Source organism: Rattus norvegicus, chromosome 6, assembly GCF_021556685.1.
Source record: "Rattus norvegicus strain SHRSP/BbbUtx chromosome 6, alternate assembly SHRSP_T2T, whole genome shotgun sequence".
NCBI classification, from domain to species: domain Eukaryota; kingdom Metazoa; phylum Chordata; class Mammalia; order Rodentia; family Muridae; genus Rattus; species Rattus norvegicus.
Window position 1 is genome coordinate 55,663,495 of NC_141539.1, and position 125,890 is coordinate 55,789,384.

The 125,890-nt window shown below is 43.3% G+C and overlaps 1 protein-coding gene and 1 long non-coding RNA gene across 3 annotated transcripts; one reads left to right on the forward strand and one right to left on the reverse strand.

Annotated features, from left to right (window-relative positions):
• The first annotated feature begins 11,057 nt into the window (after positions 1-11,057).
• Nampt (nicotinamide phosphoribosyltransferase) lies at positions 11,058-46,083 on the forward strand. 2 transcript variants are annotated; one of them, NM_177928.3, is given in 11 exon segments: positions 11,058-11,141; positions 21,190-21,346; positions 24,219-24,322; positions 26,152-26,280; positions 32,361-32,519; positions 33,205-33,341; positions 37,852-38,077; positions 39,448-39,567; positions 41,809-41,949; positions 43,149-43,283; positions 44,913-46,083. In NM_177928.3, coding segments are annotated over 11 exon segments (1,476 nt in total). In that variant the 5' UTR covers positions 11,058-11,084; the 3' UTR covers positions 45,024-46,083.
• Positions 40,226-72,371, reverse strand: LOC148005188 (uncharacterized). Its single transcript, XR_015622986.1, has 3 exons — positions 71,969-72,371; positions 47,886-47,995; positions 40,226-42,042 (listed from the first exon to the last, which is right to left on the reverse strand). It is a non-coding gene; the product is annotated as an uncharacterized LOC148005188 (long non-coding RNA).
• Positions 72,372-125,890: the final 53,519 nt, after the last annotated feature.

Genomic DNA, 125,890 nt, shown 5'->3' on the forward strand with positions numbered 1-125,890 from the left:
GCAGTTGACTGCTTTAAGTGGGACTTAATGAACGATCCTTGTAGGAGCATGGAAGACACTGGTGCTGAGGGCGATTTGAACTGTGCGTACCTGGTTCAAGATGTTTCGGAGAAGAATGTTAGCATGTGGCCTAGAGACAGTTCTTTTGCCCTTGTCCAAAAATTCTGCCTTAAATTGAAGAGTTTTGGATTCATTGGATTGGGTCTAGAGACTGAGGTCCCGGACAGCCGAGCATAGGCACTGAAACCATCGAAACCAGAACACTGTGAAGATGAAAGTGAAGGAGAGATACTCCAGCTCCAGCTCCATCAAAATGTGGGAGCTTCTGCCTCATGGTTCTGGCTTTGGAGTCAAGGATAGAAGAAAGGGGTTATAAAATCTTGCACCACCAGAGCAGGGATGTCAGGGTTGGCCTTGCATGGAGGCCCAGAGAGGCCATTGTGTGAAGCTGCAAAGGTGAATCCTTTGATCAAAGGATCACCTTGAAGAGATCTGAAGAGCATTTTGACATCAGACAGGGAGATGCAGAGTTTGCAGTTTGCCCAGCTGGTTTTCTGTCTTGTTTTGGTCCAGTATTTCCTCACTATGCTCCCTTTTGGAATGGAGATATATATATATCTCCAATGCCATTGCTCATTGGTATGTGAACCGCTCTTTCACTTTGATTTTACAGAGGATTGCAGTTAAGAGACTGCATGAGTCTCAGAAGAGGCTTCGAACTTTGGACTTTTAAACCAAGTTTAAGACTTACAGACAGACTATGAGGATTTTTTAAGCTGAACTAAATTCATTTTATATTACAACTATAAACCTATGGAGGCCAGGGAGTAAAATGTGTTGGTCTGTAAAAAAAAAAAAGAAAGAAAGAAAGAAAGAAAAATGACTCCCATAGGCCCATAGGGAGCGGCATTATTAGGAGGTGTGTCATTGGGGGCAGGCTTTCAGGTCTAGTAACTCAAGCAAGACCTAGTGTCCCACTGCCATATCCTGCTGCCTTCTACTCCAGATACAAAACTCTCAAGAACCATGTCTGTTTGCATGCCTCTGGCCATGTGATAATGAACTATACTTCTGAACCGTAAGGCAGCCCTAACTAAATGTTGTCCTTTATAAGAGTTGCCATGTTCATGGTGTCTCTACACAGCACTAGAAACCCTAACTAAGACAAATATTTTGCCAAGTTAGTTGCATTGCATTGTTTATGTCTGCTACTATAATACTATATGAAATTAAGAGAATAATTAATGCTCTCAGGTGGTGGCCATAAAAATCTATTGAACAGAAGCTCTCTCATTCCCTATCCAGTTATTCAGGCGCAGTGGCTCAGGTGTATAATTCTTAGTCAAAAAAACAAAACAAAACAAAAACAAAAACTGAAGCAAAGGCAAGTGTATCTCTGTGATTTCAAAGCCAACCCAGTCTACAAAGTAAGTTCTAGAACATCCAGGGCTGTTACATAGAGAAGCCCTGTCTTTAAGCCTCCCCTGTCAAATAAACAAACAAACAAACAAGCAAGCAAACAAACAAATAAGATCTCTACAGTACCTGGGCATTTGAAAGCCCAGAGGCAACAAGAGGTGGCGAGTTAAGATGAATTGAAGGAGCAGGGGATTAACCTGGGACTAAATCTACTTTTCTGAGCCTAGAGGAGAAAGGACGTGTGTGGAGTCTGCTGGGATTCAGCAGTTGCACTGCACTGACATCTGAGGAGTCTCTATGGCTTCTAGGGAGACTTCTTTCCCTCACTACATATCCGATGTCGGTGGCTCTGGTTCATCTCTGCCCTTCCTGTGGCAGGACTTAGGTGATTCCATCAGCCCCTGTCTGGAATGCCAAAGGCTCTGTGGCAGAAGGAAGGGAGAGATGGGAATTCATGCTCCAGCTCATCATGTTCCTCTCACACATCATCTTGGGCCACATTTTTTGGCTAAAGCCTCTCACAGGATCGAATCCAAGTTCAGCAGGACTGTAGATGAGGGGCTGTTGTAGATAAATGAGCAAAGGAATAAAAGGGGACGCCTGATCTGGGAGAACAGCACCGTGTGCCACAGAGCCATCTTTGTTGACTCAGTAAACATTTACTAACCCCTAATATCTGTCTAGTACTACACTTTCCTCTGGGAACAGATCTATACGTAGGCTATATCTCTGCTCTCATAGATATTTAGGGAGTTCCTACCTGATATAGCCTTAGTTTTACTTAAACTATAGGCAACTACATCACCTTCCAAGAGAAGGGGATGGATGGTTTAGAGGTAAGGATTTGAGGAAAAGGATCATTTTCATTTTTAATGACTGCTAAGCAAAATGAGAAAAGAAGCTTGTGTAGGGCAGACTCCAGATTTCCAGATGACACGTGCCTGTTGTGTATGGCTAGCTCATAATAACCTATGTGGTGTTCTCCATTAGTGTATAATAGCCTGCCTACTTTAAAATACTCTATAGTAAAGTTCTGGAGACTGGAGGGCTTTGAGAAAAACCAGAAAGAGATGATCTCTAAACTATATAGGATAGAGTCCAAGAAGGTGGTATGATAATATGATAATATGTTGAGTAGAAATGTGCCAGGAGGCTTGTGTGCTAAAGGTTTGGTCCACAATTGCTGGGACAATGTTGGGAGGTCCTGGAAACTATGACATGGGGCTGGTGTAGAGAAAACAAGTCGTTAACAGTGGTTTCTTAAATCTCTCCTGTATCTTGTCCCCAACCGGTTCCTTCTGCCTCTCTCTGCTTCCTATCCTTCATATGGAGCAAGCTTTGCTCTACCTTGCTCTTCAACTGTGATGAAGTGTTATATGTATGTATGTATGTATGTATGTGTATATATATATACATATATATACATGTGTGTATATATATGTATATACATATACATATATATATTTGATGATAGGATTGTTGTTATCAGAAACTTTAGGGAGTCCCACTTTGGGTACCACATATTACTGGGGAATCTGGGGCTCCCTTTTGTAGATTCTTAGTCTCATCTATAAAACCCAGAATCAAAAGTAAAGCTTGAAAACAACCTATCAGAGTTTGGGGGAGGGGCACACCACAAACACAGGACAGGAACACTGAAACTCTTGGCAGTCGGAAGGCAGAGACAGAGTTCATATGCCTTTTGTAAGCATCCTGACAGTGAAAGTGTAGGGATAGCTTCACAGAAAGAGTGAGGAGGACCATGGGTATCATAGAAAGCATGCTCAGGTTTAGAAAAAAGAAGGAAAAGGAACAGTTCTGCTTTTCTGAATAACTCAGAAAAATCAGACAGGCTATGCAGAGCCGCTTGGTGGTGACTGCCAGCCACTGCACAGGGCCAGGGTTTCTAGGGGGAATATGTACAGTATTTTCATTAAGGAAATAATTATTCTTCCACTTCTTAGCCTGGCTTTAGGTGGATCAGCCTTTCTGGGGTAGGGTGGGATGATCTCTTAGTTAGGGATTGACAGATCCAATTAGATTAACTCTTATGAAAAGAGACAGTCATAGGTAATAGTTCAGGTTTTTGGAGCAGTTCAGAATGTCATGTCTCCATCCAGGTCCAGAGATAGATTCCATTCTTTTGACCAGGAAGAAATAGTTTTCCCTTTATGTGTCTCAATGAAGTCTTAATATCCATCCTCAGAGGTCTCCAAAGCTACTGAACACTGAGACTTCTACTGCCAAGACAGTTCACAGGCGTTTGGAATTACTTTGTGAAAGGAATTTGGAAAAGTTTGAAGACTGACAATGAGCCATTCTATCTGCTAAAGAGACCTGAATGCTGCTTTTTAAAAAAAAAAGGACAAATAGCACAGACTTACATAGTTTCATATGGGAATAAGAAATGTATTAGGATTGAATTAGAGGCACTAATGTTACATTGTGACAAGGAATTCCTCAACATTTTGTCCACACTGTAACAAGATCTGTATAAAGCTAAGCTTAAGAATGATACAGTAATTAATGCGATGGGGGAACTGACATGTTAGTCCAGCATTAACATTCTTAGTGTCTTTGCTACTGGACACTTTTAGCAACATTTATACTGAGAATAAGAAGCATAGAGGAGTACAGAAATGTTTAAAAACATGCCCTCCTGGGTTCGGTCCCCAGCCCTGAAAAAAAGAACCAAAAAAAAAACAAAAAAACAAAAAACATTCCCTCTTTCAAGAAAGGGAACAAATTCAAAGCTGTGGACAGGAAGATGTGGTTGTTAAAGGAATTGTGAAATTATAAAGAAGCCAAACATTCTGCCTTGGGGCAATGGGACTAAGTCTTGAGGACATCTCAGGAATGGGGGTTCATCTATCCCACCTGAGTTCCAGGGTATAAACATGTAAAATCATTTTAAAAGACTCACTCAAGAGGGAGCACCACTGGGCACCCTACTCACTTCTCAGATAGAAAGTTGTTTTCCTTGGCTTCCCTTCACCTTGCTTAGTTCTCCATGTATTTAGAGGCTGCTACTTCCATGGTCAAAGGAAAGCAGGGGGAGTAGAGTACCTTGGCATTGTTCTCATGATGCTGTTTTTATAGGTGTGCAGAATGCATCAATCACAACATCCAGAGGCTCCCACCGAGTTGAGCCTGCGAAGTCAGGCAATGTATCCTTTGATTGGGATCCCACAGGTAATACTGTGAGGATGACATGCGACACTGTAAGAGTACAACTGAAGATGTAGTAGAGAGATGTTAGGTACATGGGACAGTTCCTGAAAAGCTGCAGGCAAAGAGTACAGTCCAGCCCGAGAGAGAGAAAAGATATGGTCCACAACAAGAATGGCTGTCCGAGCCTCAGAGTTTACATCCTGTCCGCATGCAACCCCAATCACCAGACATGAAGTTGTGCAGCTGGAGGACTTGATTTGTGTCCTGCCCTGTTTCTGATTTGCTTTGTTTCTAGCCCTCATCTCTGTTCTGGTTTCTCCTTTGCAGAACAGGAATGCTTACTCTGTGCCGTTGTGTCTTGAAAGCTAAAGTTTTGTCTGAGCTCTGCAGGGAACATGTACTTGAAGTTTTCAGATATTAAGGGTTGAAGATGGACTAAATGCATTTTACACATCAGATGGTCATGAATTTTTGAAAACAGGAGGAGTTGAACATTACAGTTTGAATATGAAATACCCTCTACCGGTTTGTGTGTTGAAAGCTTGTCAGCTAGTCTAGGTAATAGTTTGTGAGATGGTAGAAATGTTATGATTTGGTACCTCGCTAGAAGAAGGTAACCAGGGCATGTTCTTGGGCTATACTTTGTCTCTATTCCTTCCCTCCCTCTCCTCGTAACCCCCATTTCTGACTTCCATGAAGTAAGAACCTTTCCTCTTACACATTCTGCCATGATTCACTCCCCAACTCAATCCAAAAGTGTGAGACCAGGTGATGTGGACTAAACTCTGAAACGATGAGCCAAATAGTGTTTCCTCTTTTTAAACTGTTTCTCGAATGTATTTCCACATTGCCAAAAGTCTAACGCTTGTGGTAAGAATAAATAGCAAGTCATATTGGGCTAATTGGGGTCTGGGGCAAAGGCCTTGAGAACCAGAGCTAGTGTACTGAGAAGGGAATGAGTGAGACACAAAGCAAGGATTTAGTGATCAAAAGCCAGACTACTGAAGTTTATGGTTTCACTGGTGGGAAGCCTTTTATCTGGAAAAGTGGAGAATATAGAAACTGATTAAATGAACATTATCCAGGCCTTAATCATTCCTCAGAAGCTGTTCCTGCAGAGAAGGGTTATATTCATGTGCAGTTTTATATTGATCTTATAATCAAGTGCTGAGCTTGCTGGGGATCATGAACTACCTCTGATTCTGTCTCCCTCCACTGCAGACCCCAACTACTTTATAGCTGCTAACTAATAGAGTTCAAGTTAATAGGTCTGCTTTTGAAGCTCTTGGTGCTTCAGTGTACAGCGTGGTATCTGCCAGGTGCTGACACGTTCCTTTTGGGTTGACCGTATTAGGACTTGTTTTTTTGTTTTTGTTTTTGTTTTGTTATTGTTGTTGTTGTTCTGGTCTCTTTTAATAGCAGGAAAATTCACTCTTTTGGTATTGGGATATTATAAATATTCAAGAATATCTTTTATATGTTCAGGGGGAAATGTTGTTCACTGCCAAATCATGCAAACTAAGCTGGAAACAATCAGACGTGAAAATGGATACATAAAATCCCAGGACAAAAGAAGAGGAGACAGAACTCAGAATCATTTCAAAACAGAAGGCATTCTTAGTTCTGTTTTAGACATAGAATTTATTTATGATTCACAAATTTTAGTGTCGAATCTAGCAACTCCACTTCCCTTAGCCTCAGCCTGTGCAGCCATTAATCTGCCTTCTTTCGCCACAGTTTTACCCTCTCTAGACTCTCATATAGAATTCAGATAGCATGTAATCTGTCATGTTCAGTTTCCTCAAGACTCTCTTTCATATGTCAAACATAAGCTAGGAAACATCAAAGAAAATACACCTTGCCATCTGAGTGTCCTTCATTTGAATTCGTCCTAAGTAAAAACTCCTAAAGAAAAATCAGAGTCTATGTGCAAGTCATTTTTTTCTCTACAACCCCTTAAAATAATTATTAAAATTAAGACTGTCTCTCTAGACACCATTAATGTGCATCTTCTATAGCATAAGTGATGACCATATCTTGTGTAGGAAAATACTGAGTTAAAAAGATCTTGGCATCCTCTCACAATCCCAACAGGTTTATTTTCTCAGCCATTGGTTTGGACCAGAGAATCTTAGACAAGTAGCTATCAGCAAAATGTATAAGCAATGATGACAACTGAACACCATATAGCATTGCAGCATGTGCATGCTTACCTTTCATTTAAAGGTGAGCCTAAACGTTTTAGCTGTGCTACATATGTTCCTGTTGCCTTAGTTACTTTATTATTGTAGTGACTGAATGCCATGACCAAGGAAATGCAAAATGTGTTTAGTCCAACGTCAGAGGCCTCCGTAGTCCAACTTCAGATAATCTTTCAAAGATTCCATGCAGTTTAAAAGTCCAAAGTTGGGGTTGGGGATTTAGCTCAGTGGTAGAGCGCTTGCCTAGGAAGCGCAAGGCCCTGGGTTCGGTCCCCAGCTCCAAAAAAAAAGAAAAAAAAAAGTCCAAAGTCTATCTTGAGACTCAGGGTCATCTCTTATTTATAGCCTCCTATACAATCAAAATAAAAAGGTAAACTACCTACTTCCAACATCCGGCTGCACAGAATATACATTACCATTCCAAAAAGGAGGGATAGTAAGCACAGTGAGGAAATACTGGGACTGAACACCACAGAAACCCGTCAGGGCAAACTCTAAATCCTGTAACTCCACATCTGATGTCAAAGGCCTTAAATGACTCCTCGCTTCCAGCTTGGCTGACTGCACACTTCTCCCTTTTGGGCTGGTTCTACTCCCTGTCTACAGCTCTTCATGGCAGATATCCCACTACTCTGGTGTGATGGGTTGAATATGCTTGACCCAGGGACTGGTGCTATTTAGAGGGTGTGGCCCTGTTGGAGTAGGTGTGTCACTATGGGCGTGGGCTTTAAAACCCTCATTCTAGCTGCCTGGAAGTCAGTATTCTCCTAGCAGCCTTCAGATGAAGATGTAGAACTCTCAGAGTGCACCCTGCACCATGACTGCCTGGATGCTGCCATGTTCCCACCTTGATGATAGTGGACTGAACCTCTGAACCTGTAAGCCAGCCCCAATTATATGTTGTCCTTTATAAGACTTGTCGTGGTCATGGTGTCTGCTCACAGTAGTAAAACCCTAAGACATCTGGCGTCTCCAATATCATGGGGTCTCTAACACAACCCAGGCTTTACTTTCACAGTTTCATGAAATGGCCTCCTGAGGCCTCCATACAAGGTTACCCTGGCCACACATCTGGCCTCAGCAGCTTTCTTTAACCTCAGAAGAAGATCCCACATCCCCTTTGCTCCTATATCCTTCAAGATGAAAACCAGGACCATGCGACTGATGCTGCCAAATCCCTCTGCCTATTTGGGATAGAACCTGAGCCCCTCCATGAAATACGTTTACCTAACTTTTGATTTGTTGAAGCTTTTTAGAACCAGATAATTTGTTAGGCCTTTTCACAAACTGCAGGATTAGCTGGGGGCAGGGTCTTTCTCCCTGAGGGCACCATTTGGTTTATTCCATTTCTCCCAAACTCAGAATAAATTATGACTCAAATATTACATTTCCTCTTGCTCCTTTCCTCTTCAAACTGTACCCCCACTTCTTTTCCCCAAACAGGGTTTCTCCATGTAGTTCTGGCTGTCTTGGAACTCACTTTATAGATTAGTCTGGCCTTCAACTCAGAGGTCTGCTTGCTTCTGCCTCCTGAGTGTTAGGATTAAAGACTTGCACTACCTCACCCAGCTTTCAAACCCTACATTTTGTGTTTCTTTTTGCCCTGTGTGCTCTCTTTCTTTTTTTTATATAGCTTTGCATAATGGTGATCACCAATAACCACACAATGGAGTCAACGTCGGGCCATCTTGAAATCTCTGCCAAAGAAATTAATCCAAAACTTTTACCCAGGGACCTTAGCAACTTAAATAAGGGAAAGATCTAAGTTGGATTCCTGAATCCCCCACTGTACCTCTGCCTCTGTGAGAGTTGTTGCTAACTGATGAATCTGGAGATAATGGAGGGAGAGGAGGGTAACCACTGCCAGGGGCTGGAGATGAGACAGGTCTATACCTACTCCTTCTCCACTGTTGGTTTAATGAACCAGAATCACATTAGGTTGGGATATCTTGAAATACAAAGTATACCCCCAGGTTGACCGAAAAACAACAGGAAGTCAGCAGCACCCACTCTGATCATAGTAAGAACCTGATCCCAATCTCCTCTACGTGACTGACCTGTAGACTGATAGAATGGTCCAGTGCTCTGAAAAAGTACACGGGACCTACTTGAATCTGGGTAGTTATTATTTGTGATGTGGTATTTCATGAGAAAACAATTTGTTAGATCTTTTACCTGCTACTAAAGGTGCCAACTAAATTCTTCTTTCAAGTTATTTTTCAGGAGATATTTCAAAATGAAATTTTGGTTTTATATCTGGTGATAATTCCATGTCATGGTTCTATGCCCCCAATTCATTCACAACCAGCCTAGTTTAGAGATATAGTTGTCCAAGAACATGCCAAATTCTACCTTTGGCAATGCGGTTTTCTGTTGGTAACATAATTTGTGCGTCAGTCAGCTTTCATCACTTCAACAAAATACCTGATAAAATCAACTCTGGGAGAGGGAAAGGTTGGTTCTGTCTCAGAGTTTCAGTTCCTGGTTGCTTTGTGCTTGGGGCAGCATGGCACATCTCTTCCAAAGAGAAAGAGAAGGGAATGAGATAAATGCTCCAATAACCCCCATCTTCTCAGTTAAGGAACTAACTCTACTCAGACCCCAGCTCTTAAAAGCTGATAGATTCGAACCCTCACGACTTCATTTGGCGCCGTTTCCTCTAAAAATTGCTGCGGCTTGAGCCAGTGATACTGCTGCAGACTATTCTCCAACTTACCTTAGCAATGTTAGCATTTCTTACATTTTGGGCTTTTTCCTTTTTATACACGAGAAAAAAAAAACACCTCAAAGATTGTAAGATCAGATTTTGTTTTTTAAAAAACGGTACCGCGAACAAAGGCTACTTTCTAATTAGAATCTTAATTTTTTTTTCTGCACAAAACAGCCCAAAATAGCGGTCAATCGTAGATGATTCTGTAGCTGAACTCTTTGATCCTTTGAAAGCTGTTTGACTTTTCCTGGAGAAAAGTCTAAACAGTGTTTTGTGTCTTAAGGGGAAGGTTAAATTCAACCCTCTCAGACAACGAAGGGACACGACCAAGCTGAATATAATATTATTGGGAAGTAAAAGGCAAAAAGAGACTGCTAATTTGATGCAGTTTGTGCCAGTTTAATAATACTAACTACTTTTATTCTATAAAAACAAAACCACAAAACCTAAATCTTAGAATTCTTAAATGCTATTAAACATGCAAAGGGAATTTTAGTTTTATGCCCCCCCCCAAAAAATTGCAACTATGTATGTGAAAATGAAACAAGAGGACTGGCTCATGAAAGTTGGATGACGTCATCAGACGTCATTTCGCTTATTTGGAAGGTTGCTAGCTCTTTCCCCAGGATTTAATGATTTAAAGGAAAAAACAGATCCTCTGTCTAAGACTTGGCTGGATGCCTTTTACTTCCCAACAATACTGGATTCAATTGGTCTTGTCCTTTCATTGTCGGAGAGGGTTGAATTTAACCTTCCCCTCAAGGTGCAAAGGACTGTTAAGACTTTCTCCAGGAAAAGTCAGTCTTCAAAGGATCAAAGAGCTCAGCTACAGACAGAGCAGGGAGGAAAGCAAGGCCGTGCACCAGGGGAACTCAGACTTCAAGCAGCTCCTCTTATTTCAAAAGAAAATCTAGAGGATCAGGATCGACAAGACGGATGGTGACCAAAGGATCCATCCACGGTCCAAACGAAAGACAAAGGTAATTCAGCGCGTGCGGGAACTAAGAGTGGGTGGCTCCTTGGCCTTAGCTAGGTGGCGTGACTCCAACAAGACTCTCAGGACGAGCAGGGACTGGGTAGGACAAGAGGAAGGTCCGGGCTGGGGCGGGCAAAGAGGTTCACGACAGGAGGGGCGAGGCTGGGAACGCCCAAGCCACGCCCCTATATCAAACCACGCCCCTCAGAGGCAGGCGCCCAGGTCACGCGCTGGGGTGACTGTCGGCTTTAGGCCTGGGGCGGGCGCCGCCGAGGCAGAGCGCGTGCCTCACGTCCTCCTCGGCAACCCCCCGCCCCTGCGTTGCGCACGCGCAGCCGTGCCCCGCCCCTTATCCCCGGGATGGGCGGGGCGCGGAGCCGCCGGGAAAGCCGCCGGAGCGCGCTGGGTCGTGTAGCGCGCTTTCCTCCGCCGCCGCGTCACGGACCTGCCCGCCCTCCCGGCCCCTCCCCGTGCTCGGTTCCCTGCTCTCCCGCCCCCCTGCGAGCGAGCGGTGACTTAAGCAACGGAGCGCAGCGAAGCCCATTTTTCTCCTTGCTCGCAGCCGCGCCGGGCAGCTCGTGGCGCGGCGCCTCCGCTCTGGCCCGAGATGAATGCTGCGGCAGAAGCCGAGTTCAACATCCTGCTGGCCACCGACTCGTACAAGGTGGAGTTGGGATGGGGGTCTCAGGGCCGGGAGCAGCGGGAGCTAGGGCGGCGGGATAGGGCAGGTGGAGAAGCCGCAACGCGGCGGCTGAAGGATGGAGGCGCGGGCCGGAGGCGGGGCCTGCGCCGCGGCGGGGGCGCGGCCGGAGGCTCGGCGGGATGGGTGCACGCTGCAGCTACGGTCGCCGCCGGCGGCCCTGGCTCCCGGACAGGATGAACTGGATGAGATCACGGGACGATCGGGTTCGTTAGGTAACGGCCCCTGGGTCGGCAGGTATGGTCCTGCCCAGGGGAGCTCGGGGAGAGGTCCTGGCTGTGTGCCCCTCACCCAGCTAGTGGTCCCAGCGCGGAGGATAAACCTGGCTCCAGGAGCCGTGTCTGATTCAGCCGTCCCACGCTGGGTCTGCATTTCAAACTCCCTTGCACCTAGGGATCATTCACGTGCCTGGCCCCTGGTTGCCCAGGCTAGTGTGCTCTGGCTATGTGATTTCTGTGAAAAGGAAAGTGAAACACCAAGAGGTTAAGGAACTGGAGTTCTGACCCCCCCCCCCCCCGCCCCGAGAGAACTTGTAGGGAGAGTGAAATGGCACGTTGCTTTAAGGTGCCTATTGATTTGACTCTTGCATTAATTGAAGTGCACCTAAGCAAAGAGAGGCGTGATAAAGAAAGCATTGCCCCCCAACTACGAGAAATGAACCGCACTGATCTTGAGCTAAGTTTGTTAGCCAAGACGCTCAAAAGGTAAAATGTCAGACTAGGTACCCTCACTAGAACAGATTAAATTTTAGTTTTCAAGTTTAGCGTTTACTTGAACATCGTGGTGGTTTTGAGTGTAGCGATTTAGGCGTAGTACTCTCTCTCGTGCTTTTGTTTTGGTTCTTTGCTTTTTACTTTTTTAACCCTGTAGTCTGAATGTTTGAGTCTCATTTTGCTTACATACTAGTTTGCCCATTTTTTTTAAACTATTGTAAGTAGGTGAGCTTTCATTTTAAAAGACCCAAATTTATCAACAGGTGGTCTTTCACATGGAATTTTATTTTATTTCATTTCAGTGATTTCGAGGCAGAGTGTCTGTGTAGCCTTGGCTGTCCTAGAACTTGCTTTGTAGACCAAGCTGACCCTGAACTCAGAGATCTGCCTGCCTCTGCCTCCCGAGTCCTGAAATTTTAGGCATATGCCCCCCACATTCCTACTTCAGACGGGATTTTAAAGTGGAAATCACCTTTGCAAGATGATTATCACTTCCGTTGTGGTACTGGAGACTCTAAAATCCCTGCTTGATTTAGTTCAGTTGAGTTGCTTTGTATCCTTGGTGATGTTAGAAAAGTCTCTCGTTCATAGTTTTGTAAAATATAAGTAAACATCCCCAAGTAATTTCCAGCTATTTTACTGAGTTATGAATATAAACGGGAAATATAAACAGATGTAAAAGGCCAGGCTTAGGAGACAACATCTTTGTTTTAATCCCAACACTCAGAAACCAGAGAGGCCAGCTTTTGTGAGGTCCAGGCTAGCATGCTCTACGAAGCAGATAGCAGGCAGCTGGAACTGCTTGGTTTATCCAGAAAGAAAGCAGTCGCTCCTCTGGCCCTTGTGAATGCTGAATGTGAAGATGCTGGAGCAGTGGATGTGCTGGTGTTCTGGAGATGGCTTCTAGTTAATAAGTAATCTTAAAGCTTTCTAGTGTCCTGGCAAGTCATGCTTATTTGCATGAATTTAATTTGCATATAATAGATTTTATTCCTGACCAGTCTCATCTAGCTAATGTAAAGTATTTGTCCCTTACTTTTTGTCTTTTTTAAGCCTAGGTAGAGAGGTAGCAAGAATGCTAAACACGAGAGTACAGTGATGAAAATTCTTTCATTTGGCAATTACACGTTCTTGCCAGTTCTCAAAAATTCATGGCTGTTTAGAAGAGAACGGGTGGATGGTGAAGAGATCTCTTCCCAAATTAAAAGGGAAAATTGTTTCCTAAACTACACAGAGTAGATAAGGTGGTGGCCAAGCATATAGCAACATGTGGGATACATTTTCACAGTGTCCTTAAGAAAGGGCAGGACACTCGGGGCTAGTGGAGGAGCATTTGAAACACTTCCACTTCTGGGATCTCGTATTTCATTATGTGTAGTAAGGAGCTGAGAACGCAGGCAGATGAAGCTCTTCAGTTTCATCTTGAGTTCATTTTCCAAATAAAAAGGGCCTGCTTTTACCTCTTCAATCATTTATATTTTCAGAATAGCTTTGGGCACATTTCATACCCAGCTTTAGTGACAGGGCACTAACCCAGCTCGGGAAGATGGACAAGAGCCACTGCGGTGGTCGGATTGCATTCAGGACTTTGCTGTAAAGGAAACATGGCTTTTCTTTTTAGCTTACCTCTGGGATAATCAATTTCCAAATAACAAGAAAGCAGTCAAAGATGATTTTCTTTGGATTCCACAAAACTGCATACATTTTTTAAAAATAAGTGCCTACAGCAGAGAGTAGTTTTAACATTTTTCAACATTTTATCTCTAGGAGATTAGCAGAAGACACTGTCATTGTGCTATGGCTGGAAAAGACAGGCTACACAAGAGTCCTCCAGCAGTGTTCAGGTCTCATCACACCACTGAGAAATGTGCCACCAGGGTAACTCGCTTTTCAGAGGCTTCACAGGCCGTCCACGTGGGGCTGGGTCATCATTCCTTAATACGGTAGTAGTTAGGGACCCAGAGGGGAACAACAGAGCCACAATCCAGAGTGGAGAAAGGGTGGTTTCAGGGACACTTCCAGGAGCCGCTTCACTTCCTTGTAGCGATGAAGCAGTCAGACATTGTGTTCTCCAATGGCTAAGGAACACAGGAAGTTGAGAATTATTGCAGAAGACTTTGGAGACATGAGAATCATATGACCAGGTTACTTCTGACTGGAATTTCCAATCTTTTCCTCTTACTGGCTCCTATTCTGTAATTGTCTCTAGAGTGCTTCTGAGTAAACACTACAGGGTTAGGAACGTGGACCCATGGCACCAGCATTTATCAATGAGGAGGGCACCTCTAGGACTCTGCAGCTTTTTTCCCATGCTCTTAAAGACATGTATGTAGCAGTCATTGAGGTACCTCTGTAATCCTAGCACTGAGAAGGTAGAGGTGGGAGGCCACCCTGGGTTACATAGGAAGTGTGGGCCAGCCTGGGCTACATGAGACCTTGTCTTAAAAAAGAGGGTGATATTTTAAATATATTTCTTCAAGTAAGTTTTATAAGTTGTAGGGAAAGTTTGGACAATTGAAATAAGACTGTAAAACTGGTAAAGAAAGTTGCTTGCTGTCCGGTGTGGTGGAAGGAAAGAACCAACTGATGCAAGTAGTTTACGCTTCAGAGCTAAATAGCAGCAAATTCCCTTCTGTGGCAGCAAATTTCCGGGGCCTCACAAACTGTAAAGACTCCCGAAATGCATATAATCTTTGCTGTTTTTCTTTTCACACATTAGCAGTAGTAAGGCTAGGGTGGATAGTAGAACCTATTCTGATGCTGTAGGTATTGCGCATATAGTTTAACTTACTCTGTGGCCTTGAATATGTGAGCCCATTGTATTTTAAACTTTGGCTCTTAACTATTTCTTACCAATTAAAAATACTGAAAAAGTGTGCAAGTACCAGTTGCCTTTGGTGACATGATATCAGTTTAAGAAGAAAGACCTAGAGAGACTAATTCATTCAGGTCAACCTCTGAAAACGTTTAATTGGGGTGTCTTCCAGTTCAGATGATCATGTGGGAAGTGGCCACACACAGGCAGACATGGTGCTGGAGGAGCTGAGAGTTCTACATCTTGATCCAAAGGTAGCAAAAGGAGACTGTGTCACACTGGGTGTAGCTTGAGCACTGGAGATCCAAGAACCCACACCCATAGTCAACACATTTCCTCCAGTACTTCTAACACTGCCGCTCCCTATGAGCAAGCATCCAAACACGGGAGCCTATGGGGACCATTCTTATTCAAACCACCACATTCCCGCAGGAGGATTCTGCCTTTATCCTCGGTCCCCACTGTCATAATGGGGCAAGGGAAGAAGCCCTTGGGAATGGAGTTTATTCATGTAGTTGCTTGGCTAAGAACCCACATTGAAGAAAGTTCCCCCTCTTAAAACATGGGGCTAGAATCTTTTTATTCTAGGCATTGAAAGTTATTGTCTAGCAATCTTTTTAGAATCATTATAGGAGCTTTTTTTTTTTTTAACTAAAAAAAAAAAAAAAAACCAACTGTGTGTGGATATGCTGCCTCTATGCATGTCCTTGTACCACACGTGTGCTAGGTGCCTCTAGATCCCCTGGAACTGGAATTACAGAGGGTTGTGAGCTGCCGTGTGGGTGCCAGGAATTGAAATCCAGTGCCCCTAGTCACTGAGCCATCTCCCCGGGCCCTGAGCTTATCTTTTGGCCTGGAGAGCCAGTGCAATGAAGTTCTGTTAAAGGCTACGTTCACAGGCTCCTAAGGTCTTCACAGAGCTGTTAGCCACGGGAGGGCCCTGCCAGTTCAGGAAACATGTACTAGTAAGGTTGCCTAGGGATGTGAAGAATTTTATAGAATCATTTTACCTAGCAGTAGAAATCAAAGCAGTGCAGAAATGAGCAGGAGTAAGAGCTTTTCATACACTTAATTCTGAGCACATGAAACCGATTAATAGTGCTTTATGTTGAAGACTGAGCTCTTGATTTCCCCACTTATCTCTCCCATAGTCTTCATTGACTCAGTAAATGAACCCTTTCTTTAAGAAGAAGCTGAAGTCGGGTCACAGCTGAAGTTATGTACCTGTGGTTGGTCTCGAGCTCCCTAGGTGGCTCAAGGCACCCTTCCTGCCTTACCTGAGTGCTGGGATTTCAGGTGTGTGCCACTACTCTTGGTTTAAATGGCACCACTGTTAACCCAGTGGCTCAAGCCAAACTTTAGGAGGTCTCTGTAATGTCCCATTACTCTCCCCGTCCACTTCTAACCCTTCTTTACCTGCAAATCCTAGGAGGGTCTTTTCCTTCTCTGACTTAGTTGTGGGCAGTAACTTCTTAATTCCTGACTCTGCTCTGAGCAGCCTGTCATCCATGTTGCTCTTTCTGCAAGATTGACTGTTTTATGGTGGTGGTGGTGGTGGTGGGTCTCACACACTTGCAGTTCTGCTCTCTTCCCCCAGCCCCAGACTGGTAAATTGTGAGGAGGGGCTAGGAATTGTAGTTCAGTGTTAGAGCATGTACTTACCATATGTAAGAGCCTAGATTCAATTCCCACATTAAAAAAAAATGTGAATCAGGTTACAGTTACCCCAGCTTAAGACATAGTGGCTTCCACTGCACTTAAAACACAATGGGAGCTCCTTCTCCACACCTGTGCCTGTGTATGATCTTACCTATACCAACCTTACCAGTTCCAAGGAACAATAACACTGGCCCTTATGCCAAAGAGTTTCCTTTCTTGCCATTTGAGGCTTGTTCACATGTCCCCACCTTAGAGAAATCTCCCTAAGTCCCCTTAAAGGTAATTGCCAGGTCCTTCTGTCCTGTCCTAAATTGTTTATAGCATCCATCTTAATCTGGAGTTACTATGTCTAAGTACTGTTTTTTTCTCTCACCCTTCTCATTAGCATGTCAGCCCATTTTCATTCCTCCCCTCAGCGTGAAACCGTAAGGCCCGGCACATAGAACAAACAGGTTAGGCGTTTGTGAGTGCACTGACTAGTTAGGTCATATCCCTGTTTGCAATGACGTTCAGTGACCACTTTGGCTGAAAGTAAAGAGGCCACCAAACTAGTAAAGCTAGAGTGCTGCCTATTGACTGTACTCTTGGAGTAATATTTACTGAGAAACTCTGCTCTTAAAAGATAGTACCCTTCAACCATCGTGTATTCCCATATAACTGGACCTAATCATCACTGTATTATTCTAATAACACTGTGTTGAGTGTTCATGGCTTAACAGTTCTCTTTCATGGTTAATTACCTGTCAATTTGCATAGACGTTTTAAATTCTTAACCTGCATTCTCTAAAATCTTTTAAAGTTCTCTTAATATTGTAAAGTATGAGTCATTTCTACTTCCAACAGCCTATGCAACTTTGAAATAATGGCATCTTTTTTTAACATAGGAAACATTCCGTATATTTAGGCAAAAGTGGGTTATAAAGCACTATAAAAAAGTATCCTAAACAAAGCTTTAAAAATTAAATGCTTGTGGATGAAGACATGGCTCAGCAGTTAAGAGCACTGGCTGCTCCTGGAAAGGTTAAGTGCCCAGCATCCACGTGGTGACTCAGCCCACGGGTCTGATGCCCTCTCCTGGCCTCCTCAGGCACTGCATGAATGTGGCAGCACTCATACACATAAAATAAATACGTATTTTTTTTTTTTTAAATTAAGGGCTTTAGTTGTTTTACAGAAGTATAACTATGATCAGAGGCTTTATTACACTTTTAGACCCTGGTGGGGCTAAATGAGTTAGAGATATTTCCATTCAGCTTTTGTCTCTTTTGACTTAGCAGAGAAGTAAATTAACTTGCTTTACGTGCTGTGTGTGCTTGCGTGTTTGCGTGTTTCTGGGCTATTCTGTGTGTACAGACGTGGTGCGTGAGTGTGTGGCGGCCAGAGGTGAGGGTCTGGTCCCCTCCTCAGTTGTTCACATTGAAGTGGGGTCTCCCTTGAATGCATAGCTCAACAGTTGGGTTAGCCTAGCTAGCCAGTCTGTTCTGTGGACCCTGTCTGCAGCTCCCAATGATGGGATGGCAGTTGGGCTACCACACCTGCTTACATTTGTGTAAGTAAGTGCCAGGCATCCAAATGGTCCTCATGCTTGTTCAGCAAGTGTTTACCCCCTGACCCACCCCCCAGCCAGCCTTACAGATTATAAAGTCTGGTAGGACATAGCACTGTTAAGTAGATGGACTACTGTAGAAGTCATAACTCGGGTCAGGGTATATGGACTACTATGAACCTGAGTTTTTATAAAGCAGGTACTGTGTGATCCAGGCCTTCATTTCCTTTTCCTTTTCTCCTACTTCAGTACATAGGTTCCTCTGAAAAAAATCAGAGTTGCAAGGTTGAAACTAGGAGGAATTGTGGTTTACATGTATCTCGGGTATATTTTAAGTGTGGCTTATCTTTTTCCCTAGTGAGCCGAACTGTTACTGAAAGGTCGTTTATAAATGTACTTACCTTGGGTGGGTGGGTGGGTGGGTGGGTCGGTTGGTCAGTCGGTTGGTTGGGTGGGTGGTTTGCTTGCATGGCGCTAGATTAATGGGTTTAATTACTGTGGTTCTGTATTAGCTTTCTCACTTAGGTTTTGTAGTTTTCCTTAAACTGATGGTGGTATCAGGCCATGGGCTCCTGTGCCTTTTGTTATGGTTTCCTGCTGTGCCTGAACAGGATGGAGCTGGGGACCCAGGCTCTCAAGTCCACGTTACTGTAGAGATTTACCCCTACACACCTCTGTCTGCATGCTACAGAAGGGAAGCTGCCAGCATGCCTGGCTGGGAGGAAGCACAGAGGGCGGTTGTCAGAAATGACAGTGGAAATGCACTTTTAGAGAGCCACTGCTGACTTAACAAAGGTTCATTAGAATAGTCAAGCTTCACTGCGATTGAGATTGTGCAGCAAAGAAACCCTGGCTTTGCTAAACCTGAAACCATAGCTCAACGAGGAATTTGGTGTGAACTGTGTTCACCCATGAAACTTGGTCTGCCATGGCTGTGACTTACTCGTACCTTAAATTTTAAAGTTCCTCTTTCTGTTCTTACCACCGTGCAAACACTCACTACTCTAGTTACTTATTTGTAAGTAACTTTGTACATTTACAAATAAGTGCCTTATTTATACAATTAATTGTCTTAGTGTGACAAAAACATTAAAATAAAACTGAAAGTCTAGTGAATAACTTTTCCTCAAATGGAAATTGGTAAGTTTTTAACAGTGGCCTTTACCAAATTCATAGAACAGAAACTGTTAAAAGGCTTTCATGTTTTTAAACTCATGGGGGTTAAGATCATATAGAAACTCACTTTTCCAAAACAATTTGAGAAATAGCAAAATAGGAGGTTCTGTGTTTGGTTTTAGATGTTTTACTACTGTGTGTGTGTGTGTGTGTGTGTGTGTGTGTGTGTGTGTGTGTGTGTGTGTGTAGGGGCACGTGTGCCGTGGAGGTCAGAGGATGACCTGCAGGAGTCTGTTCTCGCCTCCTACCACATGGTTCCAGGGATCAACCTAAAGCCATCAGGTTTCTTACATCGAGTACTTTATGTACTGAGCCATCTCAACAACTCTGAAGCAAGCTTTCTATCTGCTTTGCATTATGTTTGCTGCTGCCCTTGCTTTCATCCAGGTTTCTGTAGAACATTGTGGCAGTCAAGAGCATCCTTGATGCCTCATAGTTGCATAAAGAGGTGGGTGGGTCACAAGGAGACATTGACTTGACACATTACATAGTAATGGTATAAGTTGGACATTCTTGATCCAAAACTCAAACATCTTGAGCATGGATGTCCAGGGGCAAAATTCCAAACTTGACCTCATAAAACAAGTCACAGTCAAAATATAGAGGTCAGCTCAACTTACCCAAGATGCAGTCCACAGACCACATGAAGCTCAAGAAGAAGGATGACCAAAGTGCAGATGCTTCACTCCTTCTTAAAAGGGGGAACAAAAAACTTAATAGGGGGGGATATGGAGGCAAAGTTTTGAGCAGAGACTAAAGGAATGGCCATTCAGAGCCTGCCCCACATGTGGCCCATACGTACACAGCCACCAAAACTAGATAAGATTGATGAAGCTAAAAATGCATGCTAACAGGAACTGGATGTAGATCTCTCCTGAGAGACACAGCCAGAGGCGAATGCTAGCAGCCAACCATTGAATTGAGAATGGGACCCCCATTGGAGAAATTAGAGAAAGGGTTGAAAGAGCTGAAGGGGCTTGCAACCCCATAAGAAAAACAATGCCAACCAACCAGAGCTCCCAGGGACTAAACCACTACCCAAAGACTATACATGGACAGACCCATGGCTCCAGCTGCATATGTAGCAGAGGATGGCCTTTTTGTAGCAGTGGAAGGAGAATCCCTTGGTCTTTCGAAGTTTGGACCACCTCCCCCCCCGCCCCCCGTAGTGTAGGGGAATGTCAGGGGAGGGGGCAGAAACGGGGGGGGGGATGGATGGGGAGGGGAACACCTTTATAGAAGAGGGGGGGGGATGGGATAGGGGGCCTTATGTCCAGGAAAGGGAATAACATTTGAAATGTAAATTAAAAAAATAAAATATCCAATTTAAAAAAAAATAGAGGTCAGGAAGATGGCCTAGTGAGTAAAGTGCTTGCTGCACAGGCCTGAGGACCTGAGTGTGATCTCCAGTACCTGACATGAAAAGCCAGGCATGCTGGCATGTGCCTACAATACCAGTGCTGGAAAAGCAGAGAAAGGAGAGCCTGGGCTTGCTGGCCAGCTGTGCAGATGAATTGATGAGCTCTGGGTTTGATGAGAGATACCGTCTTCAAAGTAAAGCAGTGAGTGACTTAGAGACCTGAAAACACCTCCGGCCCCCTCACACCTGCATGCACATGCACACAGCACACAGACAAGCACACAAAAATGATAAAAGCATTTTTTATGGAGGCAGGTCTTACTCCCAAATACAAGTACAGTCAAGTGTTCCAAAGCCCCAGATCGGAAGTGCCCTGTCTCAAGCGTTTCACTGAAAACAAACAAGTACACAGCTGTCTGAGTTGGCTGCCCTGGTCCGTTTGATAATGGTTGTGCACCTCAGACTGCAAGGAAGGCTGTACCTAAGACCAAATGAGGTCCTTTCCACCCAAAGGGTTTTAAGCCCACTTAGGTGTAATCACTCAGTTACTTGTTTGACTGTAAGGTAAGGTGTTAGGAGGGTTTTGGAGATGTACTTGTGTCTTGCTCTGTGTCACCAGGGTGGGAGATTGACCAGTAGCAAGTGAAAAACAGTTTCTGATTGGGAAATAATTTGAAGACTTGTCTGTTGTGCTTTAATTCTACTCTCGGTGTTTCCTAATGAAAGTATTTTTCTTTATGTAGGTTACTCACTATAAACAATACCCACCCAACACAAGCAAAGTTTATTCCTACTTTGAATGCCGTGAAAAGAAGACAGAAAACTCCAAAGTAAGGAAGGTGAAATACGAGGAAACAGTATTTTATGGGTTGCAGTACATTCTTAATAAGTACTTAAAAGGTATTGCTTTTCCCAGTACATTTAAAACACTGCTTTTATGTGACTTCATATCTTTCTATATTGCTATGTTCTGTTATTGGAAGTAACTTTTTGAGTAATCTAATTTTGATATTTATATTTGATTACTACTTTAGTTGTTGTTTTGGAAGGTTTGGTTCTGGCTTGTTTGTTTTATTACAACACCTTACTCTGTATCCTAGGCTGGTCTTAAACTTGGTAAGTAGCTGTCCTCAAATTCACAGCAGCCTCCTGGCTCAGCCTCCCAAATGTTAACATTATAGTGAGGAGGTGTTGTCATGCTTAACTTCTTTTGTAAAATATTTTTGACGTTTATTTAAATGCATTAAAGAAAAGCTTAGAATTTAGTGTGTGTGTGTGTGTGTGTGTGTGTGTGTGTGTGTGTGTGTGAGAGAGAGAGAGAGAGAGAGAGAGAGAGAGAGAGATGTTTTAAGATGGAGAAAGGTTTTCTAGAACATTTCCAAAGGAAATTTAGTGCAGTCAGTAATATTCATAGGTCCTTCTTGTTTATTCATAGACTTAGCCATTCACTGACAGCTGTGTACTATTCACTAAGGGTTTACTATTAATCCAGAAACTCATTTTGAATTGCAGTAGGTTTAACTAGAATATTTTTATATTGCTTCAGATATACCCTAAAGTTTCATTTTTTCAAAACTATTTATAATAGTGGGTTTATTTCTAAGTGCATTTTAAACCAGAAAAATCCCCCAAGTAATTTTCAGGGTGGGTTGTTTTTCTGTCGAGGCCATTTACAGCCTATTGTGTAATGGAGTTTCTAGGCAGAGAATCAGATCCAAAGACCTTACCCATCTAGAACTTTCTGAAATAAAATAATTTTAATTGAGTACAGATTAAGATAGGTCACACATTTTTATTCAATTCCGTAACTTCGTGAGTTATTATATGTAAGTAGTATTCATACATGTGCTGCATTCATTGCCTACTGTGAATACACACATGCACACATACTGCATCGATTGCCTGCTCTGCACACGTGTACTCGTGCTCCATTCATTGCCTACTTTGCACACACCTGGATTCACGCTACAGTACACGCTGCATTGCCTACTTCAAATGTGTACACAGATACGCACATACACATGCACATATGCATGTGCACAGGCGCTACCTTAGTTGCCTACGTTAGAGTGCTGCTTCTTAAACTTCCTCCACTGGCAATTCCTTCTTAACCCAAGGAATGTTTACACAATCCTGAATATGTAAGTATATGAAACATATACAACGCAAGCATTAGCTGATTGAAAACAAAACAAAAACTTCATAATACATCTAATGTCACCCTTTATTAAGAACTAAATACTAATGTATCTGTGCTTATTTTTACCTAAAGAATTCAATCTTAGCTGAATAGTTGATACTGAAGAATATAGGGAATCTTCAACATTTTTTAAAGTCAATATTTTGACTTTCTAATCACCAGTGCTAAGACTGCCGCATCATATAAATATGTAGTACAAGTGACAGAAGTGTGTTTGGGGCCATTTTATAAATTGATGTGAGTTCCATCCTAATCCCAAGCGAAATGCATAAAGAACTTTTTATGAAACTCAGATCAGCAACTTTTTTAAAAAAATATTCATCTATTTATTTATTATATATGAGAACACTGTAGCTGTCTTCAGACACACCAGAAGAGGGCATCAGATCTCATTACAGATGGCTGTGAGCCACCATGTGGTTGCTGGGATTTGAACTCAGGACCTCTGGAAGAGCAGTCAGTGCTCTTAACCACTGAACCACTTCTCCAGCCCCCTCAGATCAGCAACTTAAACAACAGTTTTAAAATCAAACACTGTAACACAATACAGTATAAACATTTACTAGCTTAAACTACATACTTAGAAGAGGCAATAGGAAAACACTAAAAGTCTATTTTCTGTGCTTGAACCGTTGTGTTTCTGTAAGAACAGAGAATTTGTATATACAGTAAAAGTATTGCAGTTTGTTTCAAAGCTGAGCAAGATATTTCAGGCAGCATTTATTGACCTTGTATGGTGTGACAGCATGCACAGTGCGAGGTACACATGTGTGTGTTCAGACCCCACTGGATGAGCTGTGTGATCCAACACAGGTGAACACTGCCAAAACCACCTTGACCTCAGTACGTTTGGTTTGAATTAACTTTTGGTGCTTGTACACTCAGAAGCTTTTACTGTTGTCAGATCTTTATAGAACCACCTACCTACCCTTTAGTTTCCCTATCCGTACTTTAAGGAATTGCTATAGGGCAATGTGTTCTAAGTAGCTGTGTGTCTTAAGCCATGTATTTCTTCTCACTGTCCTGGAAGCAGCTACTGCACCCCTATCCTCATCGTACAGACGGAAACTCTAGTTAAAAAGAAGAATGGGTAGAAATTCACAAATTGCGAAAATTACTGATTTCCCAGCCCCAGAGACATCTCTGAACAAAAGTTCAGAAAATAAGCTATTGCTTTTCTTAAGTTTAAGGATCTCTAAAAGCATTGTTTATTTTGTTTTGATACTACGTAAGCAGTTTTCTGTTCTTGCTTGTTTGTTTTAGTTTTTCAAGACATAATCTCACCAAGTAACCCAAGCTGGCTTCAGAATTCATGGTCCTCCTGCCTTGGCTTCCTGTGTACTTCACTTATGAGCCTGAGTCGCTATGCTTGACTGCTCCCGTGCTTTTAAAATAGATGAGCGCGTATGCTTAGGGTGAACTCCTAGAAGGACAGGCTCCCTTTCTGCTGCTGACCTGTGGAGTGGGTTCATCCTGCCTGTGCCTTTTAGTCATGAGCAGGGTGAGAGAGTTAAATGTTGCTGTGGTGACTCGGCAACTCAGAACATAAACGTGACCTTTGTGTGCTTCCAGGTAAAGTAGTGACCAAAGAGAAAATCCAGGAGGCCAAAGAAGTGTACAGAGAACATTTCCAAGATGATGTCTTCAATGAAAGGGGATGGAACTACATCCTTGAGGTAAAAATGCCATCAGTGTTTATCTGTTTTTGGTGTTGGTTTAATCAAAAATTTCTTGCCATGGAGTTTGAATAGAAAATTCAACTAAAGGTTTTCGTTGATATCAATATAATGGTTATTTTTAGATATACTTACCAAAATCTGTAAGTAACATTTGGTTCTCTCCTGTTGTGTGGATCATTAACTGTTAGTTTATAGTAGTTTAAGTGATATGCTGTGTGACTTCTGGAAAACATACCTCAGAAGTGGGAATAGATCAATAATTTCTAAAGGGTATGGTTACTTGGAAGTTTCAGAATAGATGCTGTAAATTATTACAACTTGATTCTGGGAACTGTCTCTCACCGAGTAGTCAGAATCGTTTGCTGTGGCTTCTTGGAGTTGATGTTTGTTCTTCACTTTACCGTAATGTCCTAGGGTTCCAACACTAGGAATTGAACTAATTATAAGAGCAAGTCTTAGCCTGGTGTTTTCAGTATTACTACACTACACTAAAATTAGAATATGCCGCACAGCATAGCAAACCCATAATATTGGAAATACTTGTAGCTTGTAGTAAAGTGAGTTTTATGCTAAAGTGAGGTACCTGTTGGTCTTTGATAAAGTCAGAACCTTTATCAAAGTAAGGGTGCCAGCTGAGCTAACTTCGTTTGCCCTCACTCCCTTCTAGGAGGGTCTCTAAAGATAGCATACAGAGATGAGTCTGTAATTTCTAGTGGCCAGTCTTGATTATGCATGCAGGAAGTCTTAGGGTTCACTAGACATAATCTAGTCTGGCTCAATTTACAGTCAAGTCTAGAGCTGTTAAATGACTCCCCAAGGTCTTGCAGATGAGTTTGAGATAAACCAGGGTGTGCCAAGCAGCGCTCTGCTACATCATGTTGCCTTTCGTGTTTTTCATTGCAAATAGCTTTTTCTCATTTAAATTCTAAGTCTTGAATCACATAAACTCTTGCCTTCTATACAAGGATTAACTAAAGCTTTCAGCTCTAGAAAGGATGGGAAGGGGACAATGGCCTAGGTATTTTTCTATTGTTGTGCTAAGACACCATGACCAAGGCAACTTACAGTAGAGTTTATCACAGCATACAGTTTCAAAAGTTGAGTGTGTGACCATCATAGCAGGGAACTGATAGAGCAGGGGCTAAGAACTTACTTACATCCTTCTCCACAAGGCAGAGAAAATGCCCACCCCGTCCTCAAGTGACACACCTCCTGATCCTTCCCAAACAGTTCTACCTATTCAAATACAGGAGGTTACGGGGACTATAACTTAGACATAGGCATTGAATGTCAGGGTCTTTATGGTTTAAAAGTTTGCCAGAGAATAGATAAGCTTCCTTAAAATTCTTCTGTAGTTAGTGACTTCCTCTAATGTATGTGTTCTCTAACACTAGTCTGTAATCTTTCCTTCGTTTTTCATCTATGCAAAGAACCTATGTCAAGCAGTTGTTTTATAGCATATTTTAGAGTATGTTAGAGTGCACATACTCTCACTTTTCTGAACAAGCCAGGGGAATGCTGTTTTGATCCATTGTTGATCGTAAATGGTAGGTGTTCTTAGCAGAAACAGCATGAATTTAAAGATCTGGATTGTAGCCTAAGTTGTTAGACATTTTAACTCACTTTAGAAGCTGCAGGATACACTCACTAACTAGATTATTGCTAATGATTTAACAACATCTATACTTTCTGCAGTGCCAAAATTTAGTTTCCATATAATGTAAAAAAAAAAAAAAGAAAAAAGAAAAAAAAAAGAAAAACCTCGATACAACAGGCAACTGAATATCGCCTGTTGAATGAATGAATGTATTGTTGTCTCCTGCCAGAAATATGACGGTCATCTCCCAATTGAAGTAAAGGCTGTTCCTGAGGGCTCTGTCATCCCCAGAGGGAACGTGCTGTTCACAGTGGAAAACACAGACCCAGAGTGCTACTGGCTCACCAACTGGATTGAGGTAAGCAGAGTTTGTGCTTTGGGGGGGGGGGGGGGGGGGGAGGGCTGTGGTTCGGTTTGGTTGTTGGCTTCGTGTGTGAGACTGAAGGTAAGAGATCTTTGGACTAGGAGTATGCCAAGTTGCTACTGCTAGTAAAGCTGAAATCTACCGTTAACTCCTGTCTCAAGCTTCCTTAGCACTGAACGACACTTAGGTCCTTTAATGGAATCTGATCTTCAGAGATTCTGTCTAAATCAGATGGCTGATAGTGGTTACCGAAAGCTCAGTTAACATCTGCTTACAAATTTGTGTGTTTCTTTTGGCACTGCTAGGGCTGGAATCCAGGGCGCAGTGTGCACTAGGCGACTCCCAGTAAACTACATCTCCTGCTCCTCTTTAAAGAAGCTTCTTGAGACAAGGTTCCACTAAGTTCCCTTAAGTCACAATTAAGGCAGTCCTTGAGTTGACAGTGCTCCTCCCTCTGCTGCATGAGCAGCGGCTACACCAGGCCCGCCAGTTCCTTGTCATTCTCCATATATATTAGCTTAGAGAAAAATGGAAAGTGCCCAAGTTCGTGTTTAATAACTACAGACCTCTGCTGGCCATTATTCCAATTCGAGTCAGTTCATTCACTCACATCTTTTTCTCTTGGTGATGTTTTCAGCTTCTAAATATAGACGTGGTTCTGTGTTCATACTGTTTAATTTCTAAATCCAAGAAAGGGGCATATATGCAGTCTGAGCTGCTCAGCGGGTGGGGAGGTTGGGGTGATAGATGTTCCTTACATAGTTAACATCAGCATTTCAATATCCATGAAAGTAATTTGTTACGCTGCATAATGTAAGATTTTGAAAAACTAAGACCTAAGAATATGTTTAAAATATATTTTACTAAGTTGACAGAGAATTTAAAATGTTGTTATACTCTTGATGGCCCATCAACTAATGGCAGGCCTAAAAAAGCTAGGGAAAAAGGTACAGTAGGCTAAAATATGTTTTAATCTATACTGTGTAGTAAAACTTTGAATTAACTGTGATTTGGAAGTCAATGACAAGTAATCTTAGTTTATATTCAGAGATTTTGAGTTTGAAAAACTATAAAACAACAAAAGTAGGAGAAAGGTTTGGGAGATTTGGTTTTGGTGGTACCAGAGGTGGAACCGGAGCACAGGACCTCATCCATGCTAACCACATACATGCTAACCACATACATGCTAACCACATACATGTTGCACTGAGCTGTATCCCCCACCTTGTAGTAGAATGGTTCCTAACCACACTGTCTCAGCTAGTGCAGTCAAACTAGCATTTCATCTCCAAACCCAACCGAGCACATGGATCACTTTCAGTTTGCTGCCGAGTGGTCCCATCAGTGCTATGAGTAGTTGGACTTCCCAAAAGGCAGACAAGGCATAAGAGAAATGCAAGTTGAAGGGGCTTAGTGGTTAAAGTTGTCGTCTAACAGTCATAAAACATGGGAGTCCAGATAGCAAGAACCTGTGCAAATGCTAGGTGGATGCTAGGTGGGATTGAGAGCCCGCCTGTCATGTCAGCCTTGGAAGGCACACACAGGGAATCCGCAGAGCAAGTTGGCCAGGGAGACTAACTCTAGGTTTTTCTGAGAGACCCTGGTCTCAGTGAATGAGCTGGAATAGCAATCCTGGATGATTCCCAACATGAAGCTTAGGAGCCTGCATGCACACACACACTCCACATCCTTGGAAGATGAATGGGGGAAAACGGGGGGACTGAATAGTTCTCCTTGCCCTTCAGAGCTTTTCTTTGCCATCTTCTGAGAGGAACTATTTGGTGGATTTTACTCAGAAACCTCAACGTGAAGAAAAAAATCTATCAGGCAGCTTAGAATGGTGGTTAGCAATACATAATTCCTCTCCCTCCTTTGGTAAATACCAATTTTAATAAAAATTATTCAATATGTGAGGCTATGAAGATGGCCCAGGAGTAAGAGTATTTGCTGCTGCGCCAGTGTGAGAATCTAAATCCCATTGTCCAGCAGTCACACAGGAAGCTGGCAAGGCTGTGTTCGGAAAAGGTGGGGGACGGACAGGGAAATTGCTGGAGCTTGCTGGCAGTCAGCCTCACCAAAAATCAGATAGTTCAGACTTCAAAAGAGTAGTGTCCATCTATCTCCTCAAGGGAGCAAGACAGAGGAGGGAAGAGGACAGCCAGCCCCCACTGTTGCCTCTGAAAAAGCACACACACACATTGCTAAACATAAATGCACAGTTGCTGTGTCTTTGAAGAAACCATCCCTACTCTTCACCAGTCCTCAGTTCCGTTCCCACCGTGTACTTAAAGTCCGTTGCCAGACATGGCAACACTACTTATAAACTTGAACATGTTCTTCCTTTAAAAGATTTGAGATGACACCAACATGGCTCGGTTCCATTTTGGAGTGTGTGTCTTAAGTAATGAGTAACCTCATTGACTGCTACTCACCTGCATGAGCTTTGGTGCCAGGAGAAGCCTTAGTCCTTTCCAACCAGACTTCCAGCTAAGTTTAAGAGAGGCCAGGAGCTCTGCAGGCTGCCTCAGGCATACACAGGGGCTGAGGAACAAACACATGAGACCAGATACTCCTTTCTGAATGAAAAACCTTTCTGCTGCTAAAAGGCGATTTTAAAAAGATGACACATAAAATGCCATTTCTAAGATAGGAGAGACTGAGGCCTGCCAGGCGACATTGTAATAAGCGCTTATGAGAGGAAAGTTGTCAGTTTTCTTCCAGAAACAGTCTTGATCTGTGTGGGGATGTTGCTGTTTGGAGAAGTTGCCATCAAGGCCTGCCTACTTAGTAGACCTTGGATTGGTCTTCCTCAGCCCCCCTTGGCTTCTTCCCTACAGTGTCTTGTAAAGAGGGATGTTTAGTGTTAAGCTGGTTTTGTTGGTGTTGTGCAGGAGCACTATATGATAGTAATTTCTCTCCTTTCATGGGTGAGGTCATTCTTCTGTGGTATAACACAGCCAGAGTTTTTCAGGTTGTGTTTTATTTATCTCTGTCATACTCCTGGAGAGAACTGACTACTGAACTTAATTAAAACAGAGAGGTGAGCCAGGTGTGCCTTTGAGCCCAGCACTCAGGCCTGTGAGTTCAAGACCAGCCAGGACTACATCACAACACTATAGGAAAACAAACAAATGTAGAGCTGATTGAATTTGATTCAACAAGTAAACTAAATATTTATCTATCATTCAACACAATGCTTGGCACAAAAATTAGAGTAAGCTATGCCTTATTAAGGTCCTTTACTGGAGAGTTGCAGCTCATTAGCTAACTATGAACATGAATACCGTGGAACATATCTGCTGAGTTAGTACTAGAAGAGTGGGTAATTCTGTCCTAGGAATCATAAAAGTAGGGGGTGGCAGAGCTGAGGGACATAGTTCAGCAAAGGCTGCAGTGTGAAATGAAGGCTTCAGGGAGAGGAATGTTTACGGGGGTAAAATGTCAGGATCGGAGACTTCCGTCCATTTGAATTGTCATTCCTTCCCATACCTCGTAGAAAGCAGGCAAATGGTAATTAAACCTTGTGAGAAGCTAGATGTGGTGCCAGAAGCGTGGATATGACAGACTCACGGCCGAGACAACACAGCGAGATTCTTTCTGTCTTAGTTGAAAGTAACCAACTAATAAATGTTGGTATTCAAGAGCCGCCACTCAAAAACCATACAAACACTGATCTCAGTTAAACAAAATTAGTTTATTGAACACACACCTTGATCCTGAATGTTCAGGAACTCAGAAAGGACTCGGAAGCCTAAATGTGGTCCAAGTCTACGCTGAGTAAGCTTTTTATAGGAAAACCAGGTTCACAAGTTTAAAGGGCAAGGAGGGGAGCAGTTGGCTTACAGTACTCTCAGCTGACCTTTAAGCTGACTGGTCCTCAGTGAGGTAAGGGGCGGTGGGTGGGTGGGTGGTGACCAGGAATTTCAGAACACTGAGATAGCAGAGCATGAGTGTTATAATCATAACTTTCTGGCTCAGTAGTAGTATTCATCAGTGTCAGCCACAGAAACCGCAGTGAGCTCACGTGTAGGTGTAGGAAGTGCTGCCTGCTGGTCAGCCCTGACTCAAGATATTTAGACATAATGGTTCATACTGACCTTTGATTTGATGGGTCTTATATAAAGCTTTGTGGAATTTTTCAGGATTAGCAAACCTCATAGAACAGTCATACAGAATAAAACAGGGTATGTGGTCAGGGTGCCCTTGCTTTAGGCCAAGACACTTCTCTGTGTCAATGACTGGCAGGCATGTTACAACAACAATATGAAATAGTTGGCAGGCATGAAACAAAATGGCTACAGGTATTGGGCTTGACAGGGGCAGTCATACCTAACATAAGAGTGAAGAATGATAGAACCTGCCTAAAGCTCACAATAGAATGATATCCTGTGACAGTATGAAGCACAGGTCACAGAGGCTAGCACTTGGAGTTAAAAAGATCATGATTGGTAATGGGATCAGAAGAGCAGTTCTGAAAGCAAATGGGTCAGAGGTGAGAGTTGCATCAGCTTTGCTGTCTAGCAAACTGTTCCCAGAATTAGTAGTTACACAACTTCTGTTCCATGTGGTTTCATGATCCACAGATGTTCCTTGGATTTAACACCTGCATTCAGCTAAGCCAGGCAGCCTCTCAGGCAGACAGGCCTGGGGAAGGGAGGGAGAGATGGACAGATGGACAGACAGAGACAAAGAGATAGACATGATTGACATATATAGCCCAGAATCAAGGACTGAGGACTAGAGCTTCAAATGAGAAGAGCTTGGAGGGTGTCTTAGTTAGGGTTTTATTGCTGTGAACAGACACCATGACCAATGTAAGTTTTATAAAGGACAGCATTTAATCGGGGCTGGCTCGCAGGTTCAGAGGTTCAGTCTATTATCATCAAGGTGGGAGCATGGCAGTGTCCAGGCAGGCATGGTGCAGGAGGAGCTGAGTTCTACATCTTCACCCGAAGGAAGCCAGGAACAGACTGAGCATCCTCAGGCAGCTAGGAGGAGGGTTTAGTGACACACTTCCTCCAACAAGGCCACACTTTCTAATAGTATCCCTCCCTGGGACAGGCATATGCAAACAATCACAGAGGGCCATGTTGATTCAACCACAGGAGGCTGTAAAGCCACAGTAGTTTTTTCCCCCCTTAGATGAGCAGATTTTCATGACTAAGATGATCTCTTTCTACTTGTTTTATTTACTGATCACTTAGCTTATTTTTAGTAAGTTTGGTTTATAAAATTTAAATCAGAAATGAATTGTCTTTTTCATCCAGTTCAGTACTCATTACCATTTTAGTAATATCTTCTAACTTTTTCTAAAGTAGATTGGAAGCTGCATCTGACAGTATATATCAGGCTTAGAACATTAAAATGGAAATTTATCATTCCAGAATGAAGTCTAATAAATTCCCAAGCCAAATTCACTAGTGTGATTCTGGTGGTTACATATCAGCCTGAATTTGGAGTTAGTTTACCGGCAGTCAAGAAAAAAGTGAAATAAAGAATAGTTCAGTAAGAACCTAACAATTCTAACACTTCCTCACATAAATACTTCACACAACTTTCTTATAACAAGCTTTGGTAAAAGGTAAGCATGGGTCTCCAAGTAGAATTCTTGAATATCAGTAGCCCGACTAGAATCAAGTCAGTCTAAAGGAGTAAAGAAGTGGGGGTTGGGGATTTAGCTCAGTGGTAGAGCGCTTGCCTAGGAAGCGCAAGGCCCTGGGTTCGGTCCCCAGCTCCGAAAAAAAGAACCAAAAAAAAAAAAAAAGAAGTGACTACTTTAAGTAATTACTTAGTAGAGTTTAGTGCATAAGTCAGAGCTGCTTTGTGGGTTGTTTGGTGCAGGTCCACACAAGTAAAGGAATCAGAACAAGTATTAGAGACTTAGGACAGTGTGAATCTCTGCTTATAGTGAGCGATGGACTCCATCTGTAGTGCACATCCTATCTATTGCCTCAGAGAGCCTACTGAAGTTTCTAAGAGTCCAGATGTACAGGATGTTTCTTTTAAGAAAGCTATGATTTCCCTAGAAGGAACCTAATATTTTATGGTAATAATGTGGTTATTTTTCATTACAGACTATTCTTGTCCAGTCCTGGTATCCAATTACAGTGGCCACAAATTCAAGAGAGCAGAAGAAAATCCTGGCCAAATATTTGTTAGAAACTTCTGGTAACTTAGACGGTCTGGAATATAAGTTACATGACTTCGGCTACAGAGGAGTCTCTTCACAAGAGGTAAGGAACCAGCTGAGCCTCTAGACTACAATGTGGGTTGTCAGTGGTGTATTACTCACTTCTGTTGCTATGGGGAAGCGCCATAACCAAAAGCAACAGATGGAGGGAAGACAGGAGAGCCTGTGGCAGCAGGAGGTGTAACAGCAGGACAGGAAGCCAAGAGCTTATGGCTTCAAATACAAGCATGAAGCAGAGTGAGAAAACTGGAGATGCCATGAGGCTTGAAATCCTTGAAGCCTCCTGCAGTGATGCACTTCCTCCAGAAGGCTGTACTTCCTAAACCTGCCCGATCAGCACCACCAATCCGATACCCAGTGTTCAACTCTCTGAGCCTATACGGACCATTCTCTAAACCACTGCAGTGAGAGGCCACTCTCAACTTCTAGAATTATCACAGAGATGGGACTTGCTTTTAAGTTGCAATTCTGGGGACATAGCAACAGATAACTGAGTGTCTATTGTGTGTCATCCTGTTCCCAGTACATGGGATAGACCTCTCAGCACACGTTCCAGCTCTGATGTTAGGCGGAGGGGTAGACGGAGGGGTAGACAGACAGGCAGCAGATGCTGATGCAGAACAGCACAGCTCCAGGGTAAAGACACTGGGATGAGGCCCAGAGATGGGATGAGGCAAATGGAGTGTTACGTTCCTCTTCTGAATTTCTGTTCGTGGTTGATCTTCCAGACTGCCGGCATAGGGGCATCTGCTCATTTGGTTAACTTCAAAGGAACAGATACTGTGGCGGGAATTGCTCTAATTAAAAAATACTATGGGACAAAAGATCCTGTTCCAGGCTATTCTGTTCCAGCGGCAGAGCACAGGTAAAATTGAGTTTGTTCTCATCCTTGTGTTTGCTGTTTAAACACTTGCCTTACATGTACAAGGCCCAGGGTTCTATCTCTGTCCCTACAAACAGAATTGCTTTCTAAAACTTGTTTGAACTTGTTATTTGTAACTCAGCAACAGCTTACCTAACAACAGAGCCAGATGCTAAATAAACTTTCATGGACGTACAAATTGGATGCACACACATTTTTACAAAGATTAGTGTCCAGCCGGAGGAGGATTTCCAAACTTTTCTTATAAAAGCATTGGAGACTTCCTAACACTTAACAGTTGCCATATTGGTCTTATTTTATTTTTATGTATTCATTTATTTTATTTATTTTTATTGGATATTTTCTTTTTACATTTCAAATGTTATCCCCTTTCCCAGCTTCCCCTCCAAAAACTCCCTATCCCATCCCCTCTCCCCCTACCTCCATGAGGGCGCTCCCCCACCCACTACCTCCTGCCTCCCTGCCCTGCATTCTCCTGCAGTGGGGCATCGCGCCCTCACAGGACCAAGGACCTCTCCTCATATTGATGCCAGACAGTGCCATCCTCTGCTACATTGATTGGAGCCATGGGTGGCTCCATGTGTACTCTTTGGTTGGTGGTTTAGTCCCTGGGAGCTCTGAGGTATCTGGTTGGTTGATATTGTTGTTCTTCCTATGGTGTTGCAAACCCCTTCAGTCCTTTCTCTAACTCCTCCATTCGGGACCTCATTCTCAGTCCAGTGGTTGGCTGCTAGCATCCGCCTCTGTATTTGCCAGGCTCTAGCAGAGACTCTCAGGAGACAGCTATATCAGGCTCCTGTCAGCATAATTTCTTGGCATCAGCAAGTGTCTGGGTTTAGTGTTTGTATATGGGGTGGATCCCCAGGTAGGGCAGTCTCTGGATGGCCATTTCTTCAGTCACACTTTGTCCCTGTATTTCCTCCTGTATTTTGTTTCTTTTTCTAAGAAGATCTGAAGTATCCATACTTCAGTTTTCCTTCTTGAGCTTCATGTGGTCTGTGGATTGTATCTTGGGTAATTTGAGCTTTTCAGCTGATATCCACTTATCAGTGAGTGCATACCATGTATGTTTTTGTGTGATTGGGTTACCTTACTCAGAATATTTTCTAGTTCCATCCATTTGCCTATGAATTTCATGGAGTCATTGTTTTTATAGCTGAGTAGTACTCCATTGTGTAGATGTATCACATTTTCTGTATCCATTCCTCTGTTGAAAACATCTGGGTTCTTTCCAGCTTCTGGCTATTATAAATAAGGTTGCTATGAACATAGTGGAGCATGTGTCCTTGTTATAGGTTGGAGCATCTTTTGGGTATGTGCCCAGGAGTGTATTGGTTTTATTTTAAGGAATGGCTTTTCATTTGCTACACTGCATAGGCAGGTAGATTTTTCTTCATTAAGCTGGGAATGCAGTAAGTACTGATTACTTTCCCTGCTTCTCTATGTGATCTCACCCATCTCTGCCCAGGAAACTGTCATCTTCAATTCTAGATAGAAAGCCATTTTAAGAGTCATAATTTAAAAAGAAGTTCTTGTTCTCTCGTGCTTACTTGTTTGCTCTTACTAAACTGAAGGTGTACTAGGAAATTACAGTCCAGGTTGCACCAGTCTCAGTCTCATCTAGAGTTTCCCTTTACGGGAAGTAAACGCCATCGATAGGGAGTATGTGGCTCTAGTTCTTCGCTTCCTTCACTGTAGTCGTTTGGGAGTGCTTAACGTTCTGTGTAGGTCTGGGTGTGTAATCTGAGCTTCATCACTGAGACATACTAACTCCCCAGCCTTCATGTACAAGGCAGTCTGCTTGGAGCTGCAAGAGTCAGAAAGATACAGAGCTGACCCTCTTGATAAAAATAGTACACTAGTAGCAGTCGGCTCTGTTTGCTAAGCATTTTTATTTAAAGAAGCACAATTAGAGTGTAGCAGTCTCAAACAAGTTGAAAAAGGGTCATATTTATTGGCTAGATGAAAAAAGCTTTTATAGGGACAATAATCTTGACATTATAAGGGAATAATAAAATCTGGTTAAACATTTTGAGGGTAATACTTTTTCATGTTTACTGTCTACCAAGCATTATGATAGAGTGTATGCGTGCTCTAGAGACTAAGGGCTGAAACAGGTATGTTAAAAGTAATTGAAAGTCGGGTTAGGGCTAATTTATTAAGCACCTTCATGTTGAGTGTTAACTCTGCATATCATGCATGTCTGTCTTTTTGTTTTTGAATGCAGATTCCTGTAGCTCAGGCTGGCCTTGAACTTGTTATGTCACTTGAGCTCCCAAATTTCCTGCCTCCATTTCCAAAGTGCTGTGACTATATTCAGTTCTAGCTTACTATTAATTAGACATTTTCAAAAAACAGATCCGAAGTTCTGAGCAAATGATATGTTAGAGATCGATTGTAAGTCATGTGGATAGCAGGAAAACCGGAAGCTAGGCTTTCTAGGAAGTAGCGTAGGAAACCGTCCTAAGGATGTTGGGTTTGCAGCTAGGTGGTTAAATGAATGCAAAGAAGTTGATAAACATGATACAATTGCTAAAATAGATTATTTGAATTGTGATACAGAATAGTCAGCTAACATTAAGGACACTGCTATATAAGAAGGCACCTTGAGTATGAGTGTTAGCTGATGAAAGTTATTTGTGTTTTTATTAGTCTGTACCCATGTCTTTATATTTTTAATATAGTAATCACATAGTAGGCTGTCAACTAAATAAGTTTTGAAGGAATAAGCACATGAGTATACCATGAGTCTAAAGACAAGGAGACTTTCCTAGGGCTTCTGGGCTAAATGAAAAAGACACTGTATGCATGCACAGGGTGGAAGTCTGGTGTGTTTTATGATCCTGTGTTTGACTAAAAGCCTGCTTGACTTAACAGCTGACACAGTGAGTAGCCTTAGGCAAATAATTTATCTCTCTCCTCCCAGTCCTCTATTCAACCACACAAGGAGAAGCTACCGTTTCCCAACAGAAGGCCGTTAGAATAAATGCTAACATCTAAAATAGCTCTAAAGCATTACTGCTGTTGTAAATACTTCCTTAGAGAGTTTGACTCTGGAAATAAAAAGTGACTCAGTTCCTCACCTTCTCCCCTCAGATTCTGGAAGGTGTCAGCCTAATCTGATGACTGGAGTCTGGGGAAATGCCATCATTCACAGGGCTGTAATCATAGGAGTGCTGTCCACATTCAGTCTGTAACAGAGCCAGGTTCCTGAGTAGATGAAGGAGACAGGAGAACAGCAGGGACATGAAGAAATCCCAGCTCCTCCTGAAGACTGGGACTGGCCGCGCAGCAGGCATAGCAGTCTTGTTGAGACTGGGGCAGTCGGTTTGAGCCGCATAAGCAGTGACTGTAGGAGTTGGTTCTCGCATTGTGAATCTCTCCAGGGTTGGTGATCACTGAGCCGAACTCTCTGACTTAAATGTCCTCTCTAGGACAGAAGCAGTTCTGATGAGTGGGCTTCTTATCTGTATCTTTCCTATAGCAGGCAGACACTGTGTGAAGGAGAGCCGTGATATGGCTCCTGGTTTGTAAGAAGAGCATTCATTATTACTTGTCTCGTACATACAGGCCTTTCTCCGTTTCAGTGAGTGTAGTCTTACAGTCCTCAAGTGCACATGCCAGCTACTCCTAACAGCCATGGACAGGAAAAAGGTATTTACCTTAGTTAGCCCTTTAGGATAAAAAGAAGAATAGAAAATATCAACTTCTGAGTTAAATGAATATAGTTAGGTCTGTAGTTGGCTTTCTATCCTCATCAAGGAGTGGCTGAGAAAATCAACTTAGAGGATGAACAAAATATTGTTTCCTAGTAGAAACTTTTACAATTTGTTTTCTATCTTAAATTACATTATGTTCAAACTAACTGTTAAGATTCCTGTCCCTTGATCACATACCAATAAGTAAAGAACCTATGGGTAAATTACATCGCTGCCTGTTACTGGACATTTTAAGATATAACAGGTATAGTTATTTGACTGTATATACTGTGATAAAAGATTTTGCAAGGTAAAAAAGGCAGATATGTTGTACAGTTTCAGAAATTCATAAAAACAAAACAAAACAAAACAAAACAAAAAAAAAAAAAACGAGTGCTAGAGTTGCCAAGCAAAAACGGAAGTATGTTTTCTCCCTTTTTAACATGAGATATGGAAGTGTGGAAGGCTGGCTGCACACACTTCTTTAGCTCACTGACTGAGTAGATTGAGGAATACTGAAACAAAAACCAGTTTATTGTTGGATAACTATTGATTTTAGAGCTAAGTAATAATAACTACTAAACTGAATATAATCAACGTGTAGAGGTAAAAACAAATTGGCCAAGGAGTGGTTTGGCCCAACAATTCGTTTGCTTTCTGATGTCCACTTGTTAAACTGGATCCCTTTCCCTGCAACACTGAAGATGTGGTATAGTGAGCAGGTGCTTAATGATGCTGCAGAAATGGGTCATGTGTCCACCTAAGTAAGTCTGTCTCTTCGTTTTGTCTTCTAGTACCATAACAGCGTGGGGGAAAGACCATGAAAAAGATGCTTTTGAACACATAGTAACACAGTTCTCATCAGTGCCTGTGTCTGTGGTCAGCGATAGCTATGACATCTATAACGCGTGTGAGAAAATATGGGGTGAAGACCTGAGACACCTGATAGTGTCGAGAAGTACAGAGGCACCACTGATCATCAGACCTGATTCTGGAAATCCGCTCGACACTGTCCTGAAGGTGCGTTGTCACGCACATTGTTAGGATGGCCACAGCTGCTTCACTGCTCATGTACACACACCATTCCAGGGCGCTCTGGGAAAGTCTCCCTCAGAGAGGGGCCGCAGTAGATTTGCACATGGTCACACGTGCACTGTAGAGAAAGGATGTCAAGGCTTATTTATGTATTGTCACCTAGACAGCTGAGGACTGCTTAATGCTCCTTATGTGCCTTCAGACTACTCGAGGCTTGGTCCATTTCTTAGAAGTCATTGTTACAGCTTTAAGGTAGTTAGGACAGAAGCACGTGTTCAGGGTAATAAGGAATACAGATAATTCAAACTTGCTTTTCAAGTCATGTCTGACTGGAGATAACACCACTTCTTAATAAGCAGAGGAAGGCCTTTTTGGTGCTCAGGGCCTGATTTGCCTTTTTTACAAGTTTTCATCACAGCAGGAGTTCATTGATGCCTTCTACTAGAGAACTGCTGTGTGCTGCTTTACACCAGTGTTTGCTTCAGTCTTATCAAAAAACAAACCATGTCTGTTGTAAAGGAGGAAATGACCTGCTCTGCCAAGGTTGAGAAACATGGAAATGGGGTCCTAGCATCCAGTGAGACCACTCAGCTCACTGTTCACTTGTAGGAAGTGGGAACATAGATTACAGGAGGTCTTTTTTATTCTGTAAACAGCCCCGTCTCAATACCTTGGCCTGAAGTGTTTCACTGTTGACAAACATAAAGAATAAAGAAAGCCATTCACATGGACTTTTTTCATTAGGATCTTTAAGCAGTTTATGTCAGGGAGTAGTTATTGTCTTAAGGGTTGTGTCTGACCACGTTTTCCTGAACAAGTTAAACTCTGTCGCATTTGGGCTGCTGTGCCATCTCAGCAGCAGTGTTGGACAGAGTGGCTGGAGCAATACATAGGTTAGCACTGGGAGCTGAGAGCCTTGGGCAACTACGTGTTATATACACTTTGATCCTTCTTAATGTGACGCTTGCATTTCTCTCAGCATTGTGACCAAGTGTCAGACACGTACACCGAGCAGAATAACTCCTACATTCCTCTTTAAATATGTGTCGGTTTAATATTATGGATTTTTTCTTCTTGAATCTGGTCATTTGAAAGATGTAAAGGAAAGCAAGCATGTTTGGTGGGACTTCGAGGACATAAATTAACTGAACTAGGAGAGAGCACACCTGTTTCTAATATGGTTAAAAGGTATTGGAAACAAACTTTTTATAATTTTATATGTGGTTTAAGACTAAGTAATTGAATTTTTTACTTCTCAAAATTGTTTAACAAGGAAAAATTCTTTTTTAGGTCGGGGAGCAACCAGTAGCGTGCCCCAGTTTTAGTTACTTATGGCATGTGATTGTCTCACACAGGTCTTAGATATATTAGGCAAGAAGTTCCCTGTCTCTGAGAACTCCAAAGGCTACAAGTTGCTGCCACCTTACCTTAGAGTCATTCAAGGGGACGGAGTGGATATCAATACTCTACAGGAGGTAGGTCTCAATAAGAGAGTTCACATTCCTGAGACAGCTCTTTTGTATTCATAAACAGCCCATTAAGATTTAAATGCAATTGTGAGTCTTATTTAAAGTATTTATGATGGTAAGTACTTTTGGTGTAGTACTTAGTTTAGAAATAATAGTAGCTTAAAATGCTGAAACGGCAGCCAAAGCATTTCTCCAGGCCTCACTTGCTACCTTCTGACAGGATTCTGAACAGGAAGAAAGGCAGGCTTAGGTTTGAAGAGCCCAGAGTGTGTATGAGAATTGGTGCTCATTGGTAGAATGACAGAACCCAGCTAGGTTCACTTGGGAACAGAGTCCCAAGGAGGGATTATCAGATCAGGTTGATGTATGAGCTGGTGGGGTGGTATTTTGATCACATTGAGGTGCGAAGACCCACCCATTGCGAGCAATTCCGTGGGTCCTGTGCGGAATTGCAACTTTGATATAAATGCTAAGAACATACATAAATACCTAACATGTGAAAAGCGTGTACACACTGGAGCCAAACTCGTGTGAATGATATTAACATAACTAAATCCTAAGGGCTCCTGAGCCGGCCTAATAGTAAATAAATATGTATGGAAGGTCTGTGTGAAATACGAAAATGGGCTATGAAATAAGAGTAATAATTTTCCCATTTACTTACCCTTTGATTTTTTTTTTCCTTCTGGTTTCTTTGTGGGTGTATTTTGACTTTTTATAACTTTGAGTGGAGAAACTTTAGCTGGCATACGGTGATGTGAAATTAAGCTCTCCTTTTCAGGACTGTACACAGGGTGGTGAGTGAAGCCATTTACTCTCCTCCTGCCTCTGTAGAAAACAGTCTTCCCCCTTTTCTCTTGTACTTGCATTTCTTTTGTATTGAAATTCACTTCTTTCACGGTCATCTCAGTGAAAACTCTGTGTTTCGGGGCCTTGGATACCTTTGGGTTTAGGGGTGGGGGGAGTAGGGTAGAATTTGTGACCACCACAGCTTACAGTAACTCAGGAGACAAGAAGCAAGTTCAGTTCAATACAACTCAGGAGTTGTTGATTCAGAGTCTGACTCTGAGTATTTTAGGCCTTATTTAAATACAACACAATTTGGGGGAATTTTTTCTGGTGATACTAACTCAATCTTGTGTGTACAATAAAGCTTAAGACTCTGTAAAGCACCTGTGACCTCTTCCATAAAGATGGGATCTGTAGATTTTCCTCAGTGCTGTAGATTGTTGAGTTTATACCAGTTTGGGGAAGGATCCAGTGTGATCTTAGCCCTTCAGGAAGTGCAGAGGTCGCTAGGCTATGAACCACTTCTGCTCCCAGCCTTCTGGGCAGAAATCAGCGGATGTACTCGCTCCCTTGAAGAGACAGCCCTGTGTGCTTACGTGCCTGGTTCCCTTACTGCTTATCTGTGAGCAGGAGGATCTCCATGCCTTCCACAGCATGCAGTAATCAATAGACATAGACCAAACTTGTATAAAAGCTAAAGGAATCACCACTTTAGTAAAATAAACTGTTTGTTTTCCCGTAAGAATTAAGGTAAAATCACAAAAAAAAAAAAATAGATGGTTGAAATTTTAAAAATGATTGCGCTTCTTGGTGTTTTGTTAGTAACACGTAATGCTATGTGGTATTTCCATTCCTTTTACAATGTTGAAAATCAAGAGAAAAGATCAGTTTGAGCCTTAGTATGTTCAGAGAACCTGTGAGTGATATGTGTGGAAACTTTCGTAATTGATACACATATCAAGGCTGTAACGGGAGCACCAGGCAGGGGAGATGACATGACCATTGTCACTAGCAGGTATTATATACTCCTGCCAGCTACACATCCGTTACCTGTGGCTTCTGATGGTCACACATAGTGACACAGTGCACTGACTCATCTGTGATGATTACAAATCCCTAGTGTGTGGTAATTTGGGGCAAATATTTTAGCCTTGTTTACGGCATTGGGCAGTGATTTTTGAGGTGGCCAGGAAAGAGAGCTTACAAATCCTTAAGTGTTAGGCCTCTTCACTCTCGCATCCCAACCACAGTGGCTACTGCAAGTGAAATCCCTCCTTCTACTCACCCATGTTAACCTGCTTTTCTCATCTTGAGTGGGACTTTAGAAAGAAAACATGTTCTATTTATCTGCCTAGGCCTGTAAGTTTTAAGTATTGAATGATACAAAACAGCTGTAGTAGTTTCAGAATATTATCCTTTGAAAATAACCTTCCATCATCTTTGTTTTTGATCTTGTAGATTGTCGAGGGAATGAAACAGAAAAAGTGGAGTATTGAGAATGTCTCCTTTGGTTCTGGTGGCGCTTTGCTACAGAAGTTAACCAGAGACCTCTTGAATTGCTCCTTCAAGTGCAGCTATGTTGTAACCAATGGCCTTGGGGTAGGTTTTCTTCTCCTTTCTTGCATGTGTCTAGGAAGAGCACGTGAGTGCCGAAGTCAGAGGGCAGTGCGCTGCTGGGCTCTCACTACCTATCTTAGAAACAGAAGAAAAGTGTCAGCTAGTATCAAGAGATAGACATAGGAGCCAATAAACTGAACCATTTCAAGGAAAGGGTGTTCAGTGTATTGTGCGTGCCTTTGTATGAAGAAGTTCCTTCTATTTGGCTAAGATTAAGATGGTCAGCTCACCTGGCCATGACATACTAAGATGACCAAGTATGTCCCTGTCAAGACCCTGTTCCGAGGGTCATGTTTAGTGGCCGCAGTGTAGCAGGGCAGCCTCCTCTTTCATCCTTCTTTGCCTGAGTGAGGAGTCTGTAGAGTGGGGGTTAGGGAAAGTAAGAGCCCTGAGGAACAGAGCAGAATCCATGGCTCAGCAGACAAAGGCTCTTCCTCCCATACAAGTTCAATTCCCAGACCCCACCTAGAGGTGGAGGAGAAAACCAGCTCCAGAGTTGTGCTCTGACCACCTTTACCCATGTAAACAGTAATTATAAATAAACCCTGAAGAGGCCCTGTGTGCTGTGTCCACCTTCGTTTGGAGCGTCCTGTCTTCCTTCTTGCTCTTCCACTGCTGGTGTACATTGCCTCATTCATGTTAGGCCAGCACCTGCCCTCTGAGCCTCTTACTGGGATAAAGGTAAGAAGTAATGAAGGAGGAAGGTTATACAACAAGAGTGTCTTTGTCTTAAACACCCTAGTTCTCTCTAGTTTGTAAACATGTTTGTTAGGTAAGGGCAACTCCATCAGTTTCTCTGAATTGTACTATAAAAGACAGCGAGGATTTGGGTTTCCCCAGCATGACTCTTGAAGGAGACAGGCTGATAAGTTGTTTCTCACAGCCAGTTGCAGACTGACGTGGTTACACATTCAACACTACAGACTTAAAACTTGTATATAGTACACTTTTTTTTTTTCCGGAGCTGGGGACCGAACCCAGGGCCTTGCTCTTCCTAGGCAAGCGCTCTACCACTGAGCTAAATCCCCAACCCCTATAGTACACTTTAAAACCAAAAAGCACTTGTCTAGCCAGTGTTCCAACCTAAGGCCTTAAGTGTGCAGTATTGAGCTGTATACATGTCTTTAGAGATACTCAGTGGGAGAAGATTGATCGTTTTTCTCTTAACTTGGGTTTCTCAGGTTAATGTCTTTAAGGACCCAGTTGCTGATCCCAACAAAAGGTCGAAAAAGGGCCGGCTGTCTTTACATAGGACACCAGCAGGGACCTTTGTCACCCTTGAAGAAGGAAAAGGAGACCTTGAAGAATATGGCCATGTGAGTATTGGTTTACTGGGGTTTGTAAACCAGTGAGCTGGCTTTACGAATTAAGATACGAATTAAGAAAAGGGATTTTTGTGTAATTCTTTCAAACTGTTTCAGAGTTTTTCCCCCAGTGACCAGCATGATAGTGATGGCCTTTAACAGACTTCTGTGTATTTGATCTTAATCTTACTGTCAGCAGTGACTAAATTCTGGAGAAGCAAAGAATACTATTAGATGTTGCTTTTGGACTTCACATAACTATCTGTATTACAGTAAAACATTGTAATTTCATAATAGACAAACTAGCCAAATTCCAGACATTTTGAAGGAAAGTGTTTCTTTAGAACTTAGTAATAACTACTTCAGAAGGTTTTCTTTCGTCTTAACTGATTCTCAGGGACTGAGAGAGAGAGAGAGAGAGAGAGAGAGAGAGAGAGAGAGAGAGAGCGCTCGAATTGTCTTAGCATCATAGAAATGGAGTGGGTCACTCAGATTACACAACTGAGCTTTCTGATTCTGGGTAACCCCGCTGGGAAGAGCATGCAGTGTGTGCTGTCGTAGGCCATGTGATCGGTTTTCAGCATAGGTACACTTCATTGATCTCTAAGCCAATAGATGGGAGGAAGGGCTTCAGTTTGAGAGGAAAAACTCATAAGTACACATTTACTGCTAATATGATGCTTTAATACTGTGCAAATCTGACTGCTTACAACAGTTACTTTTATTTCATTCTGTCTTTTAAGATTTGGGGCTGGGATAAAATAATCCTCCTATGAAGACCATGTGAACTGGTATACAGGCTTTTAGAATTAAATCTCTTTGTGTAACCCACCAGCAGTTCTTCATTTCCCAAAGCAGTTGGAGCTACCAAGGCTCTGCTGTACTGGGTCATCTCAAATGAAGCAAAGCCAGTTGAGACTGAGGAAGCAGTGATTGACAGTGTCCAGTCACAAGCTTGACCTCGCCTCTGTGCTCGGCTACACGTTTGGTTAACACATAGACCCAGGATTTTCCGGTAGTTTATGTTGAAACTTAGAAAAGAAAATGCTACATCTAGAACACTAATTCGGAGCACACAAGATGCCAGCTAACATCGTGTGTACTATAAGAAAATTAAGATGAATTAAAGTGGAATTTTCCTATAGAAGCTAGACTGTACAGGGCCTTAGGGAAGTGAGTCCTCCTCCTCTGTTGATAGTTGCCTGTGACTGCAGTTACAGTCTTTATGTGACTCGGGCACTATAAAGGAGACCAAAATCAATACCTGTGTTTCTGTTTTGGGTTGGGTTTTTAGATTTTATCCGTTTTTAAGGCCAAACTGTAATGGCTAATAATTTATTAAACTTCAGATTGACAGGTGTAAGCAATAGTGAGGCTCTTGGCCAGGCCCCGAGTAATAGTTACCAGGACTCTTGCAGTTCTCCCAGCAAACGTGTTTGTTTCCTCAGCAGTAGAAAAGATCAGGCATCTGGTGTTTTGCTTCTCTTTAAGCAAACCAGTGTAAGAGTGTTTATTACAATGTCACTGTATAAGCTGACACCCTGACAGCTTTGTGTATTTGACCTCTTAAGTAAGTTGGTCAAAGCATGATTCGAATATTTAGTAGATGGTCTTTTTAATAACAGAATTTACATCCTGCAGGATCTTCTCCATACGGTTTTCAAGAATGGGAAGGTGACAAAAAGCTACTCGTTTGACGAAGTCAGAAAGAATGCACAGCTGAACATGGAGCAGGATGTGGCGCCTCACTAGGCTTTGTGTGAGTGGGTGGTTGTGTGTGCAGTGTGTGTGCATACGTGCGCGCATGTGTGCGCCTGTGCGTGTGTACTAACAGTCATTGTACAGATGTGTGGGTTTGTTTATGATACACTGCAGCCAGGTTATTTGTTGGTTTATGGACATACTGCCCTTTTTATTTTTCCCAGTGTTTAGATGATCTCAAATTAGAAAACACTTATAACCATGTGCAAGATTAATGCTAAGTAAGCTTCTTAGGGCCTTTGCTAATAGATAGTAACTCAATCCGGTGTTGATCTTTTCACAAGTAACAGAACCAAGAAACTTTTCTATATAACTACAATCACATAAAACAGATTTGCATAAATTACCATGCCTGCTTTATGTTTATATTTAACTTGTATTTTTGTACAAACGAGATTGTGTAAGATATATTTAAAGTTTCCGTGATTTAACAGTCTGTTTCCAACTTTTCATGATTTTTATGAGCACAGACTTTCAAGAAAATACTTGAAATAAATTACATTGCCTTTTGTCCATTAATCAGCAAATAAAACATGGCCTTAACAGAGTTGTTTGTGTTGTTGTACATTTGGAAATTATGTCAGGACATATACCCAACAGAATTACTAACATCACTGCCCTTGTAGAATATGCAGTAATCATTGTCCACTGAAGAGAATCATGGTTCTTCCGCGATGTTTAGGCATTGTACAGTTCTGTAGCCTGGTCATTGTATTGTACCAGTGATGCCAAATCCCGAAGGCCTGTTCTGCGATTTTATATGTCGGATATTGCCTGTGGCTCTAATATGCACCTCAAGATTTTAAGAAGATAATGTTTTTAGAGAGAATTTCTGCTTCCACTATAGAATATATACATAAATGTAAAATATTAAAAGTGGAAGCAGTGTATTTTAAAGTAATTACACTTCTGAATTTATTTTTCATATTCTATAGTTGGTATGACTTAAATGAACTGCTGGAGTGGGTAGTGAGTGTACTTATTTTAAATGTTTTGATTCTGTTATATTTTCATTAAGTTTTTTAAAAATTAAATTGGATATTAAACTGTACGGACATCATTTATTAATTTTAGATTGAACTCTCGGTAACTAAAGCAAGTTCTCAATGTTGTCTTCCCCAGTGGAGAGCATGATTCTGAGAGGAGGAATCTTTCTCAGTGCAGAGACTTAGCTAAAGCACTCGTCCTCAGGGTGCTTATACTGATTTACTGCTAGGTCCCGAGTCAGCCATTGCACTCAGCAAGACACAAGTCTCTGAGGTGACTCCTTGGTCACTTGTAGGTGACACTACACAGTTCTAAGCCAGGGTTGGCCAGCCTCTCCTGCAGGCCGACTTCACACTGCTTCTTCATTTTTAGTTACACACTGTCTAAGGCTGCTTCTCACTTCAGTGGCAGAAATTGAGTAGTTGCAATAGAGACTGAATAGTCCTCAGAGCCTGGAATGTTCACGAAACACAGTCAGAGAGCTCACTAGCCTGTGTTCTAAGAGAAGGAGCGTGCGTCGGCATTTCAAGACAGATGTTGGTTTTTCTGGGAAGGGAGGAAGTTGAATTTTATGGAGTTTCTCTTGTTCTTTCTCATTTAAGAATCTGATACTAGAACACTGAATTTAGAAAAGTTTTAACAACTTGCCATTAAGATAGAATATTAAAAGCCATAAATCATGTAAAACAATTTCCTAAGGAAACATGAGGTGAATTAGAGAGGTTTGCAGGTGATCCTAAAGCTTAGAACAGTAAGCATTACCCATTTATAGTAACTACTTAATTCTGTAATACATGGAAAAAAAACATATTTAAGCTGAGTTTAAAAAAATTGGAACTTGAGTAGTGTTGTCATGGTGTACTACATGCCTATAATCCCAGAAATGAGGGGACACAAAGATCGAAAACCAACATCATCCTTGAGTACACGGCAAATTTTAGGCTATCCCATGCTACCTGGCTCAAAAGTAAATGTACCTAAGAATAGTAGTACTGCAAAGACCTGTCCTGAGTGCGTGTAAGCGAAGTCAGTACTTGAGAGTATATACACAGGAGGTTTGTTACGTTCAAAACCAGCCTGAGCTATAGACCCTTGTGTCTCCTCCCAGAAAGGACAGGTACTGCTTCACAAAGGCTCGTAGAGTACTACACAAAACTCATTGGTGTCACGTGTTACGTGAATTCCACCAGCTACACATGCCAATTTTGTCTTGAAACATGTAGTGTAAACTAGTAGTTTCCGTTTGTGTACAGTGTGGGTCCGGAGATAGAATGAGTCATCCCTCTTGGCTCTGGTCCCCTTGGAACAGATTCATGTTGGATCTCTGTCACTAAGCAGTGTTTGGCCACCCCGTTCTGAGTACCAAGTGGTTAACATAAATGACAAATGGAGTTGTATTTGCGTGTCATCCTTAGATTAGACTAACCTTTCAGACACTAGATTTGCAGTTGACATTAGTCCCCTCAATTCATAACTTTTAGGTAGGCAGTAGAATTTTGTGTTGAGACTAATTTGTACCCTATACTTAAAGATTTTTTATGAGTAGCCCTTCCTTTCTTGAAATGAGAAAAAAAAGCTTTTATAGTGAAATCCACCTCGGAAAATTAGAGAAAAATAGCAAGATGTTTGTTGTTGTATTAATCATACCTTAGAACTCACACGTAAAGTAGTATTTTGTAGTTTTACATTCCTTTTTAACTCATTCAGTGGAGAATATCAGACTTTCTCCCAGGTTGTATGTTATGTCAATTCTAATATGTACTCAGCATCCAAGACAAACATGTAACAAACATGGAAATAAAGTTTAGTTCTGTTAGTGAAATGTTAAATTTGACTGTGTGTGTCAAATGCCATTTTCAGACCTACCTCTTCTAGGTTATCTATCTCTCCAAAGAGTCGGAGGATGAGGGAGGAAGGCACGGTGAAGATGGCTCCCGTTTTCCGCCTTCAGCAGTTCTGGATGGCAGTCCTGTTTACTGAGAGCGCCGGGATAATAACAGGTTTAGGGTACTTGGGGACATTTAAATGCAGAGAATAAATAGGTATCTGGATACAGAAGGGCCTCCAGGCGTGTGTACTCTGTGTGTGTGTGTGTGTGTGTGTGTGTGTGTGTGTGTGTGTGTGTGTGTGTGTGTGTGTAGGTGTGTAGGTGTGTAGGTGTGTAGGTGTTCACTGGGGACACACAGGAGGAGACATCTCTAGTTGCCAACACCCACCTCCACTGCGGCCAAGTTCAGCCCACCATCTGCTTTGTAGTCTTATTGGAACCCATTCATTTGGTAGTGGTCCACCATTGTTTTCATGCTACCAAAAAGGTGAGACAAGACTGCAGGACATAAACAAGCAAAGGATACTGTTCAGCATCAACTAAAGAGAAAGGAAGTCAATACAGCCATGCCAAAGTGCTACCTTGGGAGATAGGTAAAAAGATAGTAGGTAAAAGGGCTTTGTTGAACAAACCTAGGGACCCAAATCCTCAGCACTCAGAAAACGCTGAGTAAGCTCGCAGGTGCCTGTGACATCACCTGGATAACCAGCCAGTTTGGATAGTCAGAAGCCCCAGGCACAGTTAGAGACTCGGCTTTACATTCTTAAGCTCCTGAAATGGTTGCTTCATGAGCATATTGGTGAAGACTAAGACCCGAATTATGTCGGCAGGTCTTAACTTCTCTCAAGCCACAAGCTTGGGGTTTGATGAAAGCTGTGGACTCTCATAAAAAAATCCTATTTGTGAATAAACACAATTTACAGACTCTGAAATTTCCTGATTTCACTGACAGCACACCTCAGGTCATAGCCATTAAGGGTGGAACTCACGCTCAAGAGTTGAAAACGAAATCCAGAAGCAGAAGTGTGCATTAGAGTCTCAGCACTAGAAAGGCGAAGCAGGAAGGCTACCCAGTGAAACCCTTTCAGAAAGGAAAGAAGTCTGCCCAAAGGTAGGAAGACTCACCTGGCCTGTCTGCAGGTAAGCTGCACCAAGCTTTGCATGATTTTCTGAGTACTCAACTGGAAGAAAATTACCAGGTAAAATCTAAGTATGGGTGAAAGGTTATCCAACAACAAAGGCACTTCTGCCTAGGGATGTTCACCAAAATGGGGACTGTGAACTCAGTCTTGAGGGCCAGGATGGATATGATAGACAGAGATGATACTGCTCTAAAGCAGGCCCCCCGAGAGTCTACCCTACTCTTCAGGATGAAGATGAGCCAGTAGACCCTTCAGCCCCTGAGGCACTCCAAGGAAAGCTGCTTATTCTCAGAGAAGGAAGGATTGAAGGGTGGATGGATGGATGGATGGATGGGTGGGTGGGTGGATGGATGGATGGATGGATGGATGGATGGATGGGCTTAAGCTGCCATTGGAGTCCAAATCACATTCTTACATATTATGAGAACACCAGTCTAGGAACACAGGCTGAACTAGATGGGCAGAATCCCTTATGTGATGGTAGAAATAAAAGCATAACCTCATGAGTTGTAAAAGTAATGTTCTAAAAAATAAAAGGAGCTCACAGAGTAGGCTCAAAACACCATGACCAAAAGAGCAGGAGCCTCGGACACAGTTATGACAGACTGGTATGTTGTTTAAAATTAAAAAAAAAAAAAAAACGAAACATGCCAGGAACGAGATTTTAAGTGATGTAATATTTGAAAAGAGGGTTGACAGAATGAGAATTTTAAAATGCAGATGCTACAGAAGAGACCGATGACTTGGAACGTGGATCTGAAGGGATTGTTCAGCTGAGGAAGAAGTGGAATTTAGAAGTTTTTTAAAAAGCAAACAAACTGAAAAAGACCCAACATTGGTTTTAAGAATGTTCTAGAAGCAGGAAGAAGAGTAAAAGATACACTTTAAAAACTTAAGACTTGGGGCTGGGGATTTAGCTCAGTGGTAGAGCGCTTACCTAGGAAGTGCAAGGCCCTGGGTTCGGTCCCCAGCTCCGAAAAAAAGAACCAAAAAAAAAAAAAAACTTAAGACTTCAGCCAAAAATAGGATGGCACTACACAAACCATACATACATACATACATACATACATACACACACACACATATATACACAAACCATACATACATACACAAACCATACATACATATACACACACATAAAAATGTATATATGTTTTTTTTTTAAACAAATGAGAAAGAAAAGCAAGTGGAACAATTAGCCAAATAAGCAAGATTAATCACGAATTTAATATATGTAATGTGGACCATATTATCCTAAACCCATTACAAATCTTAAAAATCTATTTGCCATTTACGAAAGCCACGTCCCAAACAGAGTTGGAAACATCTTTAAAGGAACCCTCGGCGGCAGTCATAGCTGTACTTTTCCTGTGGTCAAATGGCTCATGTGTCTGGAGGTTGCTGACGTAACTCATCCCTAGAGCAGTGTGCCAGCAAAGTGTGGCACCCGAAAGGAACGGAGCATTCCAACACCAGGCTGTGGCTTATTTACCAAGCCTTGGGGAAAATAAAGCTTAGACAGACAATGCCCTCTCTTCTCAGATGAGCCATGCTCGGAAATGTCAGAGGGTAGTTAATGCAGGAAAAGATGCTTTCTGAGACACAGCGCCTGATCTTCACCGTTCTAGGTTCTCATGCTTCACATGTTCATTTTCTGCACTTGTGTGAGGTCTCAGTATATTAGTCTCTCACTGATAGGTGGAAGGGGATGATCAGATTACCTGTGGGTTTCTCTGAACCACAGACATTTACTCCTGAAGTTCTGATGCATGCCAGAATATGACAGTGGGGAGGACTTGCTGCAACACCTGCTTGAGAACCACTGTTCTGTATGTACCGCTTCCCAGGCACTGATGCAGGACTTCACCCCTGGGACTAATGCTATCTACCCCTATGTTAGCAGTGTTATCTGCTGTGCTTAGGGAACAAGGCTCAGCACAAGATGTCCAAGAACGATCCTCTGAGGCTCATAAAACCTGTCATCACCCTAGCCCGACTGTGAATGGAAAGGCCACTGTGTTTTTTCTACAGGAAGCAAAGAACAGGATTCCTTAACTGAGAAAGACAGCTCTCATGGTTTCCAGACCGCAGAGCTACCGGCAAGTGCAAACACATCCTTTCCTGCATTTTGCACACAATGACTCTAAGGCGGTTGTATCATAATATTTACATGTATTAAAAACAATCTAGATTTTTCTGAGTTACTTTTATTCTCTAAAATATCAAAAAAAAAAAAAAAAAACTATTGCTTTTAGTATCAAGCCAAACAGAACAACTCGATTGCAAGTGGCATGCCAGGGCTTCTTCCGGAATGAGGAATGTCTGATTACTGGTGGTGGGTGAGCAGGGCTTGCTATCGTCTGGGGCTACTTGCCCACCTTGGGAGTGGGGCGGGGACAGGCAATAAACTAAACAACTGAAATTTGTACTTTGTGTGTAGAGACTGCAGGAGAAGGGACAGGGAGGGGAGGAGATAGATACTCCTCATTCCTCTCAAGTGGTTTGGAAATAGAGGACAGAAAAAATTATAAAAAATTTTTGGAAAACTGTATCTGTACACGTAACAGACATTGTGAATAGTTGATGATTTCAGGGCCATTAAGCCAAGAGACAGACTCATTGGCTGGAACTATTTCTTGGGTCAGCCCCTGCCTGGTTCTGCCCACTAGGTTAGAACGTGTGCCCTGCTCCAGCTGCATAGGTAGCAGACAATAGCCTTGTTGGGGCACCAGTGGAAGGGGAAGCCCTTAGTCCTGCCAAGGTTGGACCCCCAATATAGGGGTTTGTGGGGAGGTAATGGTGGTGGATGGGGAGAGGAACACCCTTATAGAAGGGAAAGGATTATGGGGCTGATGGACAGGAAACCAGGAAAGGGAATAACGTTTGAAATGTAAATAAGAAATACCCAATTTAATAAAAATGGGGGGGGGGGAATGTGTGCCCGGGGTGGAAGCTGAGGCTTGGTGTACAGAGCACACAGCTGTCGTACTGGATGGAGGAGGCTCATTGTCCACAACTGCCGCACACCACTGCCTCTCCATCTAGCACTGTCAGGCATGATTCATTCTCTATTTCTGCTTGGTACACCCCAAGTCCTCATTTCATCAAGCCAAAAACTGGGGTTTTTAAAACAACAACAACAACAACAATAAATAACTGGTCAGCCTTTCATCTGCATATTGACGGAGATGCCAGACTGACATTTCCTCCTATTGTCCTAGAAAAGGCTTTGTCAGGAAGGGCTGTTTGACTCCTAGCCTGCCTCTTGTAGTCTCGTGATCAAAACAGAACATTCCTCCTCACTGTCTTTCCACATATAGCACCTCAGTCCAGATATGATTCCTCCAGAAGGTCCCTTTCAGGAAACATGTTTGTGAACCTACAGACACATGTCACTTTGGTTCTGCCGTAATATGAGATTCCTGGCCACTGCATGCCGTGTCTGCATATTATCACACAGTCGTAAATGTATAGGTGGGTCCGTGTTTATTACTCTTCTGCTAAGTCATACACAGCTTTCAGGGAGCAGGCAACTGCCTTTCCTGATTTTTAGGCTCCATGTTTCCTTTCCTGGAGCCTCAGCTGACTCACTCCCTTGAGACAGACTAGCCAAAGCATTTCCAGTTATTTTTAGTTTCTTTGGCTGCTGACTTGGACAGTTTGGAAGGAGGCAATATGATGGTTTGATTGGTCTCTCTAAGGCCACATCTCAGGCAGTTGATGGCCACAGCATTGAGCAAGGACAGAAAATTGAACCATAGGATGGCCTTGCCAAATGGGCAAAGAGGGCAAAATGGACCAGACTGTCCCTGGTTCATCTGAGCTTGTGGGGAAAGGGCATCTTAACCCGTCTGCCTGGACTCAGAGCAAAGCCATCTGCATAAGAAGAACCAGCCAGTAGCTTCCTCACAAGCTTCCCTCCCTCAGGGACATTCTGGTGTCTGAGAACTGCAGGGAAATTCAGAGGACTCACTCAGGTCCTGAGCTTGGAGAAGCTGCCATATTCACTTCCTGGCAATGCTGACAGCCTCACACAAGCTCCATTGGACTGTGCCCTCTGAGGTCACACGTGAAGTCATGTGACTACTGCTGGGCTATCCAGTCAGCATCACATCTGATCTGGCTTTACTTAAAGATTGCAGAACAGAGATAGACAAAACTGTTGGGGTCCAAAAATTGCCTCACAGACCATGTGAACTCTGATCTCAGTCAGATAGGGATAGTTTATCGAGCTAATGCCACAGGACTGGTCAACCAGGGCCATGGTACAGATCCCGGAACTGAACCAAGACCCAGAGTTAAGACTCGGGGTTTTTAAGCCCAAAGTCCACAAACATCTGTGTCAAGTTATTTCACCAATCAGGATTTAGGGATAGGGGGATTTCCCTGGGAACATGTCTTTGTTGTACATTTTTCCTGCCCCCCATTGGTTGGGTATTCAACTGTGGCAGGGAACTTGCCTTGTCTAATATCCACATCTTCTCTGGTCTACCAGGATTTGACTTGTCTAACATTCATGTCTTAACTTGCCAACCAGAATGTCAGTTACCCACATACATATATCTTTCTGCCAAGTAGTGTGTCCATTTCTAGAGAGGTCTCAGGAACTTAAACTTTACTAGACCACTACTCAAAATGGAAGTCTTATTCCAAATAGTTTCTTATATTGATGCAGGTGTTTCTCTTATGCTGGGGTCCATCCTAGGGGCAGCTTACAGAGGCAAATACCATAAAAGCTTATGCATAGGTGCAGGAAGTGCTGTGGGTCGGGTCCAAGCTATTGTGGGTAACTATACAAAGCAGTTCTACTCACTTCTATCGTGATTGGTTCCCAAGGGCACAGGCTATAACAGAATATGAAATCAACCTTGGCATTAGAAAGTTTCTTAGAACAGCAGAAACATGAGGAAGTTTCCTTATAATGGCAGGCTAGCCAGGTAACTTAACCTAGGCCTCAACAGTTTACCTAGGCATTAATATTTTACCTAGGTTCCAACAGAAATATGTCTGGAGAGAACTGGAGAGGTTATGCTTGAGAGTTTCCGTCTAAGAGAGAGGTTTGCACTGCTGAGTTCTTCAGAGAAAAGCTCATTTGCTCAAAGGCATGCTAGCCAGGAAGAGTGGATGACTTATTTGAACCAGTACTTTTGTCCCTGTGTAAGAAAACTGAAGGAATTAGAGCACTGTGAAGTCATTTTCTGGGCGTCTCCTGCACAGACTTTTTTTGTTCTGTTGTGCTAGGTTTTATTCCCTTGGCTTTTCACAGATTGAAAACCTAAGTCACTCATCCGTCTGGTAGCATATTTCCTCAGGCAAGTTGGTGAGAACTAAAGTTTTTCATTTTTTGTTTTGTTTTTGCTTGTGTTTTCCTGAGACAGGGTTTCTCTGTGCAGCCCTTACTGTCTCGGAACTCACTCTGTAGACTCGGCTGGCCTCAGAATCAGAGATCCACCTGTCTCTGCTTCTCAAGTCCTGGAATTAAAGTCATGTGCCACCATGCCTGGCAAGGTTTTTATTTTTAAGTATTAGCTGATTCTTGTGGTAAGATATTCTATTCTAAATGAAACCTTAATTTCATTGTTTGTCACACTGTGGTGGTTTGCATATGCTTTGCCCATGGGGCGTGGCACTATTAGGAGGTGTGGCCTTATTGGAGGAGGTGTAGCCTTGTTAGAGGAAATGTGTCACTGTGGGGGTTGGCTTTGAGGTCTCACATATATGCTCAAGTCTAGCCAGAGTCAGTCCTCTCTTAACAGCCTTCAGATCAATATGTAGAACTCTCAGCTCCTCCTGCACCACATCTGCCTGGATGCTGCCATGCTTCCGCCTTGATTATAATGGTCTGAACCTCTGAACCTGTAAAGCCAGCCCCAATTAAATGTTTTCCCTTATAAGAGTTGCCTTGGTCATGGTGTCTGTTCTCAGCAATGGAGACCCTAACTAAGACACACACCAAAGACTATAATTTTAATATCAAATATCTAATTTGTACATGCATTTCCCTTATTTTCTGAAGAGCTTGGAATGAAATGCCCTCCATATATACATATATGGCATTTAAATAGTTGGTCCCCAGTTGGTGGCTGTTTGGGGATGATTTAGGAAGTGTGACCTTGTTGAAGGAAGTATGTCACAGGGTAGGTTTTGAAGTTCCAAAAGACTTGTGCCTTTAAAAGTTTGCTCTCTCTGCTTTAAAAAGTTAGCGTCCTGCTTGTGGACTGGGGTGTGAGCTCTCAGCTATTCCTACTGCTATGCCTTTGCTCTGCCTCTGGAACTGTGAGCCCCAATTAATTGTTGTCTTTTATGAGTTGCCTTGTCCGTGGTGTTTTTGAACAGCAACAGAAAAGTAACTAATACATTTTCTTTCTTTTTTCTTTTTCTGGGGGTGAGAGGGTGGGAAAATCTCCTTAGAACCAGTGTTCAAATGGGATTATAAGTTGCAGTGGCTCTGCATGTCTCTTAAGTCTGACCTACCGCATGGGTTCCCTGTACCCATCTCCTTTCCTCCTCTGCCACTGCACTCATGGTGGTGAAAGAGCTGCCCCTTCTCTTGGGAACACTCTCACAGTCTCAAGCATGTTGATTGCCTCCTGTGGTTGTTAAATGACCCATGCCTTATATGCTCTCTGTAAATGATGGTAACTCTAGAAACTTGATTAAAAATACGTCTTTACATACTCCTTCAATGCCTGTGTATCGCACACCTCCCACTGCCCTCTGGCATTCCCTCAACCCCTGCTAGGTAGGGACACTGGGCTCATGTGGTCAACTCCACCCAGCCCCAAGACCTGTCTGAAGACTAGCTATCTCACAACTTCCATCAGCCCCCCTCTTCGGTTCCACTTTATCAGGCAGAGATCCAGATGCTACAAACCCTATCCATCCCCCTCTAAGGCTGAGATCCGAGACTCCCACTGACCACGCCTCAAGCTCTTGCTGCCTGGGAGATCCTAAGTACCTCTCTAGATCCCTGAGGCTGTGAGAATCTTCTAACTTTACAGAAAGTCTGCTGCTATCTTGGAACATCCCCAAGTTCCTTTATGAAAGAGCCAATATTACCCTGATATCAAAACCAGACAGAGACCAAAGGGGGAAAAAAGGAAGAAAATTATAGGCCAGTATCTCTGATGAACATAGACACAGATACTGTCAAATAATACTTGCAAATTGAATCCCAAAACACAACAAAAAGCTTATTCTCCATGATCAAGTCAGCTTCAGCCAGAGATGCACTGACGTCTCAGTGTTCATACATCAATAAATATAATCCACCATGAGAACAAAGTCTAGGGATGCAGGAGACATGCCTCAACATAACAAAGACAATCTACCACAAGTTCACGGTCAGCATCATGCTGGCCTAGAAAAACAGAGCATTTCTGCCAGAATGAGGAACAAGACATGGATACTCATCCTCCTCTCCTCTACAATATACCCTTGAAGTTTTAGCTAGAGCAGTAAAGTCAAGTGAAGGAGATAAACAGGAAAAGAAGTCAAGTCATCATTATATAAAGACAAGATTCTATATATAAAAGAGTTTTAATATACCAAGACTTTATACTAGTGTCTATAATATTTGATTTTTAATTAATCTTGCTGATATCAAGCTCATTGATTTTATTTAACAATCTCTCATATTGTTTTGAAGAAGATATTTGACACCATGTAATTACTGTATCACAGGAGGCCAAGATGTCTGCAGAAGTACCCATCATTCCTCTGCTTCTTTACACAGAGAACCAAGAACTAGGATATTGCTATAGTCAGCCCACTGGCCACAGGAGAGCCTTTAACTTCTACAGTACAGAAACAGAAACGTTTTAAAAATCCAGAGACCTACCACAGCTCCCTGCTCCCAAACCCAGTGGGAGAGAGAGCTCACCACCCAGACAGGTGGGCACTCCTGAGACTAGAGGGTGGAGAGACCACGAATACTGCCCACCGCTGCCCACATCCCTGGCCCAAGAGGAAACTGTATAGGGCCTCAGGGAACAGAAAGATAGGGGCACTCAAGCAGCAGGTCCCCTGCAGTCCAGATACCGCCCGGATCTGAAGGGACCCTGTCAACAGGTCCCTGCACCCAAATCCCATGGGAGGGAGAGCTAAACCTTCAGAAAGGCAGACACACCTGGGAAGCCAGAAGAGACTACACTCTGCCCACATTTCGGACTCCAGAGGAAAAGACCTAAGGCCATATGGGACCCCTGTGCACAGGGGACCGGGAAAAGGTGGGGCAGGCCATTCTGGTTGCTGCCCTCATGGAGAGCTCAAACGCAGCCCCCTAGGAGCAACTTCAAGCCTGGAACCACAGCTAAGACCAACTTTTCTGCTCCAAGTGACCTGCCTAGTGGACTCAGAACACACGCCCACAGGAACAGCTGAAGACCAGTAGACAGGAAAGACTACACGTCTGAAAGCAGAACACTGTGTTCCCATAACTGGCTGAAAGAAAAGAGGAAAACAGGTCTACAGCACTCCTGACACACAGGCCTATAGGACGGTCTAGCCACTGTCAGAAATAGCAGAACAAGGTAAAACCACAGACAAACCTGATGACGACAGGCAAGCACAGGAACCCAAGCAACAGAAACCAAGACTACATGGCATCATTGGAGCCCAATTCTCCCATCAAAGCAAACACTGAATATCCAAACATACCAGAAAAGCAAGATATTGATTTTAAATCACATTTGATCATGATGATGGAGGACTTCAAGAAAGACATAAAGAACTCCCTTAGAGAAATGCATGAAAACATAAATAAACAAGTAGAAGCCTATAGCGAGGAATCACAAAAATCCCTGAAAGAATTACAGGAAAACACAATCAAACATGTGAAGGAATTGAAAATGGAAATAGAAGCAATAAAGAAAGCACAAAGGGAGACAACACTGCATATAGAAAACCAAAGGAAGAGGAAAGGAGCTGTAGATACAAGCATCACCAACAGACTATAAGAGATAGAAGAGAGAATCTCAGGAGCAGAAGATTCCATAGAGATCATTGATACAACTGTCAAAGATAATATAAAACAGAAAAACTTACTACCCCAAAACATAAAGGAAATACAGGACACAATGAGAAGATCAAAACTAAGGAAAATAGGCATAGAACAGCGTGAAGGACCAGTAAAAGGACCAGTAAATATCTTCAACAAAATCAAAGAAGAAAACTTCCCTAACCTAAAGAAAGAGATGCCCATAAACATACAAGAAGCCTAAAGAACTCCAAATAGATTGGACTAGAAAAGAAACTCCTCCCATCACATAATAGTCAAAACACCAAATGCACAAAATAAAGAAAGAATATTAAAAGCAGTAAGGGAAAAAGGTCAAGTAACATATAAAGGCAGACCTATCAGAATTACACCAGACTTCTGACCAGAGACTATGAAAGCCAGAAGATCCTGGACTGATGTCATACAGACCCTAAGAGAACACAAATGCCAGCCCAGGTTACTGTATCCTGCAAAACTCTCAATTAACATAGATGGAGAAACCAAGATATTCCATGACAAAACCAAATTTACACAATATCTTTCTACAAATCCAGCACTACAAAGGATAATAAATGGTAAAGCCCAACATAAGGAGGCAAGCTACACCCTAGAAAAAGCAAGAAACTAATTGTCTTGGCAACAAAACAAAGAGAAGAAAAGCATGCAAACATAATCTCACATCCAAATACGAATATAACAGGAAGCAACAATCACTATTCCTTAATATCTCGCAACATCAATGGCCTCAACTCCCCAATAAAAAGACACAGATTAACAAACTGGATATGCAATGAGGACCCTGCATTCTGCTGCCTACAGGAAACACACCTCAGAGACAAAGACACTACCTCAGAGTGAAAGGCTGGAAATCAACTTTCCAAGCAAATGGTCGGAAGAAGCAAGCTGGAGTAGCCATTCTAATATCAAATAAAATCAATTTTCAACTAAAAGTCATCAAAAAAGATAAGGAAGGACACTTCATATTCATCAAGGGAAAAATCCACTAAGATGAACTCTCAATCCTAAAGATCTATGCCCCAAATACAAAGGCACCTACATACGTAAAAGAAACCTTACTAAAGCTCAAAACACACATTGCACCTCACACAATAATAGTAGGAGATTTCAACACCCCACTCTCATCAATGGACAGATCATGGAAACAGAAATTAAACAGAGACATAGACAGACTGAGAAGTCATAAACAAAATGGACTTAACAGATATCTATAGAACAGTCTATCCCAAAACAAAAGAATATACCTTCTTCTCACCACCTCATGGTACTTTCTCCAAAATTGACCATATAATTGGTCATAAAACAGACCTCAATAGATACAGAAAGATAGAAATAATCCCATGCATTCTATCAGACCACTACGGCCTATAGCTGGTCTTCAATAACAATAAGTGAAGAACGCCCACATATACATGGAAATTGAACAATGCTCTACTCAATGATAACCTGGTCAAGGAAGAAATAAAGAAATGAAAGACTTCTTAGAATGTAATGAAAATGAAGGCACAACATACCCAAACTTATAGGACACAATGAAAGCTGTGCTAAGAGGAAAACTCATAGCCCTGAGTGCCTACAGAAAGAAACAGGAGAGAGCATATATCAGCAGCTTGACTGCACACCTAAAAGCTCTAGAATAAAAAGAAGCAAATACACCCAGGAGGAGTAGAAGTCAGGAAATAGTCAAACTCAGCTGAAATCAACCAAGTAGAAACAAAAAGGGCTATACAAAGAATCAACAGAACCAAAAGCTGGTTCTTTGAGAAAATCAACAAGATAGATAAACCCTTAGCCAGACTAATGAGAGGACATAGGGAGTGTGTCCAAATTAACAAAATCAGAAATGAAAAGGGAGACATAACTACAGAATCAGAGGAAATTCAAAAAACATCAGATCCTACTAAAAAAGCCTATATTCAACAAAACTTGAAAATCTGAAGGAAATGGACAATTTCCTAGACAGATACCAGTTACCGAAGTTAAATCAGAAACAGATAAACCATTTAAACAACCCCATAACTCCTAACAAAATAGAAGCAGTCATTAAAGATCTCCCAACCAAAAACAGCCCAGGTCCAGATGGGTTCAGTGCAGGATTCTATCAGACCTTCATAGAAGACCTCATACCAATACTATCCAAACTATTCCACAAAATTGAAACAGACTGAGCACTACCAAATTCCTTCTATGAAGCCACAATTACACTTATACCTAAACCACACAAAGACCCAACAAAGAAAGAGGACTTCAGACCAATTTCCCTTATGAATATCGACGGAAAAATACTCAATAAAATTCTTGCAAGGCGAATCCAAGAGCACATCAACAATCATCAATCATGATCAAGTAGGCTTCATCCCAGGCATGCAGGAATGGTTTAATATATGGAAAACTATCAATGTAATCTACTATATAAACAACCTGAAAGATAAAAACCACATGATCATTTCATTAGGTGCTGAGAAAGCATTTGACAAAATTCAACACCCCTTCATGATAAAAGTCCTGGAAAGAATAGGAATTCAAGGCCCATACCTAAACATAGTAAAAGCCATATACAGCAAACCAGTTGCTAATATTAAACTAAATGGAGAGAAACTTGAAGCAATCCCACTAAAATCAGGGACTAGACAAGGCTGCCCACTCTCTCCCTACTTATTCAATATAGTTCTTGAAGTTCTAGCCAGAGCAATCAGACAACAAAAGGTGAACAAGGGGATACAGATTAGAAAAGAAGAAGTCAAAATATCACTATTTGCAGATGATATGATAGTATATTTAAGTGATCCCAAAAGTTCCACCAGAGAACTACTAAAGCTGATAAACATCTTCAGCAAAGTGGCTGGGTATAAAATTAACTAAAATAAATCAGTAGCCTTCCTCTACACAAAAGAGAAACAAGCCGAGAAAGAAATTAGGGAAATGACACCCTTCATAATAGTCCCAAATAATATGAAATACCTCGGTGTGACTTTAACCAAGCAAGTGAAAGATCTGTATGATAAGAACTTCAAGCCTCTGAAGAAAGAAACTGTAGAAGATCGATCTCAGAAGATGGAAAGATCTCCCATGCTCATGGATTGGCAGGATTAATATAGTAAAAATGGGCATTTTACCAAAAGCAATCTACAGATTCAGTGCAATCCCCATCAAAATACCAATCCAATTCTTCAGAGAGTTAGGACAATTTGCAAATTCATCTGGAATAACAAAAAACCCAGGATAGCTAAAACTATCCTCAACAATAAAAGAACTTCTGGGGGAATCACTATCCCTGAACTCAAGCAGTATTACAGAGCAATAGTGATAAAAAAAAAAAAACTGCATGGTATTGGTACAGAGACAGACCGATAGACCAGTGGAATAGAATTGAAGACCCAGAAATGAACCCACACACCTATGGTCACTTGATTTTTGACAAAGGAGCCAAAATCATCCAATGGAAAAAAGATAGCATTTTCAGCAAATGGTGCTGGTTCAACTGGAGGTCAGCATGTAGAAGAATGCAGATCGATCCATGCCTATCACCCTGTACAAAGCTTAAGTCCAAGTGGATCAAGGACCTCCACATCAAACCAGATACACTCAAACTAATAGAAGAAAACGTTGGGAAGAATCTCGAACACATGGGCACTGGAGGAAAGTTCCTGAACAAAACACCTATGGCTTATGCTCTAAGATCAAGAATTGACAAATGGGATCGCATAAAACTGCAAAGCTTCTGTAAGGCAAAGGACACTGTTGCTAGGACAAAACAGCAACGAACAGATTGGGAAAAGATCTTTACCAATCCTACAACTGATAGGCTTATATCCAAAATATACAAAGAACTCATGAAGTTAGACTGCAGGGAGACAAATAACCCTATTAAAAAATGGGGTTCTGGTGTTGGGGATTTAGCTCAGTGGTAGAGCACTTGCCTAGCAAGCACAAGGCCCTGGGTTCAATCCTCAGCTCCGGAAAAAAAATGGGGTTCAGAGCTAAAAAAGAATTCACAGCTGAGGAATGCCGAATGGCTGAGAAACACCTAAAGAAATGTTCAACATCTTTTGTCATAAGAGAAATGCAAATCAAAACAACCCTCAGATTTCACCTCACACCAGTGAGAATGGCTAAGATCAAAAACTCAGGTGACAGCAGATGCTGGCAAGGATGTGGAGAAAGAGGGACACTCCTCCATTTTTGGTGGGATTGCAGACTGGTACAACCATTCTGGAAATCAGTCTGGAGGTTCCTCAGAAAATTGGACATTGAACTACCTGAGGACCCAGCTATAACTCTCTTGGGCATATACCCAAAAGAAGCCCCAACATATAACAAAGACACATGCTCCACTATGTTCATCGCAGCCTTATTTATAATAGCCAGAAGCTGGAAAGAACCCAGATGCCCTTCAACAGATGAATGGATACAGAAAATGTGGTACATCTACACAATGGAATATTACTCAGCTATCAAAAACAATGACTTTATGAAATTCATAGACAAATGGTTGGAACTGGAAAAATATCATCCTGAGTGAGGTAACCCAATCACAGAAAAACACACATGGTATGCACTCGTTGATAAGTGGATATTACCCCAAATGCTCGAATTACCCTAGATGCACAGAACACATGAAACTCAAGAAGGATGACCAAAATGCGAATGTTTCACTCCTTCTTTAAAAGGGGAACAAGAATACACTTGGGAGGGAATAGGGAGGCAAAGTTTAGAACAGAGGCAGAAGGAACGACCATTCAGAGCCTGCCCCACATGTGGCCCATACATATACAGCCATCCAATTAGACAAGATGAATGAAGCAAAGAAGTGCAGGCCAACAGGAACCGGATGTAGATCTCTCCTGAGAGACACACCCAGAATACAGCAAATTCATAGGCGAATGCCATCATTAAACCACTGAACTGAGAATGGGACCCTCGTTGAAGGAATCAGAGAAAGGATTTAAAGAGCTTGAAGGGGCTTGAGACCCCATATGTACAACAATGCCAACCAACCAGAGCTTCCAGGGACTAAGCCATTACCCAAAGACTATACATGGACTGACCCTGGACTCTGACCTCATAGGTAGCAATGAATAGCCTAGTAAGGGCACCAGTGGAAGGGGAAGCCCTTGGTCCTGCTAAGACTGAACACCTAGTGAACGTGATTGTTGGGGAGAGGGTGGTAATGGGAGGATGATGGGGAGGGGAAGCCCATATAGAAGGGGAGTGGGAGGGGCTAGGGGGATGTTGGCCTGGAAACCGGGAAAGGGAATAACAATGGAAATGTAAATAAGAAATACCCAAGTTAATAAAGTTGGAGAAAAAAAAAATCCAGAGACCTGAGGCATCAGCACAGCAGAAGAAACAAGATTCTACCTGCTGCCACCATAACTCTACCCTGAGGGTAAGGAGATATGGAGAGAAGAGCACTGGAAACTGTACTGGCACCCCTAGCTATGGAGAAGTTCATGGCCTTTTCATATGTCTACAGTCTAAATTCCCAAAACGCCAGAACTGACCAGTAGTCTGGCTTTGGAGAAATTCACTTATCCTAGCAACCCTCTCAGTGCTGTACCCAGGAGTCCTCTTAAAGAGCCATCCTGAGAATTCAGACCACATAGTGTCACTTCTGAGTCCCCACAGACTACACTGGACAAGTTTGGCTGGATGGAGTGACTGACACAAAGCCACTGAGAGGACTGCATGGGACAGAGCAGGAGAACCAGGGACAAGGGAGCCCTCCCTGACCTGCTGGAGTGGTTAAACCATGCATGGCTTTTCGTGGGTAGTGGGCATATTTTCTACCACCTCTCTTCCAGTGCCACTCACAGGCAATGCCCACTGTCAAAGCAAAGAATAAAGTGAGCAATGTCACTGTGACCCTTGTTATTGACCTCTGAGCAGCCAAGCTTCCAGCTCCAGAGAGAATTCCGGTTCAGGGATGGCTATGTTCTGTTCTCCCTTGCTACTGAAGATTCCTCAGTTTTACACAGCTTAGCTGTGACCCGTTCCATCCTTAATGAACTATGAACTGTAGACAATGAGGAAAAGCCCACCCAGGTACATGTTCTAAGAACACTGTAGAAGACTTAACAAGAGTTTCCCCCATAGGCTAAGATACTTGGATTTGTATACCCCAATTGAGGTACTGTTTGGGAAGCCTTGGAAGGTGTGGATGTATGTCTCTGGAGGCAGGCTTTGTGAGTTTAAAGATTCTGTCATATCTCTCTCTCTTTCTCTCTCTCTCTGTGTGTGTGTGTGTGTGTGTGTGTGTGTGTGTGTCTCTGTCTTTCTCTCTCTGTGTCTCTGTCTTTCTCTCTCTGTCTTTCTCTGTCTCTCTGTCTCTCTCTGTGTGTCTCTCTCTGTGTCTCTCTCTGTCTCTCTCTGCATATCTCTCTGTCTCTCTCTGTCTCTCTCTGTCTCTCTGTCTCTCTGTCTCTCTGTCTGTCTCTCTGTCTGTCTGTCTGTCTCTCTCTCTCTCTCTCTCTCTCTCTCTCTCTCTCTCTCTCTCAGTCTCTGTCTCTCTCTGTCTCCTCTCTCTGAAACACCTGAACTTACATCTGTGCCTGATCAGAAGACAGGTGTTTCTAGCTCCTTACTACTGCTGGAACCACTACTAATGCCCACAGAAGTCTAAATTCCCTGACAGGGGTTACAGCATACATTGTAGGAGTAACTGCACAGCGTACACCCTACATGCTCAACTATACACTATACCTGCCTGAACTGCTAATACTCCTACTCATGCCTGAGTCACAGGGACAGAGGTCTCTCCAACTTCAATATGGTAAATGCTTTGCCCAAACTCACAAATCATGTTGAGGCCATGGGGAGATTATGTGATGATACTCCGCTAAAATTAAAGTTAAAATTGCATAAAAGCTGACAGCCCACAGCCTCTCTTTAGGAGACAGCTGTTGACTAATGAAGCTTCCTATAAATGTGCCAGAGATAGTCTTTTCACCAGATGTACAGTCATCATAGGAACATAAAAAAATGTGAACATAAAGGTAATATGGTGTCTCCTGAGGTAACGTGCTAGGGACTGGCCCACGTATATCAAAGTGTATGAAATGATTGAGGACTCACTCACAAAAAATGACTTTAAAAAACCATCAATAACCAAGATATAACCAGTTAGATAAAATTGTAAGACAGTTCACAGTATGAGTGAGAAATTAAGCAAGGAGAAAGAGATCTCTTTGAACCAGTAGGAAATCTTGGAAGTGAAGAGTTCTATAAGTCAAATTTTTAAAAATAATTGAAAGCCCAACAACAGGTTGGTTCAAGCAGGAGAACAGTGGAGCCTGAAGGCAGGAATTTAAACATCTGGGCTTTCTAATGTGTGTGGTGTTCTGTCATTATGCATATCTGTGTACCACGTGCATGCATTGCCTATGGAAGTCTGAAGAGGGCAACAGATCTCCCTGGAACTGGAGTTCCAGCCAGTTGTTAGCTGGAAGAGCAATAAGTGCTCTTAGGCAAGTATTGTTCATCTCCATCCCCAGACAGGTCTTTAGAAACACCACATTACAACATAAATAAAGGGAGAAAAAATTAAGGAAGCATATAGGATCTTGGGACACCTATATGTCATGTCAAGGCCAAGTGTGCTGGCTCATGTCTTTAATACCAGTACTCTGGAGATAGAAGTAGGTGTGTCTTTATGAGGTCTAGTCCAGTCAACGCTATACAGTGAGACCCCATCTCAGAAACAAGCAAGCAAACAAACAAAAAGACATGCGTTCAAGTGTCTAGGGCCTCACTGGCACACCTTTCTTGGTTTGCTTTCTCTTGCTGTGATAAATATCATGACCAATATCAATTTAGGGAGGAAGGATTCATTCCATCACACAGCTTGTAGTCCATCATCCAGAAAAGTTAGGGCAGGAACTCAAGGTTACAGCCAGAAGGCAGGAACTGAAGCCATGAGGAGAATACACACTTGCTCAGCTTGTCACTTTAGTCCATCAAGAACCACCCACCCAGGGGTGGCATCACTCACCAGGGGCTGGGCCCTCCCACATCATCATCAATCCAGAAAATGCTCTACAGAATCACCTACAGGTTAATCTGACGGAGGCAAGCTTTCAACTAAGATTTCGTCTTTCCAGAAGACTCTAGTCCATATCAAGCTGATGGACAAAAACAAAACAAAACAAACACATCTACCCAGCCCAAAACACTAAAGTGTCTGGTGATGGTGGTGCTTGGGAGAAGTTAGGAGAATGAAACTCTATTCAGTGAAACAATAACAGAGAACTTTCCTAATCTTAGAGAAGACAATAGGCATCTGTGATGCCTATAAAACCCCCAAATAGATGTGACCAAAAAGGATCCCAGTCATAGAATATTATGGCCAAAGGCAAGCTTTTAAATCTGCAAAAGAAAATTAGCAACTCACACTTTGTAAGTGACCTCCTTAGAGCAGCAGCAGATTTCCAAGCACAATCCCACAAGCCAGGAGCATGCAATGATTGACAGGGAGCATGAGGGACAGGGAGCATGCAATGAGCAGAGAGCATGCAATGTCAGGGGACTTACAATGATTGACAGGGAGCATGCAATGACTGACAGGGAGCATGCAATACACAAGTAGCATGCAGTGGTATAGTTTAAGTCCTAAATGATGGTGGCTGCCAACCAAGCTAACTATACTGAGCAAAATGATCTTCAGAATTAAAGGAGAAATAGAGACCTTCTAGGTGAGCAGAACTAGGGGAACTCATGACCCTCAGATCAGCTCTAAGAAAGAGGACTGACTGAGTCCTACAACCAGTAGAAGAATGGTAACTGCCATCTTGATAGTGTATGAAGAATTAGATTCCACTCGAAATTAATGAAATGAAAAACAGAAATAATCACCAAATCTCAATATAATAAACCATTAGCCACAAAGATGAATGACAAGAATAATCAAAGCAACTAAAGAAATCAACAAAATGACTGATACAAGTCCATATCTTTCATTAATATAACTCAGAATATAACTTGTCTTTATTCTCCAGTTAAAAGATACAGGCTAGTCCCTCCCCTGGGCTCTATATTCTGGTCCACAATGCCATCTGCTTTACTGAAGGTCAGGACTATTCTAGTGACCTCACGTAAGACAGAGACACTAAAAGCCAGAAGGGCATTGGACAAATGTCTTTCAAATTAACTAACCACAAATATCAGTCCAGACTACTATACCCAGCAAAACTTTCAATCACTATAGACAGAGAAAACAAGATATTCCATGATAAAAACCAAATTTAAACAATATCTATCCAAACTCCAGCACTACAGAAGATACTAGAAGGAAAACTCCAACCCAAGAACATTAACTAAACCCAAGAAAACACAAAAAAATAATTTCACAGCAAAACCAAAATAAGGGAAATACACACACACACACACACACACACACACACACACACACACACACTTCTACACAATCACTGCCAACATAAAAATAACAGGAATTAACAATTATTGATCATTAATAACTCTCATCTTCAGTGGACTCAATTCCCTATTAAAAATATATAGGTAAGAAAAATGGATTAAAAACAGGATCCATTATTCTGCTATATACAGGAAACACACCTAACATCAAAGATAGACATTACCTCAGAGTAAAAGGGTTGGAAAAAAATGGTCTCAAGCAGCAAGCTGGTGTAGCCACCATAATATCTAACAAAATAGATTAACCAAAATTTATTAACCAAATTTAATCAAAAGAGATTGAGAAGAATACTTCATACTCCTCAAAGGAAAAATTCACCAAGATGACATCTCAATTCTGAACATCTATGCCCCCAAATGCAAAGGCATCCACATTCATAAAAAAAAATTACTAAACTTAAATCATATGTCAGACCCCACAGATTAATAGTGGAAGACTTTAATGTACCATTCACTAATGGACAGGTCATCCAGACAGAAACTAAACAGAGAAATAATGGAACTAACAGAGGTTACAACACAAATGGACCTAACAGATATCTACAGAACATTTCACCCAAATGCAAAAGAGTATACCATCTTCTCAGCACCTCATGGAAGGAACCTTCTGCAAAATTGACCATATACTCATCACAAAGCAAGTCTTAAGGGATGCAAAAAAATTGAAATAACCCTTTGTATTTTATCAGACCAGCATGAGTTAAAGTTGGACTTCAACAACCACAGAAACAATGAAAGTCTATAAAATCATGGAAACTGAACAACTCTACTCAATGACCACTGGATCAAGGAAGAAATAAAGAAAGAAATTAAAGCCTTTCTAAAATTCAATGAAAATGAAGGCAAAACATACCCAAGTTTATGGAACACAAATAAAGCAGTGCTAAGAGGAAAATTCATAGCACTAAGTGCCTTCATAAGGAAATTAGTGAGATCTATACTAGTCACTTCACAACACAGCTGAAAGCTCTAGAACAGAAAGAAGAGAAATAGATGGCAGGAAATAATCAAACCCAGGGTTGAAATCAATAAAATAGAAACAAAGAGAATAATTCAAAGAATCAGACTAAAAAAAAACAAACAAACAAAAACAAAAAAAAAACAAAAAAAATCAGACTAAGAATTGGTTATTTAAGAAAAGCAACACAATGGACAAACCCTTCTCAAGCTAACTAAAAGGTAGAGAAAACATTCCAATGAACAAATGATCAAACTAAATGGAAAGAAATTTAAAGCAATTCCACAAAAATTAGGAACAAGACAAGGTTGTCCACTCTCTCCATATTTATTCAATATAGTACTTCAAGTTTTAGCTAGTATAATCAGACAACTAAAGGAGATCAAGGGGGACACAAATTAGAAAGGAAGAAGTCAAAGTACTGCTATTCCCAGATGATATGATAATATACATAAGTGACCCCAAAAAATCCTAACAGGGAACTTCTATAGCTAATAATCACCTTCAGCAAAGTGGCTGGATTCAAAATTAACTTTAAAAAATCAGTAGCTTTCCTATATACAAGCAATAAATGAACTGAGAAAGAAATCAGGGAATCATATTAGCCAAGTATAAAATATCTTGTTGTAACTCTAGCAAAGCAAGTGGTAGACCTGTATGGCAAAACCTTAAATCTTTGAAGGAAAAAATTGAAGAAGTTATTAGAAGATAGAAAGAACTCCCGTGCTTATTGATTGGTAAGATTATCTAGTAAAAATGGCCATCTTACCAAAAGCAATCTACAGATTCAATGCATTTCCTATCAAAATTCCAACTAATTCTTTACTGACCTTGAAAGAACAATACTCAACTTCATATGGAAAAACAAAAAGTCCAGGATAACTAAAACAATCCTGTACAATAAAAGTACTTCCAAAGCTATCATCACCCCCCTATTTCAAGTTGTACTACAGAACAGTAGTACTGAAAACCACATGGTATTGGCATGAAAACAGACAGGTTGATCAATGGAATTGAATCAAAGACATAGAAGTAAATCCACATACCTATGATCACTTCATTTTTGACAAAGAAGCCAAAATTATGCGATGGACAAAAGTAAGTATCTTCAACAAATGGTGCTGGTCTAACTGAATGTCAGCATGTAGAAGAATGCATATAGATATCTATCACCCTGCACAAAACTCAAGTCCATGTGGATCAAAGACTGCAACATAAAACCAGACACACTGAACCTAATAGAAGAGAAAGTGGGGAATAGTCTTGAACACATTGGCACAGGAGACAACTTTCTGAACAGAACAACCAACAGTATAAGCACTAAGATCAACAATTAATAAATGGGCCACACGAAACTGATAAGCTTCTATAAGGCAAAGGACAAAGTGGCAGCCTATGGAATGGGAAAAGGTTTTTACCCAACCCTGTATTCCATAGAGGACTGATATCCAAAATATATAAAGAACTTAAGAAACTAGACTTCAACAAAATAAATAACCCATTTTTAAAAATACAGATCTAAATAGAGAATTCTCATCAGAGGAATCGCGAATGGCCAAGAAACATCTAAACAAATGCTCAATATCCTTACCCAGCAAGGAAATATAAATCAAAATGACTCTAAAATTCTGTCATACACCTGTCAGAAAGACTAAGATAAAAAACTCAAGCAACCGCTCTTGTTGTTAAAGATGTGGAACAAGGGGGTCACTCCTCCTGTTTCAGTCATGATGGGAGTGCAAACTTGTATAAACACTTGCAAAACTTGACAATTAATTTGGCAGTTTCTCAGAAAATTGGGAACAGGAGGGACCAGGTGGAAGGAGGATGGAGGAAGAGAGTACTAGGAAAGATAACTGGGATGAACTAGAAACTTAGAGCAATGGAAATTCCCAGGAATCTATGAGGGTGACCCTAGCTAGGACTCCTAGCAATGGGGATATGGAGCCTGAACTGGCCACCTCCTGCAACCAGGCAAAACTTCCAATGGAGGGATTGGGACACCAACCCAGACACAAAACCTTCAACCTACAATTTGTCCTGCCTACAAGATGTATGTGGGCAGGAGCCTAACATAGCTCATCAGAGAGGCTTCATCCCACAACTGACAGAAACCGATATAGAGACCCATAATCAAATATTAGGCAGAACTTGGGAACTTCTGTAGAAGAGGGGCAGGAAGGGCTGTAGGAGCCAGACTGATCAAGGACAATGCAAAAAAAAAAAAAAAAAAAAAAAAAAAAAAGCTACAGAATCAACCAACCTGGCCTATAGTGGCTCACAGAGACTGAAACACCAACCAGAGAGCATGCATGAGACCAATCAAGGCCCTCTGTACATATGTAACGGTTGTGTTGTTGGTCTTCATGTGGGACTCCTAACATTGGGAGCAGGGTCCATCTCTGACTCTGTTGCCTGCTTTTGGGACCCTCTCCCCAAGCTGGGCCTCAACAGGAGAAGATGCAACCAGTCTTACTGCAACTTGATGTGCCAAGACCAGGTAATAGGAAGAAAGGATGAGGGGGTCAGAGGTCGGGAGGTGGAGCAGGGAAGGACAGGAGGGGAACTTTGGTCAGGATATAAAGTAAATAAATAAATAAATTATAATAACTAACAAAGAAACAGATCTCATCTCACCAGTAAGGACACATGCAGACTTAAAGTGAAAGGACAGAAATGACACCCTAAGCAAATAGTCTGTAAGAAGTAGGGGTGACCAGGAGTGAGTGTAGAGTGGGGCCTCCTGAAGACTTGTAGGCAAAGACTTTGCCTATCAGCCAGAAACTGCTTTAATTTCAATGTTTTAATTAATCTAAGAAAGTTCCTCATTTGGTACATAAGTGAAAGGCAGTGAATCAATATTGTTAATGCCAGCAAAACCTGTCCCATGCTGATGGCCTACCACTGGTATAGTGTAATTTTACTACGGAAGAAGTCGGAGCCTATCGTAATCACCAGTGGATGTTTGCAAATCTGGGGTTTGAATGGCTACAAGGACAGTCCTCAGCCTTTCAAGCATCCCGTCTGTTTGTGGTACACACCCGTACTCCCAGCCCTCAGGAGGCTGAGGTGAGAGGATCAAGAGTTTGAGGGCAGTCTGGGCTATAGAATGAGACTGTGTCTCAAAATAACATACATACATGTTTGCTTACTTCTGAGCATCTCAGAGGCCCTTCAGTATACTTCTGTTATCTCTAAAGGCTCTTCAGCCATCACCAGAGGGCTTGACAGCTTCTGTGCATCATTCCCCATGACTATGCCCAGTGGTAGCAAAGACCTTGTCGCCCTGTCTACAACAAAGAATAACAATGACTGGTATGCAGAAAGAGCACAGAGCCAAGAAATACTATCAGAGAGACCCTAACTGTATCTTGAATACAAGTATGAACAGAGCTGTGACCCAGATAAATAATTGACAGTTAGTTCCTTATGGAATTTCCAGGACGCCAAAGTTGCTCACATACGTGTGTCACAGGCATGCCAGCCCAGGCTCCTGCTCGAGAGCAGCTGGAGGGTCCACCAACTCAGAGCAGAACAGAGCAGAGAAAGATACCCAGGAAGCCAGAAACTCACCTTATACAGCGTAGGGAGAGCCGATGAGCGCCGAGAAGGAGCCTCAGGCCCCATCAGAGGTCCACCACTGACTCCCCAGGGGGCCCTGAGAGAGGGAGGTGCAGTGAGCCAGTCAGAGGGGCACAGATCCTCTCAGTCTTTTTTCTCACGCTACTTTACAAATGGAATCTTTCCTTGTCTTTTCTTAAACACTGAGTTAAGGTGAAGCCAGCTCTCCATTTGGATAAGGGATGAAATTAAAAAGGCAGCTCCATGTCGTGCTTAGTTTACTCCAGAATAGCATATGCTCTACCCCCGGCTGATCTCCAAGGGCTGAGCTTGGCTCATTCCCAGGCTGCACTAAATGCTAACTGAAAAGCAGCACACGGGCCACAGATTAAGACAATAGCTGCTTGAATGATCCTCTCACCTTCCCATGCACCTGACCCCAACCCCTTGCTGTGACACTCACGGTGACTTGTAACAAAAGCTGTCTTTGTTTGTTCTCTTCCTGAACTGATCTGGTCTAGAAAGAGTGCCTCCTACCAGGATTTTTAATACAAGCAACACTAACAGGTGACAAGCGAATTCTGCAAACACTGTTTACCTTTGTGCTAACAACCATATGAGCAATGGAGGACAAGTATTGTACTCCTGGTTCTGTAGATCATGAACAGGATGAAATTCAAAGCAATTAAGCTGGTAGGCAAGAGACAGGCACTTGAAATGTAATTTAGCTATGACTTAATCCAAGGATACAGACCCTGATATTAAAGGGTTGCATTGTCCCCCTGTCTTAGTCAGGGCGTCTGTTGCTGTGATGAAATACCACCATAATCAAAAAGGCGGGGGTGGGGTGGTATTTGGTTTATACTTTCAAATTGTAGTCCATCACTGAAGGAAGTCAGGACAGGAACCCAAACAGGCCAAGAACCCGGAGGCAGTAGATGACGCAGAAACCAGGGGGGGAGGGTACTGCTTATTGTCTTGCTTCACGTGGCTTGCTCAGCCTGCTCTCTTATAGAACCCAGGACCACCAGCCCAGGGATGGCCCCACCCACAATGGCCTGGGCCCTCCCTCATCAATCACTAAGAAAATGCCCTATAAGTTTGTCTATCTTATGGAGACATTTTCTTTTTCTTTTTTTTTTTTTTTATTAACTTGAGTATTTCTTATATACATTTCGAGTGTTATTCCCTTTCCCGGTTTCCGGGCAAACATCCCCCTCCCCCCTCCCCTTCCTTATGGGTGTTCCCCTCCCAACCCTCCCCCCATTGCCGCCCTCCCCCCATAGTCTAGTTCACTGGGGGTTCAGTCTTAGCAGGACCCAGGGCTTCCCCTTCCACTGGTGCTCTTACTAGGATATTCATTGCTACCTATGGGGTCAGAGTCCAGGGTCAGTCCATGTATAGTCTTTAGGTAGTGGCTTAGTCCCTGGAAGCTCTGGTTGCTTGGCATTGTTGTACTTTTGGGGTCTCGAGCCCCTTCAAGCTCTTCCAGTTCTTTCTCTGATTCCTTCAATAGGGGACCTATTCTCAGTTCAGTGGTTTGCTGCTGGCATTCGCCTCTGTATTTGCTGTATTCTGGCTGTGTCTCTCAGAAGCGATCTACATCCAGCTCCTGTCGGTCTGCACTTCTTTGCTTCATCCATCTTGTCTAATTGGGTGGCTGTATATGTATGGGCCACATGTGTGGCAGGCTCTAAATGGGTGTTCCTTAAGTCTCTGTTTTAATCTTTGCCTCTCCCTTCCCTGCCAAGGGTATTCTTTTTCCTCATTTAAAGAAGGAGTGAAGCATTCACATTTTGATCATCCGTCTTGAGTTTCGTTTGTTCTAGGGATCTAGGGTAATTCAAGCATTTGGGCTAATAGCCACTTATCAATGAGTGCATACCATGTATGTCTTTCTGTGATTGGGTTAGCTCACTCAGGATGATATTTTCCAGTTCCAACCATTTGCCTACGAATTTCATAAACTCGTTGTTTTTGATAGCTGAGTAATATTCCATTGTGTAGATGTACCACATTTTCTGTATCCATTCCTCTGTTGAAGGGCATCTGGGTTCTTTCCATTTTCTGGCTATTATAAATAAGGCTGCAATGAACATAGTGGAGCACGTGTCTCTTTTATATGTTGAGGCATCTTTTGGGTATATGCCCAAGAGAGGTATAGCTGGATCCTCAGGCAGTTCAATGTCCAATTTTCTGAGGAACCTCCAGACTGATTTCCAGAATGGTTTTACCAGTCTGCAATCCCACCAACAATGGAGGAGTGTTCCTCTTTCTCCACATCCTCGCCAGCATCTGCTGTCACCTGAGTTTTTGATCTTAGCCAATCGCACTGGTGTGAGGTGAAATCTCAGGGTTGTTTTGATTTGCATTTCCCTTATGACTAAAGATGTTGAACATTTCTTTAGGTGTTTCTCAGCCATTCGGCATTCCTCAGCTGTGAATTCTTTGTTTAGCTCTGAACCCCATTTTTTAATAGGGTTATTTGTTTCCCTGCGGTCTAACTTCTTGAGTTCTTTGTATATTTTGGATATAAGGCCTCTATCTGTTGTAGGATTGGTAAAGATCTTTTCCCAATCTGTTGGTTGCCGTTTTGTCCTAACCACAGTGTCCTTTGCCTTACAGAAGCTTTGCAGTTTTATGAGATCCCATTTGTCGATTCTTGATCTTAGAGCATAAGCCATTGGTGTTTTGTTCAGGAAATTTTTTCCAGTGCCCATGTGTTCCAGATGCTTCCCTAGTTTTTCTTCTATTAGTTTGAGTGTGTCTGGTTTGATGTGGAGGTCCTTGATCCACTTGCACTTAAGCTTTGTACAGGGTGATAAGCATGGATCGATCTGCATTCTTCTACATGTTGCTCTCCAGTTGAACCAGCACCATTTGCTGAAAATGCTATCTTTTTTCCATTGGATGGTTTTGGCTCCTTTGTCAAAAGTCAAGTGACCATAGGTGTGTGGGTTCATTTCTGGGTCTTCAATTCTATTCCATTGGTCTATCTGTCTGTCTCTGTACCAATACCATGCAGTTTTTATCACTATTGCTCTGTAATACTGCTTGAGTTCAGGGATAGTGATTCCCCCTGAAGTCCTTTTATTGTTGAGGATAGCTTTAGCTATCCTGGGTTTTTTGTTATTCCAGATGAATTTGCAAATTGTTCTGTCTAACTCTTTGAAGAATTGGATTGGTATTTTGATGGGGATTGCATTGAATCTGTAGATTGCTTTTGGTAAAATGGCCATTTTTACTATATTAATCCTGCCAATCCATGAGCATGGGAGATCTTTCCATCTTCTGAGGTCTTCTTCAATTTCTTTCCTCAGTGTCTTGAAGTTCTTATTGTACAGATCTTTTACTTGCTTGGTTAAAGTCACACCGAGGTACTTTATATTATTTGGGTCTATTATGAAGGGTGTCGTTTCCCTAATTTCTTTCTCGGCTTGTTTCTCTTTTGTATAGAGGAAGGCAACTGATTTATTTGAGTTAATTTTATACCCAGCCACTTTGCTGAAGTTGTTTATCAGCTTTAGTAGTTCTCTGGTGGAACTTTTGGGATCACTTAAATATACTATCATGTCATCTGCAAATAGTGATATTTTGACCTCTTCTTTTCCGATCTGTATCCCTTTGATCTCCTTTTGTTGTCTGATTGCTCTGGCTAGAACTTCAAGAACTATATTGAATAAGTAGGGAGAGAGTGGGCAGCCTTGTCTAGTCCCTGATTTTAGTGGGATTGCTTCAAGTTTCTCTCCATTTAGTTTAATGTTAGCAACTGGTTTGCTGTATATGGCTTTTACTATGTTTAGGTATGGGCCTTGAATTCCTATTCTTTCCAGGACTTTTATCATGAAGGGGTGTTGAATTTTGTCAAATGCTTTCTCAGCATCTAATGAAATGATCATGTGGTTCTGTTCTTTCAGTTTGTTTATATAATGGATCACGTTGATGGTTTTCCGTATATTAAACCATCCCTGCATGCCTGGGATGAAGCCTACTTGATCATGGTGGATGATTGTTTTGATGTGCTCTTGAATTCGGTTTGCCAGAATTTTATTGAGTATTTTTGCGTCGATATTCATAAGGGAAATTGGTCTGAAGTTCTCTTTCTTTGTGGTGTCTTTGTGTGGTTTAGGTATAAGAGTAATTGTGGCTTCGTAGAAGGAATTCGGTAGGGCTCCATCTGTTTCAATTTTGTGGAATAGTTTGGATAATATTGGTATGAGGTCTTCTATGAAGGTTTGATAGAATTCTGCACTAAACCCGTCTGGACCTGGGCTCTTTTTGGTTGGGAGACCTTTAATGACTGCTTCTATTTCCTTAGGAGTTATGGGGTTGTTTAACTGGTTTATCTGTTCCTGATTTAACTTCGATACCTGGTATCTGTCTAGGAAATTGTCCATTTCCTGAAGATTTTCAAATTTTGTTGAATATAGGTTTTTATAGTAAGATCTGATGATTTTTTGAATTTCCTCTGAATCTGTAGTTATGTCTCCCTTTTCATTTCTGATTTTGTTAATTTGGACGCACTCTCTGTGTCCTCTCGTTAGTCTGGCTAAGGGTTTATCTATCTTGTTGATTTTCTCAAAGAACCAACTTTTGGTTCTGTTGATTCTTTCTATGGTCCTTTTTGTTTCTACTTGGTTGATTTCAGCTCTGAGTTTGATTATTTCCTGCCTTCTACTCCTCCTGGGTGTATTTGCTTCTTTTTGTTCTAGAGCTTTTAGGTGTGCTGTCAAGCTGCTGACATATGCTCTCTCCTGTTTCTTTCTGCAGGCACTCAGCACTATGAGTTTTCCTCTTAGCACAGCTTTCATTGTGTCCCATAAGTTTGGGTATGTTGTATCTTCATTTTCATTAAATTCTAAAAAGTTTTTAATTTCTTTCTTTATTTCTTCCTTGACCAGGTTATCATTGAGTAGAGCACTGTTCAATTTCCTCGTATATGTGGGCATTCTTCCCTTATTGTTATTGAAGACCAGTTTTAGGCCGTGGTGGTCCGATAGCACGCATGGGATTATTTCTATCTTTCTGTACCTGTTGAGGCCCGTTTTTTGACCAATTATATGGTCAATTTTGGAGAAAGTGCCATGAGGAGCTGAGAAGAAGGTATATCCTTTTGCTTTAGGATAGAATGTTCTATAAATATCCGTTAAGTCCATTTGGCTCATGACTTCTCTTAGTTTGTCGACATCACTGTTTAATTTCTGTTTCCATGATCTGTCCATTGATGAGAGTGGGGTGTTGAAATCTCCCACTATTATTGTGTGAGGTGCAATGTGTGTTTTGAGCTTTAGTAAGGTTTCTTTTATGTATGTAGGTGCCCTTGTATTTGGGGCATAGATATTTAGGATTGAGAGTTCATCTTGGTGGATTTTTCCTTTGATGAATATGAAGTGTCCTTCCTTATCTTTTTTGATGACTTTTAGTTGGAAATTGATTTTATTTGATATTAGAATGGCTACTCCAGCTTGCTTCTTCTGACCATTTGCTTGGAAAGTTGTTTTCCAGCCTTTCACTCTGAGGTAGTGTCTGTCTTTGTCTCTGAGGTGTGTTTCCTGTAGGCAGCAGAATGCAGGGTCCTCGTTGCGTATCCAGTTTGTTAATCTATGTCTTTTTATTGGGGAGTTGAGGCCATTGATATTGAGAGATATTAAGGAATAGTGATTATTGTTTCCCTTTATATTCATATTTGGATGTGAGGTTATGTTTGTGTGCTTTCATTCTCTTTGTTTTGTTGCCAAGACGATTAGTTTCTTGCTTCTTCTAGGGTATAGCTTGCCTCCTTCTGTTGGGCTTTACCATTTATTATCCTTTGTAGTGCTGGATTTGTAGAAAGATATTGTGTAAATTTGGTTTTGTCATGGAATATCTTGGTTTCTCCATCAATGTTAATTGAGAGTTTTGCTGGATACAGTAACCTGGGCTGGCATTTGTGTTCTCTTAGGGTCTGTATGACATCAGTCCAGGATCTTCTGGCCTTCATAGTTTCTGGCGAGAAGTCTGGTGTGATTCTGATAGGTCTCCCTTTATATGTTACTTGACCTTTTTCCCTTACTGCTTTTAATATTCTTTCTTTATTTTGTGCGTTTGGTGTTTTGACAATTATGTGACGGGAGGTGTTTCTTTTCTGGTCCAATCTATTTGGAGTTCTGTAGGCTTCTTGTATGTCTATGGGTATCTCTTTTTTTAGGTTAGGGAAGTTTTCTTCTATGATTTTGTTGAAGATATTTACTGGTCCTTTGAGCTGGGAGTATTCACTCTCTTCTATACCTATTATCCTTAGGTTTGATCTTCTCATTGAGTCCTGGATTTCCTGTATGTTTTGGACCAGTAGCTTTTTCCGCTTTACATTATCTTTGACAGTTGAGTCAATGATTTCTATGGAATCTTCTGCTCCTGAGATTCTCTCTTCCATCTCTTGTATTCTGTTGGTGAAGCTTGTATCTACAGCTCCTTGTCTCTTCTTTTGGTTTTCTATATCCAGGGTTGTTTCCATGTGTTCTTTCTTGATTGCTTCTATTTCCATTTTTAATTCCTTCAACTGTTTGTGTTTTCCTGGAATTCTTTCAGGGATTTTTGCGATTCCTCTCTGTAGGCTTCTACTTGTTTATTAATGTTTTCCTGTGTTTCCCTAAGTGTGTTCATGTCTTTCTTGAAGTCCTCCAGCATCATGATCAAATATGATTTTGAAACTAGATCTTGCTTTTCTGGTGTGTTTGAATATTCCATGTTTGTTTTGGTGGGAGAATTGGGCTCCGATGATGGCATGTAGTCTTGGTTTCTGTTGCTTGGGTTCCTGCGCTTGCCTCTCGCCATCAGATTATCTCTAGTGTTACTTTGTTCTGCTATTTCTGACAGTGGCTAGACTGTCCTATAAGCCTGTGTGTCAGGAGTGCTGTAGACCTGTTTTCCTCTCTTTCAGTCAGTTATGGGGACAGAGTGTTCTGCTTTCGGGCGTGTAGTTTTTCCTCTCTACAGGTCTTCAGCTGTTCCTGTGGGCCTGTGTCTTGAGTTCACCAGGCAGCTTTCTTGCAGCAGAAAATTTGGTCTTACCTGTGGTCCCGAGGCTCAGGTTCGCTCATGGGGTGCTGCCCAGGGGCTCTCTGCAGCGGCAGCAACCAGGAAGACCTGTGCCGCCCCTTCCGGGAGCTTCAGTGCACCAGGGTTCCAGATGGTCTTTGGCTTTTTCCTCTGGCGTCCGAGATGTGTGTGCAGGGAGCAGTCTCTTCTGGTTTCCCAGGCTTGTCTGCCTCTCTGAAGGTTTAGCTCTCCCTCCCACGGGATTTGGGTGCAGAGAACTGTTTATCCGGTCTGTTTCTTTCCGGTTCCGGTGTTGTCTCATGCAGGTGTCCTGCTGCTCCTGGGCCCTCCTCCACGGGAGCCCAGAGGCCTTATACAGTTTCCTCTTGGGCCAGGGATGTGGGCAGGGGTGAGCAGTGTTGTTGGTCTCTTCTGCTCTGCAGCCTCAGGAGTGCCCACCTGACCAGGCGGTTGGGTCTCTCTCTCACCGGGTCTGGGAGCAGAGAGCTGCTGCGGGCCGGGATCCGCGGGTCGAGACATTTTCTTAATTGAGGATCCCGTCTCTCAGATGACTTTATCTTGTGTTAAATTGATACCAAACTATCGAACACACACACACAAACACAAACACACACACACACACACACACACACACACACACGCATGCCCATGTTACCTTAACTAAGTAGTTACAGACCTGAGAGTTGACTGGCTAGTTAGCTAGTGCAACTAGAGAAATCTGTGTTTCCAAGGTTGGTATGAATTTGGACTTTAAAGGAATAGCTCCAAAAAATTCACAGGAAAATGAACAAAATATGAGTGGAGTAAAGAGATGGCCATTCAGAGAGCCGAGCCACTGCGGATTAGACAACATCCTGGCCTCCTTCCAGCCAAGGTCGCCGAGTTCCTGTAAACATGGGAACAGAAAGGGGAGCATTGAAAGCGTTGGCCTGACTCAGTGACCCTGAGCGAGAAAGTAAAGACAAAAATGTTTAGTAGGGATAATTGATCATACAAACTGGTGCTGCCAAAGACGACAGAGAACAAGGTGGGGGTTGGTGAAGCACCTGTTAATGTTTCCTTAGAGAGGATCACCTGAAGAGACACCATGTCTCAAATCTGCAGATGCCAGATGACCCCAATCAAGCACTGCATAGAAATAAGAGAATGTCACCACCTGACTGGTAAAATTCGAGGACCTACTTGGTCCTTCCCTTCTATGTTTCCCACTCACAGAGTCTCAGCCAAGCATGGCCCTGGTGGTGCAGCTTGAAACGATGCCCTGGGGAAAGTGAGTGGAGGTTCCTACTCCTGAATGAGGTCTCAGAATGTAACCTTATTTAGAGAGGGGTTCCTTAGAGAGATAATAAAGGCCAAAGAGGCTGTTGGGTGTCATAATCCAATATTACTGGTGTCCTTGTTTGTGTTGGGGGTTGTAGTTGTGGTTTTATGTAAATAAATGATCTACAAATTCACAGAGAGTCAATAATCGCCAGCAACTGACTGAAGGCAGAGAAGACGGATGTGTGACTAACTTCCTCGTAGCCCCCAGGAGAGCCTTAATCGTGGATGCCCGGCATCCAGAACTGTGAGAGAAGAGTCTCTTTTGAGCCACCCAGATGACTCTTTCGCAGTGGAAGTCCGAGGAATGACTCAGCCACTCTTAGCCACACATTCCCTGGTGACAGACCGGAAGTCTCTGAAAGGGCAAAGCTAAGAAGACAGGAATCAGCAAGTCGGAACAAGAACCGATAGTAGCTATCATCGTGACTACCTCTTCCTTTCACAGAGAAGGGAGAGACCTGCCCAGGTTTTCACAGAGGCAGAGCCACAGTTCACACACAGGCATCTTGACCTCCAGCCTATAGCTCTTACCAACAGCACCCAACCTTACAGAACCTACAAAGGCAACCTTTCAGTTACTCTATGCTCAGTGCTGGCTTCTTAAGTGTGGGACCTGCAGCAGCTTGAGTTACTTAAGGCCTCCAGGTCTGATAATTGGCAGGTGCCTGGGGCGGGGTTTAATGGGGGTAATGTAGTGATTTTTCTCTCTAGGAAATCTAACAAAGGACACAACTAAAACACTAGGTGCTCCTCCTCTCTGCCAGTCCACCATATCGCAGGTCTTTTCCTCTTTGTTCCTCTGTAACCTTTTCCAAACTGTGGAACAGGAAAACCGCAGAGGTAAGGACCCTCCAATGAGCTCAAACACCAGGAAGAAAGCAGAGGCCTTGTTGCATGTTCCCCAAGAGTCTGTGGGTCTCAGTCTGAATAGGCTTTCGTTAGTCTACTATGGCAGCATAAAAGGATACCGCTTGGATACTTCTCTTTAGCAATGCACTTTGGGCCCAAGTGGCTCCTTTCTAGACAATAAGGACATAATTTCATAAAGGAGACTCCAGTAGACCCTCTTCTACATCCCACTCAGCAGACTTGCCTAGTCTGAGGAGAGGCAGCAGCTGAGTGAAAACCTGGTAAGGCTTAGCTTTGCCTGCCGAGATGAGAGTGAAGAACTGTCCTCCTGAGTACAGGCCCTCCCACAGCCTCCTGGGGTCTGAGCTTTCCACCATGGTGTATCTCTGAGCACCAGGAGGCAGAGCCACCGAGAAAGTAGCCCAGGTTGCTGCCGAGCAAAGGAAAGTCTTGAGTTACTTGTGAAAGGATGCACTGTCTTTCTCTAGGGCTGCTGTCCTATCCATCCTTATAAGTACCTCCAGTTCTGCCTCACAAAATAACCAGACAAAACCTGCCTGTAGTGATCAGTCAATGCTTAAGCCACATTTTCAGTTCAGTGCCAGCAGACCTGACAGTGAGAGCAAAGGGTGTGTTCCATTGGCCTTTGAAGAATTCAATCAGAGACACCACTTCGAATAGCCGGGTCTTACTGCCCAAATGCTTTACATATTTCTGACTCCAAAGAGGGCTGCTGTGAACCCAAATGTTGGTAACTTCAGCCTTCTGTCACTATAGCACACTTGAGACATACTAGTTATGAAGTAAAGGGGGTTGTTTAGCTCATTTTGGTGACTTCCATGCCCAGACACATGTCTGGGTCTGTAAGAGCCCCCATTTAGGAAAAGGGAATATGGCACAAGGTGGGGGTAATGATAACAGTAGAGGTGGGAAGCAAAAAATGACACCCCAAACTCACAGGGGAGAGAGACTGGTTGGGCCGAAGTCAGGATCTTCTAACAGCCCTCATAAAATAGCCAGAAGCTAGAAAGAACCCAGATGCCCTTCAACAGAGGAATGGATACAGAAAATGTGGTACATCTATACAATTAAATATTACTCAGCTATCAAAAACAATGGCTTTATGAAATTCATAGGCAAATGGATGGAACTGGAAAATATCATCCTGAGTGAGGTAACCCAATCACAGAAAAACACACATGTATGCACTCATTGATAAGTGGCTATTAGCCCAAATGCTCTAATTACCCTAGATGCACAGAACATATGAAACTCAAGAAGGATGACCAAGGGGCTGGGGATTTAGCTCAGTGGTAGAGCGCTTACCTAGGAAGCGCAAGGCCCTGGGTTCGGTCCCCAGCTCCGAAAAAAAGAACCAAAAAAAAAAAAAAAAGAAGGATGACCAAAATGCAAATGCTTCACTCCTTCTTTAAAAGGGGAACAAGAATACACTTGGGAGGGAATAGGGAGGCAAAGTTTAGAACAGAGGCAGAAGGAACACCCATTCAGAGTCTGCCCCACATGTGGCCCATACATATACAGCCACCAAACTAGATAAGATGGATGAAGCAAAGCAGTGCAGGCCGACAGGAGCCAGATGTAGATCTCTCCTGAGAGACACAGCCAGAATACAGCAAATACATAGGCGAATGCCATCATTAAACCACTGAACTGAGAACAGGACCCTCGTTGAAGGAATCTTAGAAAGGACTGAAAGAGCTTGAAGGGGCTCGAGACCCCATATGTACAACAATGCCAAGCAACCAGAGCTTCCAGGGACTAAGCCACTACCTAAAGACTATACATGGACTGACCCTGGGCTCCAACCTCATAGGTAGCAATGAATAGCCTAGTAAGAGCACCAGTGGAAGGGGAAGCCCTTGGTCCTGCTAAGACTGAACCCCCAGTGAACGTGATTGTTGTGGGGAGGGCAGTAATGGGGGGAGGATGGGGAGGGGAACACCCATATAGAAGGGGAGCAGAAGGGGCTAGGGGGATGTTGGCCTGGAAACCGGGAAAGGGAATAATAATCGAAATGTAAATAAGAAATACTCAAGTTAATAAAGATGAAAAAAAAAAAAAAAGAACCACTTCCTACGGTCACCTGTAAGGATCAATGGCATCTGCTAGGCCTCACCTCCCTGCGAGTGCAGTAGCACACACAGGAGGTTTTTTAACACATGGGACCTTTAGAGGCATTCAACATCTAAGCCACACCAATAACTACTCCTGCGAGGGTTTTTAAAAGTAGATTACATACCTACATGAGTACACATGCGTACACAACCACACATACACATGAGCACAACGTTCTTCCAGCCTCTCTTCCCTTCACCATCCTCAGTGTTGCCGAGTGTCAGGCATGTTAGGGTCCCCTTCGCACATTAGACTGGCCAATGTCCCTATTCTGGGGAGGTTAGCTCTAGACTCAGAAGTTCAGGTCCCATCAGGTTGTGCTCAACTCTGCAGGAGCCAGGACAGGGGTCTCTTTCCAAGAAGTGAAGTTGAAAAGAGAGAAAGGTGTTCTGTGCCGTGTGGGTGATAGATAGATTTGCATAGAGTGCAAAAAGAGAGGGGGGCATGTGTTAATATTTTCATGATGTTTTCATCACTGGTCTAAGGACATCCCTAAGGCTCGGCTGTCTCTTGAGCTTGCTTTCTTGAGACTCCTTCGGTTTGAGTTCATGGTGTACACATCAAAGAATTAAATCAGCTTTAAAATAGTAATAATTTTAGGCTAGACAGATGGCTCTGCAGTTAAGAGCACTCACTGCTCTTCCAGAGGTCCTGAGTTCAATTCCCAGCAACCACATGGTGGCTCACAACCATCTGTAATGGGATCTGATGCCCTCTTCTGGAGTGCAGGTGTATACCCAGATAGAGCACTCATACACCTAAAATTAAAAAAGAAGTACCAATAATTTAAAATGTTCAAATAGTAACAGCATCAGCACACACCTGCGAGTTGAGAATCCAGTATTCACTCAGTCCTTGAGATCAGGTGCCTCGGCAGAGTCCCACAATGCTCTCTCTCGCTGAGGAGAGGCGGCAACTGGCTGCTACTCAGTTCACAAGGCAGGGTACCTCAGCAGTCTCAGTCTGGTTCCGAAGCCCAGAAGTTTCCTGGAGAGCTGCTGGCCCCATGCTCAAAGTTTGGAAAGGCTAATATCGATAGCAACAGCAGAATCAGCGTCAGCAACAGCATCAGGGCAGACCAGTTAATTTCCAGAGGGAAGCCGAGGCCGGAACTCAAGGCATCAACTGAAGCAGAGACCATGACAGAATTCTACTCATTCCCTATGGCTCCAGAAGACTCATACTTATACAATCAGGACCACCTGCCTGGGCTGGTTCCACCCACAGTGGGCTGGGCTCTCCCACATTAATCAATAATCAAGAAAATATCCCACACACTTGCCGGCCAATCTGATGGTGGTGTTTTCTCACCCAAGGTTCCCTCTTTGCAGAGGATTCAAGCTTTTAAGTGGACAAAAGCTGACCAGCACACATGCTTACTAAAAGCTAACTGCTAAAGGAAATGGTCTGTACAGTGGATGTTGTAGAGTGGCAAAACAGCCTCCCCGAGTGAGGATTCCCTGAAGGGCTTGCCAATGCATCTGCCTGCCTCTCTGGAGTCACATTAACGCCACATCTAGGGTGATGGGGTTGAGTCTATGGCACCTTCCTCATGCCTACTGAACTTTAGGCTGGCACGCAGAGCACAGGGAGGTCCAGCCGTCCTTCCTGCTACCATGTTTTATGGAGAGCACTGTTTCTACTTCATCTTTAATCATCACCAGGGACCTGCAAGCACCAGTAAGCACTGGTGTTTATCTCCTATTTTGCTCACTGATCCAACTTAAGTTGGGGAGTTTGCTCAGTGTTAGGAAATTCCAGAAAGCAACCTGCCCTGCCCCCCAAAGCCCTTCAAAACCTGCTCCACTGCCAACTGTGTTCTGTATCTTCCCTCTCCCTTCCCCCAAATCCAGCTCCCCTGGCCTTGAGAGATCTTTCCCCAACCAAGGGTTAACAATGGAGTTCCTGGGCCTGGCACTTCCAACTTCTTGTGCTTCAAATGGCTCGATGCTAACTGCAGTCTTGGCGTCTGTACCACTAGCTCAGGGGGTCTACCTGCAGCCACCTGCTCCAAGCCACCTGGCCACTTGTTCCTCCATTGTATTAACTTTTACCTTTGCACTTACTGACCTTCAGAGTCTTCCCTGGTCTGTGTTTCTCTACTTTCTCTCTTTGCTAAGTGTGGTTTCACGGTGTCAGGAAACTTCGTCTGCTTCGCAGCCTGTTTGGATTTAGGATGTCTTCAGTGGTTCATAGCACGGAGCAAGTAGCCGTGTGCTTTCACTGAATGAACCAATGAGAAACTGAGCTTCCATTTGACGGGATTATGTTAGTTCTGTTCTTTGTGTCAGCCTAGGGTTGTAGACTACAGGAAACATAGTGTGAGTTGTGTGGGAGGCGGCTGCTCTCCCAGCAGCAGACACCACCCCATCTTTAACAACCGAGCCCTTTGTGGTGCCTGACCAGCTGCACTTTATTTCTACAAGCCTCCTTAACAGCGTGGATCTGCCCAGTGGACTACGGGTAGAAATGGGGTGTGTCCCTTCTGGGTTTTGTCCTAGAAAGAAATGAGCACACCTCTCCAGTCCTCATTGCTTTCCTGTTCCCTGAGTGACATCAAAGCCGGGAACCTTGAGTTTACGGTGAGCAGGTAACTTTTCGAACGTTACATAGGCCAGCTTCCATCTTGTCTGAGCCATGGAACTTGAGATTTCCTAATTACAGTAGTTAGGTCAGCACCCTAAAACTAGTAAATGTTTTTCCAGCCTCCTCTAATGACGGAGAGTACCTTGGCTCTCCCTGGTTAGTGGCTGCCAGAAATTACTACCCCACACCGTATTTTGTGATTGTTCCTGCTGTCCTTACTCTATTCCAACTTGGTGTCTTCGTCTCATAACAGACAATATTTGAAAACTTTCACAGAGGGCAGAACCCAGGAACTGAACGCTGACAGGAGAGGATGACAAGAGGGTGCAGCTGATACGCACTGTGCATGCGCTGTATCATTTTCCCAGTAGAACCAAGTGTGACATCACTACTTTTGCTTAGCACAGAAGCAAACAAGCTCTGACTGGCTATGTAGCTTGTCAGTAGTCGAAGAGCTTGAGAAAGGCTGGACTTTGAACCTAGCAAATACCCAAGACTGCTCTTCCTGGTTCTCTGAACGTTCACGGACCCATGCAGGGGGCTGAGGACTTGTGCTCCAGCTCTGAGATTTGTTTCCTTTCTGGCTGTAATTGATTTCATTAATTGTGTGTGACTTTCAATTCATAGCTGGCTGTTCTTATCTAAAACACCATCCTTTGGGGCCGAGTTTGTTAGTTTTATAGCAAAACCTACGGTAGCATGCATATAACATGTTTACTCATGTAACTCAATTTTCAGTGTGCAGGGCCGGCATCAAAGACAATCACACTGTGCAGTCAGCATCGCGATCCCTCTCTAGAACTTCTCAATAGCCCTGAAAAACTATGACCATGTCTGGAATTGGCGTGTCTGCCTTACACATAGCCATGCTCCTTCCAACTCCAATCTCACCTTCACTGTGCTACAAGGGGAGCTTTGGGCCCCGTGGTGGTGCTGCTTTCCTCCGTCTTGGTTCCTCTGGCCTTTTTCTTTCTTCCCTCTGTACTCTGGTGCATGCAGTACAGTGGTGAAATGGAGCCAATTCTGAGTAGTGGAGAAAGAGAAGCAGACTTAGGCACGCTTCTATCGACAATGCCTCCGCTGGCTCTGCTTCCTGTACTGCTCTAATGACTCCCAGGAGACAGCAATGCGGGCAAATCCTCAGGCTGCCTAACTGAAATTGCAATGGTTTTGAAGCCGTTTAGCCTTCCCAGTGGTGAGTTGGCGACTTGGATTTATTTCAATTTGAAAATATCGCTGAGATGAGCCTTGGAAGGCCACTGAGGGAGCACTAGGGCTGGAAAAAAGAATGGCAGTCACCAGGTCCCCACCCCATTCCTGGGTTGATAAGTAAGACCGTGAGGCTACAGTCACGGCTGTAGACCTGGTTCCCGGGAAGGAGGCAGGGACCAGGCCTACTTCCTGCTCCTGTGTACTGCTCTTTTGATTCCTACTGACAAGCCCCTTCCAACACTCTCCAGTTCCCTCTTGAAGCTGTTGGAAGTCAGGTCTTCCTCACTGGTGCCAAAAGCCTCACCAGCTCCAGCAGCTAGTCCCTTACATCCCTAGACCCAGCGCTGGGGAAAGCCTAGAAACCTCTGAGAAATGCACCAGCCAGTCTCCACAGCAGAATCGCACGACGACTTCCTCCCCAGTGCTTCCAGTGCAGCCTCTCCAAAGCTGCCTGCAGCCTCTTCCACAGCAGCCTGTATCCAGTGAGAATATGAAGGGCCGTCTTAGAACTGAGCTCCTATGGAACCGCAGCAGTTGGGACACACTAAGCCTAGGGCCTCCTGTCCAGTTGAAATCCACCCTCCCTCACAAGTATGCACCCACTCAGACCTCCTGAGAAGCCCCCTGGAAGCAGAAGACGGAGACAAGCCAAAATGGGGTAAAGAAAGACGGAGTACAGATCGAATTCTTTCTACAGGACCCGCGTGGTTCTCAAGTTACTTCCTGTCACATGGGTTTTGTCCTTACCGCAAACTACTAGATCCTCCTTTGTTTCTTCCTTCCCTCTACTACTTTTCTTACTGAGACCCTCTCAAGGTTTCACTCTTTCTCAACAGCGCCACCACGGGGACCAAGTATGTAGTACACGGACTCCGGAAGACAGTCAACCAGCAAAGCAAAGCTCCAGGCTCGCTTCCAAAGCTCCAGGATCACACTTTTCCTGTAAGCAGGAAGCAGGAAGCAGGAAGCAGGAAACAGGAAGCAGGGTCTGTGCTTCACAGGGGAGGAATCAAACTACAGCAAATCTCCCTCTGTGCATCAGAATGGGTCCCTGCTCCTTAGCCTTTCACTTCCGTCCCTTCATGATGATGCCCAAGCTCTGCAAATTATTTGATCTATTTCTCAAAAAGAGGCTACCCCAAAAAATACTACTCATGAGAAGAGGTTCTGAGTCGACCCTTTTTGTGCCCTATGATTGTTTTATCAAGTGTCCTAATTCAACAGGAAGTGCTTAGGCCCCTCAGTGTTAATTAAAACAATTTCAAACATCTGCTTGGGATAGCAGCTGCCCATTGCTCTGCTTTCTTGAGCCTGCACTTGCTACTTACTTTCTTTTGTCCTTCGCCCCAACTATGTGCCTGTGAGAAGTCAGCAGAGCCCAGGACGCCCTCCTGCTCCTTATAGGGGTGAGTGGAGGCAGGACCAAACCTGGTCTGGAGAAGAAAACCAGGGAAGATGTTCGAGCCACTCCTAAGCACTCAACTGGCACAGCTGCATGGCCGTCAGAAAAGGGGAGGGCTTTGATGAGTTTCTAGCAGGACCTGGGGGCTCACACATGGAACCCCAGCACTGGGAGACAGAGGCAGGAAGATAGAGAGCTTCTGACCACCTAGGTTACAGAAAAAGACCCAGTCCCAAACATAATAAAAGGCAAAAAATGTCTAAGTTTGAAGTGAGTGATTAGTGGAAGGAATATGTTTTTAAAGGATTTCTTGAGTTTGGTGGAATAATTTTTCTTATTAAAGTACATGAAATATATATACTATAATCTGATCTTTAACCCTTAGGATAGAAGAAAACCGATGTAGGGTTTTTTAGTTATTGATTCTTTATGAATTCTTCATGCACCCCAATCCCACTCATCTTATCCCTCAATATCCATCCTCCACAGTACCACCCCCTCAAAGAAAAAAATAATAAACGCAACAACAAATTCTAAAAACCTTGCCATGGGAGCTGCGGTGTGTCCTGGTGTATACATAGTAACCCTTTTGCCCAAGCAGCTTCACTTGCAAATGTTCATTGCAATGAGTCCTTGGTTCATTGGTTTGGCTCAAAGCCTCTGGCTTCTGCTACACTATCAGTACTGGATATTCATGGAGACTCCTCTCCGATATCCTGTTGTTGCCCTGTGTTTTAGAGATCCTGCAGCTTTAGATCTGTAGGACCTGCCCTATGAGTGTGTTCCAGCGATTCATAAATGGGGTGGATATTGGGGTGGGCTAACTCAAAGCTCTGATTGGTCATCCCACCAGCTCAGTTCTCCTGCCTGTGGCAACTGGCGAGCAGTGAGACAGACTCTCCTGAGCCCACACCACCAGGGCCAGCTCTCCAGCACTGCCCTGCCTACGGGTGGGTCTGGCTCTCCTGAGTGCCACAGCTGCTGAGGGGTGAGGACAGCTCTGTGCAGCCCTCAAACATCAAAAATGGCCCTAGGAAACAGCCCAGACCAGGGATATCCACATGGCCTCTGGTAGTTACATGGGCCACAAACATCAACACAAGCACCTGCTGCTTCAAGGCCGCCAACCCGGATATGATCCTCTGTAGCAGCACAGGATGGGACAGCACTGTGGCCTCAGGTTCAGGATCAGGCTACTCGCATCAGGCTCTTCCTCACCACCCTCCAGTTTCCAGTTTCTCCTCTCTTCAGAGTGCACAAAACGTTCAACTTCTCTTTCTCTCCCAACTCTCCAGCACACATTCGCTCATCTTGGTGGCACCCACCCATTTCTGCATGGTGGCTGCTGGGTCTGTGGGTGTCTTCAGCAGTTTTTCTTATTTTAGAAGCAATTCATTATTGGTAAAATATTTAGGTATAATTCAAATCACCAATTCTACATCCATGGATAATTTCTGTCAGTATTCCTGACATTTTCCATTTATTTAAACTTGGATTCGATAACAATAACAACAACAACAAAACAAAATTAGCTTGAAGGGATATGGACTGGAGAGATGGTTCAGTGGTTAAGACCTCTGGTTGTTCCTTCCAAAGACCCAGATTCAGTTCCCAGCTCCCAGTTAGTGGCTAACAACCATCTGTAACTCCGGTTCCAGAAGATTTTGTGCCCTCTTCTGGCCTGGTGAGTGGGCATTGCACACACATACATGCAGACAAAACACCCATACGCATAAAATAAAAATAAATTTAATTTGTTTTAAACTGAAGAAATATGTTCCTTCTGAGTAATCATTATTAGTTCCTGAGGGACTTTTCAAATGTGTCGCACAGATATAAAACAATACAGCTGGGGTTATTTACACTGCTTAGTTTATAAGTCTTAATCTCAAGAAACTTAACTTTCTATATATTGGACCTCAGATGATCGTCTAATCAAAAGTAACGGCAGTAAAAACTGTAAAAGAAAAGAGTTCTTTTCTTGCTGTGAGAGAGATTGAAAAGGTCAGTGAAACTTTACCCTTAAGTTAGTTATACAAAGTAATTCTTCAAAAAAGTTATTATGGAAAAGCTGAGCTTCAAGGAGAAGCAGGCTGTGAACATGGAACGCTTCTTGTGGGGAGTCAAAAAGCACAGCTGTGTTTAACGAGGGCCTGTGATATTCCATCAGGCTTTATCTATTCAGAAGATCCATCCCTGTTTGGTGGACTCCATAAATGTTTCGGATTCTAGATAGCTTTGTATTGAGACCTCAACTTTATCTGATAAAATTCTTTATTTCCCAGAATATCAGGTGAGGTGGCCATTTATTTTCCTATATTAAAAAATAGGAGGTGGCTTTTGCTACCGTCTCATCAGCAGTGGACTGCAGCAGCAGTTCTTGAGCCTCTTCCCACAGTTTATGGAAAGTTGCCACCTTCCTCCTGAAGACTCTTCCATGGCCCTGGTGTCGGACTCCTCCTCATCCAGAACTCAGGCAATTGAGGTACCCGAGAAAACACTCACCAGTTTTGGACAGTCTCATCAAGGCGAGCTCTTGCTAGGACCCCTCTATGTCTGCCTCTAGTCCATACCTAAGAAAAACTAGACAGAAGACACTCTATAACTCATTGCCTGAGTCTAAAACACTTTCACTTTTAAGCCTGTGGGCATACGTTCTAATCATTTCTCTCCAAATGTAGAATTCTCCAGGAGTAGCAGTTCCTACAGTCCAGCACACATGAGGTCAAAGCAGGGAGATCAGGAGTGCAAGGCCTGCTTTTGCTACACTGTGAGTTCAAGGCCAGCCTGGCCTACATGAGATGTCTCTAAAACCCAAACAACAACCCTCTCTTCTGTTCTCTTTTCTCTCTCTCTCTCTCTCTCTCTCTCTCTCTCGCTCTCGCTCTCGCTCTCGCTCTCGCTCTCTGTACATGCTTGTGCCTGTTGGATGTTGAACCCAGGACTTCATGTATTAGGCCTGTGAACCACGCCCCTCTCATCCATTGTATCTTAACATTCAGTGTTGCCAAATATAAGTTTTCACTTTAGCCCCTTCACTACTGTTTTCTTCCTGGAAATTTTACATTAATTCATCTATTTATCGGGGAGGGCAGTACAACAGTGCTCATACTGGAGTCAAAAGACAACTTGATTGAGTCTTCGGTCCTTCCAAGATGGGTTGGACTCAGGTAGCTAAATTTGGTATCTAACACTTTTACCTGCTGTGTGGTCCTGCTAGGCCTCTGAAAATGTTAGTGTTCCCTTTATCCCTGCAAACTGAAGAGCTGGTCACTTCAATGCTTTTAGATGTCCTCTTGCCACGCTCTTTGTGTCTCATGGAGAACTGCCCGGGTAATGTCTCAGTCTTTTCCGTAGCTTCTTTTTGTTTTTACATCATGGCTCAGCCTTTGGGGAGATTGTTGCTAACTTCTTCGTGACCGGTTGAGCTCTCAGATGGACCTACCCAATTGTGTTGACTTTCGTGGAATTTTTAAATTAATTTTGATAATCAAACAGCCATGATTGCACATCTAGGAATTCTAATTGGGGGTGATTCCTTTTGATGGGACTTTGGTTGTGATGTATGGATGTGTTTTCTCTTAACTCTCCCCAAGGGTTCTAGTGAGAGTCTCTCTAAAGTGCCCTTCTTCCTAGCATTAACTCACTTTCTCCTACAGGTGGGCAGCTTTGCTGTGCAAGGTTCAACTCCTTTCTGAACGGATGATTTTGGCTAATCACCCAGTTAGCATTGTGCTTTCATGTTCACAAACAGAAGGTGAGTTTGCCCTGGGCTTCTGCTGAGTTGTGGTTTGAACAGTGTCTGGAAAGACCTGTTGACTACAGTGCTTGGTAAGCAGCAAGCAAGCAGAAATGTGGACACGGCATTAAGAATTAATATGGCTAACAGACATGAAAGGTCCTTTCTTTTTTCTTTTTTCTTTCTAGAAAGAAGTGAAATGGAAAGATTTGCCTAAGTCCTCAAAGATGACTGAAAAAAAAAAAAGATTTGTAACAGGAGAGATATACCAGTATGATTTGAAACGGGATCCCTTCTAACAACAACCCTGCCACTGTCCGATCTGGGCACAACGGTTTGAAGACTGGCCTTTCCCCAAGAACAGAAGCCTGCCTTTCCGTGGGATCCTACGGAACTGAGAGACAGGCTGCGAGCCACAAAAACATTTGGAATAACAAACTGTCCTTTATGTTTGGGACCCAGGGGCCAGCACAGTCCTAGCAGGATGCTCAGGATCCTGGCCAGATCCCTAACTGCCTTATTACTCAACACCCAGCAAGAGTTGTGCCTTTTAGGTTCCCCTCTGTGTCGATGTGACATGTTATGCCTCTGCTTCTTGCCTAGTGAGGCTGAGGACTGCAAGCTTGATTTGCCTTGTATAGGATCAGAACTTAAAAAAAAAAAAAATCTGCTGAGTCATTGTTCAAATACACTGGGATAAAACAAACACAGTATAAACCAGACAGAATAATCTTCATGGGCTATCACCCAACTCCACATATTGCCAAGTGGTGACGACGACGATGATGGTGGTAATGATGATGATGATGACGATGACGACAACAATTGTGTGTATGTGTGCCTACACATGAGTTCTTTGGGGATACATTCGTGAAAGTCAGAGGACAACTTTCAGAGTCAGTTGTCTGCTTTCACATTTTTTTTTCTTTTTTTCGGAGCTAGGGACCGAACCCAGGGCCTTGCGTTTGCTGGGCAAGCGCTCTACCACTGAGCTAAATCCCCAACCCCTGCTTTCACATTTTTTAAACATGTATTATTTCAGGGTTGGGATAGTGTGTCATATGGCCCAGCAGTGAGGAATCAGAGGTCAGCTCGCAGGTGTGCGTCCTCTTCCGCCGTGTGTGTAGCCGGAGTTGAACAGGCCTTCAGGCTTGGAGGTACATTAGGAGCCACGGTCACAGTATCTGTGATGAGCATCCGTGTGAATGTGTGTACTGTGAACCAGGCACTACACTAAAGGATGTGAAAAAGAGTTTGCTTGTGTTTGCAGTTATGTTACTCTTGCATATGTAAAGTTTTTATTCTGTTTTATCTTCTTTAAAAAAAGAAGATATTTATAATGCTTTTTGTAACAAATACTTTCTAGACCCGTGTAGGCAAATAATAGTTAGGACTAATAAGAACAGGTTGTTTTGGGGCCAGCCTTGACTACAGCATAAGTCAGCACCCCATATGAAAATTTTATATATGTAATTTATATATACAATGAAGCAATATTCAAAGTACTGAAAGAAAAAAATGTTGTCCATATGTTGTGTGTATGTATGTATAAAATCTCCACATACATATTTTGAAGCAGCCCTAAGGTGTGCTAGACAAGTAGAGAAGAATATATTAGAGTGGTTCTAACTAAGTTGCATACACTCAGAAAGCTACAGGAAGTGTTGAACGTGTCACCTAGAATGTTGTTGATACCTTTAAGGGATACATGGTGAACTTACTGAAATGAAAATTATAATAGTGAAATAAAAAGTACCCTGACTTGGCTAAATGCAGATTATATAATATAGACAACAGTAGTAAATTCCAGGGCAAAAGCAAAGAATTTTTAAAAAGAGGAAAAGAAAAAGCCAGGGGAAAGACTTGCTCGCTCCAAAGTAAACTACAGAATCCTGGTATGTAGAAGGCTGAGGCGGGAAGAACACAGTTAGACAGGGTTCTGCCCTACAGGAGAGTTCCACATCAGCCGGCATTCACATCAGCCGGCATTCACATCAGCTGGCATTCACATCAGCCCGCATTCACATCAGCCGGCATAGCAAACACTAACAATGTTAGCTAAGTAACAGAGTAGCAGAGTAGCCGAACTGTGGGAGAGTAGCTGTGCCAGGTATAGATGCAATTACAGTTTCCAAAAGGCAGGGGGAGGACCTAAATTATGTATACAATGTAGCTAAAAAGAATCCCAGATGTTCATCTACACAAGACTCATGGAAAAATTAAACCAAGACATCACACAGCCAATTTTCTAAAAATACATATAGGAGAGAAAATGTCTTAAAATCAGCCACAGACAAAAGAAAAATCTTTATACTTAGGGTGCCATAGTAAATATTTTGACCATTATGTTGTTATTATTGGAAATAATGCAAATAAAAATATGACTGAATATTTGGAGTTCTGAAAGAAAAATATTGTTCCCACCCTGGAAAAATATGTCAACAAGGAAAGTAAAGGTAGGTGTAAGGGTCCACATATGCAATCCCAGCACTCGGGAGGCAGAGACAGGGCGGGGCCAAGGTCAGGTGCAACCTGAGCTACACAGAGGAAGATGCTGCTTCATTGCAGGGCCTGAGGGTACGGCTGGGTGTGGCTAGGTGGGCACCACTGGGCCATGGCATATATGTGGGCAGAAGGCACATAGCCAAAGCTGGTTCTCTTCTTCACTGTGGGATCCTGGGATCAAATCTGCTCACCCAGACTTGTGTGGCAAACACTTTTTTTTGGACTTTCTGAAAATCTCCTTTGTCAATTTTTATTTACAAATGTAAGATATATGTCTTTTCTATTTTTTATTGGATATTTTATTTATTTACATTTCAAATGTTATCCCCTTTCCCGGTTTTCCCTCTGGAAATCCCTTATTCCCTCCTCTCCATGCTTCTATGAGGGTGCTCCCCCACCCACCCACTCCCACCTCCCCACCCAGGCATCCCCCTACACTGGGGCATCGAGCCTTCCCAGGACCAAAGGGTCTCCTCCCATTTATATCCAACAAGGCCGCCCTCTGCTACATATGTAGCTGGAGCCAGGGTCTCTCCACGTGGACTCTGGCAAACACTTTTACTCACTGAGCCATGTCGCTGGCCCTGTATACAGACTTTAAACAGCTGTTTACTTTATAGCAATTATACTCTACTGAAGCTATGAAAATTGATGAGAGAAGGAGAATAAATGGCTACTTAAGCCATTTAAAGTAATAAATGGAATAAGAGGTATAAACAAAGTAAAATCAACGAAAGTGTAGAGACATGTACACTCACCAGCGGTAGCAGTGCACATTTTTAATCCTAGCACTTAGGGAGCAGAGGTAGGCAGGTCTCTATGAGTAGAGACCAGCAGATCTCTGTGAGTTCAAGGCCAACCTGGCCTACAAAGTGAGTTCCAGGAAAGCCAGAGCTGTGTAGAGAGACCCTAAAAAGAAGACATTAAAGTATCAAATGATCCTACGAAGCCCACTGTTTTGTCCTACCTATATACAGATACAAAAATAAAGTTTAAAATAGAAGTAGGGAAGGGAGATGCCGGGATGAGGAAGAGGGGCAGCACCCTCTCAGAGGCGAAGGGCAGGGGGGACTGGAGTGAAGTACTCTGGGAGGGGGACCAGGAGAGAGGGCAACATTTGGAACGTAAATAAATAAAACAATTAATTTTTTAAAAAAAGAAGTAATAGCTACCAACGACCATTAAATATAAGTGTGATTAATGCATTAAAAGACAGAATTGAGACATGTTCTGTACACTAGAATGACAAAGACACGAACCAACGATGGAGTTGAGCGTAAGGAGTATCAGGGACCACGTGTGGCAAATACAACAAGCGCTCCCTACTTCCTACCAACTAATAAAACTAATAAGATTAAAATCTCAAAATGTAATCAAATTAGATAAGGATTAAAACTTGGGACACTTGGGATAAAGAGATGGCCCAGCGAGTATGTTACTTGTCCCACGTGCACAGGGACCTGCTTTCAGATCCCCAGCATCCCTGTAAGTGCCAGGTAGGCATGGTGACCCTTGTAATGCCATTGCTCATGAAATGAAGACCAGATGCCGGGATCTGGTTGGCTGGCTTCACTAGCTCAGGGTTTAAGTGAGAAACCATGTCTTAAAAGATAACGTGGGAACAACTGAAGACACCTTCCGTCAGTCTCTGGCCTCTAGGTTCACCCTTCCACAAGTGCACACTCACCAGCACACATGCATGTGCATGAACCCACATACACACACCCACACTATACACATATACATGGGAAAGATAACCGAGATGGTAATGAGTGTATACAAATGCTGGTCCACAGCTGACCCACAGAGGGGGTCTTGAGTTGACTTTTAAATTATCAATCTATCTAATTAACTGTTTTTCAAATGTATATTGCCATACATAGAAATTCTTCAAAAGCTATGAGTTGCTTAGAGGGCATAGTTAAACAACATTATGCTGATTTTAATCTTTAATTGCCAAGGCTAATTACTGACTCTAGGAAGCCACATGTATTGAGAGTCTTTGGGGACAAATTACAGCTTGTGATGGGGCCATCTGCTCCATTAGCAAATTATACTTTGGAAAACACGGACAGTACTAGTTTAATGTCATTATCTCCATGATTGGCGGCCACGAGATACAACAAACCTTGCATACCAGTCACACCTCCTGCCCTATTTTCTATACAGGCGTGGGATTTCTGGCCACTGAAGTGGTGGACTTCTGTGTTGTTGAGGCAGGACAGAAGGATCGGGAACGTAGGCATGAAAGGTGCCCTTCAGCTCAGAAACTGGGTGAAGCCTCTCACCAGCTGAGAACTAAGGATTACAACACAGGCAATGACATCCTTTAAGGCCTTGTAGTAGTCTCACCCGCAAGCCTGTGGTTTCCTAGGTTCTCAGCAGAAACCGCACTTACAGGAAAAGATGGGTCCTAAACCCTTTGTGCAACCAAGGGGGGGTCCTGCTGGTGTCTTACTGGATTGCAGTCTCACCGAAGGCACCTTCAGAGCCAACGTCTAATCCCAGTAGAGTGCAGAGGTAGAGGTGGGGCATGTCCCTTGGGAACCCTATACATAGTCACCACGAGGACTCTCGAAATACAGCTCTCTTTGAGCAGCCCGCCACCTGTGTTCTCAGATGTGCTTTACACACACACACACACACACACACACACACACACACACACACACACACAGCCCCCAGGTGCCCTCCTTTCTGCTATTAATAAATTCCAACTCTCTCTCCTATTGGCTCGTCCTGAAATTCCTTCCTGGGTGGAAGCCCAGGAGCGGGGTTCTCCCAGTGGGGTCTATGAAGAGAACCCAGGCTGCCGCAGGTGAGAGACTGCAGGGGACAGTGTGGAGCTGTCCTTCTGTCACTTGCTCTCTCGTCTTTCCTCAGTTTCCACCAGGGTGGATGCGAGGGAGCAGAGGGATGAGTCCAATCTGTGATGTCCTAAATAAAGGGCTCTCTATAAAATACCCAAACCCAGTTAGTACTTGGTGTTTAGTCCGGGCAATGGGATAGTATGGGACAGGTTTACAAACCTTAGTCCCTTGGCCATCACAACTGCTGGAGGCTTCCCTGAAGCTTCTACGTCTGAGGTCTGTGAGGGGTGCAGTACCATCAACAAATGCTTGTGTGGTGCTGTGGGGGTGGGGTAGAATCCTTCTCTCAAATTCACTTGATTCTTTTGCTCTCAGCTATTGCTCTTACCATGTTTGGGGGAGGTTCATGAGAGAATTTAGAGGGAGGAAAAGGAAGGGAGAGATGATATCATTGCAATGTTTTTTTAAAAAAAAATTAAAAGGAAGGGGGTGGAATAAACAAGTTCTGAAAACAGCCTGGATGCTGAGCTCAACCCGAAGCACGGGGTAAGCCCTGGCCAGCAGCCCTCAGAGGCTTCCAGCTCAGCGGCCCTAGCCTCCTCACTGAAAATATCTAGCATCTGATGAAGCAGCTGCGGGTTAAATTTAGCCTTGGCAAACTCCGGCCTTGGCTGGGTGCTAGAAGCATTGGAGTGGATGGATGGAGGGCGGATGGATGAGTGGATGAAGAATGGATGCATGGGCGGATGGACAGATGGGTGGATGGACAGATGGATGGATGGATGGATGGATGGATGGATGGATGGATGGATGGACAGACAGATAGATGGGTGGACGGACAGGTGGACAGATGGACAGATAGATGGGTGGACGGACAGGTGGACAGATGGACGGATGGATGGATGGATGGATGGATGGATGGATGGACAGACAGACAGATGGGTGGATGGACGGACTTAGCACAGGTGTGAGAGCCTACGCTACTGTGGCAAGTGTGGTGATGATGACGCAGACACCTGGGGAGAAGCAGAGCCAGAGAAAGGTGAGTTGGGAAGCTCTCCTCTCTCAGTGGCCACCAGCCTGGGGCAGCCCTTTGGCAGATGCTAACTGGCTGTACAGCCAAGGGAAGCATGGAGATGCCTGGGAAGGGAGCCATAGAGACAGCGAGAGTCTGCAGAGCAAGGTCCCTCAGAAAACTGCTGTGGGAGATCATTCGGTAATGTTACATTAGCCAAGCGAGATCCTGCACTGCGTCCACTGATGTCCAGTGTGACCTTCGTCCTAGTTGTGTGTCAGAGGCCACCTCAGGGCTTTTATGTCATCATCATCCAATCGTTGTTTGCTTCCTCAGTGATCTGTTAAAGTGCAAACAATTATGGGCTTTGCGCTTCCTTCGCTAGCAAAGTTACCGCCACCAGGCCTGGAAGGGGTGGAGGACAGAACATCAGGGAAGGAGTAATTAGCATGAATAAACTAATGAAAAGAGTGTCTCTTGTATTAATATGCTGAGAATGGAGTAAACGGCACACGCACACAGTAACTACTCCTGCAGGTAAAGAAATTACCCTCCCTGTTTGGTAGATGAGACATAATTCGCCTTACTTGGGGCTTCCGTAAAGATTAAATGAAAGAACCCAGGACATGAGATAGGTCATTTCCATAAATGTTGGGTGAACTTAGTTGTCAGAGTGCCAGGTTCTGTGGGTCAGGAGTGACTGGTGTGGGAGAATCCCTCCCACCTCACAGCTTGCCACAGTCTGGATTTGGCATCCTCTGTACCCACCGGTTGGCTGAGCATCACATGACCACAGCGCCACCTGCCGGCCATCTGGAGTACTTCAGCTGTGCTGCTGTTCCACACAGATGGACCTGCTTCTGCTTCACTGCAGACCCAGGCTGTGAGGCGCTGAGCTGCACTGCTGTTGGAGCAGGTCAACAACCTGGTTTCCAGTCTCCTAAGCAAGGCACGAAGACTGGGGATCAATAGCCCAGTAGTTCCCCCGTTCCAAACCTAACTTACAGGTTGCTGACCTTAATCGTGGACTGGGATCTCCTGTACACACACACACACACACACACACACACACACACACACACCATCTGCATCCCACACCAGACTTATGTGGGATTAGACTCTGCACTGGGCCTAGGGTGATTCTGCATGAAAAAGGAAACCTCAAAGTCTCACCCCAATTCTGAGAACACAACGCTGATGCCTCTTTGTGCCCCTCCAGTCACCTCCAGCCTTTCGTGGCTGTTAAAGATGACATAAGTGGAGCTCTCTGCACTTAAAACCAATACAAGGAGCTGGAGACCAGGGGAGGTAAGGAAGGTGAGAAGCAGGAGACGACTGAGCAAACAGAGGGCAAGAAAAGAGGCCACACGGAAGCAGGTGGGAAAGAAGGAAAAAGAGGAGGCAAGATTAGGGGAGAGGCATGGAGAGATGGGAACTGGGCCAGAGTCTTGGAATAGCAAGCCGCTACCTAAACAAAAATCAGTGAACTAATATTAAAGATCAATGTATGGTTAAGAGCTTATCTGCAATAGACCAAACAAAGCTCCTGGATATTAGCAAGAAACAGCACAGTTATTAGCAGAGAGAGCTCCCAGATAGCACGACAGGAGTAAGCAAAGACACCAAGATTCCAACAGCCAACATGCAGGGACTTGGCCAGGTACACAGCTTCAGAGGGTTACTTTTGCCTGCATAGTTGACAAAACCCAAAGCTAGTTACTTATTCCCGGGAGAGGGGTAGAGGGAATATTTTCCTAAATGCTGCTGGTAGTTACGAATGTGAACTGTCCCATTTGAACACAGAGAAGCCGGCACCATAGAGCAAAAAGGACCACACATCATTCAGCCCATCTTCCCTGGGACCGGATGCCTTAGAGGCACAGCGTCAGGGGAGGCTGGTGCTTACATATAATTGTTACTCTCAGAATATCTGGCTACAGAAGTGCTGGTAGAGAGAAGAAGGCTATTATTTAACACGGTACTGTGGACTGAATGTTGGCGTATCAGGCTGGTTTGATCATGGCTCCATATAGCAGCTACGAGAAATAAGAAAGCCAGGTCGCAACTGGAATTTAAGGCATGACCTATTTCTGTGTAAGAGTAATAAGAAAGCAACAATGTTCCCTATGTTGTGCCACTTTGGGAAGTACAGAATGACAGGATTGTGTGTGTAGCATACACTGATACAGTAATATTGAATGTTTCAGCGAGTCGATTGTTACACTCCTTCACTATCACCCCCGCTGTGCTTGCTACTTTAAATGAGTAGAAGCGTAAGTAAAGCTGTCTTGGGGTTTCTGTGAGGAAACAGCATGACCAACAGAAAGAGTTTATTTTTCTTACAATTCCACATCACTGTTCATCATAGAAGGAAGTCGGGGCAGGAATGTAAGTTGGGTTGGGTGGGAACCTGGAGCCAGGAGGTTTGCAGAGGCTATGGAAGAGTGTGGGATGATGTCATCATTCAGCAAGGCAGGACCAGGATACGGCAAAGCCTATCATTGGATGAGAAGGAAAGGTAGGTGGAGAAAAAGTCTAGAAAGGAGAAAGGAGGAGGAGGAGGAGGAGGAGGAGGAGGAGGAGGAGGAGGAGGAGGAAGAGGAAGAGGAAGAGAGAGAATCAAGATGGAGATGACAGAGCAGGATGACCCAGATCCAGGTGGACTAGGTCAATTTTATCTTGTCTAGGTGGGTGGTTTATATCTTTATCAATTGGCAGTGAATTTATTGTGTGGATGTATTGTGGATTGAGAGTTTGACATATAAATCTAACTGTTAAACTACAAGTTTCTAGAGCTTTGATTTTTACCGAGCTACAGGGGATGTGAGTAAAGTTGCCGGCAGACAGAGAGACAGACTGTCCCAGTTCTGGAAGCTATTCTAGGCTATAGAATGCCTGGGGCTAGCATGGTGTGGTGCCACACTAGAACAGCCCGCCGAACACAATGTGTGTGTCAGGAGTGGTAGCAACCCGCCAAGGGACCAGTGTGTGAAGGCAGCTGGCAGAGAAACAGCTGGAGCAGGCAGCTCCCGCGGATCCACGTAGAGTGAGAACATGCCGGAACCCGTTCCGCCAATTTTTTACTTTTACTGCAACAGAAGAGTGCTAGTTACTGGTTGGTTTCTCGTGGCTTGCTCTTACAGCACCCACAACCACCAGCCCAGGGGTGAAACAGCCCACACTGGGCTGGGCCCTCCCCCAATAACCGCTATCTAAGAAAATGCTCCACAGGCTTGCCCACAGCCAGATCTTTCTCCATTGAGATTTACTTTTAGATGATCCTAGTTTGTGTCAAATAAACAAAAAGCTGGCCAGCAGAGTGAGAATGGGCACACAGTAGGTTGACAGCATGCATTACTTGGAAAGGAAAGGGGGCCTCTGTGGATGTGAGATTAAAGATGGAGTAACTGACTTAACAAGGAAAAAGAAAAAAAAAGCACGAAAACCTTTATAACAATTATAAATTCTAGGTATATCTATAAAATTATATATGTGTGTTTGCGCATGTATAGTGTCTTAAAACACAGCAGTGATGATGGGTCTGGTGGCACAGTCCTAAAATTCCAGCTACTCACAAGGCTAAGGCAGGAGGATCACAAGTTCAAAGTCTGTCTTAGATACAGAACAAATCCAAGGCCAGGAGGAGCAATTTAGTGAGCCCCTGTCTCAAAATCAAAAGTGCAAAGATCTTTGAGTACAGTCCAATGATGAGATACTTGCCTACCAGGTACACAGTACAATTGCCAGTACCACCAAAAATCGTAAGTAGCTTTCATGCACTAATCTTTTGAGCATAACCAACCAAACCTAAACTTTCAGTGATGTACTTTACGGGCATGTCTCTCTCACTCTCAGATCTGGGATCAGCCAGGGTGGTCAAATTGGACTGTAGATCTGGTCCTTCCAAGGCACTATGAACGTTGCTGTGAAACCCGAATGAGCTAAGGCACAGTCATCTCAAGGAGGGTGGGAAGCTCAAGCTAAGCCATGTAACTGTATTTAGATCTGTCCCCCAAGGAGTCCCATGTCTAACCCAACACTGTAGGTAAGGAAATATACTCCAGTCGGGGATATGTGAGTGGGGGATATGAAGGCAGAGTAAAAACAACATCAACAACAAAAAACTCCCCAAAGTTCAGTGGGAAGTTAAGCAGCGGTGGATGGAGGATGTTCTTACCCTCTGCTTGTGAGAACTGGAGGGAGAGCAGAGCAGTGGTATGGAGACATGCTGTGGTTGGCTATTGTCTGATGGTGACCTCCACCGCCCACCAGCTGGAGCTGGGTCTCCAGTGTGCTGGGCTTGAGTCTGTGGAAGCTTTAAGAGCATGGGCATACTGGAAGGTAACAAGTCAGGTTAGGATGCTGCCCTCGGGAGGGATGAATGCTGTTCTGGGGTCTCTGGTTATACAAAGAGCAAGTTGGCCTCAGCTCATTCGAGCTTCTGGTCTCTTAAGTGATTTCTGCCACAGGTGTTCTTGCTGTGGTGATGCTTGCTATGAGGTCCCCATCAAAGGACAACACTGAAGGCTAAATAAACATACTTATCTTTGTGAAATTTCCTCCATCAGATATTTTGTTACAACAGAAAATAGGAACTCTAGGAACAGTTACACAAGTGTCACTTGGAAAGTACAAATAGCTCTTTCCTGACACAGAATTACAACAGATGTGACATTTGTCAGTGGAGGAGCATAAAGTGGCACAACGTTTCAGAAATGTTTAACGATATCTCTTGGAACATCAAACTTAATACTTTTTGATCTATAATTTCTCTCTTACAAGGAAATTTTTCTTGTGAATATACCCACCAAATTATATCAAGTAAAACAATATTTGTACAAAAAAGAAAAGGGAGAAGAGGGGGGAAAGAAGAGGAGGAGGAGGGGAAGGAGGGGGATGAGGAGGAGGAGGAGGGGGAGAATGAGGAGGAAGAAGAGGAAGGGGAAGGAAACCTGGAACAAGTACCTGATTAAACAAACCATATTTGTAGTTACATTTCTGTTGCTGGGATAAAATCTCTCAACAAACAGCAGCAGTGTCGGGTAGAAAGAGATAGAGTTCATCGTGCCTAGAAGGCTTGGCCAGGGGTAGGGAAGACAGGCAGGGCAGGAAGCTGGCTGAACCTTTTATCCACACACAAAAAAGCAGAGAGAGGAAACAGGAAGTGGGGCAGGAAGTAGCAAGTGGGGTAAGACTGTATACCTCCCTGCCCTGGGTGATATATGTCTCCCATCATGTCTCCATCTCCTAAGGGTTCCTCAACCAAACTAAACAGCAGTATCTACTGGCACCTCACGCTCAAAGTCATGAGCCTGTGGGGGAACAGTTCTCATTCAGACCACTACGAAGTAACGTCCATTAAACGAAATATTCTGTAATTATTTTAAAAATACAAGCATCAGTTTGTATATAGATATAAAGATATCCTCAAGGCACACTACTTACAAGATGGGGGTTCAGAAACAACCTGATCTAAGAGCACACATATATTTTCTACTTTATAGCAACTGTGTATGTGTGTGGGGGGGGTGTTCTCACTGTAGCAACAAGATACAGTTTCACCCTCAGAAAATTTACAAAAACTGTTTCTAACAAGACTGGCTGTTGGCACAAGCATGCGGCACCAGGGACTCATACACACTGGCAATCGTGAAGGGCCTGGCACCCAGTGCTGCTGCCCAAACTGAGTTGACAATGCAGAAACGGCAAGCGCTTTCATTTTCTTCTTCTTCTTTTTTTTTATTGTCATAATAATCTAGAACTAATATAAACTAGAAATTGTAGTGAAGCTTTTAAACAAAGGCGGCTTTCTCAGCATTCGCTGGAGAATGTGAAGTTATACAGGTTGAAGATTAGAACAATTAAGTGCATTATATTTAATGAAATAAACTATCAGCACAGGCTAATCAATCATCCACAGCAGGTCTCTACCAGCACCCCACCAGTCTCTAGACTATGTTCCTCGAGTGTCCTGACAGATGAACGCATGGTATGCTCCACTGGGCAAATTCTTCATCCAACATGGTGCCCATCCAGCCGATTTATTGGACAAAGAAAATAACTGAAAGACTTGACAGAGGTCCAGTGAGATGGTTCACTGGGTAAATACACTGGACATGCCAGCCTGATGGTCTGGATTTGACCCTCAGAAGCTACAGTGGAAGGATATACATATTATACGTATATGTATATTTATATATATATGTATGTATTACATGTATAATGTGTATATAATATCTATTAAGTGTATATAATATTTAATTTATAGTATATTGTATGTAATATATTATATATGCTATATATTGCGTGTGTGCGCGCACACACACACACACACACACACACACACACACATGCGCACGCATGCCACACACACACCCAGGAGCAGCTATGTTCTCTCTAAGATCAATACCTGTCAGCACTGTGATATGGCTACCTCCCATCTAATTTAGAAGAGGGCAAACTAATTAACCCACTACTGTGTTCACATCTGGTCTCCACCCATTTGGTGAGGGATATAGAATATTACTTCTAGCTACAATTTATAAAAAGAATGTCTATGCTTCTGGGAAGAATGATCGTATATTTAACTGTCTTGTGGTGCTAAATTCTAGTGCTTCGGGCTCTAAAATTCTCATCACATTTAATAAGAAAAACCAGGTCAGGATGCCTGGTAAACGGCCAAGCCAAGACTCTAATTCTATCGTCCTGTTCTTGACTGGGACACTTCATCAGCCAGCTAGAGAGTGGCCAAGCAGCAGAGACATTGTCCAAATTTGAGGACCAATGAGAGCATCTTGGTGGCATCTGCCAACACTTGGTGCACATCTGTCTGTAATGATGTCAGCAGCGGAAATCGACACAAGGCTTATTCTTGAAAGATGAAAATACGGTGTCTACTGAGGCTGTCAGTGGTCACTGTGTAAGGACAACACTTAAGTAATGTGACCACATGAGGCATGGACACAGGAGACAAAGGTCAAGCACTACTTGACAGACCACCTAGCATAACCCCTGAACCCCTGGAGCCAGCTGTACCTGAAGACAGAATCCTCCCGGTCTTCTCTAAGAGGTGACATATTGCCTCTTTGCTGAAGTCTCCTCTGGTTGGGTTCCTGTCATGCAGGTCTCCCAAGAGACCTCTGCTGATGCAGTGGTGCACACATCCCACGATGATGAAGAGGAAGCACACTATCCGTGAACCCAGGGTGGTGTCGGCAAGACCACCTGAACAAGCTTTCCCTGGAGTATATGCAGGGGGATGTCCTATGTGATTTTTGATGGTATTTTTGGATTTTTTTTCTGCCAGTTATAAAAATTCCAACCTGCTGAAATTTCTTCCAACTAATTTATCATGGCTCTGTCCATATGAAAAGACTCAAAACTTGGGATTTTACTGCCCCCCCCCAAAAAGACAAAGACTAGAATCGGCCCCTCCGCAGTGCAATCAGTTTAGACAAATTATTGATACCAAGCTATGAATGCAGAAAGAAACGCTGAAACAATGGAAACTTAAAAGTAAGCTGAAGAAAAACAGCGTATTTTGGCCACAATTTCTTTTTGGGGGGTTTGTTTGCATTACCAAGGAAATGGACATAGTATCTAAACAAAATGTGTGTGTGTGTGTGTGTGTGTGTGTGTGTGTGTGTGTGTGTGTAATATGGTCATATATATGGCCAGGAGAAAGCCTACTGTGTGTTGGACTAGTACACTATATTGTGGAAGATACTAGGTTTGTGTATTGCCTTCTCCAGTGTCCTGGAAACATGTCCTTTTCAAACCCCATCACAGCAAGTAGTAGTAGTGCACACCACGTATGCTTCATGGATATATCATCTGTGTATATTCTGCCTAAAATATACCAACTGAGAACATGTTCAGTAATTATTATTTTAATTACATTGTGTGTGTATAGGTGTGCCTGTGTGTGTGCGCACACGTGCGATCTGCATGTACTTGTGCTTGAGTGTGAAGGTCACAGAATAATTTATAAGAGTCAGTTCTCTCCACCCACCATGAGTCCCAAGGATAGAACTCAGGTTGTCAGACTTGGCAGCAGTCACCTTTACCCACAGAGCCATCTTACCAGCCTTAGCAATTATGTTTCTAAGAGAACGGGCACATAGTATCAGACCTGTAGATCCCAGCAGTCAAGCTCAGCTATGTTCCTGATATTTCTGTAGGGAAAAGCTGCCTGCAAGCTCCTCAAGGCATTCCGCCTTCCCCAGCGGCTGTTGGAAGGAGTTTTTGTTTTACTTTTTAAAGTGTGTTTCTAGGGCTGGCGAAATGGATTGGTAGTTAAGAGAAATGGCTACTCTTACAGAGAGCCCAGGTTTGGTTCCTAGTACCCACACAGTGGCACACAATTGTTTGTAACCCCTGGTCTAAGGGATCTGATGCCCTCTTCTGGACTCCATAAGCATTGTATACAAGTGATAGACCTAAATACACGCAGGCAGGCACACATATAAAATGAAGGTCAATATTTTAAGCAAGTCTGTGGTTACACTCTGACCACACACTTAACTGGCTTCAGTAGGAATTACAATACTTGGATCCTTTAGAGCTTGGGTTGGCGGAAATAGGTCAGCTATCTGGTATGCAAACTGAGGGGAGGAAAAGGTTACAAGTATCATTAACGATAGGTTACAAATAAATAAAGGTAATTGGGACATGGTCAAAAGAAATTAGAATGCTTAAAGTGTTAAAAAGTAGCAACAGAGTAAAGCTTTCTTGCTCTGCTCTTGCTAAAGCCTACAGGAATAGACCTGAAGGCCCAGCAAAGCCTGGCTGGGTCCCATCCCATCCCATTAGCCTCAACAGAAGAGTGTTATGGAAAGAGAAAGTAGAGGCCAGATTGTCCTGGGCCCACTCTCCTACTCCTCCCAATACCTTGCCAGAAAGAGCTCTGAGCTGCTGGGCATGGTAGGAGGAGCTGCCCACCAACTCTGGTTCTGTTCCCAGTTCTTCCAGGACCGTGACTAGCTAAAACCAACCAGGCACGTAGGTGCCTTGGATGTGCTGGCTGTGTTAGGATGGTCCTGTGGTGGTTTTCTCTCTTTAGAAATCGCTGGATCTAGGGAGTGGCAGAAAAAAACTAAGCCACGTAGAGGCGTGGGTGGAGGGCTGACTTGGGTCCAGGCAGTATTCCACAGGCTGGTCAGCTGTCTTCCGGTTAAGAGGGTAAGCTCATTAGCCAGGCTCGGTGGTGCACAGTTCAAGGTCATCCACAGTGATTCTAGTCCAGATTGGATTACATGAGAAGCTGTCTCAAAACAAAGATTGTAAGCTCCTTCAGCTCTGACTGTGGATATAACCAATGTGTAAAAGCGGGTACCTTTTGGTGACTTCAGCCTACAGGCCCAGCACTTGGCAGGCTGAGGCAGGAGGATTGGGAGTTTGAGGCCTGCTTAAAATATACAGTGAGATCTTATCTTTAAAAAAAATCACAAATAAATAAAGACAACTTCAAACTTTAGAATCTTGATGTTAGTTTTTACTTGAATCAGAGGCTACATGTTCCAGGACTGGCTAAGGAACGTTGAGAAAACAGAAACATTGTTACCACAAATTCTTTGTGGATCCCAAAACCTGGTCATCTTAAAGGCACTAACAGGCAGAAATCTCCCACACTTGTTGGAACTTGGAGTCACCATGAATCTTACATTCTCTTACTCGCTGGCTATGACTTCTCTGTCCTGATGGTAATTAACCAAGCCCAGAGAGAATGGGCTGGCTTGTGGTTAGGAAGGGCTACAGAGATTTTCCTCTCCCCACAAGTCACAGAAGTGGTGCTGTCTGTTTACTCTTTGACAATAAAAATAGTACTATTGATATACAATGCAAGGGTTGGACATTTCCTTCCGCCCAGATCCCATTATTTGGACAATGTGCGATACACGGCCGTGCTCAGCTGATGTTTGCTGATTAACTTATTTGCTGGCTTATCAACACTAAGAAGACTCTGGTAGAAGTGACTTTTCCCCGGGGTCCTCTGAAACAATTGTCTCTAATTTGCCTCAAGTCTTTCTATGAAATAATGAGGGATTTTTCAAATACATGCCTTAATATTATGAAGCAGGCTGAAATGAGTCAGAGATGAAATTTAATTACATCCGTCGAACTCCTAGAAACAACAGTGGCTTCCAGCGCAATGGGTTAAAACGCACTGAGTACACGGAGCTATAAATCAAAAGTTCACTAGAGGGCAACAGAGAGCCAGGAATCGACTGCGGAGCTCTGCATTGGTAGGAGCTGGGCTGACAAAATTCTCTAGGCCTCAGTTCTCTGAGACAAGGAGCAGGCGCCAGAAGGATGAGACACAGCTACGGTGGTGAATGGAGCGATCAATCGAAAGCTGAAGAGGAACTAGGCAAGGAGTCTATGAGATGGCTCCGTGGGTAAAGGTACTCTCTGCCAAACCTACGGACCTAGATTCAATTCCTGGGTAGGAGAGAACTGAATCCTGCACGCTATTTTATATACGACAAATGCACGCTAATTAATTAAACGTTTAAAACAAAGAAACTAAGCAAGGCAGAACCCAGGAGGCCTGGATGTGGAAGCTCACCTTACTGAGGAACACGAGCGCGGACGCAGTGCTACAAATACCAAGGGGCAGAGAGACCGTGCCAAACCAAGGTCCTACATCTCAATTCACCAGAAGTTCAAGAATCTTGTTGAGAATGGAGGGCACTGAGACCTAACCATCCACTAACCCACTCAGCCTGAGCAAAGAAAAGACTGGACTCACCCGTAGTGACTTCTCCTGAACGGTGTCGGTGGGGACACCATTTCAGGCCTTTGGCATTGATTTGTCGTCCTGCCCTCGCTGGCAAACTGTGTGATCAAGCGCTCCACGTCTCCTTTTCCTTTCCCATCAACTGGGTGTGATAATATGGTGCAAGCAGGACCTTAATAAAAAGATTTTTAATTCTGTTTATGTGGGGTGGTAATCTTACAAACTTGGTTATTTAAAATAACCCATTGATCCCAGCACTCTGTAGGCAAAGGCAGGTGGATCTCTGAGTTCGAGGCCTGCCTGGTTTAAAGAGTGTGTTACAGGACAGCCAAGGCTACGTGGGGTAACCCTTCCTCAGAAAAGCCCTAGAATAAAATAAAAGGAAAAAATCAAAATTAAAATCCCAAAGCATTTCTGTCATCAGATTGATATTTAAATGTTGCACTTGACCAGACTTGACTCTGGCCAGTCATGTCACCTTGAAACTTCTTGACTCTTGACAAGATTTAGGTTGTTGAGGTATAGAGGAGATGTGGACATCTGCTTTATTTCAAGCTTTGCACGAAAGCAAGACTTTAATATTTTTATTGCACATTAGATGATTTCCATTCACTAAGCGTCCCCAATACCCGCCCTTGGACGGCTGCAAGGATTGGATGTGCTGTGCGAACCACAGACAGCAGCAGTCCGTGCCAATCACCTCAGCTCAGTAGCTTAACCAAGAACCACTCACACACCTGGAGCCAGCTAGAGATTGGATCATCCCAGCTAAATTTAGCTTACCTCCCACCTCCATCCTCCTGAGGTTAGTCACCTACTCAGGGCAGCAGTGAAGGACAGGAAGCACACAGAAAGACAGACTGACCCCATGGGTTCATGCCCAGAACTGGGTCATCACAGCTTCTGCCTTTTCTATTACGTGGCCAAGCCCAGATCCAAGGCTGGGAAAATAGGCTCTGCCGTGTGACTCAGACCGTGTCTTTTTATTGTGGGTTTCCCACAACCACAGTGTGGATGCCTTTGATCAGGGACAGTCTGTCTGTCTCGTTCATGTTGCTTACCACTGGGAAAGGAAAGGATGGAGAGGTCACAGGGTCATATGGGGCAGGAGAGGCAAGATCTAAACAGGACTGGCTGGCTCCAGAGATCATGACCTGAGTTACTATGTCCCATTACCTGTCTTAATAAAAGATGGGTAAGTTATTACAGGCTGTGTAAGATCCGGCAATATTATAGGGTCCTAAGTGGAACCTAATGCATTTTTCCTGGAGCCAGAGTCTCTGGTGGAAGCAAAAAATTGCAGTGTTTATTATTGGATTGGGCGGTGACACAGAAAGGACTAAATAAGAAGGCATTTGAAGGCACGGGGACTAGCCTGGGCAACTTGGCAGGACCCTGTCTCAAGTTTTCAAATATAGTTCACTGATAGAAGTGTCTGCCTGGCACAGGTGAGGCTCTGGATTCCACCTCTGGATTCCTCAGTAGAGGAAAAGAGGAAGAGGAGAGGAAGAGGGAAGGAATAAGAAAGGAGGAGGAGAGTAGAATAGAAGAGAGGAAGAAGAGAGGAAAAAAGAGGAGAGAAAGGAAGAGGAGAGGAAGAGGAAAGGAGGAAGAGAGAAGAGAGGAAGAGGAGAGGAAGAGGAAAGGAGGAAAAGAGAAGAGAGGAAGAGGAGAGGAAGAGGAAAGGAGGAAAAGAGAAGAGAGGAAGAGGAAAGGAAGAGGAGAGGTGGAGGGACAAGGGGGTGGGGGAGGAAACAGAAGCAACAGAACATAGCCCATCTAGCAAGTGAGACAGCAGATCGAACAACCTAGAAGATGAAAAAGATACTTGCAAAGTGTTTCTCTGACAATGAGCTAATAATTGGAACATAAAAGAGATTCAAGCAATCCAATGGTAATAAGCCCCAAGTAAAACGTTGTCAACAGATATAAATAGACATTTCTTAAGGAAGATATGCAAATGGCCAAGAACGTAAAAAGGGTAATGCTAACAGTCACTCAAGAAACACAAGTCAAAACCATAGTAAGATGTTGCAAGAATGGCCATGACTTGTAAAAGACAGCAAAGGCCGTTGACTAGGAGGAGAAAAGGGAACGTTTGCACACTGCTTGTGGAAATACAAATAATACAGCAGCTCTGGAAAACAGTAGGGCTACCTGGAAATTTAAAAAAAAAAAAAAGACTATCCAGCAATCTCACACTTACAGAGGAAGTTAAATCAGGATATTCGAGAGAAATCTACATGTTCAGGTTTATTCTAGCAATATTCACAGTGCCCGAGAAATGGAAGAAAGATAAATGCCATCAGATAAGTGGACAAAGAAAATATGGTCCATAGGCTTAATGGAGTGCTGTTTGACCTCGCAAAGCAAATGAAACCCTATCGTTCATGATAAAGCGTAACTAGATGGAGGTCATAGTATTTAGTCAAGTAACCAGACGCCAGGATAGGAGCTCACTCACTGTGCAATCCCCAGCATGGACCAGTGGAAGCCAAGAGCAGCCTGGTGCCAGAGGATGCTGGAACAGGAGGAGGGACAGATGGGGGTAGAGATGATGACCAGGTGTCCATCAGTGGGACTGAGTCACAGTACAGAGGGAGAGATAAGTCCAGCTGTGAGGTCACTCAGGACGACTGTCGACAGGTGAAGATCACATGTCCCACAGGTTTTTAAAGTTATTAGAATTTGCAATGTTTAAGCATAAGAAAATAATAATCGAGGAGCTCAGTATGTTTACCCTAGTTTGGACACTACATGATATATAATATATCATTTATTATATAGCATTATATATTACACGTTATTATATATTATATGCATTGTACATAAAGGGTATATAAAGTTTTCAATGTGTTAGCTTGATGGTGGCAATTATTTTATAAGGCTTACATTTATTGAATCAGCATGTTGTTATATATATTAAATATGTGCAATTTTTGTCCATCACTAGAGCTAAAAAATATTTTTTAAAAGACACTACTCATGAGAAAGACTAAGCCAGGCCTAGTGGCCCAATTTATAATCCTAACTATTCAAGAGTCTGAGGCAGGAGGATCGTTTTACTGGTTGGCACAGTGAGATCCTGCCTCAAAATAAAATAAATATTCTTCTTAAAAGATTTATTTTGTACATGTGAGTGTTCTATCTGCATGTATGCCTGCATGCCAGGAGAGGGCACCAGATTCCATTAGAGATGGTTGTGAGTCACCAGGTGGTTGCTGAGAACCGAACTCAGGACCTCTGGAAGAAGAGGCAGTGCTCTTAACACCGAGCCATCTCTCTAGCCCCCCAAAAACACATTTTAAAAAGGTTGAGGATGCAGCTTAGTGACAGAGCAATTGCTTGGCACGCGTGAGGCCTTAGATTCTACTGGATTCTCAGAGACGCAGAAAATGAAAAGGAAGAAAGTTGGAAGGAAAAATGAGAAGGAAAAACAAAGGAGACAAGCCACAGGCGGGAGAGATGACCGGACTGTAAGAGCTCCCAAGACAACCCGGAAGGATGTGGCCCATCCTCTGTCTCCAAGCCGTCCTACGTCAGCCTAACTTAGGAGCGTCAGACCGTTTCCACAACCACCTCTGAAAACGCACGTCAGTGTCTCAGACTCTATCAGCAAGTTTTGTTACTAGTAGACCTGAGTCATCCGGTTTAGCTGCACGATGACTTACAAGGGTGTTTCTCTGTGAGCCTGAGCGCCGGGGTTGCAAACCAGGAGACTGTGGGCTGGAATCAGCCTGCAGACATACTGTACTTTGCCTGCACTGACAAAAAAAATGCTTTAAAAGTTGCCAACATTTAAAAATAGAGAGTGCTCTATTAAAACTCCAACTGCTCTTTACCGCTGAAAGGGCTTTCTTTACTCAGAATTAACTATTCAGTAAAAGTTTGTTAGATGTCACATGTAAAATCTGCACGTGGTGTGCACTGACAGCTGGCCTTTTACTTAAAGTCAGAAGACTCCATTTTTCTCCTTACTCTTCTGTCAACTTTAGGAAATTATATTTTCTAAGGAGGCGATGACCTAAGCCTCCAATTTTATTGGCCAAAGTCGCTCATAATTCTTTTACTGTTGTTTTCATTGTCTATGTCTTTTTATTAATGTCATAATCATTTATCTTTCTCCTTTTTGTGGGATAATGTTGCTGGAAACCTATCTTATTGTTCATGTCTGTGCATCAATTCTCTGTTATTTCTTTGCTATTGTTACTTCCTGTGTCGATCATTTGCTTTTATTATTTCTAGATTGTTTTCTTTGTATGCGATATGATGGATTTACTTCTAAATTTTTGACATCTGAATCCTAGTTCATTGATATTTTCTAATTTAATATTGACTTCATTGGTTTCCGAGTGCTCTCTTGACTGCACCTCAGAGGTTTTGAAATATAGAGATTTACCAATCAATTTTAAACTATTTTAGGTTGTGGTAGATTTGGTAAACTAGCATTCACTGTCCATTCCAAATCTCTCTATATGCTAAGAAAATATTTCAGAGTCCAGAATGTTAAAAGTCTCGTCTGTCAGACTCCCTTGCAGCTATGGTTCTGTGAATTAGGTTCTTCTAACCAGATATACTTTTACATTATTTTAAAGGTAGAAAGTTAACACCACCTTTCTGCTGAAGCAAGGTCGTGGTATTTTTACTTCAGCAGCATTCACGTTTATATTCTCTCCCTCTCCCTTGTCCCCTCCCTCCCCCTCAGTCTCCCTCTTTCCCTTTCTCCCTTCCTCTTTCTCACATGGGAGTCCAAAGTATCTTCCTTGATCACTCTCCACTTTGTTCATTGAAGCAGGATCCCTCAGGTGAACCTAGAGCTTATTAGTCAGTCAGTCTATCTAGATAGCTTGCCCCTCAGGGATACCATGGGTCTACCTCTGAAAGAAGGGATTACAGGCAGCTACTATGCTTTCCTGGATTTTATGACTATGACATGGGTGCTAGAGATTATTCAAATTCTGGTCTTTCCATTTATGTTGGAAGCACTTTGCCCACTGAACCATCTTCCCAGCCACATTCCCACTAATTTTTGCCTGTGTGATCCCCAACTTAAAGTGATATATTTAAAAGTTGTACTATTGGGTTTGGAGACGAAGTTCAGCAATGAAGAGAGCTCGCTTCTCTTGCAAGGCCCCGGGTTTGGTTCCCAACACCCACATGCAGGCTCATAACTGTCTATAACTCTGGTTTTAGGGACTCTGACACATTCTCCGGCCTCTGAGCACACCAAGCATGAGCATGGTGGACATACATATATGCAGGCAAAACACTCACACACGTAAAACAAAAATTTTTAAAAAAAACTTAAAATTTGTACCATCATGATAGATTTATCACAAGTGATTTGACATCTTGTTTTAAATATTATAATGTCATGTTGTTAGGTGCAGTGTGGGGACCTCTGCAATCTTCACAGGAATCAACATGATGGTCAGCTGTGGGAAGCAAAAAGGCAGCTTGGGACAACACAACTCAGTAGCCAGTGTTGTCTTAGGGAGTCTGACCCCATGTGGTTTATTTTAGGCATCTTTAAGCACAGCACAGTCTGGTGAAAATTAGTCTTGTGAGGATTATCTCAATCCCATGTGTACAACAAAGCATAAACTAAATCTCTCCGAGGAACGAAATAAGCTAAGTACAGATCAAAGGTGACTACATTGACATTCTTTGTAAAGCATGTAAGCTAACTTAGTATCACACATTGATAACTGTAATTATTTTGTTACTATTTTGTATAGCTGCAGTAACTGTAGACCTGTTTGTATCAATTTTTAAAAATGTATTTAAGGGGCTGGGGATTTAGCTCAGTGGTAGAGCGCTTACCTAGGAAGCGCAAGGCCCTGGGTTCGGTCCCCAGCTCCGAAAAAAAGAACCAAAAAAAAAATGTATTTAAAATGTATGTGTGTTTGTGTGTGTATGAGTGTATGCATTGTGTGCGCGCACCCACGCGCGTGCACACACACACACACACACACACACACACACACACACACACACACAGGCCAGAAGAGGCTATCAGATTCCCTGGACCTAGGGTTACAGGCAATCATGAGCCAGCGGATATGAGTGCTGGGAATCATAGTCCAATCCTGTGCAAGAGCCGCAAGTGCTCTTAACCACTGAGCCATTTCCTTAGCGCCGTATCAGTGGTTTAAAGAGAACCAAGATATGGATACATAATGACACACATTACTAGTGTATTCACCTTTCTTCTCTCTTGGAGATTTCTCTGTTTTCTTGCAATTCAACTTTGAATTTTTTTCTGGTGATGATTTCTTCGTAAATTCAAATTTGATTTTCTGAAAAGAACTTGATTCCTCATGCTTGAGAAATACTCAGTGAGTGGAATTTTCATTTGGAAAAAAAATGTTTTATTAAAGTCATTTTGCCACTGTTTTCTGGCTTTCATTTGGCTATAAGAATCAGTCTGCTCTGATTGCTAGTCCTTGTTACTGTGCCTGTTTTAAAAGATATCTTTTTTGTCCTGTTGCCTATGCTTCGCTTATAATGTATCCTGCTGAGTTTCTTGTAACGTAAGTGTGGTCTTCCTGAATCCAGGGATAAACTGCTTTTGACAGATGAAGACCATTCTCGGCCTTTATCTCTTCATGAGCCCCTCACTGAGGTTGTCTCCTCCTGGAGCTGTCAGTTTCTTCTCTCTACCCTCCGAATCTCATTTTTCTCTCATCTTTGAACCCGCATCCTTCTGGTCTGCATAATGGATAACTTCTTTCATTTACTTTCTAGCTCTCTGGTTCTCCTCTAGCATCACCTAGAACGCATTTGCTCCATCATTGGAACTTTTTTTTTTCAGTTATGACTTTTGTGCTACCGGAGATTCTAAATCTTTATAAAATTTGCTTGGTGGTTCCCTAGAGCCTCTTCTTCACTCACACTTTAAAATTTTTGTACTTGTCTGAGCACATTAAGCATGACTGTTTTATCATTTGCATCTGATGATCTAAAGTCTTTAAGTCTCCTCCTGATTTTTTCTTACTTCTTTTCCAGATATTTTGTTATGTGTTTGTTATTGAAATAGGAACACTACATAGCCCTAAGCTGGCCTAGAACTTGCTATGTAAACCAGGCTGCCCCAAAGTGGATGCCATCTTCCTCTTCCTGCATCTACCTTTTTGCTGCTGCTGCTGTTGTTGTTGTTGTTGTTGTTGTTGTTGTTGTTGTTGTTGTTGTTCTCTGTGTAGCTCTGCCTGTCCTGGAACTCAGACTGGACTCGAACCCACAGGTCCTCCTGCCTCTGTTGCCCAAGTTCTGGGATTGAAGGCATGCACCACCACCACCAGGCCCTCCACCCTTCGACAGTGTGTCCCAACAGCTTCCTGTTTCCTGTTTTTTCCTGGTGGCCTCCAGTTGCAAGCCTCTTTTCTACTCCCTTCCTTCCCCCTCTTGATTGGACCTTGTTCTGCTCACTTTCTTAGCAGTGAGGAGTTCCCTAGAGGAAATCTCTTAAGCTGCTGTTGAGTCTCCTCCTCCTGGAAAATTTCAGGTATGCAGCTGTTCCCTTGGGACCAGATCAGCCCAGGGCAGGTCTAAATATAACGTTTCAGGTTGTTTTTTTTTTTTTATTATTTTTTATTTTTATTTTTTTTTTTACTCTCACAAGGTATATAAATTTAGACCTGGACCCTAAGAAAGCCAGTTTTTCATTCTAAATTGACAGAGTATTTTGAAGACTTTTCCTCTATCTGGCATTAAGGTAGAAGTAAGGGATCTCCTTTCTGTCCTTCAGTGTGCCAGGTTTATCTGTGCCCACTCCTACCCTCAAATTGTAGCCTGCTGCATTCTCACCCTCATGCAGAAGGCTCTCCTCCTGCACATCTCACCTCTGACATGCCCCAGCTGGCCCTCATTCTACAACACCATCCTCCCCACAACCAGCAATAGCCTTCAAAGTACACAGCCTTCTCTCCAACCTCAGAGTTCACTGGGCACTACCTCATGAGAGGCCTCTCCTCTCTCATTTCTTGACCCCTGTAGATATCATTTGGTGGGGCTTCCTGATATCTTTCTTAAAGCTTGTAGTCTGCCTGCCATTTTAAATTTTGTTCTTACAACTGGGACAGTACGTCCTATTGGCCACTGTATCTGACCATCCAAATTCGATTCCCAAAACACATGGTCAAAGGAAAGAGCCAATCCATACAAGCTGTCCCCTGACCTCTACATGCCTGCTGTGACACGTATGTGCCTAAGCACACACACATTCTCTCTCTCTCTCTCTCTCTCTCTCTCTCTCTCTCTCTCTCTCTCCCTCCCTCCCCCCTCTCCCCCCTTTCCCTCTTCCCCTTCCCCTCCCTCTCTAGTGGACAGATATTATGAGCAGAAAGAAGCATTACCATCCAGTGTCTGCCAAAGGATCTGACCCTCGGTGTGAAGCAACCCATGGGTCCAACTGCCAATTAGCAGTGAGCACAGAGGTCAGAGGACCACAGGGAAGCCAAGCACTCAAAGTAACAAGATCCAGACTACAGGTCAAGGGACTCAGCTGACAAGTAAGGCAAGAGGCAGGAATCTATATTAAAAACGACTCGATAGGATATCAAACAACTTCTAAGAGAAGGGACAGTGTTAAGCTGCGATGTGGAGGGCCACACACGTAGGTGGCTGACTAGGAGGAAACACAAGGAGGCAGTGCCGTTATTGCCTACAGAGTGGCTTCTGAGGTGGGAAGAAGGCAACTGTTGATCCGGCATCCTTCCGATCGCTCATTAAGCTGTGCTTCTGTGTGGTTTTCTGTCTTTGGTTTTTTTCCACAGTCGAAGGGGCTTCTTAAATGTGAGGTGCAGAGGGGCTTGCTCTCAAAATTCAGTCTCACTGCCCACTCGATTTTTATCCTATCCCACATGAAGGTGTCAGTAGAGGTTTTCAAAGTAGACTCTAAGAAGTGCAAGGAAATTTGATAGCATTTATGTCAACATACAGGCGTGGATAGAAGTAGATACATGTGGAGTTGGGAATACACACCATTCCCACCTGTACCCGTCTTACCCCTGCTGTCCCCCGGGACACTTCATCTTGTCCTGAGTGACCGTCCCTGCTGCCTGTGTCTGAACTCTTCCTCCCCTGAGCTCCGTCCATCCCAAGGTATTTTGGGCTGTTTCATTTTATAATCATGTTCTTCTTTCTGGGTCACTGAGAACTGAGCCTGTCTAACTGGGTACTTGTGCCCCTTAAGTGTGAGTACAGTGCACTGCACAAAATTGTCATCAAGGAGCACTTGTTTTGCAGTATAAAGCACTTGCTGTCTTTTCTTTCTCAGCTGATAATTAAGTTAAAAGGCCACTGTCACCATTGGCTGCTTTTAACAACATTGTTGCTCATTCCATTATACTAAAAATGATTTTACTTAGTATTCAGTTATAAGTCATGAAATCTGTAACTTGTTGGGCACCTCTCATATGAAACAGACAGAAACATAGTTGCCTTGAAGAACTGGCCCAAGAATTGAAAATTAGCACTGGTCGTGCTGACAGCAATTTTCCAGCAGAGGGCAGTAGAGGGCCGAGGGCCGGGGCAGCAACCCTCCTCACAGCGTTTTGCTCTGGAGGCTTAAAAATTAAGTCTGTGTTTTTAATCTGTTTTAAAGATGTGGAATGTAAGTCTTAGAAGTGTCACAAGACCACAAAGTGGATCATTTTATGAAACCCCTATTGGGAATACTAAAGATGATGGTATAAAGAATAGTCTTCGGGGCTTGCAACCCCGTAAGAACAACAATACCAACCAACCAGAACTCCCAGGGACTAAACCACCGTTCAAAAAATACACATGCATAGACCGGTGGTTCCAGCTGTATATGTAGCAGAGGACGGCCATGTTGGGCACCAATGGAAGGAGAAACCCTTGGTCCTGCCAAGGCTGGATCCCCCAGTGCAGGGAAATGTCAGGACGGAGAGGTGGGAAGGGGTGGGTGGATGGGTGGGGGAACACCCTCAAAGAAGAAGGGGGAGGGGGAGGGGATAGGAGGGTTATGGACTCGAAACCAAGAAAGGGGATAACGTTTGAAATGTAAATTTAAAAAAATCCAATAAAAAATGTTAAAAATAAAAAAAAAATAGCCTTCAGGTTAGGAGCCCTAAGTTTGAATGTAACCTTTTGTATGAATTTTCCATTGACATTGTAATGACCACACACCTTGTAGCAACTGAAATATATTATCTTATGCTTCTGAAGGTCAAAAAAAATTAAGTCTGGATTCCTGGAAAAGCAGGAAGTCTCCGATTTCAAAACGTTGAATTTCCAGAATTAAAGAATGTGGATCTCAGAAGGAGCATAGTTCAACAGGGCCCGCATGTGTTCCAACTTCACTCATGTAGAGGGTGGTAGTGGGGGTAGTGGGGGTAGTGGGGGTAGTGGGGGTAGTGGGGGTGTTTCTTTTTTGTGTGATATGAAGCAATGTTTTGCCTGACTCAGAACGTCCCTCTGGAAAGCGACCTTTCCTCTGCACGCTGACTTCCCAGAATTCATCTTCACGATGTCTTCCCTTCCTACCAGGAAGGCACAAGTTAATTGTTCCCACTTGAGAGCGTTTGCCTCACCTCAGTCCAGTCATTAGGGCCTTTGCAGAGAAGGTGCCCCTCACTTGTAAAGAGGCCAGGCTTAGGGTCAGACCCTTGGAACTCAGAACCAGAGCAGAACGGATGCCAGACTAAGGTTTTAAAACAGAAAACTTGCCACACTGGTTTTCTAAGCATGAAGAAAGTCTTACAAGAGACCTACATCTGGCCTTTGGGGTCTCTGAGTGTCCCTGCTCCACCATCTCCCCACCACCACTGACTGTGCTAAAAATTCAGCTTGAAGCCAGTCTGTGACCTTAGTGACTGTCCAAAGAATGCCAGCAGGCCAACCATGTGGACAGAGGAGGAACAGAACGTGCAGAACAAGAGCTTATACCTTTGTTGGAGATTACCATGGATCATCTGTGCAGTGCACATGGTGGCAAGTGCCCAACCTGGAGATACACCACCCTACTTAAGCCTTAAGGTGACCACAGAAACTTACCCTGGCCCTTTGACTATAGCAAAGTGGCCATCCTCCTAAGTAAATTGCTCCTCTGAGACTCCTGGTACCTTCAGTCTCTTGAGTTTCCAAAAGTCCATCTAGTCTTGGACAGCTCTGCAGTACTTTTAAGTGAATACCAGGCTAACCCTTAGGTGGTTAGTTCTGTCAGGACTGTCCACTGTGGGTAGCACCATTCCCTTGATAAAATCCTATACTGTATAGTGAAAGGAAAGTGAGCAGCAAAATTTATCCGTCTGTCTTTCTTCCTGACTGTGGATGCACTGGGAGCAGCTGCTTCAAGCTCCTGGCACTTTGACTTCCTGTCATGAGAGACTGTACCTGAAACTGGGAACTAAAATAAACTATTTCTCTCTTAAATTGCTTCTGTTCTTGCATTTAAGTGCAGCAATCAGAAAAATAAAGCCCACTGGCAATACACAGTGTCTGCAGCACTGCAGAAGGGGACCTGTGGTTGCAGTGTAACCTGAGCTGAGGCAGGCCCATCTTCTGAGAGTCTGGGGCTGCCAGGGCTTCATAGCAAGACTGCATCTAGAAACGAAGGGGGGAGCCATTCCCTCCAAGCTCTCGTGTAAAAGACCTGGACCCCAGCTGGTGCACTACTTTAGAAACTTTAGAAGTGGATTCAAATCAATTAAAGGAAAGAGATAGCTTGCCCTTGGGCTCCATCTTGCCCTGGCCCCTGACTGAATTCCCCTCCTCAGCTTTCTTACTGCCATGGGTAAAGAGCGCTCTACTTTGAGTGTTCCCAACACCATGGCATTATGCTTCTCCACGAACCTAGAGACAACAGAGCCAAAGACTAAGGTCTGCAGTTTCTAAAACTGTGAGCCAACACAAGCAATTTCTTTTTTTTTTTTTTTTTTTGGTTCTTTTTTTTCGGAGCTGGGGACCGAACCCAGGGCCTTGCGCTTCCTAGGCAAGCGCTCTACCACTGAGCTAAATCCCCAACCCAAGCAATTTCTTCTTATGAGTTTTGTATGCCACTGACTCTCACAGCAGTGAATACCGCTGTGACAAAGGAGCCAGATAAGAGAAATTTAGCTTTTATGGACCAGAGGGTCTCTGGCAGCTGCTCAGCTCTGCCAGCGTATTGGGGAAGCAGGCACAATGCACTACCAAGTGAGTGTGGCTGGCTCCCAATAAAATCTATTTACCAAAGCAGACGGCCCCCCATGGAGGCCATAGTTTGCCAACATTCAGAGTGGCAGATGTTGTAATAGAGTGAGGATTTCTCCAGGGTAGAGGAAGTGTGCTAATCAACACATCTGGTCTAGACATATACTGTAAGCAGAGCAGCAGGCTTTGCATCAGCCGGGGATCAACCGTGTCAACTCCAGGGTGCACACATGTAAGTCAATGGAGTATGGGTGGGGATAGACTTTCTATGTCTGTCTCATCTAGTTTCATTTTAGATTATTGATCTTTGCTATAAACGTGTGATCTTGGGAATTCGAAGTGAATTATCTCTAACACGCTGTGGTGATTTTAACATGCTTGGCCCATGGGAAGAGGCACAATGAGGAGGCGTGGCCTTGTTGGAATGGGTGTGGCTTTGTTGGAAGAAGAAGTTTACTATGTAGGCAGGCTTTGAGTCTTCTAGTGCTCAAGCTCCACCCAGAGTGGAAGAGAGCCTCCCATTAGCTACCTGCAGAAGACGCTCTCCTTCTGGATGCCTTTGGATCAAGACGTAGAACTCTTGGCTCCTCCAGCACCAAGCCACCTTGCATGACTCCATGCTTCCCACCATGATGATAATGGACTGAACATCTGAAACCGTAAGCCAGCAGCAGCTAACATTTGCTTTTATAAGAATTGCCTTGACCATGGCTTCTCTTCACAGCAATAAAATCCTAAGACACAAGCTGATCAGAAATCAGTCTTCTAAACTTCAGAGGAGGACTGGGCAGCACCTGTGTTCTTGGAGTAACAGTATATGCCCCTTGCCACTCCAGGTTGGTCTGAGCTGTGCTTGTCCACCAGTAACTCTCCCAGAAGGAAAGCAGGGACCACACCTCCTTACAGGCATCTTGTTCAGAGACTTGCCTCTAGAGGAGTCCTGAACTCACCATTCTGCTTTGAGTCTGGCCAATAGTTACAGCTACTGGTCAGAAATCACCCAAGTGATGTGCGCATGTGTGCGCATGCACACACACACACACACACACACACACACACACACACGCACACACACACACACACACTGCACAAGCTGGGTTCCTTTTACCTGCTTCTCAGCAGTTCAAGCCTGTGATGTCAGTGGACAGGTTACAACTGCACATGCATCACTCACATTGTCATTGTGGCTGACTAGAGCTATGACAGGTTTATGGCATATGTACAGCAGCATCTTGTTCAAACCAGATTGGCACGTTGTGACTGATAGGTTCAGTGTCTAGAAGGAGTGCCTTTTTATTTCCACTAAGGGATATAGAAGATCTAGATAACCTATGTAGACTCTTCTGGGGCAGTCTTGTGAGTAAGGTGTACTTTGCAGAGGTGGTGGGGCAGGAGGATGGGAGGGAAGGGGGTTGGGGGAGGACTTTTCAGAGCCACCATAAGTGAATCCTGCTGAATGATTAGCATAGACCTCTCAGAGAAAGGGCTTGGAGGTGGCAGTGTGAGCTCAGGTACTGAGATGAACAGAAATAACAGAAAGTATCTTTTCACTCCTGGCTGCTGCCTTTCCTAGAGAGGCAGTGAGGTGTGGGTGGTAAGGAAAGGCAGAGGGCAGTGTCTTGATGATTCATACAAACAAACAAAAGCTTCTCTTTCGGGAGGAGCTCCCTCTTCTTTAGGTAATAATTTCCCAGATTGCCTGTTCCACAGTTCTGCACTCTCTACTGCGCTGTCTAGGGAACTTCTAAGCAAAACACTCCATCCTCTACTGAGCAAAGAGGTGGGCATATGGCTCAAGCTCAGAGATTCGCACTCCCTCCCTCTTCCAAGAATGACTAACTCCTATGTCAACTTGACCCAAGAGATGGGTATTTTTCTAGGCTGTTTTTGAATACCATTTACATTTTAATCGGGACCTGGAGAGATGGCTCAATGGTTATGAACGTTCTTAACGATTTTTGATCTGGCAGAGGGCCTGGGTTCAGTTCCTGGTATCCACATGACGGCTTACAGGGGGCACAATACCCTTTTATGACCTTTGTGGGGCCTCTGATGCATGTACATACCTACAGAACACACACACACACACACATACACACAGAGACATACATACACACACATACACACACATACACACAGAGACACACACATATGCACACACACATACACACACATACACACAGAGACACACACATATGCACACACACATACACACACATACACACAGAGACACACACATATGCACACACACATACACACACATACACACAGAGACACACACATATGCACACACACATACACACACATACACACAGAGACACACACAGACATATACACACAGAGACATACACACAGACACACACACACACACATACACACATATGGAATAAAATAATGTTTTAAAACATTTAAGAGCTTGTACTGCTCTCCCAGAGGACCCCAGTTTGATCCTTAGCCCCCACACCAGATGGCTCACAATCACTTGTAAATCCAGTTCCAGGGGATCAGTTAATTCTGGACTCTGCAGGCACCCACATTCTTGTGCACATACCCATACACACATACAAGTAACTTAAAGACTTTTTTTTATTAAAAAAATCTTAATCAGTAAAACAGACTTCCCTCTATGATGTGGGTCCTCTTAATCCAATTAATTGCCATTGAAATAGAACAGAGAGAAAACTCCTCTCCCAAACAAGAGAGAATTTATTTGAGATTGACAGCACGTAAACCATGCCATCGTGGTTTTGACTGACTGAACGCTGGTTCTCCCTGGGACTCCAACCTGTCAGCCACCGACTACCCAGAAGACTGAACATGCAGCTCCGGATCACAGCAACCATTTCCACATATCTGGTCCTGTGTCTTTATGGAATACTAACAGACTCAGTCTCTCTCTTTTTTCTCATGCCCAGGATACCCGAGTGTAGACAGTCAAAAACGATGGAGCACACTCCTTCCAGCAGTGGGAACTACTTCTGTCAGGGACCAACCTCCCGCAACCCTTAGCTTTCTTTTCCTGCCTGTTCTGAGGTGATTCTCGGTCTTTTAGCAGTTTCTTGAATGGCCCTGTGTCTTCTGTCAGTCCTTATTTCTGTGTTAGCTTCCTCCACAGGAACTTGATCCACAAGCTAGGAGGTGTTGGGGTTGGTACCTTTAGAAAAGGCACCAAAGGACCTGTTCACCCATTCTGTCATGTGAGGACACACTAAAGGCACCATCTGAGAGAAGAGGCTCTCGTAGGATACAGATGTGCTGACACACACGTACATCTTAGACTTCTTCCTCTGAAACTCTGAGGAGTACATTTTGTTCACAAATCACCCAGTGAAGAGGACTTTCTTGCAGCACCTGAGCGGGCTAAGACTCTCTAGTGCTCCTTTCTCTGAGGTACTGCTCTGTCTGGGAAAACTGCAGGAAACAGAGAAAAGGAAGTCATCCTGACTCACAGGGAACTTACCTCTTAAAACGCCGTTCCTGCTCAATTAGATTAACTTTTCTTTTTCTTCAGATAAGGCTGTATAATATATAGTTCAGGCTAGTTTCAGATTCACTATGTAGCCTGGGCTATCCTCAGATCCCCAATCCTCAACTTCCTGAGAGCTGAGATTACAGGCACTTGCCACCATATTCAGCTTCGAGAACTTACTCCTATCTAAAGTTCCTCCCCCTTTCTTGCCACCAGAGGACCAGCCAGATGCTTGCTCTCCCTGCAGCCCTGCCATGAATCTTCTTAAACAACCCAGATGCTGGTCTCCAGGAGGCACTGGAGGAGAACCGCGGCTCTGAGCATTCTTGACAGTCACTGCTCCATGACCACACCAAGGGACAACCCTGGGAACCCCCATGAGGGCCTGCGCAAAGAACTTGTTTTTAGTCAGTGAAGGGCTCTACAGGACACCGACTCAGCAAAGTTCCTGCACAGGGTAACCTCGACTCAGCAAAGTTCCTGCACAGGATAACCTCGGTCTGAGCAGTGCAGCGTTTGTGTCTTATCAGGACTTGTTTTGTGTCTAATATCCTTCACTGGAGCCTTTTTAATGTCTTCTGAAGCCCAGAGGATTTATCCTGGGATTATCGGGAGGAGCTTTGAGGAGCTCTGAAATGGCCAGCCATGCTTTCTCGCCAGGCAGCACAGTTGGCTAACACACCACCAGGCAGCATGGCTAACACAGCCGAAATGATCTTGCAGTATGCTATTGGCTTCACCTCTGGGGCAGGGGGCGGGGTCAATGACGATGGCTGGGAATCGTCACAGTTTACTTTAGCGCTCCTGGCACACTTTGGAACCAGTCTGCATAATGCAGTGTCTAAAGAACATGATTCCAGCAGAACAGAGCATGTTCGGTTAAAAATAGAACATAGGCACAGTGCTGTTCATCTATAAACCATGAGGCTGGGGGGAGGAACAAAATTAAATAATAG

Bases quoted from the DNA above. Each gene is read 5' to 3' on its own strand.
- Nampt (XM_087552469.1), top strand. From the start codon at position 11,300: ATGGGTGCACGCTGCAGCTACGGTCGCCGCCGGCGGCCCTGGCTCCCG. The intron at 24,323-26,151 runs GTAAAAATGCCA...GTCTCCTGCCAG, and splicing joins GATGGAACTACATCCTTGAG to AAATATGACGGTCATCTCCC. The intron at 43,284-44,912 runs GTGAGTATTGGT...TACATCCTGCAG, and splicing joins ACCTTGAAGAATATGGCCAT to GATCTTCTCCATACGGTTTT.